General features: G+C 54.3%; 3 protein-coding genes and 1 long non-coding RNA gene across 17 annotated transcripts in view; 2 read left to right on the top strand and 2 right to left on the bottom strand.

Moving 5' to 3' along the window:
- The first annotated feature begins 7,105 nt into the window (after positions 1-7,105).
- Positions 7,106-11,195, top strand: LOC123610519. The gene is made up of 2 exons (XR_006718171.1): positions 7,106-7,303; positions 7,412-11,195. It is a non-coding gene; the product is annotated as an uncharacterized LOC123610519 (long non-coding RNA).
- PKNOX1 (PBX/knotted 1 homeobox 1) lies at positions 9,612-67,905 on the bottom strand. 7 transcript variants are annotated; one of them, XM_045501255.1, is made up of 13 exons: positions 45,347-47,657; positions 44,697-44,941; positions 42,947-43,014; positions 41,320-41,427; positions 38,022-38,149; positions 35,067-35,238; positions 33,163-33,333; positions 28,772-28,871; positions 27,772-27,869; positions 21,334-21,462; positions 17,590-17,666; positions 14,973-15,145; positions 9,612-12,769 (listed from the first exon to the last, which is right to left on the bottom strand). In XM_045501255.1, the coding sequence occupies exons 4-13, from the start codon at positions 41,368-41,370 to the stop codon at positions 12,558-12,560; spliced, it is 1,311 nt and encodes a 436-aa protein (XP_045357211.1). In that variant the 5' UTR covers positions 41,371-41,427; positions 42,947-43,014; positions 44,697-44,941; positions 45,347-47,657; the 3' UTR covers positions 9,612-12,557. The 7 variants fall into 7 exon arrangements, with proteins under 7 accessions (XP_045357211.1, XP_045357208.1, XP_045357212.1 ...); XM_045501252.1 differs by lacking the exons at positions 44,697-44,941; positions 45,347-47,657 and adding an exon at positions 67,753-67,878; XM_045501256.1 differs by lacking the exons at positions 44,697-44,941; positions 45,347-47,657 and adding an exon at positions 67,753-67,876 and having other exon boundaries at positions 28,772-28,868.
- A 28,603-nt stretch (positions 67,906-96,508) lies between these two features.
- On the bottom strand, positions 96,509-108,225 carry NDUFV3 (NADH:ubiquinone oxidoreductase subunit V3). 2 transcript variants are annotated; one of them, XM_045501267.1, is made up of 4 exons: positions 108,086-108,225; positions 106,566-106,686; positions 98,751-99,830; positions 96,509-96,738 (listed from the first exon to the last, which is right to left on the bottom strand). In XM_045501267.1, the coding sequence occupies exons 1-4, from the start codon at positions 108,131-108,133 to the stop codon at positions 96,575-96,577; spliced, it is 1,413 nt and encodes a 470-aa protein (XP_045357223.1). In that variant the 5' UTR covers positions 108,134-108,225; the 3' UTR covers positions 96,509-96,574. The 2 variants fall into 2 exon arrangements, with proteins under 2 accessions (XP_045357223.1, XP_045357224.1); XM_045501268.1 differs by lacking the exon at positions 98,751-99,830.
- A 13,595-nt stretch (positions 108,226-121,820) lies between these two features.
- WDR4 (WD repeat domain 4) overlaps positions 121,821-139,722 on the top strand; it is a 22,616-nt gene continuing 4,714 nt past the window's right edge. Inside the window, exons 1-8 of one of the 7 annotated variants that reach the window (XM_045501259.1) lie at positions 121,821-122,048; positions 123,798-123,863; positions 125,460-125,603; positions 130,033-130,189; positions 130,848-130,960; positions 133,695-133,755; positions 137,542-137,640; positions 139,265-139,329. In XM_045501259.1, coding sequence (XP_045357215.1) covers positions 121,825-122,048; positions 123,798-123,863; positions 125,460-125,603; positions 130,033-130,189; positions 130,848-130,960; positions 133,695-133,755; positions 137,542-137,640; positions 139,265-139,329 — 929 coding nt within the window. In that variant the 5' untranslated portion in view covers positions 121,821-121,824. Of the gene's footprint in view, positions 122,049-123,381; positions 123,415-123,797; positions 123,869-125,326; positions 125,429-125,459; positions 125,604-128,612; positions 129,788-130,032; positions 130,190-130,847; positions 130,961-133,694; positions 133,756-137,541; positions 137,641-139,264; positions 139,330-139,722 lie in introns of those variants that run through there. The other 6 variants (XM_045501261.1, XM_045501264.1, XM_045501262.1 and 3 more) reach the window with 6 other exon arrangements.

The following is a 139,722-nucleotide window of genomic DNA, read 5'->3' on the forward strand; positions in this document are numbered from 1 at the left end:
GAAGTCGGACGCTTAACCGACTGCGCCAGCCAGGCGCCCCTCTCCTGAGACTTCTATTGGTTTTAGCTGTTATTCTGGTAAATGACGTTCAGTGATCCATTTGGAGTTTTCATACGTGGTGTGAGGTAGGGATGCGGCATCCTGTTTTTAAATGTGGATACCCCGTTTGTTGAAGAGACATGGTCTCCCATTGAATGGTCTTGGCGCTCTTGTTGAAGATCAGTTGTCCGTAGACATAAGTATTCATTTCTGGACTCCGTATTACTGGTCTCTATATCTCTCCTTATGCCAGTACCACACTATTTTGATGATTATGGCTTTATAGTAAGTTTTGAAATCAGGAACTAACTGTGGGGCCCTCCAGCTTTGTTCTTTTTCAGTATTTTGGAAATCATGATATATCTTGATATAGTTTTCTTCATGGTTCTTGTGCTTGGAATTCGTTGAGCTTCTTGGATTCCAGTATTTGATTAGAAATAGTTCCAGGGAACAGGGAAGGAAATCGCCAGTGAAACAATTCACAAAGCTGTCCCAGAACAAAAGGTTGAGAGGGATCCACCCACAGGGGACAGGGAAAGACCCATACGGGACATCACTGTGCAATGCTAGATCACCAAGGAAAGGATCCAAAAGCAGCTTCCGGAGGTGGGTGGGGAAACCCAGGTTACCCAGAGCCTCGGGAATGAGAAAAGCGTCTGACTTGATCTCTAGCAGGTGGAGGCTGGGAGGCGACGGGGCAGAGCCTGAAAACATCTGGAACGGGAAGGCAGGCAGGCCACGCTCTCCTGTAACAGCAAACTGGCCTCCTGGCCCCAGAAAGCACTAGAAGATGTGCTCCGCCCAACAGGATCCTGAAGGGCACCCCCAGAATGGTGGGAAGGCAGGTCCCTGGCAAAGGGCCGGGCAGCCATGGGATGCAGCAGGACAGAGGGCTCCCGGCGATGCTCAGAGGGGGAGGGGACGTCACAGGCCTATAAACACTCGAGTCACAGGTCTGGTAGGTAGAAAGTGGGGTGACATTAGTACCTAGCAAACACCACAAAAAGACTGTGTGAATGAAGGCTGGACAGCTGACCCTCGAGCAGCACAGAGGTCAGGGATGCCAGCCCTTCTCCCCCTGCAGTAGAAATTCTGTCGCTTTTGTTCCTCAGAAACTTAACTGTGGGCAGCCTCCTACTGCCCAGGTGGTGCCCTCCTCCTGCATCACTTGCTGGTGATGCGTTAAATACGCTGTATTCTTACGCATCTTCTGTGGGGCACACAAATACCATAAATACTGTATTCTTACAGCAGACTAAGCTAGAGGGAAGAAGGCGCTAGAACAGCCGGAAGAGAAGATACATTTACGGTATTTACGGTACCAGACTGTGGAGAAACATCCACGCGTGAGTGGCTCTGCGCAGTTTAAACCTGTGTCCACGGGTCGGCTGTGGAAGAAATTCATTCACAGTGCAGGGTGCAACTAAGCTAGGAGGGAAGGCGGCTTGATTAAGGTCATGAAAGCCTGAACATCAATCTGTCCAGAAGTTATAAACTACATAGGAAGGACAGTTGTACTGGGGGGCGGGGCACGTAAGCTTCACCTTCCGATGTCACCAGTTAAATGAGCAGCACCATGAAGGCTTTGGAAATCCGTGGGCAGATCCCATGAGCGGCCGCTGGAGGCACCGAACCTCTGGGTGGCCAGGCAGGCTCTGGGACCTGCTCTTTTCGTTGTAAGTCATCACCTAGAACTGTTTGACTCGTATCTGTGCATAACTGGTTAAAAAAATAATCTTTTTACACAAAGCTGGTAAATCCAGTTTCTGGACCAAAGGGAAAATATCTTGGGTGTATTTCTGAAACTCAACAGTGGCCGTATTAGGCCTCTGCGGGCCAATGAGCGGGAGGAGAAGACAGCCCTGTCTGGTGGCCCGTTCTGAAGGATCACAAGATTCCCGGACGGGCCAGTTTACTTTCCCCCCAACAGTACTGGTATTGAACGGTTTTTAACACGACCCTTTCATAGCCTGGTCCCCTACACCACGGAGTGGACTGTATGCCGATGCTCGGCGTGGAGCCCAGAGCCTCCCCTCCGCCGTCCGCCCCAGCCCGGGCCTGACTTGGGGTCTGCACCGGAAGGCTGGTGGGAATAAACGTCCCTGGGGGCCCCTCCACCTTGTCAGGAGCCCACCCACCCCTGCTGCCTACTTGGTGGCAAAAGACTGTGGCCCCAAGGAGCCTGCTCCCTCCCTCCTTCCCAGCCCCAGGAGCAGACCCGGTGGGCAGTGCCCGTGGCCGCAGGCAGTGGTTTTGGGGTAACTTTATGAGCTTCCCAGCTGGGCGGGGCCGCGGTGTAAGCAGCAGGCGTGGGCTCAGGAGCTCCCACCTGCATGTCCCTGGCCGTCCCCGCTGTCACCTTCAGACGCTGCTCCTCTGGGGCCGTCCCTCGTGGAGCAGCGGGCCTTCCACAACAAGACTCTCGTTGGTTGGCATGCTTCCCCCCCCCCGCCCCCATCCCCACATCCTCTGGCACAGAGCAGCCCGGGTGCCGCTGGACACAGTTCCCTTGTCCACACCTTGTCTCTAAGAGGAAGGCTCCTACCTGCAACCCTGGGCCTGGGCAGGGAGGGGCCACGCTCAGTGGGGCTGTGGGGCTGTGGCAGGAAGCCCCTCGCGGCGGGCACGGCCGGCAGGGGTCAGCACAGGTGCCTGCCGTGCCGACTGGACCAGACTCGGGCACGGCCACGCCTGGCTGCAGGGAAGCCGGCGTATGGGGTCTGTAGTCGGCCGCGGGCCCAGCTTAAAATGGCAGTGGGGGCGGCTAGTCCTAAGGACAAAGAAAAATCAAACGTGAATGCTGACCCCCCCCCCCCCGAGGGCTTGCTTTCTGCTGGAACCCCCGACGTGACAGACGTGCCTCGGACACTAGTGTCCCGGCGAGCGAGCCGATGGAGCTCCTCGGGTCCAAACCCGGAATCCGCCCCGCACGGCCGGCAGGCCCCTTCCTCCCACGGTCACTCCGGGCCGTGCCCAGCAGGCGTGGTTCGCCTGGTCTCTGGTGTCTCTCCCGGTGGGAGGCAGAGGCCGCCTTCCGAGCTGCAGACCAGGAAGCACCGATCGCTGTCCTGTAGCCGCTTGGCAGCTACAGTGTGGGCACCTGACGAGCTTGGCGTCGGACGCACCACCCGGAGCCCCTGCAGGACCTGGGCCGGTGCGTGGGGGCAGCGCAGCCACATCCACGGGTGGGGGCGGCCGAGTGCCTTCCGCCCCATTCCTGGTGCGACCAGCTGCGGACTGGCAGCCAGCCTGAGCCGGGTCCTCCGGCTTTGGCACCGCCGGAGTCTGGCCTTCCTGGCAGTTTCCTTCTTGCTGAATGAGCCACGACTGCGTCTCTTCCAGCAAGAAGCCCGGAGAGGGGACGTTTCCCCCACGGCCGCCTGGGGGTGGCCCTTCTGTCACAGCTGGGTGCACGCTGGATTCCCGGAGCCCAGCCTGTGGGAGGAGGGGCCGGCTGTCCCCCACGATGGCCCGGCAGGTGCCGGAAGTAGCCTCTTCCGGGGTTTTGTCGCCTCGGCCTAAGATACCATCAGTGACACTTCACTCCCCGGGAGGCTGGCCTGACAGCTTGCCTTCCATGTTCTCAGGGACATAGGCCAAAAGCAAGCTTCTTCCTGATCTACTGGATTAGTGACGATCAGGGGGAGAAAAGGCCCACGGTGGGGAGTGCTGGCCACCGCTGACCCCTAAGTGGGCAGGTGTCTCCCCCTGTCCCGGGCATGGGCCTCTGCCACTCCCGGCAGGGGGACATCGGAGCAGCCTTGGGGGGGGAGGGGGCAGCCTGACAGCACAGAGACACTAACGGCTCGTTCTGCGCCCAGCAGACGTTACCAAGCACCCCTTCACACCAGACACGGCTCCAGGCCCTGGAATCACAAAGGCCTCCACACCGGACCCCCGGTGGGTGGGATCGAGGACCGACTCCTGCTGCCGAGAAATTGGCGGGTGAAACGAGTGCGGTTTATCCACGTGGCGGAATATCACCCGGCCTTAAGAGGGAAGGACCTTCTGACACACGATATGGGGACGAACCTTGAGGACATTGTGCTCCATGAAGTAAACCCGTCACGGAAGTCACACTCACAGAGGCACCTAGGAGGGTCACACCCATAAACACGACAAGTAGAACGGGGGCCATCAGGGGCCAAGGGAGACGGATGGCGAGTGGGCGTATTTAATGGGGACTGAGTTTCAGTTTGGGGAAAACGGAAAGTTCTGGAGATGGACGGTGGGGATGGGTTGCACAACAACGTGAACGTCCCTAATGCCACAGAACGGTATGCTTAAAAATTTAGTTAAGATGGTGTATTTATGTTATGTGTATTTTACTACAATGACAGAAAAGAAAAACCAGGAAAAGGGTTGCGGAGAGCGGAGAAGCAGGTTGAGCTGATGCCCACCGAAAGGGGACATTTGAGACTAGAAAGTTGTATGAGGCTGCCTAGCAGCAGATGGCAGGAAAGAATCCTATTTAGGCTTCAGGCACAGCCAGTGCAAAGGCCCCGGGGCAGAAATGTGCCGACAAAGTCACGACAGGCCCAAGGGACCAGAATGAGCAGGGGAGAACGTTCCAGAGCCGAGCCAAGGAGGTGCCCCTCATTTTGGGCTTGGTGCCTGTCTGACGCAGGAGCACTTTTTGCCTGGTCACGGACAGACCGCCTCCCCAGAGCAGCGCCCTCACCAGAGGCCGGCTTTGGTCATTCGGGTCAGCTCGCTGGTCTGCAGGTCACACGTGACAAGTCCCACCCACACACACGTGTGCGCTAATGCTCTGCACTGGGTGAGTCCCCGGCTTCCAAGGTCCCGGTGACTGTGTCCGGGCTGCTGGCCCTTACAGCAGAGGCCACGGGGTCAGTAGAACAGAGGAGCTTTACAAGCCAGCGGGCGCGGCCAGGGTGGCCTGCCGATCCCTCTTAACCCTTTACCGGAACCACCGGGAGAGCGGGGAGAGGAGGGAGGCCTGGCCCGCTGACCGGGCAGGGTGAGGCAGACGCCAGCAGGCGATGCCCTATCAGGGCACCACCCACCCTGGCGCCCGCTGGGGTCCCCGAAAGCTGGCCTTACGGCGGGAGGCTCGCTCTGGCTGCGCGGGGTGTCCCCCGGCTACCGGGGCAGGGTGCTCGTGGGCACTCCACCAGGGCACACGCTCACCGGTGAGCAGGGACCCTGCATGCTGCCTGGTGGGCGAGCTCGGCGGGCAGTGTGTTTGCAAGCTGATGGCCTCAGGACCGTTGGAGCCGTCTAGATATTTTAAATTTAAAATTAAGTGAGAATTTAACGTACAGTAACAAATACGTGCCAGGTATTTCTAATTTAGTGAATAAAATAAAAAGTTGCATTAAAAAAATTTTTTTAACATTTATTCATTTTTGAGAAAGAGACAGCATGAGTGGGGGAGGGGCAGAGAGAGAGGGAGACACAGAATCCGAAGCAGGCTCCAGGCTCCGAGCTGTCAGCATAGAGCCCGACGCGGGGCTCGAACTCACGGACCGCGAGACCTGAGCCGAAGTCGGACACCTTACTGAGCCACCGAGGCGACCCAAAAGTTGCATTTTGAAACAGGTATTTACTCCACTAAAAGCTTATACCTTTAAGGAAAGGCAAAGGCAGATGAACCACGTGGGACAACCCTGAGAGACAGTCCAAGGCCACTGACAAGACGGGAGGACTGGGGGGCACAGGGACGGGAGGGCTGCTGGAAACCGCGGAGGCCGTGGTCAGACACTCTGGGTGACCCAGTTCTGACGTCACGGCAGGAACAAAACCCGGCCCAGGCTCAGAAGGGTCTCACTCAATGGCCAACGGCCCAGGAGAGCACGTGGGGCTGGAAATACCGCCGAGGCCACCGGGGACGACTAAGCAGCCACCAGGCCCCAACACTGCAGAAAACAAACACTCCCGGGCAAAGATTCAGGATCCAAACGGTTACAGGACGTCCACTCGACGGGCAGCGAACCATGAGACAACCTCTCCAATCCCAACTAAGGATGGTTTGCAAGCCGCGTTTTCCCCTTCCGGATCCCGGCGTTAACTGCTGGGCCTCCCGAGAGCTGGTGACGGACCGCACACACGGGGTTTGGACAAGGTTTGGACAAGGCCCCGCGTCCCTGCGTCCCTCCACCCCGGGCACCCGGCTTGGGACGTGTGTGTCCTGACAGTCTGACAGGCCTGCCTCTGCCTCCCTCCCCTCCCCTCCGACCTGTCTTCCAACCTCACTGTCCGTCCTGTTGCCACCCTGCTCCCACTCCAGGCGGAGAGGCCCCGAGAACGTCGGCCTGACAACACGGGCGGCAGGTAACCCACTGCATCCTACGTCTCCTCGCGCTCAGAGCTGCGGCTGCGGGGCTACCCGGTGACTGGATCCAAAGAGGGACAAACCCCTTCGGGGCGGCCCCCCTTCAGCAGAGCACCGGTGGGGGGGGAAAGACAACAGCCCGGACATTAGGGGCCCGCCCCCCACCAAGAGGCCGTGTTCGCTCACAGGGGTGCTGGGGGGCAGGGCGGGGCCCGGGGAGACTGCCACCCGCCAGCCCGACCCTTCCCTCACAGGGAGCAAAGGCCCTAATCCACGAGGGGAGGAGCCACCGCCGTCCCCTGAAGGCCCTACTTGTGGCCCGAGGCCCCCTGCCTCCCAAGACTGTTCCCCGACGGAAGGCAACCTGCCGCAGAGGCGCGAGCGGGCAGGGCTGAGAAGGGGGGCCCTGCGCCCCGGGACGTGCCCGCAGCAGAGGCTGAACCCGGAGGGCCCGGGCCTCCACCTCCGGCCTCGCCCGGGCTGGTGCTGGGGGCAGGGGCAGGGCCTCGCCGGCTGGAGGGACGTGGGGGTAAAAGGCTGCCGCGGAACTGGACTCCCCCTGCCCTGCACGGACGACCTGACAGAGGGGGAGGCCCATTCCCGGCCCCGAGGACGACCCGCCCTGGTCGCCCTGCCCCTCCACCGCCACGCGGCCTTCCATCCGAGTCAGGAGGCCCGACCCCCTTGTCAACCGAGCCAGACCCGAGAACACCTGCTTGCCACGCGCACCTGGGTCATCCGCCTACAGCCCTGCACCCACCACACCTCACCTCTCCCCGGCCCGGGCGCCCAGGATGTCTCCGCAGAGGCCCTCAGGGGACCCTGTCGCGGCCCCCCGGCTGGGCCTGTGGGATGGCGCACACCGGGAGGACCCCGCGACGGCGGCCCCGGTGAGGAGGGTCCTACCCCCAGGCCACAGGCCCCCATTTCCGAGACAAAGCAGCTTCAAGCCCTAGATCCCTGACTATGGTGAGCCACCGGCGGGCCGGGCAGTGTTCACACTGGCCCTTCGGGGACCTGCCCACGACGTCCCCTGCCCTGCTCTGGGTTGCCAGGCCTCTTCGTTTTGACTTGCAGGACTCTCCCCTCAAACGTAAACGCGGACTCCCCGCTGGTTGTCGATGTTAGAAAAGAAAAACACGTCTCTCAGATTCCCACCTGCTCGGCGCACAGCGTCCTTCCCTGGCACAAATGCTTCCTCTGGATCTGGCCAAACCCACTGGGCCATTTACGTGTCTGGGGTCTTAAAAGGCTTCTCACGAGGTGAGAAAGACGCCCCTCATCATGTCCCACTGACCCAGCGCCGTCCCCCTGCGGCCCCCGGACCGCTGGCGTCGGCCCTCCCCCCACTTCCCTCCACCGGCTCTGATCAGCGACCTCCTGGGGGCCCAGCCCGTCGTCCTCCACACACTCAACTTCTCCTTCTAGAAACACTCCTTCCGTGGCTGCTCTGCCTCCAGCTCCAGCCGTGTCTAACAGAACCCTGGTTTCGAGAGCTTGGGTCTACACTGGCAGCGAGCGTAAACGGTTACAGGCCTCACCGCTTCTTTCTGACATGACCGCTGTGTTAGTATCAGAGGAAACTGAGGTGACGTAAAGCAAAATATTTTAAAACGTACCTGATTTCTTTCTACACGCCATTCTCTAAAAACGCCTAAGCAACTAAAGCCATCGACATCTTTAAAACGTGCCTTTTCAACCACACTGCAACTTAAGAATTCCTCGTTCATATTAAAGTCACCACCGGCTTTTGCAGGCTGACGTCCTGGGTTCATTTAAATGACGATGCGGGACACGGAACCACCTGTGTGAGATCCTGCCTCCTAAATGCCGTCTGCGTGGAAAATACCGGTTAGTCCAGTGCGCCACCGCAGGCAGGCCTTAGCTGAGAGCAGGTGGGCCACCTCCTTGGGCGGCTGGGCCTGGGCCTGGGGACAGGGGGCGGGACCAGGCCGGTGGGCGCCCCGGAAGGCAGCTTCGGGCCCGCCGCCTGCCTGGGGTCCTTGGTCTCCTGGTCCCACGTGCCTCGACGCTCTGCTCTGCAGCTTTGCAAACTCGAGCGTAAAAACGGTTCGGAGATCTTAGGTCTTAGTGAAGACAGCAGGGCCCGTTGTGAAAGGGCAAAAATAATTGCTACTGAGAACTGCTTCTCAGAATGTCTGGAGCACAGCACTCGGGCCAAACACCAAACGCAGAACGTAACGACCTCTGCAGAGAATAACCGAATGCAAACATTGATCCGAACAGGTTTCTTATTTTCAGGGTTCGCCAGGTCATCACTCATTTACTCATCTCTGCAGACAGACGGATAGGATTTTATTAGTTATAACATTTTCGACAGGAGGGGAGGCGGGTGGGGGGAGGGGCTAGATGGGTGACGGGCGTTAAGGAGGCACCTGTTGGCATGAGCACCGGGTTTCGTGTGGAAGTGACGAACCACTGGGTTCTCTTCCTGAAGCCAAGACTGCGGAGTATGTTAACTAACTTGGATTTAAATAAAACCTCGGAAGAAAATAAATGTTAATTTTTGAGCTAGAATAAACCTTATAAACCAATCTCTTCCTTTTACCAACAAAGCCCTTGAACCCTCAAGGCGTCAAGGACCGGGCCAAGGTCTCACCTGGTTAACAATTCATGTCCGCCTCTCACCTCTGACCTAGTGGAGCTGGAGAGAGCACACAGGGGCTCCATTTGCCATCAAATTGCTCAGAACGTTTCCCAAAACAACAGACTTCAGAGCCGGCTCGTCTAGTCACCCGGGTGCAAGGCTTGCCATTTCAGATGCCCTTTTTAAAAATACTGGAGTCTGCTGACCTTAGCCTCTAAGCATAAACAGTGTGGGGGGAGTTCCAACACACTGGCCTATGAAGAAGAAACCTCGCTGCACAGGCTTTAACGTGGCACTTCGACGTGTCCGGGAGCGGCCGTGGGTCATTCCACAACACGCGCTATGATAGGCAGTATGTCACCGACGAAGCATTTTCCCATTACTGTCAAAATAATTACATTTATGATAAACCACAACAAAAAACAAACAAAAGCTTTCCGATTCTTTCCCGGAATGCCAACAACTAATGGAAGTGAGCAGCTGAAGAAGATTCCAGAAAATGCAAATGGACCTGAGTGCTCCAGTGCAATCCTCCTTTTCCAACAACGTGCAGGGGTCACTACAAGCCCCGCGTCAGCAGCGAAACCCGTCAACAATTTGAGTGTTTTCCTTAAAATGGAAAAACAGCTCACGGTGCCACCAGCTTTACAAAATAACACATCCACGAAGCATGTTTCTATTTTTAATTTTTTTGCTTTGATAAATCAGTTGCTTCACAAAAATCCCCTTTCGAGACAACAATCCAAGAAAACATATTGTTACAGTATTCACATTTTAAAGATTGTCAGTTCGTAGACCGAACACAACTAAAACAAAGGCAGATTGCTGGGTCACTTCCGTCCCTAACCGCCAGAGGTGGGCCTTGCCCACCGTCCAGGTAGGGTTGAGTTTGTCTAAAAGGCAAGGGCCCCGAGCCGGCTCACACAGGTGAGGGCCGCACAGAAAAGGCCGCCGCGACCCGCAGGTGCGCTCTGGTACCGCCTGCCGCCCCACCGTGCGTCCCGGACAGAGACCGAAACGGACGTCACTACCTGCAGCCAGAAAACGGCAAGCCGGGTCCGGCGGCGGCGGCTCGTCTGGGGACGGCGAAGCCGCGGGACAGGTAACAACACTCTTACTCTGGGTCTGGGGACACATCCGGAGCGTCCTTCTGGCGCAAAGTCAGGATCGAATCTGCTCCGTGAAAATGAACGCTCGAGGGAGTCCCATTTTCAAAGGTTCTCTTGAAGGTCCGAGGGCTGGAAGATGGGGGTTTATAAAATGCAAACCGACGACAGGCACGCCGGGCAGCGGTTTTATGAACCGAAACGGCTTGCCACGCCAAGGTTGTCTCCGAGCACCTCGGTTATTCGCGGGGAGAGTGGGGGGGGAAGCTGAGGCCTGTCCACGAGCGCCCTGTCTCTGGACGGCTTATCCTAGTCCTCCGAACCTGGTAAGAACTTCGAGCCTAAGGAAACCGGCTTCAGCCGCAGGGAGCGCGGTGCGTCACCAGGCACGGAAGGCCGATCTCAGGCCAGCGAGGGCAGCGGGACCCCGCACGGCCCCCGTCTGTCTCCAAACGGGCAGTCTGTGTAGCCCGCGACTAACAGGCTACCGCAGCTCAGTGAACGTGACCCCTGGGGCGGGGGGGGGTTGGGGGGGGGCAGTGACCTGCCTGTGAGTCCACACGCACCCAAAGAGCAGGGCGACTAGAGGGACTGGGGAGGGAGGGAGGTGGCTGGCTGGTGTCCACAGCTCCTAGTTTCAAGAAGTCCAACCAAGTTAGGATTTAGGTCAAGTTAAAATGATCTACGAAACTGAAAATATTACAAATTGTTTCTAAATAAGGAACGCAACTGTTGCTTAAAAATGTTGTTCTCGCTCCAAAAGAGTTTAGTCCACTTTTTCTTTTAAAGCTCCTGAAGTATTTTTCAAAGAAAATTCTATGTATTTCTTACCACCTCCTAAGTTACCTAGGAAATAAGTCTTCTGTGATTAACTGTAATTAACCAATTTTGCGGGAGTGGGGGGGGGAATCAGTTCCAGAAAAAATCTGCCCCAGCTCCAGATATCCTGCAATGTAACCTTGGTCCGTAACTGATGACGGCTGCTGAATCTCCAGAACTGGCGACCTTCCCAAACACCAAACCACCTTTTAGAAACACGAACACTGGGCGTCCCCTTTAAGACGACACAAAGGCTTGATGAGACAAGGTGGCTTGTTTTCCGAGCAAAAGCCCCACTTGCAAATAAATGAAAACAAAGGCAACAAAACCCAGTCTACTCTTTTGGTCTGCCTTGTCACCGGGAAACGGAAGTCCTAAAATTACTCCAAACCTCATGTGATCAAGTCGGGGGTGGGGGTGGGAGGTGGGGGGGGGGGGCGGCCAGGAATCCCCAAGCGACGACGTACGGGGAGAAAATACTGACCCCGGGACCGACGGCAGACGCGTGTGAGCTGAGGCCGGAGAGCCCGCCCGGGGAGCTGTGTCGCTCTGGGGACATGTTAATTGCGTAACAGCGTGGGTGCTGGTTACTGGGCCTCACTCTGAGCCGGTGGCACAGAGCACATCTTATATTAGTTTATAATAAACATTCTATGCATAACATAGGGCCGACTAAAAACTTCTAAAACAATACACAGCTAACTGGCGCAGTAACCATTTAACTGTAGTCGAATTTAAATTAGACTGACGTGTGTGGTCACAGCTTCTGACTACTGGTTACCACCTCACTTAACTCACCTAAGTCCTATTTAGCAAACACCTTTAGATACAGGTTCAGATCAAGTGTGAAATGCAATCTGAGCTTTTACATATAAACTGAAGTCTGAAGGTGTCAAAATTGCATTAGACGCTCGTTTCTTCTACGGTACTACATGTCAATCACTCCCCCGGGACGGTGGAGAACCGTGGAATGCTAGCTACCTTTGGGCAGGTTCACTAAATTTGGTCAGTTCAGAACATTCCAAATTGAAATAGTAAGCACGTGTGTTTCTTCTCTAGAAATTTTATCCTCAATATAGTCATAATCCAATTCATAGCGAATTTATAAAAATAGCTTTTTATCCAATAATTCCAGCAAGGTAAAAATAGGAGTTTCTTTTCATATATAGCAAATGAAACAGGCTCACCAAGTCCGTGGGGACCTCGGCGTATGTCCACCAGAGCACGCTCACCACGGGCCACACGCACTTTGTTGCCGTGGGCGTCTACCTCGCACTGGCAGTTTTAAGGTGCAGAAGCTTCTCTCCAATCCGTGGGCGACACAAATAAACCAGCCCACTGGGACCTGCTTCAACCACAGAACGAAATTAAAACTGCATAATTTTCTAGAAAATGGCAGCACTATTCCTTAACTAATTAGGGGCTCACGGGGGTGTCTGTCATTCATCACATTTTTAGCGTTAAACCTTTAAAGAATCTCCTTAAAAACCCGCGCACGCACACACGCACACACACGCACACCGGAAAGTCGCCGCGCCCGCGAGGGCGCTCTCGAAGCTCACTATGAAATACAAAAGTGCATTCTTCTCCATCTACGTATAAAACATGTCAGAAATAAAAGTGTGTAAAATGTTTGCTGTGCAAACTGTAAAAAGTCAGGCCCGCCCCGCGGTTCTGGGCTGTGCCGGCCCTACTGCAGGGAGTCACTGTTCTCCAGGACCAGCCCGCTGATGTGGGTGGGGGCGAGCGCGGCCCCGCTGTCCCCCGTGCTGTCCACAGACTCGTCCTCGCTCTGCTCCGCCATCATGACCTGCTGTACCGCCAGGGTGGCGCCGTCCGAGGACAGAGACTGCAGGCTGTCCACGTTCATGCTCACGGGCGTGGTGATCGTCACGACAGCTCCTGCGGCAGAACGTTCAGATTAGCGCCACCCGGGGAGACACTTCGTGACCCAGCGGGTGCCGTTCGCTCCTCCGACCTCGTGTTGGGACCCCCACGCGAGTCTCTGGGACGATCGCCAGGGGTTAGGAGACGTCAGACCCTCCTCCGCTAATACGCGGCACAAGTTCCCGGTCTGCAGGCGGTCCGTAAGGGGCTATACAGACGCGGGCGTGCAGAGCAGAAGCAGGAGCCGCAAGGGAACAGGAGACCAGGACGCAGGACGAGATGAGGAGCAAGGAGACAAAGGCAAGGGGCCAGGGTCGCAGTCGGGGAGACCGTGTGACAAGGGGAACAAGGAGGACCCTGGGACACGCTCGTCCCCAGCAGCGCAGGGGGCTCACACACTCGTCCCTGAAGGTCTCCAGGGGCAGCGACAAGTGACAACGGCAGCGGGAGACAGTGTCGGGCGGTAGAATGTGGGAAACCCTTTTAAAGAGATTCACTCATCAGTCCTTGCCCCCCACGCAGTACGTCACGTCACGTCACGGATGCGCTGGGAGCATATGCGGGACACTGGTGATAAGGACGGTTCTGGAGAAGATCAGAAGCCAAGACGGGGCAGAAACTCACTGGTCACCGGCAAGTCTTGTTTGAACTTCTCCCCCAGTACACGGGCACTGCCTTTTCCAAGGCCGGAAGGAGGGAGAGAGACCTAATACTAATCCCAAGTAATTTGGATTAAAAGAGAAAACAAGAACTGAAAATATACATTATTTAAACCTAAGGCCACCGCATATCAAAACCCAAACGATGAAGCTTCAAATGCACACACCAGCCCTCAAGAAACAGAACGAAGCGTGATGCACAGCTCGCTGCGAGGGGCCCGTCCCAACCGCGAGGCCGGCACATCTGTAGACAAGCCGGCTCGTCCGTTCGGTGGAGGAAGGTCCACACGGGCGGCAGGAGACAATCAAGGCCCGGGAAAGAAGCAGCTGAAAAGATCGGAAGACGATGCCCAGGCCAGGCGGGTGGAGGGGCGTGGGGTGGGGTGCCATCCGAGGTCCGGCCTTGGTTGCGGGTGGTCTGCCCAGGACTGAGCACCACTGGTCACCAAACAAGGGCCGATCACCGAGCAGGGCACGAGAGGGTCCCTTCAGGGCTGGAACAGAGCTCAGGAGCCTTGCCCCCGTGCAAAGGCACCCGCCCCCAGCAAGGCGGCATTCCCAAGGCCTGCCATCCAGTCCAGGATCACCGGGCAGGAAAACCACCCACAGTGAGCAGAAAACCGGGTCACCGGAAACCAGCCTGGGGCTGACAGATGTTGGAACCAGCAGAGGAGGCCATCAGAGCGGCTGTTGTGACTGTATGCTACGAAGGAGAAGCATGGGAGCCGCCAAAGACTGTCCCGAACTTCCGGAAACGCGCACTATGCTGTCCACCCTGAGACACGCCCGTGGTGGGAGCGGTGGCAGCTTAACCACGGGAGAAAAGGTTAGCGAAGCCCCAACACAGACGTGGAAACGATCAAAACGGAAACAAGAGACGGAATCCCAAACCCTAGAAAGAACAGTGGCACAGACGGGGACCTGGGGGCCCAGAGGGGATGGGGCGGGGCGGGGGGGGTGCGCGTCAGAAAGTGTTTGAAGACGTAAGGGCTGCGAACTTTCCTCGGGAACAGCAAACTGCTGAGAAAACAGGAAGAACGAGACAGTGGGGACGGGCTGGGAACACCACCTACACACCGAGAGCCACACACACCCAGACAGTCCACACCTGGGCAAGGCGTGCCCACGGAAAGGTGCTTATGGCGCATGCAGGGAGGGGGGCCTGTGATGAGGGAGAGGGACACCGTCAGAGGGGACCAGCCGCGGGGGCTCACAGGGAGAAGGGGTGAGATGCCAGGTGGGGGGGCTGGCAGAGCTCCTTCCTGAGCTCCGAGCTCCCAGGGAAAAGAAACACGAAAAGGGGGAAAAGGACAGACGCACAGGACACGGGGCCTCCAGACGCACCGCACTCCGTACACGATGCCTCCCTCACGCGTCACGCGCGAAACACCGCAGCCGCCGCGACCCAAGGCTCACGGCTGCCACCGCAGTCGAGGCCGTCCCTGCCCACACCCCTGCTGCCCCCAAGCAGCCAGTCCCTCCCCCAGCCTCTGGGCCCCCCCCATGCTCCCCCTCCCCCTCCCTGTCCCCGCCGCCCCCCCAGCCCCCGCGAGGCCCACCTTCCGACATGGCCAGCTCGCTGGGCGGCGGCTGTGCAGCTCCCGAGGCGATGGAGTCGGGCCAAAACCTCTGGACCGGTCTGTTCTGAGCTGTCTTCTTCTTGGTTTTTGGAGTTTCTGAGCAACTAGAATCCAACATGGGCTGAAGAATCCGTCTTCTGGCGTTGATGAACCTGGGTGTGGAGGGCGACACCAGAAGCGGTCACTGGGACAGCAAACGTCCCTACAGGGGAGGCGTCAGAGCCAGCCTGGACCTCAGGTGGCCCGCGCACCTCTCCCCCGGCCCAGCACACGTGGATGGCAGGTGGGGCGCCGGTGTCCCCGGGGAGGGGGCCGGGGAGCGGCCACACTGCACACCCGGGGGTCCTGTCCCGCCCTGACCTCGTGGTCACCTCCAAGCACGGCTCTGGGGCCAGACCTGCGACCCTGCACGCCGCTCACGACGGGCTAGTCCCAGAAGAACTATGTTCCTAGGTCACTAACCGCCCCCACCACGAGGCAGCTCAGAAGCGACTCACCACCCCCGGGGACCCGACCCCTGACCCCGCACGCGCACAACCACTGCTGCGGGAGCCTGAGGTCGGCAGGGCAGGCGGCTCGTAAGTGCGTGGACGGAAAGCCTGCACCCCTGCCGGCACCCGGGAGGGGCTCTGTCTCCCCGCGCCCCCCACCTGCTGTGACCGCAGCCTGCGGGACGCCCACGGCCGCTGGCGAGCTCGGACCGCACGCTCCGACCGGGCCACAGCTGCACCGGCCCGGCCTCCTCCAGGAGGACAGCGACAGGGGCTCACCTCTCGCCGCAGCCCAGCCTGCTAACCCCCGCAGCGGGACCCTGACAGCAAGAGAAAGACGAGCACCAGCGGACACGCGGGCTCTGCTTCTGTCCCGGTGCTGTGCCACCACACGCTGCTCTCGGTGCCCCCGACACAGAGCAGAGCTGGGCCCGGACCAGTGACAAGGTCACTTCACGTTAAAATCCTAACGGTCCCGGGTGCCTGGCTGGCCCGCTCATGATCTCAGGTCGTGAATTCGAACCCCACGTTGGGGGTAGAGATTACTCAAATACAGTTTAAAAAGTATAATCCTCGCATTCAAAACTATCTACAATTGCAGGAAGATACGTTCTAAAAACAGAAACAAGCAGGAGTGCCTGGGTGGCTCAGTCGCTTGAGTGTCCGACTTCGGCTCCGGTCAGGATCCCACGGTCCGTGGGTTCAAGCCCCGCGTCGGGCTCTGTGCCGACAGCTCGGAGCCTGGAGCCTGCTTCGGATTCTGTCTGTCTGTCTGTCTGTCTCTCTCTCTCTCTCTGCCCCTCCCCTGCTTGTGCTCTGTTTCTCTCTCAAAAACAAACATTACCCAAAATTAAAAAAAAAAAAAAAAAAAAAGTTGAGGTCAAACCTTCTAGACAAGACAATTCTGCTAACAGAGCTCAAGGAAGTCAACCCTGAAGAAAAGTGGGAAGGCCGGGCAGCGGCAAAAGCATCACAACGTGCAAACAAGTGTCTCTAACATTCACCCCCAACGAACGGACCACTGGTAGGACCGAACCGAGACAGGACGTGTCACGCGAGGGGACAGGAGGAAACGGAGCGTGTCCTAGGCCGTCACGAACGTCACGGCGACAACACATGTGAAACCTCCGTTTCTGCTAACGGCATTTCAAGATTCCACAGGAGACAGTTCAAGGGGTATGGTCTATCACGGTTCCCAAAACCGAAACGATGGCCCACGGCAGGATACCGGAGATGTTTGGTGCGGTACCTGAGCACCCGTCCCGCACAGACGACTGCGTGTGCCGGGAGACCCCGTCACGTACCCTGGAGTGCACCTGACCTTCGGGTGCAAGCTCTTAACGGCATTTCCGACTGATGGGACGTGTGCTCTCTTCTCTTCTACCCGGGCCCGTTCTGTAAGCTGGACCCGCGTCCACACGGGCGCACGTGAACACAAAGGACGCGAGTGACAGCCACACAAAATGCAAGTGCGCCCCTGGACCCCAGCGCCATTACTGACGGGCGCAGCCCTGATTTCCGGGGCACGCGGTCAGGGTTCAGGCGTCCACGACAGTACGTGACACCGGAGTTAGAACAGGAGGACGTTTCATCCACGAAGTCAACCCTGTCCCAGGCGTGTCCCTCGTAGGGCCCCGAGGTCCCCATAGGACCCCGCTGTGGGTGGGACCACCACCTGGACCCCCACTCGGAGCTGAACAAAGTGGCACAAGGTTCCCAAAGGTGGGAGAGCCACGGGGGGTGCCCCCGAGGTCAGGATGCCTCATGGCGGCCGTCACCACCCGGAGAAGGTTACCCACGAAAACAGGCCATCGGCACTGAGCATGGGGGCTCGGGGCTAGAAACACGGCGAAGACACGCAAGTCTAACTGCACAAGCAGCGTGTGGGCAGAGAGTCCACCGCGAGGGCCACTGATCCCCGAAAGCTGAAAGCGTGTGCTGATCTCTTCTCAAGCCTCCCGCCACCGATCCCAGTCCTGACGACAGTGCTGCTGGTTAAAAGAACTCAGGAATCTTCGGCCAAATTCCGCTACTGATTAGCGTCCGTGCTTTCAAGGGTTCTATCGTGCTGACTGGCACGACCTCGGGGAGCGGGCGCATCTTACCAGTTGTTAACTTGGAGTAGTGTCAAATTTGTCTGAGCAGCGATCTGTTTTTTCTCATCTTCTGTCGGGTAGGGATGCTACAAACAAGAAGAAAAGTTACCGTGAACCTCGGTGTTTACACAGGAACTCCGGCTTCTCTGGGTAGACGAGAAACGCATGAACAGTCCTTAGTAAGAACTGCTAAGTAGTGGGGCGCCTGGGCAGGCGGGTCAGTGGGTTCAGCGTCCAACTCCCGATTTTGGCTCAGGTCGTGATCTCACGGTTTGTGAGCCTGAGCCCTGAGTCAGGCTGACGGTGTGGAGCCCGCGTGCAATTCTCTCTCTGTCCCTCCCTCTCTGCCCCTCCCCCTGCGTGCATGCTCTCTCTCTCTCTCTGAAAATAAACATCAACAAAAAGACTGGTGAGCAGCGACAGTGTTCTGCTAAAACGCCTTCAGCCTCACAAACTTGTTTTAGAAACGTCCCGCAGAGAATGCAGCGTCTCCCGGAGCCGCTCAGCACCAATGCAGCAGTTGGGGCACAGACAAAGGCGGGCTGCGACAGCCAGAGGCTCACAGACGGCACAAGTGGTGCCACCACCGCCAGGAGCTGCTGCCCCCGCGGGGGTCACTGTCCCAACCACGTGATACGGCCGGTAATTTAGGGACCGCCCCGCTGAGGGTACGTTAGGAGCACACGCTGTGGACAGAGGCTTGAGCTCTGACCCGGCCAGACGGCACGGGTGTCAGGCTGCACGTCCTACAGTGAACCGCTTTCCTCGGTCACTTCTGAGACACGGCGGTCATCCCCATTCTACAGATGAGGAAACTGAGGCAGGAGGGCACACGCGCTCCCCATCCGACAGCTGGGTAAACGGGAGGGCGCGGGGAAGGGGCAGGGCAGGCTGTTCCAGGCCCGTCCCACGGGGTGACACGTTTCTGTCACGGGTATCGTGAGGAGACACCGACAAGGGGCCGCGCGGACGGCTTTTCGGGAGCCGCCCCGCTAGGTCAGCGTGCGCGGTCAGCGGACCGAGCCACCGCTGGGGATGCGCGTGTCTGCTATGTCACTCCTTCCCTTGTGATTAGTACCTTTCACTTAAAAAAAAAAAACAGCATTAAACTAGAAGTACGTATCAAAAGTCACAGAAGTCCCAGAGGAAGAGAATTCCCACCTACGGCATAAACGGTTTCTCCAAGACTGATTACCGTCCACACGCAGAAAGGGTGAAGACGTTTACTCTCAGACCTACGCGCACCCGCGTCCCTTGTGGACGCCCCGGGGCCCCGGAGAGCACACGGGGCAGAGGCTCCCGTGAGTATCACTCGGTGGGCGGGAGTCACGCCGGTGGGGTGCCACACTCACCCCCACAGCGTGCCTGCTCCCTCAGACGACGGCGGTTCAATCGGTCTACCCACGGCACACGGCCGGAGGTAGAGGCCGCGCAAATGCAAATACTGTACTGCGGGGCGCCTGGGGGGTTCGGTGAGTCAGAGGCCCGACTCTTGATTTCGGCTTGGGTCATGATCTCAGGGTTCGTGGGTTCGAGTCCCGCGCTGGGCTCTGAGCTGAAAGGGCAGAGCCTGCTTGGGACTCTCTCTCTCTCTCTCTCTCTCTCAAAATAAATAAACTTAAAAAAATAATAAATAGAAGCTCATAAAATCAAAGGGGGCAGGAAACCTAAGTGCTTTCACCAAAAACAAAACAAGAAACAAAGAAAGCCACCACACAGCAGGAAACGCTATCCTAGCGTATTGGGACCACCACCGGAGCGGATGCGATTTCCGAGACACGAGGGCAAGAGAGACAGAAGATGCTTCGTGGGGGGAAATAAAGGAACATTTTACTTCGACCTTGTCACAGGGTTTACTGTTTCACAAATCGTTACGACATTAAAGGAAACTTAAAAGAAAAATGGCGATGCTACCGCCCGTCTGTAGCGTGACGACCGCGCATCGGCTGTGAGATCGCAGTGGGCTCAGACGCGGGTACGTCCCACCCTCACTCCCTGCCACCTGCCCGAACCTTCCTGGCGCCCCAGCCCTCGCTGCCGAGTTGACCAGCTGTGTAACGGTCCGGCAGACGGGTGTGTCCTAAACCCCACGCCCAGTCTTGGCGTCGGGATACCCAGCATCGCCATGCCCGTCATCCATAAAACCTCTCCTCTTGACGTGAAACCTTTCGGGACACGTTTCCAGGTGTGGCCACGCCGCTCAGAGACAGCACCGTCCTCTCTGACACGTGTTGCCGTGTCCTGCAGGGGGGTGGCTAGCGGAGAACAGGACAGCAGAGCAGGAGGGAAGCGGACGCCCGGCTCCCTGAGGGCCTTCCCTCCAGGAAAGGGAGAGGGGTCCTGCCCCCCTCCCCGCCCCGACTGCTCAGCGACATCACATGCCGGTTCAAAGCCTCGAGCCGGCTGCTACTTTGGACCGTCACCTCCCGGGTAGGGAGCCTGACGCCAGTCAGAGAAAAGGGGGTGCCACCCGGCCGCGTCAAGGGCCAAACCCCAGAAGACGCGGGATGACCGAGATGGACGCTGGCCTCGTGGCTGACAGCCGGGGTGAGGACAGAGACTGGTCCCGGGAACAAACGCAGGCCGCGGGCCCAGGCAGCAGGCTTCCCGAACGGTGGATGCAGGGAAAGGGTGCGAGGAGCCCTGGGTCCGACAGGCACCTTGCTGACAAGCACGGCACGCTGGGATGTGGACGGGGAGCGCGGGGCAGGGAGGAAGAGGCCGCGGCAGCCAAAGGCACGAGCAGGCGCCCATGGCAGTGACGTAGAGGGGCAGAGCCAGACCACGGCCACGGCGATCGGGGGCGCGGGCGCTCCGTGTGGTCGCGTGGAGGCCGGGGCCGCAGGGGCAGGGGGCGCATGCACCGGAGAAAACAAGCTGGGATGAAGGCACCCGGTCGCGAAGCTGGTTCCCGAGGCTTCCGGGCAGCTCCCTGCTGGACCTCCCGACCTCCTGTCCCTCCTCACTACACAAAGGCCCCTCCTTCCGCCGGACGTGGCTTAACGCAGCACGTGGCGTCCACTTGCCCACCTCGGTCTCGCCACACGCTCCCCCGAAAGCCAGCCTGGTCACTCGTGGTCCTGGCCAGCAGGCTGGGCGGTCACTCCTGGAAGCTGCTCCGGGCCACACGCCTCCCGCAGGTTCAGGGGCACGCGGGCCGAGGGTGTCCCCGCTGAGCGGGGCAGCAAGTATGTGCTTCCCGGGAGGGGACACCTCGCGGAGACGACGTGGCCGTGACCCAGGGGAGGAAACAGGCGCACACACGCAACGTGGATGGGCTGGCGCTGCCTGTGGGCCCCGCTCTGTGTCACGTGCTCCCCCCTCCGTCCACGTCGCGATCTTCGACCTTCCCACCTCTTCCTTTCAAGTCCAATACGTGCGACATCGCGCTGTCTGCCCAGGCTTTGCCCCGACCCGGCCTCTGCCTGCCCGCCTCCCTAACTGACCTCACCCCACCTCACCCCGTCATCACTCACGGGGAGCTGGCTCGCACGCACGCACGGGATTGACGGGAGCTGAAGTATTCCCTCTTCACCGGGGGTGCCCTCCTGTCTAAGTCACTTGAGGGGGTGGCCTCCGGGTTTTGGTAACCCTCCTTCCCCCCGTACTCCACCCCGACGTCTGGACGGTCGACAAAAGACCGATACTCCACGCCGGGCCCGCTCGCGCAGACCAGCACATCTTCCGCGGGAAGCGCGCCAGAAAGCAAGCAGCTCGGGGTGCGGCTAGCGGTGCGGTCACTTGCGTTCTTACCCCTATGTGCTGAAAGAGCCAAGATCTCATCACGTTGGTGGCATGCTTCGGCAAAACGCCCCTTTTGTTCTTAGCTGAGCCGTCATCTTGATGCAAGATGCTGAGATCTTGGTTTAACTGTAACTGGAGCTTTTAAACAATTGAAAAGAAAATGTTAGAAAGCACAGAAAATTATGACACATCCAAGTGGCTCAGGACTTCGGATGGAGACGATAACCAAAGATCTACAGATAAATGACTTGTCGATAGCAGGGGCACGTGCACTGGAGCGGGTGCAGGCTACTCGGGGCGGGAGGAGGATCCCAGGGCATCATCGCCACGGGCACGGCTGTCTCGCTGTCAGTGGCCCCTCATCTGGCGAGGCAGGTGACACGGGCACCGACAGGTCCCCGGGGTCACTCCCCTGTCGACGTGCCAACCCCACGGCCCTCTCATCCACTGCCCGTTTTCGCCTTGCGTCCTCTGGTAAGGGATGTGATAAAACACCGCCTGCCCAGCCGAGAGAGCTGTCAGGCAATCAACAAGAACGGGCAGGAAGGCTTGAGGGCTGGAGACGGCCCGTGGGCTGAGCGGGGGGCAAAGGCACACACAGGAGCAGACAGAAGCATCACAGAGCAAGGGACGAGGGACCGCCGGTGGCCCAGACACCTCCGCAGCCACGACAGATGCCCCCACCCCCCGCGGAGAGCAGGGAACACGCTCTGTCCGTTGCCTTTCAAAAGGAAAGACGGGCAGGGCACCGCGAATGTCCTGCACACAAACGAAAGAGAGATCTGATGTCTGTAAGGACAGGCCTCAGGCCCCGGCAGGTCCCAGGTGCCGCACCTGATGCCCAGCACACCCGTGGGGACAGTGTCATCAGTGTTCACGACATGGGCGGGGGACGAAAGCGATCACCACTCACCAGGGCCTCACACACACACAGCAGAGACCTCTCTACTGTTACACTTGAATTTAGTACTTATGTATGAAACGGACTCCACAAGAAAATGAACATCAACTTCAATATGATGCATTCATAGACACAGTTGATTTACCATGACCTGAGCCGAAGTTAGATGCTTAACTGACTGGGGCACCCAGGCGCCCCCACAGACACAGTTTAAAGGATTTGGAACTCGGGCGCCTGGGTGGCTCAGTCGGTTAAGCGTCCAACTTCGGCTCAAATCATGATCTCACTGTTCATGAGTTCAAGCCCCGCGTCGGGCTCTGTGCTGACAGCTCAGAGCCGGGAGCCTGCTTTGGATTCTGTGTCTCCCTTTCTCTCTCTGCTTCTGCTCTGCTCATGCTCTGTCTCTCTCTCTCTCAAAAATAAATAAACGTTAAAAATTTTTGAAAAAAAGAAAGGATCTGGAACTTTATTTTGGAGAGGTCACCGTATTATCTGTGCTTCCTCTGAATTTATATCATTTTGGATACATTCTTTAAAAGCCTCAACAATATCATCTAAACAGAATTTATGACTTAAAGGAGACATTAAGACACTGACTGTACCTAAAATATTTTAAAACCAAAGATTATTATCCAGGCCACAAGAGTTTTCGGAAACGGGTTTCCTTGTCGGGGGCTGAAAGCGGGTGGTGTCGAGCGCCCTCTCCGTGCTCCTACGTGTGCGCAGGGAAGCCTGGGAAGTGAACCGCCAGTATGAGTTCCCAGGCACCAGGGGCCAAACTTTAGCCTGTCTGCCTTATCTGTCTCAATTAACGTGTAATGTTCCTCATGAAGCTTGACATGGGCTCAGTGTCGCTTTTCTTGTGCAGGGCTGAAGCAACTGAGGGCTCAAAAATAGGCCAAGTGACGGCTGGCCGTGTGACTGGACCCCACGGATGGCGTCCATGGGGTCTGAGAGGGCCGGCGAGGCTGCGTGAGGGAAGCAGACCGAGGGCCTCGGAACAGAGCAGCCGCTGGCCCTGCGGGGCTCCAGCAAGGCCAGGGACTGGACAGGAGGGGGGTGAAAAGCCTAGGAAACTGGCCGGAAGTTTGCTCAAGAAGCAGAGAGAGCCCCGGACCCTCCCCGTCATTCTCCGCAGATGACCCATCTGTCCCGCGGCCCGCAGGAGACGGAGGACGTGTTGAGCGCAGCTGGACGGCGGGAGTGAGGGGCAAGGAAAGCCTCCACACGGCACGGGAGACCCCAGCCCGTCCCCGCCCCTGCCGCCGGGCCTGTGCCCCGAGCGAGAAATCTGAGAGTCCTTCTCTGGAGTCACCGAGTGAGGAAGACGCGCCGAGGCCGGCCTACGGAGAGGCCCGCTTGCCGCGGCCCGCGCCCCACGCGCACCCAGTGGCTTCCTAGCGGCTCAGGTTCCGAGGACAGGCAACCGTCCCCAAATACCTGAAATGCTCCATCTCATGGAACTGGACAGGGCTGGGCTGACGAAATTAGTCGGGCAGAGACAGACAGCCATCGTGTGACCTCACCCGGGTGTATGAGGACCTTAAGAGACAAAACAGGTGAACCGAAAGGAAGCCAGAACAACATAAAAATAGGAAGGGGGACAAAACAGAAGAGACTCTTCAATACAGAGGACAAACAGAGGGCTGCCGCAGGGGCTGCGGGAGGGGCGATGGGCTAAATGGGGGAGGGGCCATTAGGGAATCTCCTCCTGAAATCACCGCTGCACCACATGCTAACTTGGACGTAAATTAAACATAAAATAATATTGATAATAATTTAAAAAATAAATGGAAGTCTCCATCACAAAAAGCAGACACCAGCGGGAACGAACGTTGAGGCAGAGGGAAGAGCGAGAACACAGAAGCTAGAGACAACTGCGGCCACCCTTGGGCCAAAAACGGGAGCTTCAACGCAAAGCACAGAGGCCGAGGAGGGTCTGGAAAATCCCTGCTCTGCTGAACACTTTGAACTTCGAGGACGGGGCGGAAGGCGGTGGGGGGAGGGGGCGCGGAGAGAAAAGTAAGTCTCTGAGAACGAGACAATGGGAGCACAAACACACGCAAGTCCAGAGACTCTGTTCGGAGGGTCCGATGCTCAGTTAGCAAAGGCTCTAGAAAGAGACTGTGCGTGCCGGGGCGGGGGCAGGGCCGTCCCGGGAGACTCCGAGCACACGTCCCCGACTCAAGGACACGAGGTTGTGGGACTGCGCTGCAGCAGCACAGAGGAGAGAAGCATCCGACGGGAGACAGAAGACGCTGGCCTCTTCCCCAGGCGATGTGGCCACGAGGGCACAGAGACGCCGTGGCCTCCAGCCCTGGTGACAGGGACACAGATTGCATCACGAGACCGAAATGAAGTCATTCTCAGGTTTGCAAAGTCTCAACAAAATGTACCTCCCAGCATATTTCCTCTGGACGTTTTCAAAGTGGGGAATAAAGCTAAGAAAGCAGAGGGTATACGCTCCAAGAGAGGGGACTCCTGAAGGTGATGTCAAAGGAAAGTTCAAGAGCATGCCCTGTGCCTGGCCCAGAGAGAGACGACCCCCTGCGAGCAGGAGACGGAGAGCTTCTGGGGGCACGCAGCTCCGATGTGCCTTCTGGAAGGCAGGGCGTAGGGGGATCAGCACGAGGGTGTCAGCCACGGCCCCACGAGCACCCGGCCAGGGGACTCAGCAATGCAGTGGTTCACTCGGGCAGAAGCAAACACGTGACCCAGAAAAGTGCTGTGATCACAGTTACACACTTAGCTCGGCACAGACCCGTATTTACACAGTCAGGGTAACATTAACACCGAGCAGGGGTGTGGCCACAAGGCCAAACACACAGGGAAGACGGGGGAAAGCCAGAGCGAGCAGGGGCTCCTGCCACGACAGCGAGCCCAAAGCAGGTGTGTAAGGGGTGACTTAGTGTTTAGAAACGGGGAGGAAGACAGCAGAAGGAACGACTGTAAGATCAGGAAGCAGGTGCCTGACACGAGAGGCGGGAACAGCGGGCGGGAAAGGTGGCGGTTTGCTCCAAGCCTCTCAGGACCCTTGATGATGAGCTGGGCACGCAGCTCGATATAAACTTGATTTATATCAAAGCAAAGTGAGTTAGAGAGTAGAATGGAGGCAAAAAACCTTGTCACAGGCCAACCAATAGCAAAACCCTAAAATATACAAATAATAGACTCTCCCAGGAAAGGAGAGGAGATCAATGAAATCCCCTGGTTACTTCTCTTTTCTCAAAAAAATGTTTTTAGGGGCGCCTGGGTGGCTCAGTCGGTTAAGCGTCCGACTTTGGCTCAGGTCATGATCTTGCGGTTCGTGGCTTCAAGCCCTGCGTTCAGGCTCTGTCCTGGCAGCTCGGATTCTGTGTCTCCCTCTCTCTCTGCCCCTCCCCTGCTCATACTCGGTCTCTCTCTGTCTCTCAAAAACAAATCAATGTTAAAAAATTAAAAAAAAAAAAAAAACACTTTTAGAAGCATAAACACCTTTCCATAGAGACGCCCTACGAAGAGGGCAAATCCCACCTCCTGACGGGCACTAAGTCAGAATGCGGCCCATGGTGGCGGACTCTCTCTTGGGCGAGTGTGGCCGTGTTAAAATCCCCCGTGTGTGCACCCGAGACCCAGCCAGACACTGGGCAGGACAGGGCGGTAGGGGGCAGCACGGGGGCGAGCGTTACGAGGGCTCAGCCGTGACGGCCACCGCACTGCCGCTGAGATTCACCTGGGGGTCATACTGGCCAGAGCAACCACGTGAGCCGTGACAGTGACCGAACGGACCGCGACAGTTTCCGACACAAGAACAGACCCCGTCATCGGTAAGCTGTCACCCTGATTATCTGCAGCCCAGAAAGAACCAGCCCCACCCCCAAAAAAAGGAAAAAGCAAGGAGCCCAGAGCAGCCCAAATAGCTACAAAAAGAAAATCGTATGCACCACCTTATCCAAAGCACCTGCACCCAAGCCCTCGGTCAATCTGGTCACTCTTCCGTCAGAAACCCGGGCAGCCCGTGTCTCTGGCCTCCCAGCCCTGCTGACCTAGAAGCCATACATGGAGGAGGGTGACGGGGAGGGGACAGGCGCACGGTGGGCTGCAGGGCCGCGAGGACCGGAGCAGAAACAGCTCACAGGCAGCAAGAAAGGGGGCTGCGTTCGCCAGCCCGCCTCATGGGGCTGGGGGGCGTCACAGGCGAGTCTGTGTGAGAAGGGGTTGCTCTGAAACACACATTTGCTAGTTAAACTAGTCCTCTGTGTGTCTAAGAAAATTCAGTTAAACAGCAACTTCCTTCTTAAGCATCAGGACAAATAAACCTCTTCTCCAGAAGGGAGGCAGCGAACTCTAAGGTGTCTTTCTCTAAGAGCGGTTCACGCTGGCACTGGGACGCGCTCTGCCGACCAGGCGCCGCTGTGTTCACGGCTGTGGCACAAGGGGAGCTCCAGGGACAGCGGGCTGGATGGGGAGCCCAGGGACAATGCTGCTGGGGTCTAGCTCCTCCTCCACCCCTCGCGGGCCCAGATGACGAGGCCCCCAAGCCCAGCCCAGCTCTGCCCGTGAAGTGAGAGGCGGTAAGTCCCGGATGGGCCGGGCCAGCCCCCGCCGCCCAGGCCCTCTCGCATCTGCTACCTGATTAAGGGAAACACGAACGTCCCCAAGGGTGGGCTGCCAGTTGTCAGTGAGGCTGCAGGAAACATCCGTGCTTCCAGGAAACAACGAATCTACGTTCTTAGTGTGAGCTGCTAACAGAAACGTGGTCTTTCTGACTTAAACCGAGCTGCGTGTAAATGACAAGACTGTACGTGTACGTGTGTGTGTGTGTGTGTGTGTGCGCGCGTGTGTGTCTCCACAACTTAAAGGGGGCGGGCAGTCCACCAAGTTCAGCCTCCCCTACCACAAAGGCAAGGAGGGCATAGGTCGACCGCAAGGTCACAGCGCGTAACAGCATTTCCACCTGCTGCTTCTGCCCCTGAAGCGGCCTCCTGTGCTCTCGAAGCTGGTGTTCCCCAGGAGGCGGGGGGCCAAGTGGGGGGTGGTGCCTCACTGGGCGCCTTGGAGCAGGGGAGGGGCAGCCCCGGCTCAGCTCTCCCCTCCGGTGGGTGGGCGGATGTGAAGCAGGCACCCCGGCCACCCCACCAGCCACCCGAGGGCGAGCCTGAAGCGGCGCTCTGGCCCATCGGGTGCTCAGCAGGAAGACCTCCACAGGGTCTGAAAGACCTGCCTGCTGGGTCCGCTGTGAACCTCCACGGGGGCGGGAAGAGTGCGTCTACACTGCCTTAAGTCTCCAGACCCAGAGACAACTACACCACCCGATGCTAAACTGGACAACGGGGTTGCTCAGGGGAAGGGGTTATGAAGGACCTTTCTGCCGCTCCTTCGGACTTTCTGGACTTTGCAACTTTCTTACGGTAAAGGAAACGGGAGTAAAACAAGAAACGGGGCTGACACTGAGCTGAACTGGGGACTGGCACAGTCTTCAGGCAGAGGAACACCCACGCCTGGCTCTCCGGTGCCCGCACGGCCCCGCTCGCCCCCAAGCCCTCCCCCAGGAATGGCACACGCACCTGGGAGTTCTGGATCCTGATGGTGCCGGGCGACAGGGCTTGTGTCACCACCTGGCCTTGAGGAGTGACAACCGTGACAGGCTGATACACCGTGCCACCTCAGGAAGGAAGAGATCAAAACGCTCTTGAGTCTCAGTGATATAAAACCACATTCTCAATACACTCAACGTACATCATGAAAGGAAAACAAATCTCTGGTGTGACGAGGTTTTTAAGCCATGTCGAATGATCAGTATCCTGCTGGCGGACTTGTCACTATAAACTATTAAAACGACCCTCCCAGATGAGCCTCGCCCCGGGAGGGGTGCGGGGGGCGGGGCACCGGGCAAGGGGCAGCGAGGCGTCCCATTGCCAGGGCGCCGTCAGCCAGGGTGGATGCTGCAACTCCCTTTCTTTTGCTCCATTTCCCCCACAATCAGCACATGTTAAAGGGCTTGGCCAAGGGGGCTAAGTAGTTTTCATCGCAGTATTTTGTTGCTCGAACGTGCTTCCATCCTCCCTTGGAAGCTTCCCTTCGCGCTATCGTGTGAGGGTTTCTCCCCGCCCTGCGCGCCCCGAGTCCGTCCTCACGATGGCTTTGTATCTGCGATGCGGGAGACGCACCAGGGACCTGCAGACGCTGTCCCCTTCCCGCGATGATTTCTGCCGTGCAAGTAACACCAAGGCTAAGAGGGAGTTTTGTTTGTTTGTCAAACATTAAGGGCACGACTTAAGGTTTCCCAGATGCTGCCAAGAGTACAATTAAAAACTACGTTATCTGCAAATTACAACTCAGTTTTTGCTATATATTTTCAACTCCCATATAAAACCTTTCTTCCCCGAAGTTTTTGGTAGGGACGCACAACTTGCATAAAATATCTGTTACTGAGAATGAGAACAAGAGACGGGTCTCAGGAACTGGCGTTAATCAGCAATTGCACTGACGGGTTTCTCCGTTCTCATATAAAGGACTTTTGCACAAAAGCTCAAGGAAAGAGTGTCCTTTTCGCCGTCGGCATACCTGCCACTGTTGCCATGGTGACGTTCCCCTGCTGCAGCGCGGACGCGGGCACCACGATTCCTTGGGGGCTGAGGGTGCCTGAGATGGCACTCTGAATCTGCTGGGAGTCAAAAACACATGGTGAGCAGTGAGCGGAAACACAAAAGCCACGTTTAAAACTTTAAACCAAGTGGCATGGTGCCACCACCAGTGAAGGCCAGGTGCTCGAGACAGAGACGCAGAGGACAAGCCTTCCGGAAGGCGCGCCTTCCTTACCTGCAAACCAAGAGACCCCAGACTGACCCGCTATTAAATACGACCGTCAGCACCGAGATTCCAGCTTCGACCTGGCTCCCAAACGGTCATCTTTCGTCTCATCATATTAGACTCGCCTCAAAGCCCTGGAGGCGTGACGAGGAAGGCCGGGAGGACCTAAGGTCATCGCACAGCCTTCCCACTCCGTTGGCTCACTCTAGAGCTTTCCAAGAACCAGAGTCCCTGTACAGATGACGCCACAGGCTCAGGAGGCTCCACGTGGTGCCAGAGAGTCACCTGCGGCCGCGGCCAGCTCTGTCCCCTCACCAGAGCACGGAGCACATCGGCGTCCCCCCTCCCCCCGCCCCCGCCCCCGCCCCGGGTGTTCAGGTCCGTAGAGTGCTAGGTCTGGGCCTGGCCTGCAGCCAGTTGCACAGAAAGAGCGTAAGACCACATCAAGATCCCAGCCATCCCATGTCAGGTACAAATGGGCTGTGACGGCTGGGGCAGGTGCCCGGGAAGGGGGCTCTGTGCCGGGCGTCTAGGCACAGGGTCTGGCACACCACCGGCACGCAGGTATTTGAGCAATTAGATGGCATCGGCGCGAAAACCCGAAGACGATTACTCTGCAGGCTGCCGCACCGATCCGAGTGTGTGTCCGAGCTTTGGTAGGGACACACAGCATCTGCCACATGAACTTGGTTAGAATAAAAATTAATTCATCCAAATCAAATATCCAAGCTCCCACATGAAGGACCTAGAAGAAGAGGGACAAAATGAAACCAAAGCAAGCAGAAAGAAGGGAATAATCAAGATCAAAGCAGAAATCGATGAAACTGAAAATAGAAAAACAACAGAGAACAACCAATGGAAAAAAGAGCTGGTTCCCTGAAAAGATCAATATACCGACAAACCTGCTAAGACAGGAAAAAAGAGAGGTGACAAGTTACCAGCACCAGGAAGGGGAGGCGGGGGGGCGCCACAGGGCCTGCAGACGCCAACGGCAGGAGGGGCTCTGTCGACAACTGGGCACAAACACATGTGACGTCTAGACAGAAGCCAACACGAAACACACCATCCCAACAGCCCGGTAACTGTTGCGGACGCGGAATTTGTAGCTCGAAAACTCAGAAAAGAAACCTCCAGGTCCAAGTACCGTCACTGGAGAATTCTATCAAACACGTAACGAAGAATTCACACCAATTCTACATAATCACTTCCAGAGAACAGAAAAGGAGGGAATCCTCTTCATCTCATTTTGTAAAGTCGTATTATTCTGATACGAAACCTTGGCAAAGACTGTAACAAAAAAGAAACCACCATCAGTATGGACACACAAACGTCTCACAACATACAGCAAACAGAATTCGGGAACCTATATAAAAAGAATTAATGTGCTGCGACCAAGGGGTATTTATTCCAGGAATGTGAGGCTTGTTCAATATTCGAAAAATCAAGTAACGTGATCTACCTCCATGTTAACAGAAGAAAGGAGAAAAATCACATAATCACATCAATTCATGCAGGGAAAGCATTTGAAAAAATTCAACATAATAAAAAAAAACTCTCCGGAAAAAAAAAAAAAAAAAAAACAGGACTAGAGGGGAACTTCCTCACCTTGATGAAAAGCATCGAGCGAAAAAAAAAAAAAAAAGCATCAAGAAAAAACCTTCCAGTAAAATTATAATTAACAGTGAAAGGCGGGGGCACCTGAGTGGCTCAGTCGGTTGAGTGTCCGACTTCAGCTCAGGTCATGATCTCATGGTTCGTGGGTTCAAGGCCCACATCAGGCTCTGTGCTGACAGCTCAGAGCCAGAGCCTGGAGCCTGCTTCAGAGTCTGTGTATCCCTCTCTCTCTGCCCCTCCCTCATCCGCACTCTGTCTCTCAAAAATGAATAAATGTTAGAAAAAAATTAAAAAAAAAAAAAAAAACATTGGAAGGCAGAATGCTTTCCCCCTAAGACTGGGAATAGGGCAGGACGTCCACTCCCACCAACTGTATTCAAGATAGCACTGGATGTTCTAGACAATGTAGCAAGGTAAGACAAGGAAATAAAAAGCATATGGATCAAGAAGGAAGGAACGGACTATTCCTATCTGCAGATGATACAACTTAACAAGTAGGAAATCCTAAGGAATCTATGAGAAGGACCTCCTAGAACTAACAAGTGAGTTCCGCAAGGTCGCAGGATATGAGACAGACACACAAAAATCAACTATATTTCTAACTACTAGCCGGGACACTGAAGTCAAAGATAGAATACCATTTATGATTGCTCAAAAAAATACGCAGGTGTAATTCTAAAAACACACGTGTAGGACTTATAAGACAAACTTACAAAACACTGATGAAAAAAATCACAGAAGAGTAAATAAATGGAGAGACATATCATGTCTGCGGACCAGAAGAGCCAACACAGGAAAGATGTCGATTCGCCCCGAAACGATCCACGGGCTTAATGCCATTCCTGTCAAAATCTCAGTAACGTTGTTTTGTAGATACAGACAAGATCACTTCGAAATTTACACGGAGAGGAACTAGAATAACTAAAACCGTTTTGAGAAAGAAGAATAAAGGGGGACGATACAGTCCACCCCGATCTGAGACTTACCAAATAGCTCCAGTAACCACGGCTACACGGTGGGAATACATCCAGCAGTGTGACAACAGAGGGGACAGAAACAGACAGACACAAACAGACCGGCATTGTGACAGTGTCACAAAAGCAACTCGACGGAGGAACTTCCAGAAGCAGCCTCCACCTAAACCCTCACACTTCGTACAAGAGTTAACTCAAGATGGGTCGTGGACCTGAGTGTGAAACACACAACTTGCAGAAAAAGGACTGGAGAAAATCTTGGGGCTCCAGGGCTCGGCAGAGTTCTCAGACTCACCACCAGAAGCACAGCTCATCAAAGGAAGAGCTGATACGTGGGACTTGATCGAAATTTAAAATGTTTGTTCTGCAAAAGACCCTGGGAAGAGGATGAAAAGATCAGCCACGGACTTGGGAGAAAATATTTACAAACCACATAGCCAATAAGAGACCCGTATCTAGACTACTCTCAAGACAACAGTTAAAAAAAACCTAGAAAACGGGCAAAAGACACGAGCAGACGTTCTACCAGAGAGGATCTCCAGATGGCAACTAAGCCCACGGAAAGATGTCGGCGCCGTCAGCCATCAGGGAAGTGCAGATTACGACCACACGGACCACCGCCTGCCACCAGAACGGCTCAAGGGCACCAGTGCTTCCTGTGGGTGGACCTTGAGGCCACTGCGCTCCGCAAAATACGCCAAACACAGAAGGACAAATACCGTAGGATTTCCCTTACATCAGGTGCCCAGACGAATCAAATTCATAGACACAGAAAGCAGAATGGTGAGCCAGGGACTGCGGAGGGGAGAAGGGGGAGTTAGTAGTTAACGGGGACAGGCTTCCAGTTTGAGAACGTGGGAAGTTCTGGAGACGGAGGGCGGGGACGGTGGCACGACAGTGTGGACGTGCTTCAGCCACGGACCTGTGCACGTAAAAACGGTTACGATGAGGGGCACCTGGGGGGCTCGGCCGGTTGAGGGCCGACTTCGGCTCAGGTCGTGAGCTTGCGGTTCACGAGTTCGAGCCCCGCGTCGGGCTCTGTGCTGACAGCTCGGAGCCTGGAGCCCACTTTGGATTCTGCGTCTCCCACTCTCTCTCTCTCTGCCCCTCCCCCACTCATAGTCTGTCTCTGTCTCAAAAATAAATTAAAACGTTAAAACAAATTTTTAAATGGTTAAGATGGCACATTTATGACACGTGTACCTTACCACCATTTTAAGAAATAATGAACAAAAAACATATTTTAAAAAAGAAGGAAAGAAGTGAAAGGTACTCTATCGCCCAGAAGGACGGGATCTGGGGCACGGTACACAGACCGAGGCCTCACTTCCGTGGCTGTGTGACGCCCGGAGGGACTGTCTTTCGGGCTTGAGGGAATTCACTGCCAGCCCAGGCCAGGCTCAGAGATCTGGAAACCTCTGTGGGCAGGACGGCCGTAGACGGCCCGGATGTTCTGAAAGGGCTGTCGGTGTCCGGACCGACGGTGACGAGCAGCCGTCCCCTCGCGGACAGGACGGTAACCGAGGAGCAGAGCGGGGCCCGAACGTACGTGAATACCTGGGGCTGGACGGGGGAGTACGGGCTTCCGGGCTCCCCGCTCAGGAGGGTCTCGCTGTTCATTTTCGTCTTTAGACAAGCAATGTAGCGACTGCAGAAGTCTTTGCAGAGCTCGTTCACCTTCTCCAGCTCAAGAAGATGGATGCGCAAAACCTGGATTGCCTTCACCATCTGGAAGCAGAGACAACGGGCCCTGAGACAGGCAGGCAGGAGCGCAGGGCCGCTCCGTGACTGGCCCGAGCCGCGCCGCCACGCCCGCCTGCACCGCCGGGGACACGAGGGGAGTGACGCCAGAAAGCAGGCCAAACAGCAAGTCGCCCCGGCGCCGCCGGCCTTCCGTACCTCAGCGGCATCCGCTGTGTGGGGACCCAGATGGCCCCAGGGCCGCCCTCGGGGAGTCGCTGCAGCGGGAGACAGCAGGGCCTCGGCCCGGCCCCACGGCCGACCCGCAGCACAGCCAGTGAGGTGCTTACCTCCCGCTTCTTCGTCTGCAAACGGGGAGGAGTCCGTGCCCACCGCATAGGCAGCTCTTCATTTGGACACAACCCCAGTTAACCGACTCTGCCCTCTACGGATTGTGCTTTCGGTGTCCAGCCCGAGAACTCCCCGCCCAGTGCCAGATGCGGGCTTTTACGATTTTCCCAAAAGTTTTACAGTGACTGTGTCAAGTCGCTAAGTTCTGGAGTCACCTGCCCCACAGCGGTAGACAGCGGTCTCAGATGGAAACCACCACTTGCCGTGAATCCACAACCCGGAGCCCAGCCCCTCCCCCTGTGACCTGGGTGGCAGTAATTCACATGTATTTGTGGACCGAGAGTGACCACGAACCAAACTCTGCCAGGCCCTGTGCTCGAACACCGGTCAGGAGAGCCCGGGGCCACTCTGGCTGTACCCGCGGCCCACGCACTGATGGCTGTATGACAGAGATTCAGAGGCGGAGAGAGCTTCTGAGTCTCACCCCAAGAGGGCGGGCGCTGCTAGTCCCATTTCAAAGATGAGGAGACTTACTCGAGGTCGGACAACTCATCACAAAATCCATTAGGCAGTGAGGGCTGAATGTATAATGAGAAACTTGAAGGGCAACAAAGATGCGGGCAATTTATTCAGGGAAAACTTTTCCAAGGATGTTTTTCTGCTGCTAAGGGCCCTGACCAGGGCTCGGGGCTGGGAGTTAGTGTGCTCTAGGGAAACCTGGTGAAGGGGCAGGCCCCCGGCCACAGGCTAACGGTTTTCCACCAGCACGGACGGGCCCCACTCCCTCCGGGTCCGGCACTGACGTTCGCTCCAACAAAGTGTCCGCTCCCTTGAGAAAGCACACACAACCCTGAACCTCGGGGCCGGAGCTGGAGGGAGGGCGCCAAGGTGAGACCAACTGGCTTCGAGCAGAAAGGCCGAGGGAAGCAGCGGGGAACCTGGGAGCCCTTTGGTCAGCCTGCCTCGCTCCGTTCACGGGCCTCCCCGAGCGCACGCACAGCCCTGCCTCCCGCCACAAATACCAGCCTCAAGACTGAGCATGAGGTCCGTCTGTCTCGGAGAAGAAGGTCGTGTGTCCGTGACCAGGGAGAGGCCAAGAACTGAAGCGGGGCCCAGACACGCTGCCCGAGCAGCCCAGCGCGTGAGCACGCCGACTCCGGGGGACGTTACAAATGTTGAGAAGTGGATCCCCGGCCCCTTGCGATGCAGGCTCCGGTCCTCTCCTCGGGTTCTTACATAAGGTCACTGGAGAAGCTGGACGACGTGGGGACACTGAGGTCACAGGTACAGGAAGCTAGTTCACGAACTGTATGATGCTCCCCTTTAGCAGAACTACATCCTAAAGTTCTAATTGGAAGCTTAAAATTTATTGGTCAGATTTGAAACTGGGAAGCAATAAGACGTAAGAATAAAACGTTTCTTTTACTTACTAAATTGTCGGTTTCCGGGTCTTCGCAAAAGAAGGGTTTTCCTTCTTTCTCTTGCTTTCTTACAAAATTTTCAATATCTACATCAAAACTGGCAGAGGTCGTGCCTTCTGAGCCCTGGGTAGACTGTTCGCATTTTTCGAACAACAAAGCTAGTAGTGGAAATAGTGGATGCCTGGGGGGAGAAAAATTTTAAATGTACGTTCCACATTTTCAGGAGAATATTTTAGTATGAACGTATGCACTGGCTTATATAACAGCGTGGCTGAGAGACAGTTCCTGTACGAAACAACCTCCACTCTAAAGCGGACAATTCAGTGGTGTTTACTATACTCACCACCAAGGCAATTTTATAACATTCTCATCGTCCCCCAAGAAACCCTATCGCCATTAGCAGCCACTCTCCGTTTTCCCCCAAACCCCAGTCCCAAGCCGCTGCTAATCTACTGTCTGTCTCTACGGATTCGCCAGTTCTGGACATTTCGTATAAAAAGAATCACGGATGGGAATGCAGACTGGTGCAGCCACTCTGGAAAACAGTGTGGAGGTTCCTCAAAAAAACTAAAAACAGAACTACCCTACGACCCAGCAACTGCACTACTAGGCATTTATCCAAGGGATACGAGTGTGCCGTTTTGAAGGGACACATGCACCCCCATGTTTACAGCAGCACTATCAACAATAGCCAAAGTATGGAAAGAGCCCAAATGTCCATCGATCGACGGATGAATGGATAAAGAAGATGTGGTGTGTGTGTATATATATATATATATATATATATATATATACACAATCGGCAATCAAAAAAGAATGAAATCTTGTCATTTGCAACTACGTGGATGGAACTGGAGGGTACTATGCTAAGTGAAATTAGTCAGAGAAAGACAAAAATCATATGACTTCACTCCTATGAGGACTTTTAAGACACAAAACAGATGAACATAAGGGAAGGGAAGCAAAAATAATACAAAAACAGGGAGGGGGACAAAACAGAAGAGACTCATAAACATGGAGAACAAACTGAGGGTTGATGGAGGGGTTGTGGGAGGGGGGATGGGCTAGATGGGGAAGGGGCACTAAGGAATCTATTCCTGAAATCATTGCTGCACTATATGCTAGCTAATTTGGATGTAAACTATAAAAAATAAAAAATTAAATCAACAAATAGATAGATAGACAGACAGACAGATAAAAGGAATCACAGGATACATGCCCTTTGGCCTCTAGCCTCCTTCACTTAGCGACACCGTTTTCAAGGACCATCAGTGCCGTACCGCATATTGGTACGTCATTCCTTTTTATGGCTGCATGATGCTCCACTGTGTGGAGAGACCAGCTCTACAGTTGCAAGTTTTACACTGACATCTATGCTCCGTCTTGAGTTAACTTCTGTATAAAACGTGACATGAGGTCAAGGGTCTTCTCCCGGCAGGTGAACGTCTAACTGTTCCAACACCGCTTGTTGGAGAGGCTGCCTCCACTCCACCGAACTGCGTTGGCACCTTTGCAAAGGTCGCATAAATCGTGTTTTTGTACACCTACTTCTGGACTATCAGTGACGCTGATCCTAGCCCTTCACCGGCATCATGACATCGTCATTACTCTAACACCCGGGTCAGCCTTGAAGCCCGACTGTAGTCTTCCTCTTCGACACTGTCTTAGCTGGTCTAGTTCCTTCATCTGCCACGTACAATTCAGAACTGGCTTATCTATATGCACAAAAACATCCCGCTGAGACCTTAATCGCAATTGTGCTAAACCTGCAGGTGGATTTCAGGGGAAATGACATCCGTGCTGTGCTGACCCTTGCGATCCGTGACTACGGTATGCCCCACCACCTAGGTTCTGTCTGATTGCTTGCGTCAGCATTTACAGTTTTCAGCACCAAGGGTCTGTGTTTTGTTAGGTTTACACCTGTTTTGGTGCTCTTCTAAATGGGGTTGTCTTGCTAATTTCCGTTTCCAATTGTATATTACCGGTATAGAAACAGGGTTTGTTTCTGTGTGTTGCCCTTGTAACCTGTGACCTTATGAAACTCAGTCCTGGACATTTTTCGGTGGAGTCTTTGGGATTTTTGATGTAGACGATCGTGTTGTTGGTGCACAAAGCCAGTTTTCTCTCTTCCTTTCTAAGCTGGTATGCCTTTTCTTTCTTTTTCTTGCCTTACTGCACTGGCTATGACTTCCATTACAGTACTGAACAGGGGGAGGCCGAGTGGGCATCTCTGCCTTATTCCCAATCTTACAGAAAACAGTCTTTGGCCACTAAACATAATGAGAACAATAGATTTTTGGAGGTTGCCCTTCATCAGGTTAGGAAAGTTTCCCTCTATTACCACTTTACCGACAGCTTTTAACCATAATTAGCTGTTGACTTTTCTGTGTCAACCGATACGAGCGTGTTGTGGGTCTCACTGGTTGAACTTTGACTAGTGGATCAGTCTTGAGTTCCTGGGATAAACTCTACTTGGTCACTGCAGGTGATTCTTTTTATATGTCACTGAATTTGATTTGTTAATACTGGATTAACTATTTTTACGTGTAAGTTCGTGAGGCGCACTGGCGTGTATTTTCCTTTCTGTATTGTCTGTGGCTTTAGTATCATGGTGATGCTCATTCATAAGCTGAGTTGGAAAGCCTCCCCTCTTCCTTTTTCTGGAAGAGACTGTGTAGACTTGCTGTTTTTTCCTTCTTTATTTTTGGTAGGATTCCCCAGTAGAATTGTCTGGGCTTGAAGATTTCTTCTTGCAGGGTTGACTAAAATACAGATTTAGATTCCAAAACTTTTTTTTTAAGGTAGTAGGAATAACATCTTAATTCGAGAAACTGCTCACCCTAGTGGTTATCACACCATACCTAATGCTCTGCCTAGCTGCCAGCTCCAGCATATTCCATTTAACAAGTTTCTCTGCTCCTCTTACCCCTACTAAAACCCACGCGCATCACATCTCATCGCTACCTATAAATGGCCTGCTTGTCTGCGTCCATTGGTGTCTGGGAGCCCGCCGGGGGAGGGCTCACTCCTTCCACATCCGGTTCAGAGCAGTTGGGATCTTGCTCCGTTTTTAACTCTGTTACTACTTGCATCTGTGAAAGGAGGAGGAGAGTTTTTGTTACTAAACACAAAGTAAACTGCTACTAAGTATTCTCTTCTCAAGCAGAAACAAGGGGACTGGTAAAGTGGGAGACGGTTGGGTGGCTGGCGAGAATCCATCAAAATCACCACCAACAAAACTCCTTTGAGTCTAGCACGTTTTGCAAATGGCTAAAACAAAGGTTGAGTTTCCAAATCATCTTGAAAACTGAGGGCCGATGTCTGTGAACTGCGTGTGATTTTCAAAAAATATGCCACCTCCAGAGTGCCGAGGGGATTAAGTCACCTTACTGTGTGTGTCTCTTCCTGCCCTAAACCCTCACACTGAGCAACATCACAGCTTGAGAGGTAGAAACAAACAGTCCAAACTTCCTATCTTGTCACGAAAACGAACGTAGTCATGGCAGGGCTGAAACTCTCCCCTATCTATTCTTAAATTTCAGGAATACATCATCTATAAACATTTTGGAAAAAAAAGTCACTGTATTTAGAAAGTAAAGACTGGCGGTGTTTAAAGAAATAGCGTCTAGATATTATCATTTAAATTGCTTTAAACTAAGGGGCGCCTGGGTGGCTCAATTGTTTGAGCCTCCAACTTCGGCTCAGGTCACGATCCCACGGTTTGTGAGTTCGAGCCCCGCGTCGGGCTCTGTGCTGATGGCTCAGAGCCTGGAGCCTGCTTTGGATTCTGCGTCTCCTTCTCTCTCTGCCTCTCCCCACTTGCACTGTCTCTTTCTGTCTCTCAAAAGTAAATAAATAAATGTAAATTGCTTTAAACTAGCTATTTTGGTTTGTAACTTAGGTGAAAAGTCTTTAAATCCTTAAACATAAAGAATTCAGTTTACAGAAAAAAATTCCAACTTGCTGGGGGGCTCTGGGTGGCTCGGTCAGTTAAGCATCTGACTCCTGCTTTCGGCTCAGGTCATGATGTCAGTTGTTAGATGGAGTCCCAAGCCCGGCTCTGTGCTGACAGCACGGAGCCTGCTTAGGATTCTCTCCGTCTCTCTCCCTCTCTGCTCCTCGCCCGTCTCCCCACCCCCACCCCCGCCACCCCGCACCATGCACTCACTTGCTCTCAAAATAAACATTAAAAAAAAACCCTAAATTGCTGCAGTAAACTTGTAATTATCCAGGAGCAGATTACCAGTGCCCTCAGCTGCTTCAGGACCGGAACTCACCTGCCCTGCCGCCAGCTGCCATGACTCCGCGCCCCGGGGAAGCAGCTGGTGGGGGCACTCGGGGAAGGGGCTTGTCCCCAGGCAGGGAGAGAACCTGCTCCCTGCCATGCGACCCCCCTGACAGACGGGGGTAGTCGCCCGCCCGGCGAGGGAGCCCTGTCCTGCAGTGCAGGCTCTAGTCTGTCAGCCCAGATGTGCAGGGAGACCTCTGTCCCACTGCCTTCAGATGGCGCAGCGCGGCTGGGAAATTGTTTCTCTCTTGAAAACACGAAGCAGTGAAGCAACTAACAAGCCCAATCGAACACAACCTTCCTGGAGGGAGATCCGACAGTATGATAAACAAGCGTCAAAAGATGTATTTCAGGTCTTCGGGTTTGTTTCTTTCTTTCTTTAATGGTCGCGAAGGAAGGGAAGGCTCGCTGTCCAAGTGTGGAGGGGAGGCAGAGCCACACCGTGGGACAGTCAACGCGTAACATAACGCTCACGAGTTTTGCGTGTCGTGGGAAAGAGCTTGGCTGTTAAAAGCGAGGCTCTGTCCCTCCCCGTGCCTGGCACTGCACAGGACACGACCCCATCAGGGCACCAGGACGCCCGTCTGCGCCTGCCCTGCGGGGGGAGGGGACTCCGAACAGGACCTGCCAGCAGGTGATCAGTGCCACAAAGGAGAACCAGGTACAAGCAGGGAGGGAGCAGGGGGCAGGCCTGGGGGGGGGGGGCAGGGGAGTCTTCCCAGGAAGCATTTGCACAAAGACCTGCCAGACAGGAAGGCACTGGCCCCCCTGCTGCTTGAGGAAGAGCCAGGGCCAGGCCCAGGGCCACAGGGCAGGGATGCGCGGGAAAGTGGGGCAGAGGTGAGTGCGAGGGCGATGCTGAGTGCAAGGGCGATGCGGGGTCCCCCCCCCGCTGCAGGGTTCAGCAGTGGGAGAGGAAGGGACAACCCCAGCTTGGCGTTTTAGAAACAAAATCACTTGGAAATATTGCGGGGCTTCCAGATGCAGAGAGCAGGCTGAAAGGGACCCCCCAACTCAATTCCTGTAAGAAGCTCAGACCCCGAGACGTTTTTCAAAAGCCCACAAAAACCAAGTCTGTGCCACAGGAACCAAGCCAGGAAGGGCACGAGACCGGCCACCAAGGAGAGTCACAAGGGAGGCCGTCTCAGGTCCTGGGCGCCCACCTGGAGCCTCACTGAGGCAGGGCTGTGACCTCATCTGGGAGAGGCCATCGAGCCTGATCAGTTGGTCAGGCCGCTAACTAGGATCTTCAAGCAGGGAGAAAAGAGAGCCTCTGGGCATCCCCGCACCCCCTCCTGAGCGCAGGAAGCAGGGGCAAAGGCAGGCTGGGAGGCCTTTGCTGCACGGAGCTCCAGGGCTCGAGGGAGACGGGGGTGGCCCCCACCCCCACCGTCAGCACGCAGAGTGCCCCACCCTCAGCTGTCCCAGGAGAGGCCCCCACCCCCTCCTCCCGAGTGCTTTGGGGCACACAACACAAAACCCGGCCTTCCAGCAGCTGCAGCTGCGAAGGCAAGCCAAGGCCACGGACGGTGGGAGGGCGGTCAGGACACCACCCACGCAGTGTCAGAGCCAGCCGTCCGGGCACAGCCGTGCGACGTAAGCAGATGGCACGGGCTCCGCACCACACCGTCCATCGGGACGGTGCCCTCTGCCGCCCACACCACGCCTCCCGCTGAGCTCAGCCACCTGGGGCCCGGCTTTTAGCAACGGCACCCCGCTTTTCTTTGAAGGCAACAAGCCTCGCTAACACAGACACTAACAGGGCAAACCCCCAAGAAACCGCGACTCGGGGAGTCAAAAGCACTGGCGGCCTGCTGACCCCGGGGGAAGCGACGCCAGCAGCTCCATGGCTGGCCTCTCCGGGCAGCAACACGTACGAAACGCAGGGCGCAGCTCGATGAAACTGAACGTAACTACACAAGGCGCCGGTCCCCTGGCGGCACTGAGAATGCAGAATAAAGCCCCAGCTCTCACTTGCTGCCCGTCTTGATAGCTGTCTATGCTTAGTGTCTGTGTAGCCATCATGGTTCATGGGTCTCAGAGGAAAGCATCAAATCATCTTGCATCAAAAGCAAATGGCGTCTGGGGAAACACAAGCAGAAGAGCGTCAGTTAGTAACTGCCGAGCACTCTGGGCCCCCCCTTCCACGGCACCCGGGTACTTTTCAAGAACACGTGTTTGCGCACGGAGAGGGAAACGCCACGCTGGCGTTGTCGACAGCCGACCCCCCTCAGCACCACCCCACTCACTTAGCGGTCACGTGTTTGTCCCTGCCCCGGGCCCTGACTGGCTTTCAGGTTTTAGCCACCTGGGTTCATTCATCCACTCAGCCAACAAGCATCTAGTAACCGTCTACACACGCGGGACAGCGCTGTGGGTCCTGGGGCACCACGGCGAGTCGGTGAGGCTCAGCTTTCCTGGGGCAGCCAAGGCCGCAGGGGTGTGGTGGTGGGGGAGGGGGCGGTGGCCACAAATACAGGGAATGTCAGGGACCACACGTGCAGCGGGGGGGCAGGATGCAGGGCCAGCTCTCCCAGCCGGGTGACGGGGCGCCCTTCTGGCCACGTGCCCCGGACACAGAGCCCAGCGACCAGGGGTCCGGAGACCGGACCTCAGACGGGAGCGGTGAAGGGCACTCCCCTAACACAGGTGTGATACACAGGCGGAAAGACGGTTCATTTACTTGAGGGCAACGTAAAGTGACTCATTACAGCGGCAGGGGTGGGGGTGGGGGGCTAGGAGCACCTGCACTGTGGCATGGGAACCGATAACGTCCTGGGGCGGCCAGAGAGGCTCCGACAGCCCAGGCTGTGCCGACAAGGTCACGAGGTCAAGGGCAGTTATTCCGCTTGCTCTGCCCTAGCTCGGCCACTGAAGGTCACCGGGGGAAGCGACGCTCTGGGACACTGTGCTCACTGGAAAAAATCCAGTCGGAGACCAGCAAGCCGGGGGCGGAGTGAGAAGCACGTCCCGAGGCCCAGCCAGAAGGAGCAGGGTGTCCAGCCCACGGCCCGCCCCGGGGGAGGCTCTCCCGGGGGGCCGTGCTACCCCGAGGAGCCCGAGTAACAGGGCCTCCCCCCTGCCCAGGGAGCCGGCATGAGGTGGGGGCTCACGACGTGACCGCATGAAAAGCCAAGGGGCAAACGAGGTTACCCTCCTTCCTTCAGCAAAGGCTCCTGTCTCAAGCCCTGTCCTGTGCACTGGCAGAGCGTGGGTCCGGGGCAGACAGGCACAAACCGGTCACCGTGCACACAGGCATCAGGAGGTGATGAGGTGAGGGCGACCAGGCAGGGACACAGAATACTTGGGGCAGGACCGCTACAAGTGCCCGTGGGAGACACCCAGAGGCAGGGGGACGGGAAGGACCCGGGGGCACTATGTCTGGAGGACAGCTAGCGTGGCTGGGCAGCGTGACAAAGGAGAAGGGGAAGGCAAGGGAGCGGGAGGCACAGGACCAGGTCCCACACACCCTCATGGGTCACAGTCCCCCGTGTCAGGGGGACAGGGACCCACGGGAAGGTCTGAGCAGCAGGGTGACGACACAGGGACACAAGGACAGGCGTGCAGCCACAGACAGGCTGGGGGCCGTGGGGATTCCCACCTGAGCAACTGGCCGAGCAGAGCCACATGTCCCGGACCCAGCAGTTGGATCAGAGCAGGTTCCGTGGCCTGGGAGGAGAGAGCAAGAGTCGGGACATTTTAGGTTTGAGACGCTGCTCCTACGGGTTCTCAATAAATGAGTCTGTGCCAGAAACGCAGACTTGGTGGGGCGCCTGGGGGGCTCAGTCGGTTGAGCCTCCGACTTCGGCTCAGGTCGTGATCTCACCGTCCATGAGTTCAAGCCCTGCGTCGGGCTCCGTGCTGACGGCTCGGAGCCTGGAGCCTGCTTCGGATTCTGTGTTTCCCTCTCTCTCTGCCCCTCCCCCGCTCATGCTCTGTCTCTCTCTCTCAGAAATAAACATTAAAAAAAGAAAAAAAAAAAGAAATGCAGACTTAGTGACCATCAAGCATGGCTGGTGCACGCAGGGGCTGAACAGCGTCCTCCAGGAGATGGCCAAATCCCAGCCCCTGGGCCCTGCAAATGGGACCTTCTCTAGGAAATAGGGTCCTTATGTATGGAATTATGCGAAGGATCTTAAGATGAGATCATCCCGGATTTAGGGGAGCCCTAAATCCAGTGACTGGTGCCCTTTAAGGGTGGGAGTGGGGAGAACAAGACCCGAGGCATACAGAGGGGACGCCACGTGAAGACAGGGTGACACTGGAGGGACGCGGCCACAAGCCAAGAACGCCTGGGGCCACCAGGAGCTGAAAGAGGCAGGAGGGACCCTCCCCTAGAGCCTTCAGATTGCAGGTTGATTTCAGAGCTGCAAGAAAATACGTTTCTGTGGCTTTCATCTATCCGGGTGGTGGGACTTTGTTTCGGCAGGACACGGAGGCAGTCTGGAGAGCCCCCAGATTGGGTGAGTCCACCCAGGAGGGACGGGGTGGGAATGTGGGGCACCAGCCCAGAATGGGAGCCGCGGCCAGCGGGACAAGAGCAGAACCAAGTGGTGCCGCTGACGCCGTGGAGGAGGTGGGTGGGGTAAGGGGCGTCGGCCATGTCATGCAGCTGAGCACCTGAGCACGGCCACCCCACCGGGACCTGCAGGGGTGTGTCCCTGGGCTGGGGAGGGCAGGAGAGAAGGGCGGGGTGTGGCAAGCCCACGGCTAGACCAGGAACTCCTGTGCAGCCGCCGCTGAAAGTTGCCCTCTGTGCCCCTGGCACCCCCGATCCTGAGACACAGGCACACCTGTCACTGAGCACCTCCCAACCATCTGTGCCTTGACCAAAGGCTGGCCCTCCCCCTGGACTCTCGCCTCCCCCTCCTCCCCAGGCTGCTAGTCCCAACCTTGATCACCGGCAGGGCTCAGGTGAACCTCTGGCCTTCCCCCTCCTCCCCTCCGGAGTCCACCTTTCAGAAACGCAGTCCTGGTGGAAACCCCCCTGCAGGGCAAGTCCCTGGCCAGCCCTCCCCTACTCGGAGCTGTGTCCATGTCAGGGAGCACCCGCCTCGTCCTCAGGCCGCACGGTGCTCCCCCCGCGCACTTCTGCCCCGCGCTCCGGCCTCCTGGGGGCCTGGCCGGCGCCCACACGCACCCCATCACCACGTCACCGTCCCCAGGCGGCCCTGCCAGTGCCTCGCCCTCGCCTGCCGTGCGCAGCTCTCCGGGGGCCCGCCGTCCACCCTGGGCTCGGCCCCGCAGCTCCTCATGGTTTCTCCCGCTACACGGTAAGGGCCGGCGAGGGCCCCGTCCTGCCGTGTCCCCCACAACCGGCACGGCGTCTGGCCCCGCCCCGAAGCGCTCACTGTTGACGGGGCGCGCGCTGGACACGCGAGTCACCCCAGCTCCGCGGGCCCCGACACCCACGTGTCCTCGCTGCACTTTTGAGCCCTTTCTCCTGTCGCCATTACTTCCGTGGCCGCCGGAACGAGAGCAGCTCGTGGCGCTGCTCCGACGGAGGCTCAAAGAACAGCTCTGGGGGGTCCACGTCCTCAGCGCACTTCCCGCCAGACAGACAGTCGACGCCAGAGCCACCCTCCCTAGGGAACACCTGCAGGACGGGGCAGACGTTGCGAGTAACCCCCTGGTCACAAGGCTTCACCCTCCCGGCCGCGGAGACATCGGGTGAGGCCGTGCGGAAACGCGTGTCCGTGTCGGGGCCTCCTCCACGCCTGTGGTTTCACGCAACCCCACACGCACGCGGCGAGGGGGCGCAGGCGTCGCCTCACAGACGAGCCGACCGAGACCAGGAGACTCGGCCGGCGGGTGTCGGGGCCAGCACGGGCCCGGCCCGGGTCCCTGGGTCCCTGGGGCCCGTCTTCTCGGAGCTGTGCAGCCACAGCAGGGAGGGAGGCAGCCCCCCTCCCCCCACCCAGCCATCTGGACATCTGATGCTATTCACAGCGGAGAAGGAGGTGGTCCGCAAACTATTTAGCTATTCTAAAGAATAGCTAACCTGAAAGCGACACCACCCTCCTCTCCAGGCCCGGCCGGCCGCAAGGCTGAGCCGGGAGTGGCCTCCATCAAACGTCACCGAGGCACGTCCGCCAGGGCGCGGTCCGGCGCCGAGCTTGGCCGACAGCGCGCAGCCCTCCATCACAGTCCGGGGCCAGCCGTGTCGGGAGGCCTGCACATACACGTCCACGGGACAGCGTCAGAACGGCCCCTGGCTTTTATGCAGGTACACCGTACTCCCAAAAGAGGGTGCGGGGCCCCGCGTGGGCTCCCAGCTCCGTCAGAGGGTCCTCCCCTGGGCGAGCCCCGCCGGGCGTGCAGGTGAACACGGGGCCCTCGGTGCGCCGCCCACGGGGACTCGGGCACAGGAAGTGGCGCCGATCCGAGGCCCTGCGTCCCTGCGCCGCCCGCTCCTCTCCAACAGACGGGACGTTCAGCGGCGAGGACGCGGGGCGGCCCTGCTTCCACCCGCGGCACTCCCCGCACAGGCCGGCGGCGCCCTGCCCTCAGCTCTGGAAGCGCCCTCCCTCACTGGGCCAGGAGGAGGCCGCCCCCCCTCGGGCACGGAGCCACGACACAGCGGATGGACGAGCCTCTTCCTGCAACACCCCACTGACTTCCTGACTTAAAAGGTACACTTCCTTGGGTTTGATAAACAGGCAGATGCTTCGTGAGACTGGGAAGACACACGAATACACGGGGAATAAGCACAGGACAGTCGGTGACAGAGAAGGGGCCCCAAACACAGACAGGGAACGGCTCGGGGGGGACCCCGCCCTGCTGGAACGGAAGTGGAGCTGTCGGTGTGAGTTCCCGTGCGTTCAACACACACCCACACACACACGTGTGCACCTGCTTCAGCCCTGTCCCCCGAGAGGGTGGAGAAGCAGCGACACCCGGTACCACCCAGACCCTGGGTGATAAATGTCACTCCCCAGAACAAAGAATCGGGGCTCCGGAGAGCAGTGGCTGACGTGATCCCAGGGCTGGGGCAGGGAAGGCACAAGGTGACCCGGAGCCTGTGCTCAAAAATTACGGGGACACACCAGAAGGAGTCGAAGCAGCTTGCAGAAGCTCTCACGGGCCAAACGTGGGACAACGGGCGACGGGGTATGACAGTACTCGGAGTAAAACAACCATCGGTGAGTCCAATGAGGTACCCAGGAATAAAGCTGACCAAAGAGGCGAAAGGCCTGACTCTGAAAACTAGAGGAAGCTTTCACAGGAAATCGGAGGTGACTCAAAGAAGCAGGAAGACCTTCCATGCTCACGCGCTCCAAGAACAAGCACTGTGAAAACGTCGACGCTGCCCAAAGCCGTCCGTGTTGATACACGCACGTAAACGAAGGACAAAGTGGGGGAAGGCACAGCTCTGAATTATAGCGCGGTCCATCCAGTAGGTAGGGGCGGATGCAATGCCATCGCGCTGGCCACAGGCACGGTAACCGGAGCCTCAGGCGGGACTCCTCGGGGAGGCCCGTACGAGGCCCCGAAGAGGAAACGCACCTGATGTCAGCACACCTGCCCTCACGTACCACTGATTACACGGGAAAACAGTAGCTTCCCAGTGAAGACACCCGGCAGACAACATGTAACCAAACAGTGAACTTTCCGATGATCAGTAAGGAGACAAAGGAACATCACAGCCCTCCCGAGAAGGACACCTAAGACGTGGGAGGAGTCCTGCCCGATCCCGAGGCTGCGCTCACCATCCGAAACTGAGGGGCAATCTACGAAGTGACTGGCCCCTAAGCTTCCAAAGCGGGAACGTGCAAGAGGCCGACAGACTTCTCCAGTAAGTGAAGCGACAGGTGTGTGTGGTCCTCAACGGGGGCCTGGGCCCCCCAAATGCTCTTTCCTTTTTGCCGGTAGCGGGACAGTCGCTCGTTCGTGAGACAACCGGCAAAGTTTACACGGTCAGAGTAGGTAAGAGTGTTTTACCTGAGTTTGATCACCGTGCTGTGATTAACGAAGACAGCATCCTTGCTTTGGGATGCATACGGAAGTACTGGGGGGCATCACATCTACAACTTACTCTCTCAAATGTACGCATACCCATATGTGTGTATGTGTATATGCACACACGTGCACGCACACACAGCGAGAGAGAGACGGAGAGAGTGGGCATATGTTTGGTAAAATGTGAACACTGGGGAAGGTACGTGGCAAGTCAGTACAGTTTTTGCAACGTCTCTGCAAGACTGAGATTCAAAGTAAGAAGTTTTTAAGTTTAACACCTGTAGGGGCGCCCGGGTGGCTCAGTGAGTTAAGTCCAACTTCAGCCCAGGTCATGGTCTCACAGTTTGTGGGTTTGGGCCCCGCGTCAGGCTCTGTGCTGACAGCTCGGAGCCTGGAGACTGCTTCGGATTCCGTGTCTCCCTCTCTCTGCCCTTCCCCCGCTCATGCTGCGTCTCTGTCTCAAAAATAAATAAACATTAAAAAAAATTTCGTTTTTCAGTTTAACACTTGTAGGGTTATAAAAAGGGTGAGGGCCTGTTCCGGGCTCAAAGAGACTGAAGGAGCGACAACCAATTGAACACATGACGAAAGCTGTGAGAGGCGACGGAGGGGCTCTGGGGGGCCACACGGAGCGGACAGGAGCCGACCCTGGAGACAGGGCTGCTGCCCACATGGCAGTGCTGCTCCTTCCCAGGAAGCACCTGTCAGCAAGGGCTGCGATGTTTAGGGGTGTGGTCACGAGACCCACACCTTTGCATGGTCACCAGGCGCTCCCATGCGGCCAAGCACGCTGTGGCCAGAGTCAACAACTGATGAATCCAGGTGGCGAGGGATCCCCCTGCCACTCGTTCAGCCCTTTGGTTTCAAAACAGGGGCACCGGGGTGGCTCAGTCGGTTAAGCGTCGCGAGACTTGAGCTCAGCTCAGCTCTTGATCTCGGTCATCGAGTTCGAGCCCCGTGTTGGGCTCTGCACTGGGTCTGGAGCCTAGTCGGTTAAAAAAATGAAAAAACGTCCATAACAAACACTGGGGGAAAGTCGGAAATTTATTTCAAAACCATCTAGATTTTCAGTCCTTCTATCAGACCTTGTTAAGACTACAATGTCTGATGTAAGCAGCACACCAGTCTAAAGGGAAAATTGGGAATTCGTGCCAAAAGCTTTGAAAATATGTGCTCTACAATAGAATACTATGCAAGGAACTTTTTTTAATTTCTTCATTTTGAGAGAGAAAGAGAGAGAGAAGGAGAGAGAGAGAGCATGAACAAGCGAGGGAGGGGGCCGCGAGGGAGGGGGCAGAGAGAGAAGGGGAGAGAGAATCCCAAGCAGGCCGCGTACTGTGCTCGAGGAGCCTGATGCAGGGCCCGAACCCACAAATCGTGAGATCCCGACCTGGGCTGAGATCGTGATGGGACGCTTCACCGACTGAGCCCCCCAGGTGCCCCTACGCAAGCAATTGTTCACAAAGGGTCACTCTCTCCGACCGACACACTGCTGGGTGAAACCAGGGGCGGGGCAGAGTAGCAAGGTCACCCACGGGTCACCCACAGGACAGGACACCACAGGGTCGCAGGAAGGTGCCAGCAGGTGGCGCCATTTGCCCAAGAGGTTGAAAGCGGCCTCGGACACGGGGCGGGAGCCTCGTGCCAACGTGTTGCTCATAATTTTCGGAGCCCCCTTCCAAATTCCACCCCCCAGCAAAATGCCCCACCACCCCCGGGCAGCGGGGCCGACTGGCACCTGCACGCGGGCAGGCCAACAGCCCCCAGCAGGGTTCAGGCCTCGGTGGTTCAGGAGGGGGCAGTCTGCTGGCTGCAAGCCGGCTCTGCGGCCGGCCGCGCCAGGCCCAGGACGGAGTCTGAGTGCCCAAGTGAAAGCTGTCATTACCCGCGAAATAACTAAAGCATCCAACCCCAGGACGGACAGTCAGCAAGGCTCCTTTTTATCAAAAGCTGGTTTTGCTAGGCATTTTGCAGAAACCAAGGCTAGCCGGAGATTTAGAAACAATCAACGAATCCCTATTTCTTCCCTCCGTTACACAGAAAGGGAAGTTCCTATTAGGTTCACACTCAACACTGCCTTAACTCCTTAACGCACAGAGCTCCAAAATCCAAGTTGAAGAATGGCCAGCCCAACGTACGTATGATATCGTGGCGCTGAGCCGTTGGAATAGCTTTGCCTGGTCTATTTCTGGAAATTTCATCCCATAAAAAAAGGACACGTCACGTACTGAAGCTGTCACTTTGGTGCCCGCTCAAGAGATCTGGCCGGACTAAGACAAACGAGGAAAACACAGCCTTCTGATTCTCACGTACAGAAATATTACAACTCACTAGTCACGAAAGAGATACAATCTCTCAACGAATAATCCTTTTTCACCTAGCGATTTAAATTTAAAACAAGAGTGCTACACTATGTTGGCAAAGATGAATGAAACCCGGGGCCCAAAGGGGTCCTGAGCCTCCCGAGCCGTGTGACTGGTGTGCAGAGAAACCTGACCACGTGCACAGTTGGCCACAGAACAGGGTACACTCTTCTCAACGCGGTGTAAATGCTGCACAACACGCAACGTGGCCCAGATCCACAGGGAGGCATTTTCGTGTTTGCATACATTCCCATCCAGGCTGACGGGATGAAGGGGTTTAGTCTTTCAGAAAAAAACAGGTATAAACAGATTCGTTGAATCCCACCGAGTGTTGAAGTCCTCTGTGGATGGGTCTGGGAAGGGTCCTGCGGGCTGGGAGGTCTGCAGAGGCCAGAAGCGAAGACGGGGGGTCGGGGGCAGAGGGCAGGCCCTAACAGGGCCGTAGCCTGTCCCCTGGCACCCAAGCCACAACCCCCCCCTTTCCCCCCACCAATGTGGGTCCCACAGGGGAGCACCTGCCAGGCTGGGAGACTCAGTTACTGCCAGGGAGGTGGCCGTGAGGCCTGTGGAAGATTTAGATTTGAATATTTTTATGTTAAGTCTCAGAATAAACTATGTATTTGACCTTTAGGGTGTTTGTAGTATTTAAGAAATTTTGGCAAATTAATGTTACATATTAGCCGGGACTCCACTATAAATGTATAATTAAGCTTCTGATTTTAGACATGATTTTTTTTTTTTTTGTACTTTACTGAAAAGGTATAAAAGAGACATTTATAGAGATTATCAACATTCTTTAATATTTTTTAACATTTATTTATTTTTGAAGGAGAGACCGAACAGGGGAGGGGCAGAGAGAGAGGGAGACACAGAATCCGAGCAGGCTCCAGGCTCTGAGCTGTCAGCACAGAGCCCGACGTGGGGCTCGAACTCACGGACCGCGAGATCATGACCTGAGCCGAAGTCGGATGCTCAACTGACTGCGCCACCCAGGCGCCCCGAGAACATTCTTGATCTACGCAAGCACATGGATTGCTGGGCACTCTTGTAGCCACTGGGAATACAGCAGGGAGCACAGCCAAGTTCCTCACCCCACAAAGCTCACTTCCGGACAGCCAGGCTTGGAAAGAACTTGACATCCACTACATAGGTAACTTTAAATTATTAGACCTACTTGAGAAAGTTTTACTTGTTTGGTCAGATGTTCCCCGTGCCTAAAATGACAATTAAATCCAGTACACTTAACACCATAGGGGCGCCTGGGAGGCTCAGCCGGTTGAGCACCCCTCGACTTCAGCTCCGATCATGATCTCAGGGTTTGTGGGATGGAGCCTTGCGTTGGGCTCCGCATTGGCTGTGGAGACTGCTTAAGAATCTCTCTCTCTCTCTCTCTCTCTCTCTGTCTCTCTCTCCCTCCCTCCCTCTGCCCCTCCCCTGCTTTCTTTCTCTCTCTCTCTCAAATAAATAAGCTTAAAAAAAAAAAAAAGAATGAAAACTATGGCTCAGAATGTATAAGGGAAGTTAAAGGCTCAGTCAGGTTAAGCATCCAACCTTGGCTCAGGTCATGATCTCGTCGTTCGTGAGTTCGAGCCTCTGTGCTGACAGTGCAGAGCCTGCTTGGGATTCTCCTCTCTCTCTGCCCCTCCCCTGCTCATGCTTTTTCACTTTCAAAATAAATAAATAAAAACTTTAAAAAATTAACCTCAAATAATCTTTTCTATGCTGAAAAGCCTCATTTCTTTTTTAAATTTTTTTAACGTTTTTTTATTTATTTTTGAGACAGAGAGAGACAGAGCACGAACGGGGGAGGGACAGAGAGAACGGGAGACACAGAATCAGAAGCAGGCTCCAGGCTCTGAGCCATCAGCCCAGAGCCCGACGCGGGGCTTGAACTCACGGACCGTGAGATCGTGACCTGAGCTGAAGTCGGACGCTCAACCGGACTGAGCCACCCAGGCGCCCCTGAAAAGCCTCATTTCAAAGGGCATTCAAAACTTAAAGCAAGAAATGCTAGATGCTGACAATGTTTTTAAGCCACCTTATTAAAAATGGAAACACTGGGAATGCAAGCTGGTGCAGCCACTCTGGGAAACAGTACAGAGGTTCCTCAAAAAGCTAAAAATAGATCTACCCTACGACCCAGCAATTGCACTACTAGGCATTTATCCCCGGGATACAGGTGTGCTGTTTCAAAGGGACACATGCACCCCCATGTTTATAGCAGCACGATCGACAATAGCCAGAGTATGGAAAGAGCCCAAATGTCCATCAATTGATGGATGAATAGATAAAGAAGATGTGGTATATATATTCAATGGAGTATTACTCGGCAATCAAAACAAATGAAATCTTGCCATTGGCAACTATGTGGATGGAACTGGAGGGTATTATGCTAAGCGAAATTAGAGAAAGACAAATATCATATGACTTTACTCATATGAGGACTTTAAGGGACAAAACAGGTGAACATAAGGGAAGGGATACAAAAGTAATATAAAAATAGGGAGGGGGACAAAACAGAAGAGACTCTTAAATACAGAGAACAAACTGAGGGTGGCTGGAAGGGCTGTGGGTGGGGAGATGGGCTAAATGGGCAAGGGACGTCAAGGAGGACACTTGGGATGAGCACTGGGCGTTGTACATAGGGGATGAATCACTGGAATCTACTCCTGAAATCATTGTTGCACTAGATGCTGACTAACTTGGATGTGAATTTTAAAATGTTAAAAATAAAATTAAAAACAAAAGATGGAAACAGAACCTTCATGTCCTCCCCGAGGGATGGTGAGATCAACTACAGTCACCCATCATCGATCATCAACAGGATGGTTACATCCCAGAGCAGCCTGGAAAGGGCTCCCAGCAACCCGTCCGACGGGAAGGCAGGGCACACGTTTGCTGTGCACTTGACCGTGCCCTTCCTTCCGTCCGCAAATATTTCCCGGAGCTCTTCTCGGTGCCAGGCTCTGCTCTGAGTGCTGGGGGTGGAAGGTCCTGGCTGTCAAGAAACCACCTGATAACTGCGTCAAGCGGGTATCTACGGGTCAGCGTGGGGAGAAGAGACGTCTCTCAAGCACCAGGTCACCCCATCCAGGAGCACATCTCTTACGATGTTTGACGGCCTCTGTGGAGGTCTTCTGGACTCTTGGGGAGACTGACTCCTGAGTAGCTCACGTTTTCCTCTCGCTGCCCAAAGTACCTCATTGTCCTTGTGCCTCCTGGCGGGCCGCTGGACGGGAAGCAAGCACGCCCGGAGTGCGCAGGCTAACCTTGCAGCCGCCCACTTGGCCAGCGGCTTTCCTTCCAGTAGCTCGCGGAGAGTCTGCTCACTGTGCTTGGAACACGTCGGTATCCCGGCCAAGATTCGCGGTGCCTTTCAGAAACTCAAGGGACCTGTTCTCACACGCGTGCAGAATGAAAGTCCGTGAGTAGCTGTACTACCCTTAAGAGGTCTGAGAAACACCAACTGTCGGAATACCCTACTCGGCCACAGCAACAGCAGAACGTGCAAACACACAGGCCAGCGGAACAGAAGCAGTAAGACATCAGACTTGCCGGGGCCTGAAGAAAAAGCACCCCCCGGAAGGCACAGAGCTTTGCGGCTTTGATGCTTCTACAAAAACCCCGGAACTCGCTCAAGTCCTGCAAGGCGCTGGTGACAGGGGCCGCCGTCCAGGTGCCCGTGCACACGCACAGGGTGCACGCCAGCGGCACGCTCTCCCGTCCGGCCCCGGCACGTGGCCCCTTGACGACCGAGCCGGTTGCTGCAGAAGCACCGAAAGAGCAACTCTGCACACGGCTGCGAGAACGGGGCTCGAGCCTCCGCGCGACGGTCCTACTCGTGCAGCCCGTGCCAGCGCACACACGCGCGGAGAACTCGTTCTCAGAAGCTGGCTACTCATTTTGTACAAAGACAACAAGGGAAACCGAGAGCAGAAACGTCATCTCGAGTCTGCTCTGTGTTGCAGCCTATGTGAGGCACTGTTTTATTTTTTAATGTTTATCTTTGAGGGAGAGACAGAGCGTGAGCGGGGGAGGGGCAGAGAGAGAGGGAGACACAGAATCGGAGGCAGGCTCCAGGCTCGGAGCTGTCGGCACAGAGCCCGACGCGGGGCTTGAACCCACGGACCGTGAGATCATGACCACGAGAGCCAAAGTTGGACACTTAACCGACTGAGCCACCCTGGAGCCCCTAGACCTACGTGAGGCACTTTTTTTTTTTTAATGTTTATTTATTTTTTACAGAGAGACAGTGCGCACAGGGGAGGGGTAGACAGAGAGGGAGACGCAGAATCCAAAGCAGGCTCCAGCCTCCTAACTGTCAGCACAGAGCCCGACACGGGGCTCAAACCCATGAGCCGTGAGATCGTGACCTGAGCCGAAGTCTGATGCTTCACCGACCCAGCCACCCAGGTGTCCCTACGTGAGGCCCTTTTAAAACACATCCCCAAATTCACTGATTCCTCCCGATGAGTGTGGGGTTCTGTCCCCTGCTCTTGAATCTGGGCTGACCTTAGTGACTCACTTGGAACCCCAAGAAGGCAGTAGAAATGCTTTGAGGAAACTCCCCAAGATTCCAGCCCTCAGCCATCATGCCGCCACCGGCCTGGGTCGTCCTAGCTGAGGACCCCAACACTGTGGGACGGAGACAGGCCATTTCCGCTGGACCCTTTCCAAATTCCCGACCCACGCAGCGCGGGCATAACCAAATGGTTGTTTTGCCCCCACCGACAGGGCGATCGGCTTCAGGCTAGTCGTTAACCAGAACGCTCTCGCAGATCATTCGTAGCAGGGTCCTCAGAGGTTGCCTACTTCCCTGAGGTCGGTCTCTGCGGCTCTGAAGCCCCGCTGTGGCGTTGACATGTCATCTCTGACAACACAGTGACCCTGTGTCTAACACAGATGTAGAACCCGCAGGGAGATCGGTCCAGGAGCGGGCAATCTTACAACTTGGATGCAACAATGTGAATGTTAATTCATTAATGCCGTGAATTCAACCTACGAATTATGGTGTCAGTCAAAATGGGAAACGCCGAGAGCGGATGAAGGCGGCGGTCCGTGGGCAAACAGGGGTGCCTTTCAGTGACAAGCAAGGATGTCATGCGGGAGGCCGCCCACCCATGTAGCTGCTCCGTGAACACGAACCAGAGTCCAAAGGAGAGGAGAGCTCAGGTGCAGAAGCCACGTCTCCCACAGCCCAGGCTTGAGAGTCCGCCAGCCCCAAAATACCACAACGCCAATGACTACAGAGGACAGAACTCCTATCTCATGTTTCATCAACGCATGGAAGAAATGCACAACGTAGCAAATGCACGTGGATGGCATGGGAAGGATTCTGGGTACTACTCACGAGCACGTGAGGGTTAAACTGTGGGGTATCACAGACTCCAGCTGCAGCCATGAAGATTACTCTCCAGAATTTCATGTTGGAGAAGAATCATCTAGCGTGTATTCACCAAGTTGATAGAAACGATCACCTCACGGAAGAGGGGGCGAAGGACCCCCCTCGAGTCTCCATTTCCTGACCTCCAGCCACGCCTCCACATCTTCCTCCCGGGGCCACTCTTCCCAAGCCCCACGCCAAAGCCCATTCTCCTCACCGCAGCCCCGGTGATGGGCTTCCTTGAGGCTTGCTTCTTTCCCTCTGGTTGCCAATGTTCAGAATAACGTGCTGCTTCCGCGGTGGTTTCCACCAGTGACCAGTGAGGCTGTCTGCAGCACGTGAGGACCTCGGTGGTTTGAACAAGGAGACGTGTAACTTTGCATAAACGTGTCTATGTTTTGATGTTACAAATGACCCCGTCTTTGGCCAACGCAAGCCCCTTTAGTAACCTCCTAGAGCCCTTAACACACCCTACGAATTCCCGACAGCTCTTTTGCTTCCGGGTAGAACAAGCTACTCCAGGCTCATCTTGTCCATTTTCGGCACCGGACTCTGACTTTGCCGTTCGTTCGAGGGGCTCTGATTCCTTTCGGTGAGAAATGATACGTAGAGACCACAATCCAGGTGGCTCTGGGTGCTCACTGTGTCCAGGCCTCTGCAGGAGACACAGATGTTTTCCCACTAAAAATTTTTCAGGGGCGCCTGGGGGGCTCAGTTGTTTAAGCATCCAGTTTTGGCTCAGGTCACGATCTCACGGTTCGTGGGCTCGAGCCCCGCATCAGGCTCCACACCGACAGCTCGGAGCCTGGAGCCTGCTTCAGCTTCTCTCAACCCGCTCTCTCTCTGCCTCTCCCCTGCTTGCACATATGTGCACACACTCTCCCTCCCTCTCTCTCAAAAATAAACATTAAAAAAAAAAAAACAATCTTAAAAAAATTTTTTTCCAAACAAGTTAACACTGATATCTACAATTCAAATTTGGGATTACAGGGTATTTACCTAACAGCTTTAATTTCATATTTGTGTATCTTTTATTTGCCCTGAAAACCTTGACCATGTGACATAATAACATACAAATTTTTGTTTCACTGATGGTTGCTACAATTTAAACACAAACTTTGATCTAACTCACACAATGGTTCCTAGTGCCTTTTAAACAGATACATCTTTGGCTACCTTCTCAACTTCATCCAAAGTTGCTGGTCTGTACAGGTTTTCTACCTCCAAGGTCAATTCTGGTCTTATACCTTCTTCATACGCCATCCACGGTTCTTCAAACTTATTGCCATCAAATTGTACGCAGTGTCTTCTTATTTAGAGATCTTCACACGTGCCGTTATATCCCTTTTGAAAGTACTGTGCTCTCATTTGTTTTTAATCAGATTTGCAAAACGCAAAAACAGATTTGCCTCTATTGTCTTTGACTTATCTTATTCTCCTGGTTTCTTGAGTTGAAAGCTGAACTCATTTACTTCTCTTGTTCTCTAACACATTTAGGTCATACATTTTCTTTCTCCTGAGAACTGTTTTTCCTGATCCTAGGATTTTGGCATGTAGCCCTCTGCCATTCCCTTACACAGAGTCTGAAAGGAGTTTCTGATCTCCTCTTTAACCCAAGGGATACAATGAGGGGGGTCTTAACATTCTCAGGGAGACGTTCTTAGCTGCCCTTTCACTCTTAAGCTCTAACTAGGTTGCATTATGGTCTGAGAATCTGGCCTACAGGATTTACTTTTTGAACACTTGGGATTTTTCTTTGTGGCCTGTATGTAGCCAGTTTTGTTAAATGTTCCACATAAAGGAAGAAAATCTATATTTTGGGGCACCTGGGTGGCTCAGTGGGTTGAGTGTCTGCCTCTTAATTTCGGCTCAGGTCATGACTCCGGGGTCGTGGGACTGAGCCCCGTGTTGGGCTCTACCAGGAGTGTGGAGCCTGCTTAAGATTCTCTCTTGGGGCGCCTGGGTGGCTCAGTTAGTTGTCTCTTTATTTCGGCTCAGGTCACGATCTCACGGTTCGTGGGTTGGAGCCCCGTGTCGGGCTCTGTGCTGCTGGTGCGGAGCCTGCTTGGGATTCTCTCTCCCTCTCTCTCCGCTCTATCCCTGCTCATGCTCTTGCTCTCTCACTCTCAAAAATAAATTTTATTTTTTAAATTTTTATTTATTTTTGAGAAACAGCGGAGGAGGGGGCAGAGAGAGAGAGGGACAGAGGATCCAAAGTGGGCTCTGTGCTGACAGCAGACAGCCCGACGTGGGGCTCGAACTCACAAACCACGAGATCATGACCTGAGCCAAAGTCTGTTCGTTGTTTAACCAACTGAGCCACCCAGGCTCCCCTCAACATTTTTTTTTTTTTAAAGATTGTCTCTCCCCCTCTACCACAAGCACACTCTGTCTCTAAAATAAAAAGGAAAAAAAAAAAAGGAGAATCTATATGTTACGTTTGTTGGGTACAAATTCCTGTACACATCCGGTGACCACACCATTTATATCCTTTACAGCAGCGGCTCTCAACTGGAGATGCTTCGGGTCCCAGGGACACTTGGCAAAGTCCAGAACTCTGGCTATCACAAGGAGGGGGATGGGTGGCCACTGGCATCTAGTGAGTGCAGGCCAGGGCTTCTGTGAAATACCCCACAGTGCACAGGTGGCAAAGAATGATCTGGCCCCAAACGTCACCGGGACCAGGTTAAGAGCCCCCTCCACACCCCTTCTTCTTCCTGGGTCCTTGGCTTGCAACTCGCAGTCCCTTTACAGCCTTCCCCTGTACACGTAGAATGGTCTGCTTCTCCGGTTTTGGAGAGTATGACTCTGTTTCACTGTCACATTAAGTGTGCGATCATTAACCGTGCCTTTGAGTGACAAGATGTGCTCAGAGCTCTGTAACTTGAGCCTAACTATGTCTGGTTCAAAGTTACTAAACCTGCTTTCTTTCTGTTAGGACTCCTATACATTCCCATCCCTGTTTCCTATCCTCTTGGGTTCTGGGTGTATCACTTACATACAGTATTTTTTTAACGTTTATTTTTGAGAGAGACAGAGCAGGGGAGAGGCAGAGAGGGGGAGACACAGAATCGGAAGCAGGCTCCGGGCTCCGAGCCGTCAGCACAGAGCCCGACGTGGGGCGCGAACTCACAGACCGTGAGATCATGACCTGAGCCAAAGTCACATGCTTAACCGACTAAGCCACCCAGATGCTCCTATTTCTTTTATTAAAAAGAATTTACCTTAATAAGAATAAGGCATACTATATATGGTCATCCTAAAAACTATTTAAAAAAAAATTTTTTTTTTTTAATTTTTTTTCAACGTTTATTTATTTTTGGGACAGAGAGAGACACAGCATGAATAGGGGAGGGGCAGAGAGAGAGGGAGACACAGAATCGGAAACAGGCTCCAGGCTCCGAGCCATCAGCCCAGAGCCCGACGCGGGGCTCGAACTCACGGACCGGGAGATCGTGACCTGGCTGAAGTCGGACGCTTAACCGACTGCGCCACCCAGGCGCCCTAAAAATTTTTGTTTTATGTTTATTTATTTTTGACAGAGAGAGACAGAGCATGAGCAGGGGAGGGGCACAGAGAGAGGGAGACCCAGAATCGGAAGCAGGCTCCAGGCTCCGAGCCGTCAGCACAGAGCCCGATGCGGGGCTCGAACTCACGCATCGTGAGATCACGACCAGAGCCGAAGTCAGACGCTTAATCGACTGAGCCCCCCAGGAGCCTTCACTTATATGCAGCAGGTAGCTAGATTTCCACTTTTCTCCTAAATCTGGAGTCATCATCACGTGGGAGGTCTAAACCCACTGACATGACCTGCAGTTACTGACACGTGCGGACTTCCTCACGCCAGCTCGGGTCAGTTGTTTCTCAACCAAGTAAGCTTCCTTGTCGTCATCTTCTTTTTCCCATGCTCCTGTCTTTAAGTACACCCAACGTGGGGCTCCAACTCACAACCCTGAGATCAAACATCACACGTTCCAGCAACTGAGCCGGCCAGGCGCCCCTCTCTCCTCTCCGTTGAGCGAAGCTCTCCCTCTGGCGCCTTGGGAATTACGTCCCTACCTCAGTCCTCCGCTTCCCCTCCCCCTTCCTCCGATGGGCACTAACCCACAGGCCCCGCTTCTCCAACAGCCCTCACTCCACCAAGGACGGAAGCGCCCGCTCCCCGGACTCCCACACCGGAATCTGCCCTCGGTACCGGCAGGGACTGTGGCTTTTTGTCCTTCGAGGCTCAGGGCTGGTCGCGCACACACAACAGTCTGGGAAGGCAAACACACCCAGGATCATCTTCCAGTGTTTAGCCCCTTAAAATGAATTCCAGGGCACTTAAGGGTTAAACTTTATCGTGGCTGTGTTCCTCTTAGCCGCAAATGCTTCATTCCCAGTTAACGCCACATAACCTGAATTACACCACGTTTACACTGACAGTTAGTACTCCGCACACTCATTAGTACCACGATGCCCCCTTCTAATGAGGAACCCCATCACACATCGCAGAGCACAGTTCAATACCTACTTTTCAACACCTGATTATCCTGACTAGTCTAGACAGATTTCAGATCGTTTTAATGACACCCTGCCAAGAATACACAAAGGGAAAATATTTAAATGTTTTATTTGTACTGTAATCATCACTTTTGGTACTATTCCCTACACGGAAAAAAATCACATTAGGAAAACATTCTCTTAAGCTTGGAAGACAGAGATCCCGGGAACGTTCCGCTACGTGCATTCCACTCCATGCAAATTCTATGAACTGAATTATCCACTTGGAGAACAGTTCACATAGAATAATTTTTTAGGGGCGCCCGGTGGCTCAGTCGGCTGAGCGTCCAACTTCGGCTCAGGTCATGATCTCACAGTTCATGGGTTCGAGCCCCACGTCGGGCTCCATGCCGACAGCTCGGAGCCTGGAGCCTCTTCGGATTCTGTGCCTCCCTCTCTCTCTGCCCCTCCCTTGCTCGCACTCTGCCTCTATCTCAAAAATAAACATTAAAAAAATCTTTAAAAAAAAAAAAAGAGTAACTTTTTAAAACAGGAAAAATAACAGACACGACGAGAGAGATTTTTAAAGTTCAAAACAGTTACGGGGAACGTAAGGACGTCCTGGGCTGACGCGACAACTGAAACAGAAACCCAAACTCGAAATAACAACAGGGCAGGTGTACCCTCAGGCAGGCTGACCTCAGGGTATCCAGAGGGTCAAAGGGTCCAGGAGCAAAACAACCATCTTAAAAGAGGTGAGGATCATTCAGTCCCTTTTCTTATTCCTTTTACGAAAGAAGAAACCCTGAAAGAGATGTGAAGACAAAAACGCAGGCGGAGATTCTAGGAGGAAAACAGGAGCCCCTACAGACCGAAGCGAGGGCGCCCGGGCCCAGGCCCCCTGCCCTCGGCCCCCTCGCCCGGTGCTCCTGAGCCCGGCGGGCCGTCGCCCGGAGCGCCGCCCCACCAGGGAACCTTCCGTGCTCCCCCAGGGGCATCAGGGGTCTCGGAACAAGCACTCCTGGGCCAGGCGGCGGCCGGCAGGAGAGAGAATCCGACACCGTCTCCTGACTTCATCAGCGATGCGAGGCTCCCCAGGGCTCAGATGCCAAGGAGAGAAAAACAAGGGAGCCCAGAAGCGACAGGAACTCGTCCTGAAAGCAGGCTTCTAGATTTAGCTTCCAGCGCGTGGTCACGTGGAGGCCTTCGCGATTCTAATTCTGGCCGGGGAGCTATTTACACAGGCCGGGTTTTCACAGGGTGACGTCGCAGACCGGCCCCAGCAGGGCCCAGTCCCCCGCGGGGAGCTAGCCCGCCCCCTCCCTTTCCTCGCTCGTCTTTCCCCGACGGTTATGCAACCCGATCGCCTGCACCCAGACCGGCCTCCACGTGGTCCGGCCGTGAACTGAGGGAGGTCAGCAAACGTGTTCCGTGGTGCTCTCTCGGCTTTGCGGGCGACCCACCTTCTCTGTCACACGGTCTCCTTTCTTCTCGTGTGACCCTCAAAATGCAGAGCGCGCGGCCCCAGGGCCACTTGGCCGGCGGCCTGTCGTTTGCCAGCCCTGGCCTAAGGCCCAGCTGTCCGAAGAGACACATGTGACGCTTCACAAATCGAGCCGTCCTCTTTGTGACCCGTCTAAAAGCGGCGAGCGCGGCCTGGGGGACATCCAGTGTTTTGCGTTTTCCGGTTAATCCGCAAACAGGCCTGTGGCAGGGGTCGCCACCGCCACCCCCCACCCTGTCCCCCCCACCCCGGCTCCCACGCGTCCTACAGGGTCCACTCTCCCGGCGGGACAGGTGCGCCCGCTGCAACTAACGACCACGAGGAACACGATCGAGTCCACCGACAGAGACCAGACGTTCTAGGGGGACCTTAGCTTCGTTGTCTCCGGGAGCGACGGTCTCAAAGCCAGAGACACTCGCAAACTGCGAGTCCCTTTGGCTCGTTTTTCTGCTTACTACTATTTTCCAGAAACGTGTCACTGAGGATCCCCTTTCAAACCAAACCTATTTATTCGGAAAGCTCAGAAAGCTCTCAAGGAATCCGAGACAACTGTCAGATCTTTTCCCAGATCTCTTTCAGGAAACTAACTGTATGTCTCTCCAATTCAAGGCATCTCAATTTTGGGGGGGGGGGGGGGGGGGGGTCTTCAGGGACCGTGGCTCGGCTACCTGTCCTTGTCCACGGTCTTCCATACTGGCTCACATCCCCCCCAACCCCCACCCCCGGGAGGTATTCAGTCAATAACTCATTCTGAAGAAAACATCTGTCAAGAGATCACTTTATTTTTCACACAAGTTTTGGGGAGATACCTCTTTAACATTCAAATAAAATCAGGGGCGCCTGGGTGGCTCAGTCGGTCAAGCGTCCAACTTGAGCCCAGGTCGTGATCTCACAGTCCGTGAGTTGGAGCCCCGTGTCGGGCTCTGTGCTGACCGCTCAGAGCCTGGAGCCTGCTTCAGACTCTGTGTCTCCCTCGCTCTCTGCCCCTCCCCCATTCATGCTCTGTCTCTCTCTGCCTCAGAAATAAACAAAAACATTTAAAAAAAAATTTTTTTAACCAGAGAGTAAATCCTGTTAAAACAAACTGTACGAAAACAAGACATTTCTAAGCCAAAGATCCACATAATTCCCTTAAAGCCACAGCAAAATTCTAATAAGGAAGGTGTTTTAATGGAATCAGAATCTGTTTTAGCAAATCCTGAACTGCGATGTCTTAGTGGGCTGGTGGTAGAACTTTAAATCACACCATGGCTTTGCTTTTCAGACCGTGACCATCACTGGCATCGTTAAAACCCCACACTCAAAACTTTCATGATGGACTTGTTATCAAGAACTAATGAGGGCGCCTGCGGGGCTCAGTCGGTCAAGCGTTCGACTTCGGCTCAGGTCATGATCTTACGGTTTGTGGGTTTGAGCCCCATCTTAGGCTCTGTGCTGACAGCTCGGAGCCTGGAGCCCGCTTCAGATTCTGTGTCTCCCTCTCTCTCTGTCCCTCCCCCGCTCGCTCTCTCAAAAATGAATGTTAAAAAAAAAAATTTTTTTTTAAAGAGTTAATGTTTTATGAAAAACAAGAACCCCAACTGTTCAAGGTCAGGACCCTTTCACATGGACAAGCCTTTTCCCGGGGCACCGTATGCTCCAGGACAGAGCACCGCAGAAAGGGACCCAGGGGCATTACCCCTCCTACTCAGCGCCCTGCCATCTGGCTAGCACTGAGCTTGGTAGGCCAGAGGATGATGGAAGAAACATAGACGAAATATCAAAACCTGAAATGCTCAAAGGCTCCACAACACCAGCCACAGCCATAAAGCAATACACTGGGGGAAAAAAAAAGAACAAAAAAAACAAAAAAACGAGAATTGGGGGCTCCTGGGTGGCTCAGTGGGTTAAGCGTCCCACCCGGGATTTTAAATCAGGTCATGATCTCACGGGTCATTTGTCCGAGCCCCAAGTCGGGTTCTATGCCGGCAGCCTGGAGCCTGCTTGGGATTCTCTCTCTTTGCCCCTCCCCTGCTCTCTGTCAAAATAAATAAACTTGAAAGAAAAAAACCAAAAATAAATAAATAAATAAACAAACAAACAAACCAACCAACCAGAATCACAAAACTGTGTGAAGATGTTAGCTAAATATTTTAAGTGAAAAATATGTGAGTTATATAGGTAGAAACATACATAATAATACCGACGAAAACTCAACCACAAAATAACTAATACATGAAAACGGACACACAGCCCATTAAACTCAAGTCCCACAATATACATTTTGGGGAATGCCGTTTTAGATCAGTTCTCACCCAGGGGTGACTTCTGTCCATATTTGTGACTTTCGTGACATTGGCAATATCTGCAGACATTTTTGGTTGTCACAGCTGGGAGTGGGGGTCCCAGTGGCATCCAGTGTGTAGAGACCAGGAATGCTGCTGGCAGCCTACAGTGCACAGGACAGCCTCCACGATACACAAGTGTCCGGCCCCGAGGGTCAGCAGTCCCGCAGTGTCACAGAAGTGTCTGTGCTTGCGCTGCAAGAAATTCTGCCAAAGTACATCCTGGGGGGTTGGGGGGAGGTATCCATAAACACACACTTTAGAAGAACACAAAGCTGGGCGCCTGGGGGTGGGGATCAGTCTGTTAAGCGTCCGACTTCGGCTCAGGTCATGATCTCCCGGGTTTGTGGGTTCAAGCCCCACGTGGGGCTCTGTGCTGACAGCTCAGAGCCTGGAACCTGCTTCAGATTCTGGGTCTCCCTCTCTCTCCGCCCCTCCCCCACTCGTACTCTGTCTCTCCCTTTTTCTCAAAAATAAATATTTTAAAAAAATTTTAAACATGCAAAGCTAAATTTGTAAATTTTTTAATGCAAAAAAAAAAAAAAAAAAACTTGATCAACTATCTCAGACAACATAAAACAAGGTATATTGAGAACTTACCAAGCTCTCATTAAGGCAATTACTTTTGCAAAAGTCTGGCCAGACTGTTCTGGGTGGAATCTGCATCACAGTACCTACCAGTTCATGGTCCCTTTAGAGGGACCAGGCCCCACTGCAGTTGTGGGAAGGCAAGAGCCCAGCCCTCCCAAGGACTGGGGGGGGGGGGCAGCACCCAGCCCGTGGGGCAGCGCCTGCAAGGTGGCGGAGGGAAAGAGCTCAGTCACTCTCCCCGTGTACCCTGGGGAACAGGAAGAGCACGAGGCGGGTAGGCTGTGGGGAGAGAACTTGCAATCGACAGTGTGCAGGGCCGACAGACAGTGGGGAGCAACAGTCTAGCTGAACCGAGAAAGGCCCAGACTCGCGCCCAGAGTTCAAGCTGTACTTCTGTGAGCCCCAAAGCCCAGCACTAGAGCTCCCTGGGGTCCAGCCAGATTCCTCTTTTCCTTATTCCTGTGTAACCCCCTAAGCCCCCCCAGGGCTTGGGGGCAGCCCGGTCCCTACCACCTGGGGACCCGACCAAAACAGCTACTCATTCTGGATCAGTCACAGCTGGCAAACAATTACAGCACCTGCAGTGAGCGTGCCCTGCGGCCTCTCACCTGCACAGGGGTGCTCATTCGGCCACAGAGGGCACAGAGGGCACATGCCTGCCGGGTGACGGGGAATCACACCCTCCCCCCAGACGCACCAGCGCCCCGTGCTGAGCAGCTGACCGTGCAGGCAGAGAAGACAGGGCAGGTCGTGGCGGCTGACCTGGCGGACGGCTGGGTGCTATCATTTAAAGGGAAGACTCGCGACCCTAAGATGAGTGCAAAATTTTACTCCCAGACTCTCAGGCACGCAACCTGGGAGCTCAGTTGCTTTCAAGATTTTTGAAAACACCGTGGAACCTTCTCCCTACAGAATCCAGCACAGAACGAAGAAGCTGTTGTGTCCCCTCAATGCCTGCCCCCGCCTCCCACAGAACCACCGAGCTTTGGAGCCACTGGTTTCCAACTACCTTGTCAGACAGCACGTTTGCTGTGACACCACACAGCCTTCTGTGCACGAACTTTCCAGAAACAGCGGTGGGGCTGACACGCCACAAGGGGCGGCTGTTGCTACGGCAGGGGCGGCCTCATGTTCCCGGCTTTGCAGCCAGGCCTTTCCAGCAAACGGCCAGGCTTCCCGGCCCTTCAGCGTTGATTCTAACAATTTCCAGGCTGAACTCTCCCTACACGGTGCTTCCACCGTCCGAGACAAAACGGTAACTTATCACAGTTGCGAGCCCTCACAACCCGTGTAGACGGCACTCCCCACGTGGCTGCTGCAGCTCCCGGCCCGTAGGATGCCCCCCCTCGCCCCGGCCCCCAGACGGCTAAGCCTGGCGTCCCCTTCCCGCACCCTTACTTCCTCATCCCCTTTGCCAACAGTGCAGCCACTTCAGGAAGGAAAACAAGGACACGTACGTAGTCCTACTATGGGTGGGTCTAGGGTAAACGGACTTCTAGTGCACCGGTTCTGACCTGGGTCTGTGAACCTGAGTGAGAAAATGCATCACATCTTCGTTTGCAGTACCCTCTGGCTGAAATTCAGCCCCCGCTCAATTATGAAGAGAGACAAGAAATCCTGGGGTTTTAGCACCACCTGTGTCTTTTCCACCAACAGAAACTACAGATATGCTCACAAAGCACCAGAATTGCTACAGAAATGCCAGACTACTCCGAAAGTCACTAACGCCGGGGCCCCACCTGGTACTAACTAAGTGAGGCAACGAAGGGCACATCAGCAAGTCAAGCATCAATTTGGTTCAATATCTTGGTAACTATTTCAATATGATATATGGGCTCCGTTCTGGGTCCTCTTTTCTCTAGGAGGAGCCCGGGTGAAGCCCAGAAAAGGCCCCAGGGCACATTCTCCCCCCCCTCCCCCCCCAGTGGCTTCAGGGTTTCTTCTCAACAGTTTCAAATGCTTCAACAATTTGCAACAAAAGTGAAAGTCACAGCTACAATGTTACCATTCAAATGCAGAGTTCTTATGTTGTTACTTTCAGGGAAAGTTACAATGTGCTACACACAAATGCAAATGTGTGGAAACCAGTGGTCAAGATCCAACAAAATGCGTCTGTATTCCTATCCTTCACCACACAACCCGCTGACACTGAAATCTTAAGCGCTGAAAGTTAATCTTTCAAGTCCGTTTTCACCCACACATGTCATCAATTCCAAGTTCCACTTTTAAATCTCTGAAGCCGGAAGCATCCTACTTCTGCCTAAGAATGCACCTGGTGAAGTGACGTCCTGCAATGGTGCACTGTGGACTGAATCAAATATTCTAGATGATCCCCAGATCGCTCTCCACCTCAATAAACTAAAGACATGAAAGGCAGATTTGAGGCCGGCGGCCACCCTCCAAATAATATGCCCACAACTACCTTTGAGTGCATCACCGATCACTGCACTGGCAAACGGTTCCCTTTCGCTTCAATTCTCCCTGAGAATATTTAGAATGTACCATACAAAGCATTATATAATTTGCCAAAAAGGATGTGTTACATAAATGTATTAAATATTTCCTTTTTCAGAATACGCCAGAAAAAAATCATAAACTCACGCCCAACTAAAACTCAGGATTTTATTCACCCCGAAGTGGAACGTACTCCCTTCCTAAGGGGAAAAAAAAAAACAAAACAAAACCCAGTAGCTGTTACAAAAAGCGAACTCTTACAGTGCAAGTAACTACTTTCCCCTTATCCACGCCGACCACATCCCGGTGCTTTCGAGTCTGTGATCCAAGCCACAGACGCACGTGGGCTGGTGCACAGGTCCCCCCCCCCCCCCCAGCCACGCGGAGCCGGCTCCAGACGCGACAGCACGCACGCGGGCCGCACTGGTGGGGTCTGGGGACCACCGACAGAACCGGGCACTCCAACAGCCACGGCGATGAAATAAGGCAGACTCAACTTTTCCTAATTCCTCTCGAGTGACTCACGATCTCTGGCTGAAGGAATGTGAGCGCCAGCGAGCGGCCTCACCGTGCCCCGCACCTCCAGGCATCCACTTCCCCCCGTCCGACCACTACCAGCCACACATCTGGAGCACCCTGCCCAGGGGCAGGAGGGCGCCCGCCCCGGCTGCCCCCGACGTCCGCCTCCAGGGGGCTCCAGGGGGCTCCAGGGGGCTCGGCGCCCCCGCCCCTCGCACCCCGGCGCCGCTCCCTGCGGGCGCCCCCACCGCCCCCCCCCGCCTGCCCCCGCCGCCAGCCCCGCCCAGCACCCCCGGTGGCCGCGGCACCGAGCGCGGGGCGCGCGCCCCCATCCCGGCCCCGCGAGCGCGCCCCCCGGCCGCCCTCCCCCCCCCACCCCGCCCCGCGCGCGCCCCCGCGCCCCCCCCCGCCGCCGGCCCCGCCCCCGCGCGCCCCCGCGCCCCCGCCCGCGCAGGGGCGCGCGCCGCGCTCCGAGAGGGACGGTTAGGAGCGCGCGCCTCGCAGCGGGCCCCGCGCGGCACCGGCGGCGCCTTCCAGAAATTTCCGCGTCCCTCAACCCACACCGAAAAACAAGCGGGGCGCGCCCCCGCGCCGGCCCGGCGGGCAGCGCCCCTCCCCGCGGCCTCGGCTCCCCTCCCCCACCCGCGCCCCCTCCCCGCCCCCTGCCCCGGGCGGCGGGTCCGGCGCGGCCCTCCCGGGCGGCGGCGGCCCGCGGAGACCCGGGCGGCGGCGGCGGGGCGGCGGCCGCGGCGCCTGCGGGCCGGCGTGATTGATAGGGACGGGGCGGCGGAGCGGCGGCGGCGGCGGAGCGGTTGAGTGACAGCTTACCTGGGTGCCAATCTTCATCACACTGACAAGCGGCTGCAGCAATCGGGACCCGCAGTGCCGCGCCCGCGTCCAACCGTCACGCCGACGCTGGGCCACGCGACACAGCCTCGCTCAATGGGAGGAGGGCGACGCCGACGCGCGCCGCATCAATATTCAGAGAGGGGGCGGGGCCTGCCGCACCCGGGCCCCGCCCCGCCCCTGCGCGGCGGCGGCGCGGGGCGGGGCCCGCGCACCGGGGGCGGGGAGCGAGGCGGGGGCGGGCGGCGGCCGGCCCCGCCCCCGCCTCGCGCCCGCGCCGGGCCCCGCCCCCCCAGCTGGGCGCGCCGGCGAGCGAGGAGCGGCCCGCCCCGCCGCGCGGGCCCAGAGCGCCGCCTCATGACTATGCATCGAGGGGCGTGGCCCGGCGCGCGCACGCCACGCCCCCTCCGCCGGCCGTCGGGAGGGGCGAGGTGTGTGGAGCGGGCTGGGGTGGGCGGAACCATCCGCCGCAGTGCCGCGGGGAGGGCGGGCCGAACCATCGCGGGAGGAGGCGCGGGCCGCTCTGGGCGCGACCCGCGGCAGGTGGGCCCCCGCCGCCGGGCACCCTGCGCGCGCCCCTTTGTGTGCGGTGCCCGGGTGTACGCGGGCGCGGGCGCTGCCCCGGGGACGGGGCCCCCTTCTGCTCCCGCGCTCCGCCTTGGGTCCACCTGCCCCCCCCCCCCCCGCCACGGGCGACCCGCGCAGGCCCGAGTGCGGGTGAAGTGGCCTCCCTTAGGGGGACACGAAAGTTGTGTGTGTTGGGGGTGGGCTTTCGGGGTCGGGTGCGGGGCGCCCGCAGACCCCGTGGGCGGAAGGGCAGCGCCTGCCCGCGTGCAGGCCGGGGGGTTCATTGTTGCGGAAACAGTCCCGGCGAGCGGGGAGCGCGGTGCCCACCCAGAGCCGGCTCCGAGCAGGGCCGCGCACCGGCGCCCGCGCTGCCCGGGGAGCACGCCAGCCCCGGGCTGCGAACGTGTGGCTGGAGGGCGCCTGGGCCCGGGCACCGCTAACGGCGCGCGGCCCCGGGCCAAATGCCGTGTGGCTCGGTGGGACCGCGTTTTACAGAGAGAGGGTTGTGGCCGGGCCCGCGCCGCAGGGCGGCCAGCGAGGGGACCCCCGGACCAGCTAGGCAGTGTGCGGGGCCCAATGCAGAGCGGAAACGCAGGGTCCCTCGCCCAGCAGTCACCGAGGACTTGAGGACAGGGGCAGGAAGAACTTCACACCACGTGGGCCCGGCTGGGCGCAGGCCTGTGCGACTGTGCCGGTCCCACCAGCCGCCAGACTAGCCCAGGCCTCACCCTTCCCCCTCCCCCTCGTCCAGGTCCCGGTCCCCGTCCCGGTCCTGGTCCGAAACTTGGTGTTCTCCTCGTGGTTTTGTTGTTAGTTACCCTGGAGTTTATTTAAACTAAGAAGGAAAGGTCATAATGTTTCCATGCAATGCACATTTGGTTCTTTAAATAACAATCGTGACACAGAAGGAATTAAGGAAGGCTGGGCTTGTGGTCCCTACAGAACAGCAACATTTTGGATTGTATGTAATGTAAGGAAACGCCTCAAACACTGTTTGAAATGCTGTAGCCAATACCTAGAGGCATGCCTTAGGTGGGCCTAAGAAAGAGAAATACCACACTGGAGCTACCCAATTTCTTCAAAGTCACTGAGCAAGAAAAACGACATTGAACTCCCCTACTGATGTGACACAACTTCCGTACTGTATCTTGGCTTCAATCCAAGAGCACGGTAAAGTTAGAGGACTCCCCCCACCCCCGATTTTACCTGGGAGTGACCTTTTTAATTTAAAAGCAGGCAAGTTTAGGGGCGCCTGGGTGGCGCAGTCGGTTAAGCGTCCGACTTCAGCTCAGGTCACGATCTCGCGGTCCGTGAGTTCGAGCCCGAGTCAGGCTCTGGGCTGATGGCTCAGAGCCTGGAGCCTGTTTCCGATTCGGTGTCTCCCTCTCTCTCTGCCCCTCCCCCGTTCATGCTCTGTCTCTCTCTGTCCCAAAAATAAATAAACGTTGAAAAAAAAAATTTTTTAAAGCAGGCAAGTTTGGGGTGCCTGGTTCAGAGTTGTGCTGCCCACTCAGCCTGGAGCCTCTTCCGATTCTGTCTTTCTCTCTCTCTGCCCCTCCCCCACTCATGCCTCTGTCTCTCTCTCTCTCTCAAAAAAAAAAAAAAATTTAGGCAGGTTTGACACTTTTATCCTGATGTCACCAATGTTAGTCTTTCTTGGGGTCTCGGGAAGACTCCTGTTCTGTGCGGCTGATACAGCACGGGAGTGCCCACTGGCCAGAGTGCTCTGTGCTTCCCTCTAAGTCCCGGACATTGGTCTCCAATCCCATTCCCCCAGCCACCGTTTCTGCAACGATATTGTGGACCTTGTGGCACCTGGGTGGCTTGGGGCACGTGGGTTAAGCGACCGACTCTTCATTTCAGCCCAGATCATGATCTCCCGGTTCTGGGGTTTGAGGCCCACATTGGGCTCCACATGGCGATGGCACAAGGCCTGCCTGGGATCCTCCCTCCCTCCGTCTCCGCCCCTCCCATGCGCGCTTTCTGTCTCTCAATATAAATAATAAAAAGAATACTGTGAGCCTCGTCTACGTGGAAAATGAAATCCAGCTCCCATTTTCAAAACACTTGTCTAATGTTTCCACAAATATTTGAATAAGATCTAAAATGCCAAGTTCGCTTTCTGAAGAATCTACACAGAAAGAATACAGTGTTACATAATGTCTATAAATCCGTTTGCTGTCAGATCCCCCAATTGACGTAGGGCGGGGGGAACTTGGAGAGACGCGCTTCCCCCGGTTGGTGAAGGTGAGAGTCACCTTGATCCAGCGGGAGAGCCGGGTGCTACTGGTGGGCGCCCGGGGCCAGGGAGGGGCCGGCCTTTCTCCCCACCTGCCCCCACCCCCTGGCGGACAAGCTCAGCAGGGGTCCCGGGACCTGGAGGGAGGAGCTGGGTGTGTGGGGTCACGTGAGAGCCCATACCAGTCACAACGTCCACGAGGCCCAGGCCAGGCCCACCCACCACCTGGCCTCTGTGCCCCGGCCTTTTCACCTGTACCCCCTTGATCTGCCGGCCTTTCCTCCTCTCGCCGCGCTATCTCCAGGGAAAATACGGCAAGAGCTGGGAGCGCCATCAGTGATCACCTCCAGTTTCTGTGGCCTTGTGGCTCACACATTTGGGAGTGGGAGAGGACTCTTCAGGCAGAATAAAATCAGGCCTGGGGCCCTGGGGGACAAAACTTCCTTCCTTCCCTTCGCCTCCGCCCATGGCTTCCACCCTAATGTTGAGGGCCAGGCGGTTTCCAAACGAGAACGTTCGCAGGTAAGCGGCCATTCCGGCTATTTTCCCATTTTTTTTTCTTTTTAAGTTTTTAATTTATTATTTATTTTTGAGAAAGACAGTGCGAGCTGGAGAGGGGCAGAGAGAGAGGGAGAATCTCAAGCAGGTTCCACGTTGTCCGCACAGAGCCCAATGTGGGGCTCGAACTCGAGAAACCACGAGATCATGACCTGAGCCAAAAACAAGAGTTGAATGCTTAACCGACTGAGCCACCCAGGAGCCCCTCAACTTTTTTCTTTTTTTTTTTTCCTTAATGTTTTTTATTTATTTTTGAGAGAGAGAGAGAGAGACAGAGTGCGAGTAGGGGAGGGGTAGAGAGAGAGAGGGAGACACAGAATCCGGAGGAGGCTCCAGGCTCCAAGCTGTCAGCACAGAGCCCGACGCGGGGCTCGAACTCACAGACCTTGCGATCATGACCTGAGCAAACATGAAGAGTTGGAATCTTCAGGAACTGAGCCAGCCAGGTGCCCCTCCATTTTTTTTCTACAGGTTTGTTACTATTATTCAGTAACAGTAACAGGTATTAGTAACAAATACTAACATTTGTTACTATTACCAAGGACCATGTTTAAGCGTGTGAAATGAAAAGCCACCTGTAATTGCTCGTGGAAGTAGTCACGTGACTGGGGCGCCTGGGTGGCTCAGTCGGTAGAGCGTCCGACTCGATTTTAGCTCAGATCCTGACCTCGCAGCCTCGAGATTGAGCCCCGCTTCGAGCTCACCGCTGGATGTGGAGACTGCTTGATTCCCTCCCTCTCCCTCGGCACGTCCCTCTCCCTGCTCTCAAAGAAAGAGCGAAACCTGCAGGTGACAGCAGGTGCCGTCATACCGGGAGGCGGTGGGGAGCAGGACGCGGTAGAGGGGGGTGGAGCAGTGCTTTGAGAAAAGCCACACGGAGAGGCAGAAAGAACCGTGCCAAGGTGCCGGCCAGCCTGCCGAAGCGGTGTCCAGGCTCGATGGGGACACGTAGGAGAGAGGCAAGACTCGGGCCCTGCCGGGCAGAACCTGTGGTCCGGTGTGCAAAGCAAACAGCAACGCTACGAGGGCACAGAGGTACCCGCTGCGTCGCGTGGGGAAGGGTTTGAGGTTCAGGCTGGAGGAGGGGGGTGGGGAGGGGCAGGGCTTGAGCTGTCCTTACGGAAGGGCCGGGATCTGGAGACACTGGTAGGACACACGAGCTCCAAAGCCACTCAGAGACACGGGCAAGTCTCTTGGCTTATTAAGGCGGCCAGTGTGAGCTGTCTGAGCTGCCTGGGTTCGCATGGGCGGGCAGGGGCGGGAGGTCACCAGCGATGATGGGATGTGGCCATGGGGACGAGCCTTTATAAATCAGGGGCGGGCGCCTGGGGGGCCCAGTCGGTTAAGCGTCCGCCTCTTGGTTTTGGCTCAGGTCGTGATCTCACAGTACGTGGGATTGAGGATTGAGCCCCGCGTCGGGCTCTGCTGATGGTTTGGAGCCTGCTTGGGATTCCCTCCCTCTGTCTCTCAAAATAAATAAGTCAGATCACATCACTGCTCCGCTCCACCCCTCCAAGAGCTCCATCAGATCCAGAGTAAAAGCGAGTCCTTACAGGAGCCCAAGGGGGTCGACACAGTCCTCTCTCCCTGCACCTCTGACCTCAGCTCCCTTCACCCTCCCCTTCACCCCAGCTGTTCCTCTCACTCCCCGGCCTGATTCAGCCTCCGGGCATTTGGGCTGTTGCCTCCTCCCTAAGCTCTTTCCAAAGATATCTGCTTGGCTTTCTCCCTCACCTCCCTGAAGCATTTCTCAAAATCCCTTTCTCATGAGAAGTTGAAAAGTGCAAACGCCCAGCTCACTCCCTACCCGCCCCGCCCGGCTTCCTTCTCCAGCACACTTGTGTAGCTACATGCAACGTACTGTGTAACTGTATTAACTACGCAACTCATTCACTGTGTCTATGGTTCAACACACACTCCACCCCACACGTATATACAAACTCTAGAAGATATACTTCAGAAGAGCAAGAATTTTACTCTGTTTTGGTCACCGATGCGTGCTGATCACCTAGACTGGTGCTTGGCAAATCGATATTGACAGAATGCTTGAAGGAATGTTTCTGGGACAAGATGTATTGGAAATCTGTTGCTTTGTAACAGATCGTCACAAAACTCAGTGGCTGCAAACAGCACACATTTATTATCTCACAATCTCTGCGGATCAGGAATCCAGACATGACTTGACTGGGCCCGCTAGGACTGGGGTCTCATTTGACGGCTCGACTGGGGACGGATCCATTTCCTGGTTCACATGGTTGTTGTCGCGATTCAGTTCCTGGTGGGCAGATGGACTGAGGGTCTCAGCTCCTTGCTGGCTTTTGGCTGGAGGTCACCTTTGGTTTCTTGCCACTTGGACGTCTTCATGAAGGAAATCAGGACCTGGCAGCTTGGGTCATCAAAGCCAGCAAGGAATAGAGTCTGCTAGGAAGACAGAATTTGCATTCTTGGAGACAGTGATCCCAGAGGTGACATCCCATCACCTGTGCTGTAGGTTATTGGTTCGAAGCAAGTGGCAGGCCCTGCCCACGCTCAGGGGGAGGAGATCACGCCGAGAGATGAACAGAGGAGAGGATCCCTGGGGCGTGGGAGAGGCTGCTCAAAAGAGCCCAGGGCTCACAGCCCCAAGTCCAGGGTAGATAGCCTGGCTTTGCCACTTAACACGTGGATTCCAAGGAGGCCGTTTCATTCCCCGAGATCACTTACCTCCGTCTTCAGTGGGGACAGCAGTGCCTCTCAGAGGATTACACAGAGGAGTCAAGGCTGCCTCCGGAAAGTGGGGTGCCCAAGCTGAGAGGAGCCCGTGAAGAGCTCAGGCCAGGATGCGGTGGGGGGGTACCCACAGACGATCGTTCCTAAGCTTTGGTTTTTTTCAAGAGAACAATTCCAATGATGAGGTCCTAAAAGATTAGGCGTCACTGTCCTTACCACCAACACGTCCCCCTCAAGCATCCCAGCAAAACGTCCCAGGGAAGTGGCAGCCACAACCAGATTTGGGGCCGATTGGTGTTTTAAAAATAAAAAAAAGTGATGTTGGCCCAAGAAGGAATCGTGAGGCTCACGCACACACACATCAGCATCTGCCAAACGCTTTACTGAACGAGGGAACTGGTGAGACAGGACAACCAGCTCACAGGAAGGCGTGAAGGACGGACACATTGATGGGTCAGGAATATCGGAGCGGATGCGCAAATTGCGCAGAACTGCCCCGGGAGGGGAGCACGGGGTGAGGGTCGCCCCCACCACTCCATCGCTTTCGTGTCCAGGGGCAAAAGCCGTGTCCATCGCCGTCTACCCTCGGCAACTGGGACTGCAGAACAGCACAAAGGCAACGAAAAGCGAGGACAAGGGGACGTCTGGGTGGCTCAGTCGCTTAAGCACCTGACTCTTGATTTCAGCTCGGGTCATGATGTCACGGTTCTTGACTTCAAGCCCCACGTGGGCTCTGCCCGCAGCACGGAGCCCACGTGGGATTCTCTCCCCCCTCTCTCTGCCCCTCCCCTGCTCACTCCCTCTGTCTCTCTCAAAATACATAAATATATTTTTAAAAAACAATTAAAAAACTAAAAGCTAGAAAGAGGGGGGGGGCGCATCTGGGTGGCTCAGTCAGTTAAGCATCTGCCTTCAGCTCAGGTCATGATCTTTCAGTTTGTGAGTTCGAGCCCCACATCGGGCTCTGTGCTGTCAGCACAGACCCTGCGTCAGGCTTTCTGTCCTCTCTGCCCCTGCCCCATTCACACTCTCTCTCTCTTAAGAATAAGTAAATAAACTTTAAAAAAAAAGTTATTCAAAAGAAAAGAAAAGCTAGAAGCAGATAAGCCAGAGGCTCAGCTCCACAGGATGCAACCTCCCACCGGAGACACCCCGGGATCCTTCCTGCTTATTCCAAGTCTCCCTGTGCCTGGCGCAGGCCTTTGGGAGGGCAGCCGTGACGGACTGCCACAAACACGGCCGCTGAAACAACAGAAATGCATCCTCTGGTCGTTCTGCAGGCCAGCCGCCCAAGATCAAGGTGTCAGGTCAGGAATTTCCAATCTGCTCCCCGGGAAAATGTCTGCAGAGGACGCGCTCCAGACAGGAGCTGTGCTGGGCCCCGGCCTCCAGGGCTCACGTCTGGCAAGGCCTGCTCGCCCGTGGTGCCAGCCAGGCCAGTCCTCCCGCACGCCGCCCCGGGCCCCAGCCAGTGAAGAGCCTGTGTCAGTCCCTGCCACCTGCCCCGCAGCCACCGCGTCCACGTCCAGACGCCCCTCCCCTGTGTCTCCTATTTCACAACAGTTGTATCTTCCTGGTGGCCTCAGGGTCACGTCGTGGCAGCTGCCCAAACCTCAGAAAGCTGACGGCCTGGAGCCCGCTCCTGGGAGGGCTGGGCTTTTCTCCTCGGAGCCAGACTAGAGCTGGCCTGCTCATCCAGAGCGACCCTGATGCTTTCTTGCAACCAGTGGCTCCCTGAGACGGCTTCAAAGCCCCCTACGCTTGGGCCGCCTTTTCTTTTCTTTTCTTTTTTTTTAATGTTTATTCATTTTTGAGAAACAGACAGACAGACAGAGTGAGAGCAGGGGAGGGGCAGAGAGAGAGGGAGACCCAGAATCCAAAGCAGGCTCCAGGCTTCGAGCCGTCAGCAAAGAGCCCGACGCGGGGCTTGAACCCTGTGAGATCACGACCTGAGCTGTAGTCGGACACTTAACAGACTGAGCCACCCAGACGCCCCAGGGCCGCTTTCTAAATTAGGTTCATAGTCAAGGGGCATCGTCTGATGTCATTTTTGCAAAAATCTGCTTCTCGTTGAAATTACAAAACAAATAACACAAAAGCCTTTGTGGGGCCTGCAAAATGGAACCAAAAAGCAGAAAGGAGCTTCTCTTTGTTGTTTGTTACGAAGAGTGATCCAACGTAGACATTTCTCGAAGGCCTCTGGCTTCTTCACTCAAGTTTCCTCCGAGTTCTAGCACGGGACAGGACAGCCTTCTTTAAAAAAATTTTTTTCTTACTATTTTTTTCTTTTAATGTTTATTTTTGAGACAGAGCATGAGCAGGGAAGGGGCAGAGAGAGAGGGAGACACAGAATCCGAAGCAGGCTCCAGGCTCCGAGCTGTCAGCACAGCCCGACGCGGGGCTCGAACTCACAGACCGCGAGATCACGACCTGAGCCGAAGTTGGACGCTTAAGCGGCTGAGCCACCCAGGCGCCCCTGCATTTCGCTGATTATTAATGATGTCGACCAACTTTTCATGTGTTTGTATGTCTTCTTTAGAAAAATGTTCAGATCATCTGTCCATTTTTTAACTAGATTGTGTGGGTTTTTTGTTTGTTTGTTTGTTTGTTATTGTGTCTTATGAGTTCTTTCTATATTTTGGGGTGTTAACCCCTTATCAGATATATGACTTGCAAATATCTTCTCCCATTCAGGGGGTTGTCTTCTTATTTCGTTAATGGTTTCCTTTGCTGTGCAGAAGCTTTTGTAGTTTGATATTGCCCGACCCGTTTATCCTTGCTTTTGCTTTTGGTGTGAGATCCAAATATTTATTGCCAAGACTGATGGCAAGTAGCTCAGCACCTATGTTTTCTTCTAGGAGTTTCATGGTTTCAGGGATTGTATTCAAGTCTTTAGTTCCTTCCTTTTTCTTTCTTTCTCTTTCTTCCTTCCTTCCTTCCTTCCTTTTTCTTTCTTTCTTTCTCTTCCTTCCTTCCTTCCTTCCTTCCTTATTTCCTTCCTTCCTTCATTTCTTTCTTTCTTTCTTTCTTTCATTCTTTCTTTCTTTCTTTCTTTCTTTCTTTCTTTCTTTCTTTCTTGCATGTGGCCATCCAGCTTTCCCAGCACCATTTATTGAAGACACTGTCTTTTCCCCAGTGTGTATTCTTGTCTCCTTTGCCATACATTAATTGATCTTATATGCACGATCTTATTTCTGGGTGCTCTGTTCTGTTCTACTGATCTGTGTGTCTGTGTTTATGCTATTACCATTCTATTTTGATTAGTATAACATTGCAATAGTTTGAAATCAGACAGGATAATATCTTTCCGTTTGTGCTTTCTCAAGATTTCTTTGGCTATTCAAGAGCATCTGTGGTTCCATACACATTTTAAGATTGTTTGTTCTCCAGGCGCCTGGGTGGCTCAGTCGGCTAAGGGTACGACTTCGGCTCAGGTCATGATCTCGCGGTTCGTGGGTTCAAGTCCCAGGTCGGGCTCTGTGCTGACAGCTCAGAGCCTGGAGCTTGCTTCGATTCTGTCTCTCTCTCTCTCTCTCTCTCTTTCCCTCACCCCTGCTTGTGCTCTGTCTCTGTCTCTCAAAAAAAAAAAAAATGGATAAAAATTAAAAACATAAAATACAATAATTTGTTCAAAAAAAAGATTGTTCTCTTCCATGAAAAATATTATTGGGATATGGAGGGGCTTGCACCTGATGGGGCACGAATGTGTAGATTGCTTTGGGTAGTGTGGACACTTTAACAATACTGACTTCCAATCCACGAGCACAGTGTGTCTTTCTATATCTTTGTGGCTTCTACAATTTCTCTCATCCCTGACCTATAGTTTTCAGTATGGATTTCCTTCCTTTCTTCGGTTGAATAGTATTCCATCGTCTGGATATTCTATATTTTGCTTATTCCATGGACACTCGGGTTATCTTCACCCCTGACTATTGTGCATAATGTTGCCATGAACACGGGTGTACAAAAAAAATTTGTTTTTAATTTTAAGTTTTATTTATTTTATTTTGAAACAGAGAGAGAGCGCATGCACTCGAGCAGGGGAGGGGCAGAGAGAGAGGGAGAGAAAAAGAATCCCAAGCAGGCTCCGTGCTGTCAGCACAGAGCCCGACGCAGGGCTGGATCTCACAAACTGTGAGATCATGGCCTGAACCGAAACCAAGAGTCTGGTGCCCAGCCGACTGAGCCACCCAGGCACACCAGGAGGTTAAGTTTATAATGTAAGAAATGTCCTAAATATGAGGAATTGGGAAATTTAGACCGGCGTTTCCCCAGAGCAGTTGGAACGAGTCCCGCCCTGTGCCAGACTGCCCTGTCACGCTTCCCAGCTGGTTTTCAGTTCGTGAAAGCGTATGGTATTAGAGAGTAAAACCAAAGATTTGCTTTTATTTATTTTTTTTTTTTTAATTTTTTTTTTCAACGTTTATTTATTTTTGGGACAGAGAGAGACAGAGCATGAACGGGGGAGGGGCAGAGAGAGAGGGAGACACAGAATCGGAAACAGGCTCCAGGCTCTGAGCCGTCAGCCCAGAGCCTGACGCGGGGCTCGAACTCACGGACCGCGAGATCGTGACCTGAGCCGAAGTCGCACGCTTAACCGACTGCGCCACCCAGGCGCCCCCTTTTTTTTTTTTTTTTTTTAATTTTTTTTTTTTTCAACGTTTATTTATTTTTGGGACAGAGAGAGACAGAGCATGAACGGGGGAGGGGCAGAGAGAGAGGGAGACACAGAATCCGAAACAGGCTCCAGGCTCTGAGCCATCAGCCCAGAGCCCGACGCGGGGCTCGAACTCACGGACCGCGAGATCGTGACCTGGCTGAAGTCGGACGCTTAACCGACTGCGCCACCCAGGCGCCCCCAAGAGAGCATTTCTTGATGGAATCAGCGAACAGTCGAAACGTGATCGACGTGAGGACAGACGAGGCCAGCGCGTGTGCTCAGGTCTCGAGGGATTCAAGAGGATCTGAAGTCCTTCGAAGCGTGTCCTCGCCCTGAGATGGAACTAAAGTACCAGTCAGTAATAGAAACATGACTAAAAATCCCCACGTTGAGGGGAAACTATGTAACACGCTTGTGATAAAACACGCGTAACAGAAAGTTTGCTGTTTTGACTACTTGTAAGTGAGCGGCGACCTCGGGCGCTCACTGCCGAGCTCCGGTCCCACCCCTGTCCGCAAGGTCCTTCCGGCTGGGGAAGCAGGGGCCCCGTGACCCCTGAGCAGTAGCCCCCGGGCCCGTGCCCTTGGTGCCCACAGCTCTCCTTGCTGTCTCTGAACCTTCCAGGCTCCTCCCACGAGAGGAATCACAGCCTTTGTGCTGGTGTGACCGGCTTATTTCAGTCGATGTGGTGTCCTCTGGGTTCATCCGTGTTGTGGCACAGCTCAGAACTTCCTTCCCCTTTAAGGCTGAATAATATTCTACTGTATGTTTAGAAAGAGAGAAGTGGGTGGGGCGCCTGGGTGGCGCAGTCGGTTAAGCGTCCGACTTCAGCCAGGTCACGATCTCGCGGTCCGTGGGTTCGAGCCCCGCGTCGGGCTCTGGGCTGATGGCTCAGAGCCTGGAGCCTGCTTCCGGCTCTGTGTCTCCCTCTCTCTCTGACCCTCCCCCGTTCATGCTCTGTCTCTCTCTGTCCCAAAAATAAATAAACGTAGAAAGAGAGAAGTGGGGAGAAAGAACTTCTTGACCAGGTCAATGATCCGTCAAAACATAATCACCAGCAGCAGGCAAAAGCGGGCCAGCAGTGGATGAGGCCACACTACAGAACAGAACAGAAGCAGGCTGGGGTCACAGACACACAGCAGACCGCGCGGGGGCCAGATGCGTGTGCCCCCGCCTTAAGGGAGGCTGCTAGTATGCTCCGACAGGTTGAAGGAAGCACAACGAGCAGGAACCGTGAAATGTCCCGTGTGTGCAGCTGGCTCTGGGCGTGGGTTCTAAACCCAGGCAGGATGATGAGTCCTGAGCTTTGGAACCCGTGATGGTCGGTTTTATATGTCAGCTCGGCTGGGCCATGGTGTCCGGATGTGTGGCCAAACGCCAGTCCGGAGGTTGCTGTGAAGGTATCTTTTAGATGGGATTAACATTTAAGTCAGTAGACTTTGAGTGGAGTAGATTACCCTGCAAGGTGTGGGTGGGCCTCATCTCATCAGGTGAAGGTCTTAAGAGCAAAGACAGGTCCCCCAGGAGGAAGGAATTCTACCAGCAGACGGACATTGGTCTCGGACTCAAGCTGCACCAACTCTTACCAGAGTTTCTAGCCTGCTGGCCTGCCCTGCGAGTTTCAGACTTGCCAGCCCTTGCAATGGCATGAGCCAACTGCTTAAAACTTGTCTACTTTATCTATCTATCTACCTCTCTATCATCTAAAATCTCCGTCTTATCAGCTCTGTTTCTCTGGAAAGCCCTAACTAACAGTGCCCCTTTTCATTTCTATTTAGGTCTTAACAATGGCACATTGAGGCCATCGGGAGAGCCCTGCATTTATTTATTGTCCCGTGGCCGCCAAAGCTGCTGGGAGATGGGCCTGGAAGGCCTGTTAGCCATTCACCCCTGGTTCTTCCTGGAGGGATTATGTGGTTGAGACTCAGCTTCAGAAAATGTGCCTTCAGGGGCCCCTGGCTGGCTCGAGTCAGTAGAGCGTGTGACTCTTGATCTCAGGGTTGTGAATTCAAGCCCCACGTAGGGTGTAGAGATTACTTACAAATAAAATCTTGAAGGAAAGAAACAAAGAAACAAAGAAAGAAAGAGAGAAAGAAGGAAAGGAAGTGTGTCTTCAAATCCTACCTCCTGCTTCCTGTCTGCCCACAGCAGGAAGGTTGCCCTCCCGCTTGTGGAAGTCCCCAGGACTTAGACGCTCCTGTCTGGAGGGGAGTGCGGGGCAGAGGGGGTGGCTGCAGCCGTCTCCAGCCTCCCTGCCCACCAGCTGGCCCACTGGCCCCTGCAGGGACCCAGATCTGCTCTCGCTCGTCTGGGTGGGGGCGGCTACAGATGGGTGTCCAGGGGGTGGAGCTGGCCCACCGCCCTCCTATGCTCCGGGCGGCACAGAGTTAGCACAAAAAGACACATCATGCCAAAAAATGTTTCTTTTTCTTCTTGCCCCTCCTTCCTGGCTGTTTTCCTAATCTTGCCAAAATGATTACCATCTCTGGAGACATCAGGGAGCAGAGCTGCTGTTTCTGCAACATCTTCTCAATGAGGGGAAAAAGAGAACAAAGCCTGGGCCGGACCTTGTGGGCTGGGTCAACAGCATGCCTTCCGTGGCGGCTGTGTGTCTGTCTTGCTTGCCACCGGTCACACGAGACACACACTCTTCTTTCGTGGCCTCCACAACATTACAGGTCTGCAAACAAATGTACTTGGGTTCTGTGCAAATCCTAGCCGCGATGCACGGAGAGATTAGACAACAGACTTGTTTCTGGAAAACAGAATGTGCCTAATATGGGTCTTTGGAAGGCTGTTTAACAATGGGATGGAGGGGCGCCTGGGTGGCTCAGTCGGTTGAGCCGCTGACTTTGGCTCAGGTCATGATCTCACAGTTCATGAGTTCGAGCCCTGCGTCAGGCTCTGTGCTGACAGCTCGGAGCCTGGAGCCTGCTTCACATTCTGTGTCTTTTTCTCTCTCTCTGCCCCTCCCCCGCTCACACTCTGTCTCTCAAAAATAAATAAACGTTAAAAAAAAAAAAAATTAAGGGGGCGCCTGGGTGGCTCACATTGGTTAAGCGTCCGACTCTTGGTTTCAGCTCAGGTCATGATCTCAGTCTCCGTGCTGACAGTGTGGACCCTGCTCGGGATTCTTTCTCTGCCCCTCCCCCACACGCTCTCTTTCTCAAAATAAATAAACTTAAGACATTTTTTTAATTAAAAGTTTTTTTTAAGTTGAGGTCTTGAGCTGCAGAATAGTTTTGCATACATTTGCCCGCTAGTTTTAGCAAGACCCATATGGCCTTTCTTGGTGGCTGTCCTTTCTGGAAGCAGTTCTAGACCCCTGCTGTCCCCCTCCTCTTCCCCCATCCCCCCCCCCCCCCCCGCAGGTCTTTGAGGAAGCCTTCTCTTCCTTCCAGGGGGTTTCACACCAGATAACTCTCTTTACACTATTCTAGAAAGCTCAGGGGGTTGTCAGAGGCCAACAGCAATGTCTTTGCAAGTACGCTCCTTCCACGGAGGGACACGTGTGTTCATCTCTACTAACGTGCAAACCTCAGCAGCCCGCTTCTCGTGGCTCTGTCTGTCACCCACCACCTCAGATGCTCTCCTCCCAATCTCCACCTCGCGTTACGGGGGCCACGGCCTTTCTCATCGGCTCGTTAATTCCCCAAACCGGGTAAACCACCACCTGGCGACGGGAGTCGCGTTGCTGGAAATTAACCAGCTTCTCCGGCAGCTTCTTTCCATTCGGTGTGTGCATCTGCCTCTGGGAACCGGTGATTTATAAATAAAAATTTATTATTTATCATTTATGAGCCTGGAAATGTGACACATACGGAGCTCCGGAAATAAATTGTCAGCTACTGGGCAACATATTTTTGATATATTGCGAATTTATTTCCTACATCACCGATCTGCCCAGATGGGCTTTCGGTTTGTCATACTCAGATGAAATCCTCTGTGCAGCCTCCGACACTTTGAAAGTTTTATCTTCGTGTTTCATAGCCGGTCTTCCCATGGGCCCCAATCTATTTTCTGGCTCCCTGTCAACGATACCTCCAGGGGTGATACAATAATTTGAGGGCCACAGAGTAATAACTCAACGTGTTTATGTGGCATCCTTCTCCGAGACGCAAAGGTACTCCGAGGACAGTGCTGAACGTTAAGGCATTCCTGCGTGGCAGACAGGGGCAGGTGTTATTGTTGTGGGTTTTTCTAACTTATTATTTTGGAGATTTTCACATGCACAAAAGCGGGGAGAAAAGTGTAACAAACCTCTGTGTGCCCATCGTTCAGCTGTCAAATCATTAACGTTTCCCACGTCTCACTTCCTCTCCGTCTCGTTCTCTTTTCCCCCTTGAGTAGCTTAAAACAAATCCCAGATATGCCGTGCCACTGGTGCAGGAGGAAGTGTCATCGATCCCATTTTATGGCGAAGCAGGGGCACCATGAACTTCAGGATCTCACCGGAAACCTTATGCTAACTCTACGGGGAAGACAGGCCCCAGAAGTAGGGCTCGGGGTGCCTGGGGGGCTCAGTGGGTTACACGTCTGACTCTAGATTCGGCTCAGGTCACGATCTCGCGGTTTGTGGGTTCGAGCCCCGCGTCGGGCTCTGTGCTGACAGTTCGGAGCCTGGAGCCTGCTTCGGATTCAGTGTCTCCCTCTCTCTCTGCCCCTCCTCCACTCTCTCCCTCAAAAGAAATAAACATTAAACATTAAAAAAAAAAAAAAAGTCAGGGGCGCCTGGATGGCGCAGTCGGTTGAGCGTCCGACTTCAGCCAGGTCACGATCTCGCGGTCCGTGAGTTCGAGCCCCGCGTCGGGCTCTGGGCTGATGGCTCAGAGCCTGGAGCCTGTTTCCGATTCTGTGTCTCCCTCTCTCTCTGCCCCTCCCCCATTCATGCTCTGTCTCTCTCTGTCCCAAAAATAAATAAACGTTGAAAAAAAAAAAATTAAAAAAAAAAAAGTCAGTATATCAGATTGTGTATTCAAAATATTTAACGGGGGCACCTGGGCCGCTCAGTCGGTTAAGCGTCTGACTTCGGCTCAGGTCATGATCTCGCGGTTCAGGGTTCGAGCCCCACGGAGCTGCTTCGGATTCTGTGTCTCCCTCTCTCCGCCCCTCCCCAGCTTGCACTCTGTCTCTGTCTCTCTCAAAAATAAATACACGTTAACACAGAAGTTTTTTTTTAATTAAACAAACTAACAACAGAAGTAGGTCTCCCTGCATCCCGACACCGCGCTCCTCAGAACAGAAGCAGGCTGTCCCTCACAATGATGTGCTTGGTTACATATGAAGCATCTACTACACGGTGTCAGCTGTGGCAAAGATGTTCGAACAGATTAACAACACAGACGGATTTATCTCAGTCCATAAATATTTAAATACTTTAGAAGAGTTTACTTCCTGAAACTATCAGAGTCCCTGTAAAGAATTAACGACAAGCTAAATCCCCCCAAGTTCATACACTTAGTCAGAGAGCCATTTGAAAACCCAGACATATGGAGTCATAAGGAATAAACGTGTGACCTCTTGGTCACTCGCAGCTCGGAACATATTGCATGTGTCTCGTGCTGTGGCGTTGGCGAGGCCGACGTGCCCGCCAGGAGAGTTCACAGCAAACGCCATCTCCCGCGAGGACATCTTAGGTGTCTGGCTTCTCTCCTGGGCACCTGGGCCATCAGGGGAGCCTCGCCAGACGCTTCGGCATCCTCTGGTTTCCCCCACAGGAGAGCGGCTTCCAGGTGGCTCCGTGGGTCCCCTGCTGTGCCACTGGGAAGCCTGAAGAATTTGGCAGGTTTTTGTGGCTGGTTCCTGGGAGGGGGCCTCTAAACCGGCAGACCGCATCCAGGTGTAGGCCAGTGGGGTGGCTGATGGCCCCTACACAGCTTTGGGGCGGGCGCCCTTCATGCCACAAAGACCAACCTGGGTTAGAGGGTCGGGGCTTTGGGTCAAGTGATATCAGGCTGAACTTTGGATCTCCAGGGAGGGGAGGGGGCTGGAGACGGAGCTCCTGTGCAGGGGCTCTGCGTGCCCGTGTCATAGCCCGTCACAGGAACTCCAGACCCAGACACTCAGGTGAGCCTCCTGGCCGGGGACACAGGGATGTGCTGAGAAGACAGCGCACCCAAAGGTGCAAGTCCCACCCGGACTTCACCTTGGGGTCTCTTGAGGCAGATCCTGATCTGTACCCTTTATGGGAAACCTAGAACCATTATTCTAGTGCTTTCCTGAGTTCTGTGAGTCATCCTAGCACATGATTGAACCAGAGCAGGTGGTAGGAGTTCCCGAGTTTGCAAACAGTTGGTCAGAAGCAGGAGTGGCCTATGGGCGCCTGGGTGGCTCAGTCAGTTAAGCAGTCAACTTTGGCTCAGGTCACGATCTCGCGGTCTGTGAGTTCAAGCCCCATGTCGCGTCGGGCTCTGTGCTGACAGCTGAGAGCCTGGAGCCTGTTTCGGATTCTGTGTCTCCGTCTCTCTCTGCCCCTCCCCTGCTCATGCTCTGTCTGTCTCTGTCTCCCAAAAATAAATAAACGTTAAAAAAATAAAAATATAAAAAAACAAGCACGAGTGGCCTGGAACCCCCAAAGTGCTGCTGGCAGCTGGAGTGAGGGCAGTCTTGTGGGGCCTGCGGGGTCAGCGCTAGCCCTGGGAGCTGGTGGCAGCCTCGTACCGCCTGTCCCAGTGCGATCACCCCGAGTGTGCACCCCTGGCTGGTCAGCGACCAGGCCCGCACCCAGCCCCTGACCTCAGCACCTGAGCCCCTGACCTCAGCGCCTGAGGGGCCCGGCCAGGGCTGCAGGGTGGATTGGGGATGGGCCACCTGTGATAGCCTTTCTCCCTGTGCTACTGCTCTCTGTTTTCAAACAGCTGTGTTAGATTTTATTCTCGAATAACACACACATTGTTAGAAGATCAAATACAGACGCAGATAAATAAAAATATAGAAGCCGAGACGCGAAGACACTCGGTGTCCCTGCAGACGCCCACTACGCCCTGGAAGAGGTTCCCTTCCAGACTCTTCGCAGCTCTCCAGCGGTTTGAAGGGGGAAGGCACTGGCCCTCTGTTCCCCCTTCTCCCTCCTGCTCTGTGCCCTGGGGGCCACCTGCACGCCTCCTCCCGGGCTCCCTCCTCTGGCTTCCCAGTGGGTTGGCCGATGAGAGAGCAGGAGGAGGAGAGGGGGGCAGGGCTCAGGCTAGGTCCCGGTGCTGGGGTGGGGGGGGGGGTCCCCTGCGTCACTGCCACACTTGCGGTATTCACCTGCCTCCTCCGCTTCTGGGAACCGCTCCCTCCCTCTGCCCTCTCTCCATGGGCTCCCAGCTCTCGACAACCCCACATTAGGGTGCTAGGGTCGAACACCGCGGCACCCTGTGCCCGCAGCTCGGAGCCAGCGCCTCGATGAAGTGTTTTCAGATCCCTCAGCTCGAGTGCCCTCTGTGTCCCGCGGGCCCAGCCAGCACAGGGAATGGGGAGGGGGTGGCAGAAAGCCACCAGGGGAGAGGGGGGAGAGGCGGCTGGGGCCCTTCGGGAGCAGCGGCCACCTGCCCAGCACTCAGGGCTGTCACAGAGAGGCCCGGGGTGGTTCTGGTCAGATGACAGGCCAGGTGAGAGGACAGGTTGGCGAAGGCCACTGAGGAGAGAAGGCAGGGGCCAGACCCTCGGCTAGGCAGGCTCGGCCATCCTTGGACAGACTCTCCGTGCGATGGGTGCTCCTCATTCGTCGTGGGGAACGTATGGGCCTCAGGCCTCTGAAATTTGAGACGTGGAAAATCAGCATCCATGAACAGACATACTAACAAATGCTGCAGAGGGCTTGGGCGGCTGGCCACATCTCAGCATCTCGGTCACTGCACGACAGGCAAAGGTGCGGGGTAACATGGCGCCTGCGTCCCTCCAACACCCCAGAGCAGAGTTTCTCAAAGATCCCAGATCTCAGACCTTCTCAAAGTCTGGGCATTTGTCACAATGCACATTTTTTTTTTTTTTTTCCCCAAGGAGGCTTCATGCTCCGTGCAGAGCCCAGCGTGGGGCTTGAACTCAGCACCCAGGTATCGAGACCGGGTCTGAGATCGAGTCCGACACTTAACCGACTGAGCCACCCAGGAGCCCCCCGAAACGCAGATTATCGATGCTGACGACAGTGAGCTTCAGCTGATCCCCCAGAAAGCCGCAACCTTGAGAACCCCCGCTTCCCCTGCCTCTGCCTCAGGTAAGACTCCCTGTCGGGCCTTTCCCTCCCTCCCACGTGACCCACGAAGATGCCCGTTTATACACAGACTCTGCTATTTCCTGTCCTGTGTCTCGTCAGTGGTTGGCTGAGATTAGCCCCGCCCCGACCAGTTACAGCTGGACGGGGACACATTTCCACCCCGCACACTGCGTGGGCCCTGGACCTCAGACCCACGAGTCCCACACCTGTAACTAGTGAGACCACCCTGCCCAGACTCTCCGTTCCTGCACCGGGCCCCCTCCTTGTGGCGGCGGCCGCAGAACGTCAGCCTGCTTCCTTGTATGTTTCGTGCTGGCAGTGCGCTCCCTGGGCCCAGGAATCAGCATTTCCACATGCACCTTTGGGTGCTTCCTACAGCATCACGCTTGAGCAGCTGGGCTCTGGAGCCCTGGGCACCCAGGGAGCACCGTGAGGGCGGTGTGGCCAGGCCCACACTCTCTGCATCGGCAGGTGAGGGTGCCGCGGGCACCACCCCGAGGGAATCAGCTGTCCACACTGCTGGCGGTTCTCCAGCCTGCATCCAGGGGCCACTTTGATTTGCCCCGGTGTGGGGGGACGGTGGGGGAAGAGCGGACTTTGTGAATGGAAAGAGACTAAAGTTAAGTCGATGGGAAGAATCTTGAAGTCAATAGTTGGTTTTTGAAAGCAGCTCACAGGCCGGGGTCCAGTGTCCTTTCTTAACCAGCAACTCCCGGCTCGGCGTTTTCTTGGTTTGTCATCGTCGCCCCTGCTGACAGTGAATGATTCCCTCCCTGGGAATATCACAAGAACTGTAGTGGCTGCCAGAATCCTTTGGCACAAAATTCCTCTGTGAGTCAGAGCCTGAGGCCATTAGTGAGAAAGGGACAGCTGCGGGCCGCACATCTGTGAGTCATTTGAAAATTTTATGAATAATAAAAACTATCCATTACACAGACTTATACATTACATATTAACCCGATACCTCCACGATTGCCCTATCAGCGGTCTCCTCTGGCACGCACGTTGTTTTCTAACGACACTCTAGGTCCAATAATAAATTCAAATATCTAGAACGTTGCTCTCCAGTAACACGACATAAAATTTCCCACTCTGCATTGTCAACACTCCAAGAATAATAATAAGAATAAATACGGCAGTCACTGAACAGAGAAGGGAGACATGGAAACCCCCCAGAATGCTACGAGCATAGAAAGAGAATTATGGTTTTAGGTTAAATAACCAGGAGGCTGAAAATTTTTAAAAATAAAAAATAAAAAAACCCCAGAGAACATCGAAAGATGCTGAAAAATAAGCCTTAAAGATAGTTGAACCGCCGGGAGCCCTGTAAGCTGCCCCGAGTGTAGGTGACCTTCGTTTGTGACTGTGTGTCTGGTGATATCATCAGGGTGCTTTAGAGGACCCAGCAGCACAGTGAAAGGACGGAGGGTGGGAACCGGAAGCCGCGGGAAAGAAAAGGAGCCCCTTTAAGAACCATTCAGGGCAGGCAGGGGCTCATTGTGTGTGGGGCGGTGGGGGGATCTCGCGGAGAGATCCCTCAGCCATGGGACCTGCTCGCGGGCCCTTCCATTGTGCGGGTCTCCACCCCCCTCACCCCTGTGTCTGGGTCAGTTTTCAGGAATACCTTTTCCCCCATTTCTTTTTCTCATAAACTCTGTAGTTAACATTTTCTCCCTCGGAAAACAGCTTTTGGTGGTACAAAGCGTTGCCTATTTCCATGCATTAAACGTACATTTTTATTCTATACCAGAACATCCTTTCTTTTCTGCTTTCTCCCTCATTCCGGCGGCAGTGACTTGCCATATGTTCCAAAGAAGATGGTGTTTTATTTTGGCTTCCCCTGGCTGGCCCAGAGCTGAGGAGGATATATTTTAAGCCCCACACTTAAAAATAAAAGGCTTGGCAAGGCTTCTGATGAACTAAAAACATCAAGATATACTTGTAACTTGGGCCCTGATTAGTTTAGATTTCGTAAGATTTCAAAACCAGTGCTTAGAAGAAAGAACGAAAGGCTAGCGGGTGCCAGCGTGGAGGGATTGGTCCTGCTCCTGGGGGGCAGGGCTGGTGTCCTGGGACAGAGCGTGGCCCTCAGCCACTTGGTGCCCTTGCCAAGGGGGTCCAGGCGCCGTCAGGCCTCGACTGCCGAGGACAGTGCAGAGAAGCTTGCCCCTTCGATGCATTTGCAAGCCGCTGGTTGCCTGTTTTAAGCTTTTTTTTTTTTTTTTTTTTTTTTAAGTAAGCTCCAGGTCCAGCACAGAGCCCAACTGGGGCTCGAACTCAAGACCCCAAGATCAAGACCTGAGCTGAGATCAGGAGTCGGACGCTTAGCCGACTGAGCCACCCAGGAGTCCCAGCTGGTTGCCTGTTTTAGACGTAAGACTGGCATGGCTGTCCCTGGTTATGTTCTGTCCCCGGTCTCCCCCCCAATTTGTCCCATCGGCTACATCCCCCTGGACTGGGGATCTAGCGGGTGGGGACAACAGAAGAGACATTTCAACCTCTTTGGGTAGGAAGAGCGGCTTCTTTGTGGAGCCCAAGAGCCCAGTTCTGGGCTGCCCATTCCACCCACAGTGGCCAAGGACGGCGGTTCATCGCCAGCATTCCGGTTTCATTCCCGGCCTGACTTCGGTGAATACTTGATTTGTAAGTGCCAAATCCCGTGTAAGCGATTTGAGAGGCTGCACGAGGCACACAGTACAGGTGGTTCACAGGGGACGAGTCTGTGCCCCTCCTGCACAGTGATGTTCCCGAGGGCCCGCCGCTCTCTCCCCAGCAGCCTACTCCCGCCGTGGGAGGCGGCCTTGACTTCTCACCCATCCAGAAGCCTACCTGGCTGTGTTGGCCCAGAGACGCACGAATTTCCAGGGCACCATGCAAAGAAGCAGCTCACGATGTTGGAGGAAGCGCCTGTCAGGAAGACACCGTGACCCCGCGGGGGGAGCTCTGTCTTCCCTGGTCTTAGGAACGCATTTCTGTTAAGAATAGGATGCGGTGTTACACCCCTGCGTCGGGGTGCCGCGCATCTGGGGCCGGGGCAGTGAGAGGAGCCGTCAGAGGCGGCTGGGGCTCTGGCACCTCGCGTTAGGGAGAAGGAGGGGGTCCTCAGACAGCAGAGCAGACAAGGAAGAACCCCCGAGGCCGCGGTGCCCTCGCGGCGCTGTCCGGCTATCACAGAACTCGACCAGTACTCGACATTTGCAGCAAGTGGGCTGGGAACGCCGGCCTCTTCTGCAAGTTTCACCACGAGGAAGCACGTGACGAGCGCACGCGCCGGCCGGGTCTCAGCTGCACGTTCTCCGGGGTTTCGGGGAGACGGGCTGAAGTGCACACTGACTTCTGACGGGTCGAGGGAACATCCTCAAGTAAAGAAACGTGCAGGAGACGACTGACCGTTTTGTGGGTTCTCCGGACTTGTGGGGAAAACACGGGCAGCGATTTTTGCCAACCGAGGACTGGATGCCATCAACCCACACTCGCTTTTTGGGTGGGCGATCTTGCCTGCTGTCACTCGTCAGTGGTGTCGCTCGCTCCCGCCTGCAGGTCCCGGTTAGACTTAGGTCAACGTCACGGGGAAGTGCAGTGGCTTTTAGCGTGTCGACGCACTTGGCCACCGCGAAGGCCAATCACTAAGTGGGGACACTTAACTCCTGCCCAGTGGGGGGGAGCTCCTATGGGGCCACAGGGACAAGCTCAGGCCCCTCCCTGGGGACCCAGGGCCAGGTGGGGATCCAGCTAGGGATCCCCACTTGTGGTCACAAGGTGTCAAATTTGCAAAAGTGAGACATCTGAATACAATAGCTTCAGACCACAGCCTCTTTCCACCCCAGCTCGTCTCTCACAGGCGCTGGAGTGGCTGGGAGCAGGTCAGGACCCGCCCCAGGGGTACGCTTAGTTTGGGTTTGGTGGGATGTAGTTGGGGGTTCACAGTGACTCCCCTGGTCGGTGCTGTCTGGTGTGGACCGGCTTCTGGGCACACTCCTGCTTTCCACCGAGCGGAATCGCCAGGCACTCTGATGTGCAGGTGACGACAGAGGGGATCCCGTGGTATGGACACCACGAGATTGCGGACATTGCTGTGCTGATGTCACGTGGCCAGGAACGCGTGGCCTAGCTGTGAACGTGCGGTGTGGCCACAAACACGTGACGCGGCCAGGTCCGGAGGGGTTTGGCACTGAGTAGCTGCGGGTGATGGCGGGTTTTGAAGTGCATGGAACAGAAGCTACTCGGGGGGAAATCCTTTCTTTCTTTTATTTATTTTGAGACAGCGACAGGGAGAGCGAGCTGGGAAGAGGCAGAGAGAGAGAGAAAGAGAGAGAGAGGATCCACTTGGGATTCTCTGCTGTCAGCGCAGATCCCGATGCGCGGCTCGATCCCACGAGCTGGGAGATCGTGACCTGTGCTGAGACCGGAGTCGGACGCTTAACCAACTGAGCCACCTGGTGCCCTAGAAAATCCTTTCAATCAGGAAAACTCCCATCAGAGGATTCAGTTTCCATCCGTAACGGGACAGATGGAATTCTGTCGAGAGCGTCCTCCTCGTGTAGCAGAAGCAGCTAAACATGGGCCTTACTTTCCCCTTTTTGATAGGAGCATGTGAAATAAAGTTTATCAGCATTCACTACAAACAGCAGAGACATCTGTGTGTGGTCACACGTCTATGCATCCAAACCACCAAAAAACCAAATTTCAACCAACTGCGCAGGAGGAAAGATGGCATTATCTTCATAGCCAGCAAAATAGTGCTATGAAATTGTCATAAGAAGCAATCAAAAGTAGCAGCCCAATGTTATTTTTTTATTAGCTGCCTGACACATAGAGGCGTGTCAAGTGGTTAATTAAAATATGTTATCTTTCTGGATTTTGTCAGGTTTATAGTATCCACCAACTTTTAAAATTTGTAAGCAATTTTTTTCATTCTCTATAATATCCACTTTCACGTTTGATTTTGAATTCTTTTAAAAAAAAGTCTTAATGTTTATTTTTGAGAGAGAGAGAGAGAGTGTGTGTGTGCGTGTGTGTGTGTGTGTGTGTGTGAGAGTGGGGGAGGGGCAGAAAGAGGGGGACACAGAATCCGAAGCAGGCTCCAGGCTCCGAGCCATCAGCCCGGAGCCCGACGCGGGGCTGGAACTCATGAACTGTGAGATCACGACCTGAGCCAAAGTCAAACGCTTTAACTGAGCCACCCAGGTGCCCCTTGATTTTGAATTAAGTCTACATTATTTTTATGAAAAGAGCTTGCCAAATTTCATAGCTTCAGGCCCCACGAAACCTGAATCCGTCCTCAAAAATTGGTTTATACTTTCTTTCCTTTTTTTTTTTTTTCCGTTAATTTTCATTGAACCCCTTCTAGACTTAAATAATATTCATTCATGGATTTAGGAACTGAAAAAAAAAATAGTTTCACTACACTTCACTAAGAAATTCATGTCCAGGGGCCCCTGGGTGGCTCAAAGTGTCCGACTTCAGCTCAGGTCACAATCTCTCGGTTTGTGAGTTCAAGCCCTGCGTCGGGCTCTGTGCTGACAACTCAGAGCCTGGAGCCTACTTTGCATTCTGTGTCTCCCTCTCTCTGTGTGCCCCTTCCCTGCTCACACTCTGTCTCTCAGAAATAAGCATTTAAAAAACTTAGAAATGCATGTCCAATAAAATTTACTTTTTAAGTTTAGAAGCGTTCATTAAGGGGTGCCTAGATGCCTCAGATGGTTAAGTGTGGGACTCCTGATTTTGGCTGAGGTCATGATCTCACAGGTTTGTGAGATCAAGCCCCAAATTGGGCTCTATGCTCACAGCGTGGAACCTTCTTCGGATTCTTGCTCTCCCTCTCTCTGCCCTTCTCCTACTCATGCTCTCTGTCTAAATAAACTTTAAAACTTTTTGATTTTTTTTTTAACGTTTATTTTTGACAGAGAGAGCATGAGCGGGGGAGGGACCCTCAAGCTGGGGTTAGGGTCCTATTAAGAGACTCCAGAGAACTCGCTCGCCCCCTCTCTGCAATGTGAGGACACAGCGAGAAGGTGGCCATCAGCAAGCCAGGAAGAACCTTACCCGCTGCATCAGCCAGTACCTTGATCTTGGACGTCCGCCTCCAGAACCGAGAGATGGACACTTCTGTTGTTTAAGGCCCCCCAGCTGTGGTGTTTTGTTATGGTGGCTGAGCTGCCTAACACAGAGCCCAAGCCCTATCCTCGCTACGCGTCCCCTCTCAAACCGTGACCTCCAGCAATGTCCTTGTCCGGGCCTTTGCATGGACCCACCCACCCTGACACCTCGAAGACCACGCCGAGGGTCTCCCCACCATTGCCCTGTGCACCTGGGGACTTCCTGGTCACCTGGCAATATCTGGGTTAAACATCTTGCCCCACGGAGCTCTCTCTGGTCAACACCCAGCCCCAAACAGCCCCTCTGCTACCAGACTTGGCACATCACCTTGCCAGGCCTTCCACGTGCCTCGTTCCCAAGGCTGGAAACTTGGGAGAGGTCGTCCGTCCCTACCGTCTCTGACCCCACGGCCCAGATGCAGGCCTGGCATATGGTGGGCATCTAGACCCGTGTTGATTATAGGCCCGCGAGAGTGACATTGCTCTGAAAGGAACACCATTTTAACTGTTAACTTTTATACCCTAGTCTTTGTTTCAACTCCTTGCTGGAATAAAGGTAGGAGAGGAGGGCGGGAGGAGGTAGAACCAAGGGTGGTGAGCACCTGAAACAGAGACAGAGAGTGTGCGAGCAGCAGGGAGAGGGACAGAGGCAGAGAGAGAGGGAATCTTGAGCAAATTCCACACTCAGTGCAGATCTGGACACAGGGCTCGGTCCCATGACCACGGATCATGATCCGAGCCAGAATCAAAGAGTTGGACACTCAACTCACTGAGCCACCCAGGTGCCCCTAGTCAGCCTTTTTATTTTTTTTTTCAATTTTTTTTTTTAACGTTTATTTATTTTTGAGATAGAGACAGAGCATGAACGGGGGGAGGGTCAGAGAGAGAGGGCGACACAGAATCTGAAACAGGCTCCAGGCTCTGAGCTGTCAGCACAGAGCCCGACGCGGGGCTCGAACCCACGGACCGTGAGATCATGACCTGAGCCGAAGTTGGACGCTTAACCGACTGAGCCACCCAGGCACCCCATCAGCCTTTTTATTAAATGACCTATGGCAACCCCTTCAATCTGGGGCCCCTCAGGAAACCCTGCTCTCTACCATTGCATAAGGCCCACAGCCAAGAATAGGTTAAACATTTTTTCTTTTTTTTTTTTAATTTTTTTTTTTTTTTTAGCGTTTTTATTTATTTTTGAGACAGAGAGAGACAGAGCATGAACGGGGGAGGGTCAGAGAGAGAGGGAGACACAGAATCGGAAGCAGGCTCCAGGCTCTGAGCCATCAGCCCAGAGCCCGACGCGGGGCTCGAACTCACAGACCGCAAGATCGTGACCTGAGCTGAAGTCGGACGCTTAACCGACTGAGCCACCCAGGTACCCCTAAACATTTTTTCTTAATGTCTATTTATTTTTGAGAGACAGAGCATGAGTGGGGGAGGGGCAGAGACAGAGGGAGACCCAGACTCCAAACCAGGCTCCCGGCTCCGAGCTGTCAGCACAGAGCCCGACGTGGGGCTCGAACCCACAAACCACGGGATCGTGACCTGAGCCGAAGTCACACGCTTAACTGACTGAGCCACCCAGGGACCCCCGGGTTTAACATTTTTTAAAGGGATGTAAAAGACAGAAAAAGACTGTTCAACGCTGCATGTGGCAAACCCTGAAATATTTCCTATCTGGCCCTTCGCAGGGAGTGTGTTAATGCTGCTTTAACGGAAGAAATGGCTTTGTACTGTTTATGTGTCACACTTCATCCCCTAGGGCACAGGAAGTTCTGTGGTGCTGGTGAACTCATTTTATAAACCTTCCATTGCTTCCTACGTGCAAGGTATGGGACGCTCCCAGAAGGCACTGGGTGCGAGTCCTCCGACTGTTAAAACTCAAAGCACATACTTGGAGGAAGAATCAGAAAGGCCACACCGTAATTTGCTGGGTTTCAGTTATTAACCAGCTGCCAGTAAACATTAGGACAAGAATTCATAATAAGGACTGGACTTCTGCTTTGTGTATAATGCCCTCCAGTCTGAGGGTGTTTATTTGTTAACAGGTGTAAGAGAACAAATGTCTAGAAAGATGCCAGGGTTCAGGTGACAGGGAAAATACAAAAGGAAATGGGATAATTGCTTTAACTTGAACCTATTAAACTGGTTTAAAAACCTCGTGGAAACAGAAGCAATACCAATGTTTGTGAATCACGTGCGACTCATCAGACTGGTTTCTGGAAATCCATCTTAAGGAAACAATACAACACACGGCAGGAGTTACAGCCACCCAGATGTTTCTGGCAGCGCTAGGAGAGAGCATGGGGACGAGCTCGGGTCCCAAACCACACTCGGTGGGGAACGGCCCCCATCGGCTCCGAGGGCTTTGGGGGTCAGAGAGAGAGGATAATTTAACAGGGCTGGTTCCCAGGGAAAAACTTCATGCAGACGAAAATTTCTTCATCCAGATCGTTCCGTCAGGAGAATCCCCAGCCCCGGCGGCACGTGCGGTCTGGGAAACGCACCGTGGTTGTGCCCCCCCCCCCCCCCGCACAGGTTCTGCGGACCACGGTTTGCAAAGCCAGGTATCACATGGGCACAGCCGGCAGGAGAGAGAACTGTCTGAATGTCGTGGGGCGATCTCTCTGAAGCCACCACCACCGGGAGGTGTGTGACACATCAGTGACGGCGGGGCTGGCACCGTGGCCCTAGGGGTTTTCCATTTTCTCCCTTTAGGTAATGTGGCTTTGGTACTTTTCTGATAAAACAATGCGATCAGGAGAAGCTCGCGGAGTCGCCAAGCGTCTCCCTCGGCGGTAATAGACTCGGCGGCGGATGACAATACTAGGGTGACAGACACGTGGAACAGAATTCCATGCACCACACTGTGTGCTGCAGACTCGAGGCCAGGGACCAGAATGCAAATGAAGGGAGGTGATGCCCTGGGGTCCGGGCACAGGAACAAGGGCCATGTGAGAACAGAGCAAACCACGGCTGTGACACCAGCGGGTAGACAGACTTCTGCCCTGACAAACGGACGCATCTCCCACCTCCGCTCTCGTGGTCGGCGTAACCTCACCTCCACCGGTCTCCAAGCAGACAGTTCACCTCGTCCCCGCAGGGTGCGAGTGCAAACACACAGCCTGACACACCCCGCTTATGCCCCGGGGGCGTAAGCTACGTTATCCTGAGCCCTGGCCGACCCAGAAACCCTTCGTAGCAGAGGAGTCCGGAGTCCGCCGCGGCCATCCGGGGGCGGAGCTGCTGATGGGCCCCGCAAAACTTCAACCCCCCCCCCCAATCCCGCCTGAGTTTACACCAAACACCGAATTCCGGTGAACGAAAAGGATTCCATTCCTTCTCTAAGGATCAAGTGCTAGAACCTAACGTTTGAGTCTCTTTGCAGTACAGGAGATAAAATCAGTGAAACCCTATCTTCTATGATCAGAAGCTAGGTCTACCAAATCAGAAGTCCTCAGCACACGTACGGGCACCTGGCTGGAAAGCAGACGGACGTTAAACTGACCAGGGACTCGGCACAGCAGACACACGCTGATGGAAAGCCCCTACGGCTCTCTAATGCCACGGTCTGTGCGGCGGACCCCAGCTTTATAATGAGAGGAAAACCCCTTGTGCACAGACGTTTCTGATGCCCGTCGAACCAATGGTCAGAGAGCAGGGTCGCTAGCTCAGCGTTCACCGTACGAGGGACACCGATCACACATGAGGCCTCACGACCGGGGCGGATTTTATTTCTGTAGCCCAGACAACGGGAAGTTACTCTCTGAAGGGGGCGCTCAGTGGCGAGGGGACTCCCGTCCTGACGAGGGCTGGGGCATCCTGAACTTGGACAGGTCCAGGTTGAGGTCTAAGAAGGTGTACGGGGTATAGTCGTGGTGCTGCAGGTTCTTGTAGGTGGCGCTGTCCAGTGGCTCGGAGGTGCTGGCGGCGTGAGCGGACTCTGTGGGGGGAAACGCAAGGCCCGTGAGAACGTGGGACAGGCGGCGTTCCCGCGGGGCTCAGCTCTCAGACACCGCGCGCCCCGCATCCTGAGATAAACTGTCTAACTAGGGAAGCCGGTGAAAGCTACAGGATCCTCAGACGCGAAATAAAGGAATTAGCAGAAGACGTACTCTAAACCTCGCAGCCGCCGCGGTGGGAGCCGCTGGTTCTTACGAGGCGTCTGAACAGCCTACTCTGTCCGCTCCCCGGCCCGTGCTGTGCAGAGCTGTGAAAACGCCTACGACAAGGATGCAGGGACTTTCAGGACTTGAGGGAGCAAGAGAGACAAGCAGATCTACAGGAGTAGGAATGAACTATTTGCAGAAAAAAATTTTCAAAAGCAGAAGCCAGGTGAGCCCTCTAAGTCTCTGGGTACACGAAACTAGACTCTGTCTGAACAACGTAACAAAGTTAAGGGGAACTGGAAGGGAGATGCAAAGTTTTCAACTTCTTTTGAAAAAGCTGCTGGCATACTTTCGATTCAGGCTAAAACGTACAAGCTAAGTTGTATTTCTTCACGTGGAAAAAGGACATTCGGTGATCTAAAACTCAAAGTGCACAGCTGAAGCAAAAGAAAGCAGCTCTCCTGCCCTGGGACGTCCGCACAAGGGCACACGGCGCAGCCTGCCGGGAGGCCCCTGCACGGCTACCCAGGCTGCACAGGAAATCACCTAAGCACGCTCTCCACCATTTGAATTCACACCCAAAGCTCTGTTTGTCACGTCTTCGGCTGTGTTACACCAAAACGAGGACTTCTGCAGAGCTGACACCTTCCCGATCTCGAGCAGAGACTCCCCATGTGGTGCAGGCACATTGGCGGATACAGGGAAGGTGTTAGCTGGAGGGAAACGTGGGTGCAGGAACCTCGGGGCAGGAACCCGAGCAGAGGACTGCTCAGCGACACCACACCGGGGCTGTGCTCCTGGGCGGCCTCCTTACCCCCCAAAGGGCAAAGGGAGTACGAGAAAAACAACAATGGTTTGCTGTCATCATCCTAAGTTTTGGTTTTCGTCTCCAATTTGCAGCATCAGGAACTGCATTCTCCAAGTCTGGACAAGGCTGGCACTTTGTGTATTAACGAAAGAGGGAGAGAACGGAAGGAAGAAAACACACAAATTCTGTCAACGGAACGCAACCAATAACGGTTAGCACATAATGGACATCAGGCAAAGGCGGAGGCTTCAGGAAGACTAAGGAGCAAATAAGGGGCCAGGTTTGTTAGCAACGCAGCATTTTACAGACACTCTGCGGGGCTCGGCTCTGAACCCGGGGACGGCCCTGCCAGCTTCGCCACGACCTGCCTACAGCATGTGCCGTCATAAAGTTCGATGCACAAGTCAGGAGCATAATAGGAATAAAACCCTAAAAATCTGTGATAGCAAACAGCCCTTCATAAAAATTCAATATGGAAAAACAAAGCAGCCCATTGTGTTTTTGGGTAAATCAGAGAAGGAAACGTCACCCAGCGGAAAGAAGACTAAAGCCGCCCCTGGCTGCCCCTGTGTCACTTACTGCGGGACTTCCCAAAATGGGGACTTCCCCTCCGGTCTAAGAAACCTAAAAGCAACACCCCTCGTATCCCCCCAAACCCCACGCCAGAGGTAAGCACGGCTCTTCGCTGTGGGAGGGAATCAGGACCCCCTTTCCGCTGACCAGAGGCCCTGAAAGTTCATGGACACCTTCCAAAGCGAAGGGGGCCGTGAAACCACTAGAGTTGAAACATCACCCTGGCCGTGGGACAGCCAGGAGGGCCAAGCGCACGCTGTTTCACCACAAAATAAACAGGAAATGCCCCAGGGATGCCGCGCACAAGGCGTGGGTCCCTCAGGAGCCCGGCACAGTCCTCTGCCCGCCGGAGGCCGCGCTGCAGGTGCCTGACTACCTGGACCCCTCCTCGGGGCGCACAGGCCTCCGAAGGCCCACCACCCGCCCGAGAAAGCAGGGCTCTCGAGGGCGCAAGTGAAGGTATACCCTGGGTGCCGTCCGGCCCTCCTGGAGGGGCAGGGTCTTCCGCCATCCCGGCCCCACCCTCAGGCTCTGGGCCCGTGGCCTTGTCCTGGAAATCGCCTTCGCTAGGAGCAGGAACCAGCTTCAAACTTCGGACTGGCGCCTGACCTTCCAGAGTCTCTCCCGCGGCCTTCAGGGTTCCCTCTGTCACCTGCGCCCCCAAATTTACTTTGCTGAACAGGGGGAAAGCCACCTCCCCACCACGCTCCGCTGCGTGTTGGCCCCGGTGTCTCTCGCTGGCCTCAGGAGCTGCTGGCGGCGGTCTTGCTGTTCCGGTTCTTTCCCTCCACTGAATGGGCGCTGGGCCGCCGGCCGGCTGTGTAGACAATCCTGACTCTGTATGAGCAGGCAGGACTTCTTCGACTTTGGGCAGCTTTTGGCCTTCTCTATCGGTTTCACTTGATCTAACAATTTTCTGGAGTTGCTTTTCCTTGACGTTTTGTGTCATAAACTCTTTATCTGCTTGTGACTTGGGTGTTGTGCTTTTGCGTTTTGTGTCTTTTCTGTCCTCTGGCGGCTTGATGGTGCCCCCTTTCTTCTTGGCCGGACGGGGCCTCTCGGGAGGGGGGACATCTGGCTGCGAGCGGGGCTTCTCTTTGGCGGCTACTGCAATTCTGGGGGCTCCATCTTCGAGGGGGCGGGACGCCTGTGGTCCGGGAGGCCCTCCTCTGCCCCTGCTCGTCCCCTGGGGGTCAGCTGTGGAGCTCTCCCCCTCCCCCTCGGAGTCGGAATCGGAGGAGCTGGACGAAGAGGACGATGAAGATGAATCATCTCCCCTGCTCTCCCTAAGAGCTTTTGCATCCGTGCCCTGCTTCCTGAGTGGAGACGGAACTTTCTGAGGCGTCTCTACGACAGTCTTTCGCGACCGGAACTCTGGAGCCCCTTCGGCTGTGAATAGCATGCTGCCTTCGGGGCCGGGGCCAGCTACCAGCCCGCCCGGACTCACAACTGACGGGTGAGCACGGGGTGAAGACAAGTTTTTAGACAATTCAGCTGCTGTTGGGGTGGCTACGAGTTGGCCCCTCTCCTTTGGTTCCACTACATCTAGGAAATGGCATAAAGAGGAACGTTATTCTCAATATTTTGTACAACAATCCAAATTCATAAGTCACAGACGGCTCGTTAAATAACAACTTGCTATTGTAATATCTTCAATGTAATCATCCTAAGGAATGTTCCATGGGAACTCACTCTTAGGTCAAAGTCAAGCCGCCTGAGGGAGAACAGTAAGAAATGTAGGTCATTCATTCCTTTGCAGCTGAAAAATTAACAAGCAGCTGTTTTTACCAACAGGAGTAACAAACTTGTCTCCACTTCTCACAATGCCAAATTCTTTGATGCTCATTTTTATTTTTTTTTTTTAAATTTTTTTTTTTTTTTTTTTTTTCAACGTTTATTTATTTTTGGGACAGAGAGAGACAGAGCATGAATGGGGGAGGGGCAGAGAGAGAGGGAGACACAGAATCGGAAACAGGCTCCAGGCTCTGAGCCATCAGCCCAGAGCCTGACGCGGGGCTCGAACTCACGGACCGCGAGATCGTGACCTGGCTGAAGTCGGACGCTTAACCGACTGCGCCACCCAGGCGCCCCTGATGCTCATTTTTAAACGACTACTTCATCCAAAGTTCAAATCGTTAAACCACAAAGATATTTTCCAATGACTACTGCAAGCTTTACAAATGTGTACTTTCTTAAATCTTTAAGAAAACTGATGCCTCTCGAATATTAAAAAAAGTTATCCACGCTGGATGAACCTGAACTTTCTGAAAACCCAGAAAGCACAACTAGAGACAAGAACCTGGTTTGGGTTTGGGTCCGCACACACACGTGTTTAAGTGTTGCAGGGTACCGGAAAGAGGACAATGTCGTTCAAATCAAGGTGCCCTAAGGAGGAGAAAAGCCCTTCAAAATCAGAAGTCATTCGGGGATCTCCTCGGCCAAAGGAAAGTATTACACGACCCAAAGAATCTAAAGTAAATTGATAAACGAGATATATATACATGAACAACAGGTTTTAAGCTGTAAAAAAAAGGAAAAGGGCTAATATAAAACCTTTATATTTCATAGCATCAATTATTAAAAAAATAACACTGCACAGTAAGTTGATTAGAACTAACTTCATTCAGTTTTCCCAGGTGGTAAACCCTTTCTAACCCTGCAGATTTAAAGAAAAATATAAGACAAGCTTTTATAAATTAAAACTACTTTCCAAATCTAAAGCCGAAATGACACACATTACAGACGAGCAAATTCTAAATGCAGAGACTTCACTTTCAAGTCTAGGGGGTCTGTCTACTTTATACTGAAAAGATCTGAATCCTGCTTCTCTCAAGTGGGAAAAAAAAGTATTCCTAAGATCACCATCTTACCAGTATCCAAAAAGGGTTCTAATTGTTTTCTGAGCTCAGGGACCTACCCATGATAGATTGACAGAAAATGACCCAAGAAACCCGAGGAAACACCAAAAATCAGAAATGGGCCGGAGAGGAAACCGGGCGGTGCGAAAGGGCTTGACTGGGCAGCCAGAGCAGAGGGGACTGTTTACATCCGTCACCTCCACCCCCTCCACCCCCTCCGTCAGCACCTTCACCCCTACCTCCCCCATGCCACGTCGGAAGCTGTGGCTACGTGCCAGCCCAGAATCTGCACTCCGCATGCTAGGCGGGTGCTGACCTAACTTCAGGACTCTCACAGAGCTCCAGGGTCACGAGAAACCTCAAAATGAGGCAAAGGAATGTATACACACTTGAACGCTCTGTTCTCTGTCTCTGTAAACCATACCTGAATCAGCTCAGCGGGTCCTAGCAGGCCCCGCACGCCGCTGTGCCCGCTCACCGGTACCATACACCCACGTTTACGTTGGGCATGAATGCTCCAAGTATGAAAACTTAACTAAAAACAAGGTGTATCTTACATGGGCTGTTTTGAATAGAAAAAATTACAATTCCCGAATCTTCCAAAGTATGTGGTGGAGATTTAAAAACTGCAAATAAGTCATCGGAACTACGTTACAGGCTGAGTTATCACCCACTGACAATAGAAAGAAAACTTCATATGGGACTAACATTTAAAAATTCTCTTTGAAGAGGAAATTCCTATTATACGACATAAGAGCATTTTCATTATTCATGCTAAGTTACTGGGAGAATTCCAGGGAAAGGCCACTGGACCAAAACAAAAATGCATTTTCCTTTAATTGAGAGTCAATTTCTGGCCCAGTGCAGCACGGGCCCAGCAACCGCCCCCCGACCCCCGAAGGAAACTGCCACAATGGCTGGGAACCGCCACCGGTAGGTAGCTGCTGTTGCAGGGCGCAGGGTGCAGACCGAGTGTGGCCCCGCCGTGAGGTGCAGAATGACGTCACCTGGGAAACAGCACTATCACCTAGAGGAACGAGGGCTCGCACGTTGACCTCGCCTGCTGGTTTTCACAAAGTCGCACATTTTTGGCCAGAGCAGGACGCCCACATACTGTTTTAGTTTGATACTGACCTCCCTCGAGAAACAAATCTATGAAAACACGAAACCACCTAGGGAAGGCTGGCCACACAGGCACATCTCACAGCACAAGACGGCGACCTCCGGGGCTGTGTCTACTCTGCCGGAGAACGGATAAATGACCATGGCCTGTGCACGGTAAAGGCGCACAAACACTGGTAACCGTGCAGACGGAGAGGCTGTACTGCGTCTCCACCTCCTCTCCAACCGAGCTTAGCTGTATTTCCCAGGTCTCTTTTCTGCTGGGGCGAAAAGTGAGGCCATGACCTACACGTTTTTGGTGGTCTCCCTAACACAGGCACAAATGACAATGGTGTTTGAAATGGATTAGCCACCTTAGTATTCTTCCAGATCTTGGGGCACCTGGGTGGCTCAGTCGGCTGGGCGTCTGACTGTGGCTCAGGTCATGATCTCATGGTTTGTGGGTTCGAGCCCCATGTCAGGCTCTGTGCTGACAGCTGAGCCGAGATCCTGCTTCAGATTCTGTGTCTCCCTCTCTTTCTACCCTTCCCCTGCTCACACTCCGTCTCTCTCTCTCTCTCTCAAAAATAAACATTTAAAAAATTAAAAAAAAAAAAAAAAAAATTCTGGGGCGCCTGGGTGGCTCAGTCGGTTAAGTGTCTGACTTCGACTCAGGTCACGATCTTGCAGTTTTTGAGTTCAAGCCCCGCGTCGGGCTCTGTGCTGACAGCTCAGAGCCTGCTTCCGATTCTGTGTCTCCCTCTCTCTGCCCCTTCTCTGTTCACGCTCTGTCTCTCAATAATAAATAAACGTTAAAAAAAAAAAAAAAAAAAAAAGTTAAAAAAAATTCTTCCAGATCTCGTCACTGGGTCACAAAACCAATCTCGGGAACAAAGCACATTTCGACACAACAGGAAGGAGCACAGTTACTCAAATTTTATGTGAACTAAAACTCTTTTACGTGTATAGGACTATAGAGTTGCTTGTCTGCTTGCTTGTCTGAGGACTGAGATTTTCTCAGAGGCAAGACAGCACGGAGAAGAAAAGTACAGATGGTGGGGCCTTCCTGCCCGGGTTTACATCTGGCTCCACTCCTAACACACGTGTGGCCTTGGGCAGCTCACAGGCCTCTTCCCTCCTCCGCTCTCTCATCTAAGGCAGGGAGACGAGTACCGCCTGCTCACGGGTTGTGAGGACCAGACGGGACAACGTATGCCAGGCTCTGCTGCTTAGAAGTAAACACAACAGGGGCGCCTGGGTGGCGCAGTCGGTTAAGCGTCTGACTTCAGCCAGGTCACGATCTCGCGGTCAGTGAGTTCGAGCCCCGTGTCGGGCTCTGGGCTGATGGCTCAGAGCCTGGAGCCTGTTTCCGATTCTGTGTCTCCCTCTCTCTCTGCCCCTCCCCTGTTCATGCTCTGTCTCTCTCTGTCCCCAAAAAATAAATAAACGTTGAAAAAAAAATTTTTTAAGTAAACACAACAAATCCCTATTTCCAGAGATTCCTCACCTTTCAGACTGAAATGAGGACTTGAAATGAATAATTAACTGTGGCCTCTGGACAGACCCTTGAAAAGGCGGCACAGGAGTCTTCAGTCGATGACTTAGTACTGAATGTTACTGTAGTGACTGGACTGAGCGGACCGTCTGGAGGGGCACCTGCGAGGGGACCCTGGTCCCTGACATGGACGTCGGTGGCTCTCCTCAGGAAGGAAGCAAACACTACAAGAAGCTGGAGTCCCAGAAGGAATAGGGCAGAACGTCGTCTGGAACCCCGGGGTCCTGCCTCTGAGGCAGGCACTTTGCCTAGAGATGGGACCCCAAGGGTGAGCGCACAGGGCCAGATCTGCATGCAGGAAACTTCCGTTAAAGCTCCCAAAGCCAGTGAGAGCAGACAGGGCTTTACCCTGGGGCGTTAATGGGGCCACCAGCAGGCAGAAAGCATTTCCGCATTTTTCGCTTGACCAGTCTTACGAGCGCTGACATCTCGGGCAAACACTGAGGCCTGTACATGTCGGTTTAGAAATTCCTTTTCTTCATACAGAGATTATAAGTACTTTTAGATTATACACAGATCTCACGCGCATTAAAGACAGCGTAGTTCGCAGTACTGTCTTCCCACCTGAAAGCACTCTACACTCAGTCGACACCGCACACATATATCCCCCTCACAGGGGCCTAGCATGGCCTGCGCGCTGACCCCACTCAGGCGGGGAGGAACCTCATCCAGACTGATGACCAAACTACACAGGCCCAGGGCCAACTCCTAGGTCAATGTTCCCTGCTCATAACTGCGCCTAAAACTGTTATATAAACAAGCACCCTATTCTACTCACACATAGAAGCATGTTTAAAAAAGGATCTTTGGGGGCGCCTGGGTGGCTCAGTCGCTAAAGCGTCCGACTTCAGCTCAGGTCATGATCTCACGGTCCGTGGGTTCAAGCCCTACATCGGGCTCTGTGCTGACAGCTCAGAGCCTGGAGGCTGCTTCGGATGCTGTGTCTCCCTCTCTCTGTGCCCCCCGCCTCCCCTGCTCAAGCTCTGTCTCTCTCAAAAATATATAAACACTGGGGCGCCTGGGTGGCTCAGTCGCTAAAACGTCCGACTTCAGCTCCGGTCATGATCTCACAGTTCATGGGTTCAAGCCCCGCATCAGGCTTTGTGCTGACAGCTCGGAGCCTGCACTCTGCTTCGGATTCTATGTCTCCCTCTCTCTGTTCCTCCCCCACTCACACTGTCTCTCTCTCTCTCTCAAAAATAAAGATTAAAAAAATTAAAAAAATATATATATATAAACACTAAAAAAAGGGGGGGGATCTGACTCTGCCACAATATTTTAAAATCCATTAAGTCAGCTTCAAAAACCTATGATGTAGGATTGCAGAAACAAGACTAAGAATCACCAAAGGCATCAATAACATTAGTAATGAGATTCACTAATCATCAGTAAACACTGAAAGAATGTCAAAAATGTGCTATGTGTAATGCAGAATTTAACTGACATTCTGGCTGTTCGCATTAGTTTTTTAAATTATATTTATTTTTTGAGAAAGCGTGTGTGAGAGAGAGAGTGCGCGCTGGGGAGGGTAAAGAGAAAGGGAGAGAGGAATCCCAGGAGAGAGGAATCCCAGGAGAGAGGAACCCCAGGAGAGAGGAATCCCAAGCGGGCTCCATTTCATCAGCGCAGAGCCCAACGTGGGGCTCAAACTCACGAATTGCGAGATCACGACCTGAGCTGAAACCAAGAGTGAGATACTTGACCAACTAAGAGAGAGAGACAGAGAGAGAGAGAGAGAGAGAGAGAGAGAGAGAGAGAATCTGAAGCGGGCTCCAGGCTCCGAGCTGTCAGCACAGAGCCCGACATGGGGCTCGAATTCATGAACCGTGAGATCACGACCTGAGCCTGAGACAGAATCTGAAGCGGGCTCCAGGCTCCGAGCTGTCAGCACAGAGCCCGACATGGGGCTCGAATTCATGAACCGTGAGATCACGACCTGAGCCAAAGTCAGACGCTTAACCAACTGAGCCACCCAGGAGCCCCAAGATTTTATTTTTAAATCAACTCTACACCCAACGCGGGACTTGAACTCACAATCTTGAGATAGAGTCCCAGGTTCTGCTGACTGAGCCAGCCAGGCGCTCCCTATGGTCAGTCATTAATAACGAGCAGGGAGTAAAAAGTAAAATGCCCACAAGTATTTAAAATAGTGTCACACATTGTATTTTCCTTCCGTGAGGATATGCTACATCGGTATTCAGGAAGGAGAAAAAAAAAAAGTAAAATCCAGCAATAAAAGTCAAAATGACTCTGGACAAAGCCGGACAGAGATCAGACATCGTGCTTCATCAAAGTGAGAGGTAATGGAAAACGGTTCCTGCTCTTAACTCCCTCCCCACGGTCATGAAAGGAGGCCCGCAGTCCTGGACGGTGGCCCACGAAGCCTGGGAAGCCAATCTGTGTTTCTGAGACACTGAGAAGCGTCACAACTGGGGGGAGAGAAAAGCAAGGTGGGGCTCAGGGCTGCCACGGGAGCACAGCATCTGTATCAGGGCCATCCAAATGTCCCCTTGCCACACATCAGAGCACAGCACTTAGAAAACACAGACAGAACTGGTTCAGGGCTAAATGCTGAGTCAAGGGCTGTTGCATTAGTGATGTGTTTGGTCTAAAATCTGCCACAGATCCGATGTTGGATTATAATCTGGGCACGGCTGGAGATGAAGAATCGAATTATGTGGTTAGTAAAACTCTTCACGCCTGGAAAGCGGACTGATTTGTTTACTTTGCATTATTCTCCCCTTGGGACTATCATTAAAATCTTACTTTTTGGTGGACTTTGCTTCTTGGGATTTGGTGGCAGTCCCTTTTCGCTCTTCCCTGATTCCGCAGAGAGAGACACTGAGGGAGCAAGTCCTCGAAACACTCGTGCGTCTAGGAGCATAGTCTGACAGAAGGATGAACAAATATGGACATTTTAGAGTCATGCCATTTGGAAGCTATTACGACCTATAAATGTTATATATCATTACGTGCATTACATGTACTATATAATGTGTTATAGCATTCGTGTTATATTTCTAACGGTTATTACAGTTTTCATGACATATGGAAATTTTGGAAAATACAAAAAAAAAGTTGCAAGAAAGAAAACACGTGACAGTCACTATGAACTATGTAACTCCAAGAAAAGTCAAAAACAGTTTCTCCTGTGCATACTTTTTGTAGCCCCCAACTACTATTTAACCTACCAAATAATAAAGTGTTTTCCTATACTTAGAACACCAACTAGAAGAAATACTACCTGGGAGCCTGGGTGGCTCAGTCAGTTAAGCATCTGACTTCGGCTCAGGTCATGATCTCACGGTTTGTGAGTTCAAGCCCTGTCGGGCTCTGTGCTGACGGCTCAGAGCCTGGAGCCTGCTTCGGATTCTGTGTCTCCCTCTCTATCTGCCACTCCCCTGCTTGCTCTCTATCTCTCAGAAATACACAAGCATTAAAAAAAATTAAAAAATAAAAAGAAGAAATACTATCTGGCTGTTAGTAATGATGCAGGTGGATAACTGCTTCAAAACCACATACAATGTATCATAAGTGGCAAACCTAAACTGATAATTCACTCAACATGTATTTACTAACAGCTGCTATGTGTAGGCGCTTTCCTAGAAGCTGCATACAGAACAAAGGTGCCTCTCCTACATACACGAAGGTAAAAGTATATCTTTTTATGTTTATGACTATAAGTACGTGTGAAAGCTGAAAAAATTATTTGGAACCAGGTGTTTCAAGGCCTAAACGGTGGACTCTCGGAAACAGATCTCCCCCCATCTGTACGCTCTATCTCGCAATGAATAGGCAGTGCTTTTGTAAGAGACTTTTGCAAATTTAAACGCAGGGCAATGATCTTACATTTTTTTCTACACGTAAAAAGAAAGCCCTTCTGTCTTCCTCTCTTTTCCCAGACAGGATCATGTAAGCGGGCATCTTAGTGGCTGCCAAGTCAGTTACCGGATCACCCAGGTACCTCAGAGTCCCCTCCTCTCTCCTCCGGGCTACGTAAGAGGTCAAGACGCGGTCCTCAACGTCTCGGAGCGAGCGCGGCGGCGCAGGACACCTGGGAGCCCTCGCACCTGCCCGCGACCTTGGCACCGCACGCCGGGGGCTCCCCAGGAGATCGGGGTCAGTGTCCGTTCGCCGCGCCCCCCCCCACGGCCCGCGGCCACCTGCTCCGGCCCAGCGCCCTCTCTTCCACCCCGGAACCGCGTCATGGGCCCACCCGGACGGCTGGAGGTGCCCCTCGCCCCGGCCCTACGAGGGCTCCCGGCCGCCGGCCCGGCTCCCTGTACCTTCATTGCCCCCGACCGTCCTTGCCGCAGCAGAAGAGAGGCCGCCATGACTGTGACACGCGGGGGCGGGCCTGGCCAGGCAGAGGTCGCTCCAGGACTGACTCGACAGCTGCGCGCGCACCACCGGCTGACGGCCCGCCCCCTGGGCCGAAGGCACCAATCACAGGCAGGGACGGGGGTGGGCGGAGCGGGTCAGAGGCCGCCGGGCTGCGCGCGCCGAGGCCACGCCCCCGTGGAGCTGCCAATCACAGGCGGAGCGGTTTGCGCCCGCGCGGCCGGGGGCTGGACGCGCGCGTGGCCGCCGAAGAGGGTGTTGCCGTGTCCTTGTCTGCGGAGGGCGGGCACGGCTTCTGCTCGCGTCTCTTTCCCAGGTGCACCGGCCTCAGACCGTATCCTGGACGTCCCTGGCCCTGACCCAGAGTCGTCTGTGTTTGATGGACTGGAAGCCCTTCGGCACGTGAGGTCCGCGGCCTCAGCGTGCCCACCTTGTGGCGTCGGGTCGCACCCCATCCTCCGATGGGCGTGGCCACCCATGGTCTCCACCGTTCCTTGCTCATCCTGCAGGCGGCCGAGGGCACGCTTTGGGGCCATGAGGGCACCTGTACCAGAGCTGTATGCAGATCAGGAATGCAGGCTTCGTTTTACGCGAATGTTTATGGCTTGCGTTGCAAAGACTTCCCCCAAAGTTGGGCATGATTGTGGAGCAGGTGTAGTCAGTCATTGGCCCCCTTCTTCCGCTATTGATCATGACTCCCTGCCTTGCCCTGTCCAGCACCCCTTGGAAGGTGAACCTGCCCACACCTCCGACCCCACCTTGACTAACTGCACATTCATTCGGGTGGCCAGATAAATGGGCAGAAACAGGTCCCCTCAGACACTTATCAAAGGGGACTTGAGTCCAGCGAGTGCAATGCAATCAGCCATCTGTCACCCAGGGAGGCAGACAAGACAACCTTAGGTCTTAGGATAATAATGAGAAAGAATTCCTTTGTTTCCATAGGGAGAAAAACCTTGGTGAGAGAAGAATTATCCTTTACTCAAAGCAAATTAACCTGCTGTCTCCAGCGGAAAGTTCACGCTTGTGTTTGTGAAGTTGATGAGGGGGCATAAGGCTAGTGGAGGGCAAAGCACAAGCTAAACCCCGCCCCCCCCCCCACCAGATGGGATGTGTGTGACATTCCTCAGTCACTCCTGGCTGCCTAAGAACAAAGGAAAGGAAAGAAAACAAATGGTTAACTGATGGAGATCGCAGTCCTGCAGGACATGTGTGTCCATCAGTTTACCAACGTCTTAGTAAATTACAAGATAAAGCAATCTAATTAATAGCCTAACCTCCAGAAATGTATACACCCAGTTTCCAGGACCGCTAACATCACCCTCTCCTCCCTAGTGATGTGGGGAATAGGGCAGAAGGAAATGGCAGATAAAATTAAATTCCTTTATAACCTGCAGCCCCTTGGCAAATACTTGAGGCAGGCAGAGTAAAAAGTTTTTCCGGGAACCCCCTACGGTCTTAATGTTAATGCTTTGCTAAAGGGAAAAACAACCATAACTTGACAATAGCTAGGCCTCCAATATCTTAAGAGTCCTCTTTCACATGTCAAAGTCCTTTTGGAGGCCTTTTTCCTTACCCTCCCCCCTCTTCAATTCCCTTGTATACAATCAGTCACTCTTCACAACCCCAGTGCAGCTCTTTCTGTCCACAGGTCCTGTCCCTGTGATTTCATAAAATCACCTGTTTGCACCATACACGAGTCAAGAATTCTTTTTTAGACGCCACCATCACTCCCAAACCTCATCAAAGCGTGCTTTCTTTAAAGGTGATCAAGAATATTGAGGGTGATGGGGCACCTGGGTGGCTCAATTGGCTAAGCGTCCAACGTTGGCTCAGGTCATGATCTTGTGGTTTGGCAGTTTGAGCCCCGCATCGGGCTCTGTGCTGACAGCTCAGAGCCTGGAGCCGGCTTCGGATTCTGTCTCCCCCTCTCTTGGCCCCTCTCTCTCTCACTCTCTCAAATAAACATGAAGAAAAAAAAAAAAAAAGAATATTGAACATGAGGAGTCACAGCTGCCACTTGGGGAAGCTTATCTGGAATGGGGAAATCCTATCGCCCTCCTTCAAGAGATCTGGAGCCCTCAATTTAACCCTCTAAAGGTAGCTGAAGTTGTTAAGACTCAAGAATAAAATGAAAGGCCTCCCTCATTGGGATCAGTGTGGTTACCAACCAGAGTGGCTTGAGGAGAGGGCACTTATAGTTGAGGGGAGGCCTGGGGAAGAAGAGACACAAAAGTGGGGAGGGGCCATGTTGATGGTTTTCAAAGAGTCAACTTGAGTGTGTGTGAAGGTAACTATGGCAACAATGTGGAGGCCCAGTGCCTAAGCCCGGAGGGGGCAGGGCCTACTAGGAAGCTAACGGGTAGGGCAGTTGAGGTGGGCCTACACGACATTTGGCCAAAGGGAAGAGAAAGTGATGAGGTTTTTGGGGTGACGGTGGGGTCCGGAGCCGATGGCCAAGAAAGAATTCTTGAAGATGCCCCGGTTCACAACGGTGGTTTTAATTTTTTTTTTTTTTCAACGTTTCTTTATTTTTGGGACAGAGAGAGACAGAGCATGAACGGGGGAGGGGCAGAGAGAGAGGGAGACACAGAATCGGAAACAGGCTCCAGGCTCTGAGCCATCAGCCCAGAGCCCGACGCGGGGCTCGAACTCACGGACCGCGAGATCGTGACCTGGCTGAAGTTGGACGCTTAACCGACTGCGCCACCCAGGCGCCCCACAACGGTGGTTTTATTAAAGCATGAGGACAGGACCCTGAGGAGAGACTGGTTAGGTACTATGGGGCTGGGGGAGGTAAAGGCCAGGGGAAGTTTCCAGGAGGATTTTCATATGCTAAAGAAGACTTCCGATACAGGAGGCCTAGCTATTTTCAAACTGGGGTTGTTTGCCCTCTAGCAAAGCATTAGCAGCAAGACAGTAGAGAATTCCTGGAGAGACCTTTTACTCTGGGCCTCAAGTAGTTGTCAATGGGCTGCAGGTTAGAAGGACATTTAATTTTATCTGCTATTTCCTTCTGCCTTTGTTTTTCACATCAAAAGGACTCCGCAAGAGGCAAATACCTATAAGGTGTTCCAAAAAAAATCAAAGAAACAGAGGCCAGAGAAGGGTCGGTGCTTTCAGGAGTATTTGTGAGGAGGGATTACATCATCTTTTCTAATCATCTGGAAAACTGTATACTAGATTCTGTTTCCCCAATCCTTAATAATCTGCCCGGTCTGCCCAGAACTCGAGCAAGTACTGACTCAGCATTTTTAGACAAAAACCTCAAAAGCTTATGTTTGTCTAGATTTCTTTATTAATCACATAAAGTTCGGGGCGCCTGGGTGGCTCAGTCGGTTAAGCGGCCGACTTCGGCTCAGGTCATGATCTCGCGGTCCGTGAGTTCGAGCCCCGCGTCGGGCTCTGTGCTGACAGCTCAAAGCCTGGAGCCTGCTTCTGATTCTGTGTCTCACTCTCTCTCTGCCCCTCCCCCATTCATGCTCTGTCTCTCTCTGTCTCAAAAATAAATAAACATGAAAAAAATTTTTTTAAAATCACATAAAGTTCTATCTAAATTACTATAGATCTCCCTTAGCTCTCCTAAGGGCAAGTTAAGCTTTCAATTTTTTTTTTAATTTATTTTTTGGGGGGAGGGACAGAGAGAGAGGGACAGAGAGAGAATCCCAAGCAGGCCTGGTGCTGTCAGTACAAAGTCCAATTCGGGGATCGAGCTCACAAACTGTGAGATCATGACCTGAGCCAAAATCAAGAGTTGGACACGGGGCGCCTGGGGGGCTCAGTCAGTTAAGTGTCCTGCTCTTGACTTTGGCTCTGGTCATGATCTCATAGTTTGTGAGCTCGATCCCCGAATCGGACTTTGCACTGACAACACGGGGCCTGCTTGGGAATCTCTGTCTTCTTCTCTCTCTGCGCCCCCCACCCCCCTCATGTTTTCTCTCTCTCTCTCAAGAAAAAAAAAAAATTGGACACTTAAGTGACAGCCACCCAAGGCACCCAGGCAATCCTAGAGCTTCTTTTTTTTTTAAATGAAATGTGTTTTTTCAACGTTTATTTATTTTTGGGACAGAGAGAGACAGAGCATGAACGGGGGAGGGGCAGAGAGAGAGGGAGACACAGAATCAGAAACAGGCTCCAGGCTCTGAGCCATCAGCCCAGAGCCCGACGCGGGGCTCGAACTCACGGACCGCGAGATCGTGACCTGGCTGAAGTCGGACGCCCAACCGACTGCGCCACCCAGGCGCCCCGCTAGAGCTTCTTTTTAAGATAACTAGGAAATGGAACATTCGTTGGACCCAAACCCTGAACTCAAAGGTGTTTAGGCCAAAAAGGAAAATAAAAATACTCAGGTATCATACCATCCTTACCCATGCCTCAGCTGTGCATTCTTGCCTAACACATACATTCTTTTTAAGCCACAAAGAAAATGTATTATGTCATTTTTCTCTGTCAATACAACTTAATTATGTGTTGTAAATTGAAAAAAATTTTTTACAAAGCTTTCAATAACACTGTGGTTTTAAATATTGTTTAGGGGGCGCCTGGATGGCTGAGTCGGATAAGCATCCGACTTTGGCTCAGGTCATGATCTCGCGGTACATGAGTTCAAGCCCCGCGTCAGGCTCTGTGCTGACAGCTCAGAGCCTGGAGCCTGCTTCAGATTCGGTGTCTCCCCCTCTCTCTGCTCCTTCCCCGTTCACACTCTTTCTTTCCTTCAAAAATAAATAAACATTAAAAGAAATTTTTTTAATATCTTTTAGGATGACCATATATAGTACGCCTTATTCTTATTAAGGTAAATTCTTTTTAATAAAACAGATAGGGGCTCCTGGGTGGCTCAGTCAGTTAAGCGATCGACCTCGGCTTAAGTCATGGTCTCATGGTTTGTGAGTTCGTGCCCCGTGTGGGGCTCTGTGCTGACAATTCAGAGCCTGGAGCCTCCTTCGGATTCTGTCTCCCTCTCTCTCTGCCCCTCCCCCACTCATGCTGTCTCCCTCCCTCCCTCCCTCTCTCTCTCTCTCTCTCATAAATAAACTCAAAAAAATTTTGCTTTAAATTAAAAAGTTAAAAAAATAAAAGAGATAAAAACAGGTAGTTCTGCAAACAGGAAAAGTAAATTTAAAAGTTTTTTGGTCAAGAAAATAAGGAAATAGGGAAAGTTATAAGTGAAATTGTGCTATAAGCCCTAACTGTGCTTTAAAACACACGTGCTGGAGGACCCCTGTGGCTCAGTCCGTTAAATGTTCAATTCTTGATTTTGGCTCAGGTCATGATCCCAGGGTGGTCGGACTGAGTCCGAGTACGGCTCTGCCCTGAGTGTGGAGCCTGCTGAATATTCTCTCTCTCTCCAGAGTGCCTGGGTGGTTCGGTCGGTTAAGCATCTGACTTCAGCTCAGGCCATGATCTCACAGTTCAGTTCGAGAGTCTGAGCCCTGAGTCAGGCTCTGTGCTGACATTGCAGAGCCTGCTTGGGATTCTCCTCTCCTCCCTCTCTCTCTCCCCAAAGTAAATAAACATTAAACAAAAATTCTCACTCTCCCTCTGCCCCTCTTCCCTACTTGCTCTCTCATTTTCTCTCTCTCTCTCTCTAAAATAAAATTTAAATAAATAAATAAATAAATAAATAAATAAATAAATAAAACACACACACACACACACACACACACTGACTTCTGTCTCTGTGATGAAGTTTTGGGGTGATGGGGGGTTTGTGGGGTCTGGCGCTGATGGCCAAGAAAGAATTCTTTGTTGCCAAAAGGTGATTTTCTTAGAGCACGGGGACAGGACCTGTGGGCAGGAAGAACTGCACTGGTAACTCATTACATACCCTCAGGTTGGGTGGGGGGTGGTCAAGGATAGAGTAAGTCTCTAAGGACTTGTGGAAGCAAGGTTTCCAGGGCCTTGAGGGACTAGCTGTTTCTAGGGAAATGCCATTTATTACTGTTTAATAAAACCTCAGTCACGAGCCCCTTCAGATCTATATCAGGGGCCAGAAGCTTGGAGTAGGGTCACCAGCGTGTATCTTGGGGGAGTTGAGATAAAGGAAGCAGACTTACAGGGTCCTGGAGGTTGGGACAATGTTAAGGCAAGATTCCCTTTTGCCCCCAGCAAAATGTCATCCTTGAGGCAGCTGAGCTCCTGGGGGGGGGGGGGGGTCACTCTGCTGTCTCAAGGACTTGTCAATGGGCTGTAGGCAGTAGGGAACTTAATTTTTCATTTGCCTTAGTTTCCCCACATCACCATGGCAAGCACTTAAACCCCTTTCCTTTGTTCTTGGGCCCGACAGGACTGCCCGAGGAATGCCACACGGACTTCACTGGGGTGTGTGTGTGTGGGGGGGGGGGGGGTTGCCAGCCTGTATTTTGTCCCTCAGCTTGGCTTATGCTCCCTCATCATCTGGGAGCGTCTGGCCACTAGATATTATGAAAAACCGTTGGGCCACAGAACATTTCACGATGCTGGGTAAAACATCGCAGGCATCATGGCAAATGATCAGTTCTGTTGTCACTTGTCCACGCTTGCTGGGCACTGATGCCCTTGCTGCCCGTGTACTTCTGGGCTCCTGTCTGTGGGAACTCCCAAGCCCTGGGCTGAGTGCCCCCTCCTGGGTTGATGTGGTTTGTGTGTCCGCCAGGCGCTTGTGAGGACTGCCTATCTGGGTCTAGTGTGATCATTTAAAAAAAATTTTTTTTAATCTTTATTTTTGAGATAGAGAGAGAGAGAGCAGGGGAGGGGTAGAGAGAGAGAGGGAGACATAGAATCTGAAGCAGGGTCCAGGCTCTGAGCTGTCAGCACAGAGCCCGACACGGGGCTCAAACTCACGGACCACGAGACCATGACCTGAGCTGAAGTCAGATGCTTAACCGACAGAGCCACCTGGGCGCCCCTAGTGTGATCATTATTTTCATAGTTTGGAATGTCTAGGACCACAGGAAGTGTGTGTCCCCAGGGACCTAAAAATGAGCAAGAAACCACAACAAGCCACATTGCCCTGGGAGCATTTGCTGATCTCTGTATGCTAATGTGTTGGTTTAATTGATGTCAAGAGGAGACAGGACCGGGTGCCTGGCTGGGTGGCTCAGTAGGTTAAGCGTCTGACTTTGGCTCAGGTCGTGATCTCACGGGTCGTGATCTCACGGTTCATGGGTTCGAGCCCCGCGTCGGGCTCTGTGCCGGCAGCTCAGAGCCTGGAGCCTGCTTCGGATTCTGTGCCTCCCTCTCTCTCTGCCCCTCCCCTCACACGCACACTCTGTCTCTCTCTCTCTCAAAAATAAATAAACGTTAAAAAAAATGAGGTAGCAGTCACTTCCTCTGAACTCTGCTAACTGCCTTTGGTATGGTTTCGTCAGTGCTGCTAGGGATCCCAGGGCTGTCTCAGACCTTCCGTGGGCCTGCCTCCCCCACATTTCTTGCTCCCCCTTGTGGCTGATTCCTAAGCACAATCGTATGCCTTCTCTTCACCCCGCAAGTAACCAGGTTGAGTGCCTACAGTCTTCCTCTGGTTTCCCAAAGGTGTTGTTGAAGGTCAAGTTGGTTGTCTCTCCTCAGCTCTTGGATTGGGGCCCATTATGCGTGCGTGCCCACCGTTTGCCAAAGCTCACTGTCGTTGCCATTGGGAGTGCACTCTGGGGGTGTGTGCGGGTGAGGTGCACAGAGCCCGGGGGGGGGGCCAGTGGGCCGGTGGGGGGTCTGCGGGCAAGGTGTCCCTCGTGGCTCATGGGCAGTGCAGTTGGCAGTGTTGGGGTCCCTTCTTGCCCGTGAGAGTCCTATCTGCTGCTCTCCCAGCCCTTGCTGCCCCAGCACTCCTGACTCAGTACTCTGGAAGGGGCAAGAGAGACACGGGTGTCTTTCGTAGTCTCTACCTGGACTCCCACAAAAGCTCTTTCCCTTGGGGGGAACTAACATGGCGTTTTCCAGGGGCTCCCAGGCCACGGCCAAGAGAGGGTGGGGCCACTTCACGGCCAGGGCAAGCTCCACGGCTGGGACCAAGGTGTGCGTGCCTATGACCCGACCCGGGGGTGGGAGAGACTCTGCTGGGTTTCCTTGGCATACGGGGCTGGGCCCCACAGTTCCCACAAAGGCTTTCTGTGCAGGGACGGATGCTAACTTGTTGCTGAGTGGGGGGCACGACGAAGGGCATCTTGTTCAGCCACGATGCTGACACCCCCCCAAAGTTCTCACGGGCATCATGTTGAACAAAGCACCACCCGCTGGCTTCAGGGAACTGGACAGTTTAAGTGAAAAAAGGCCAGTGGGCCTCCAATTTGCTAAGAGCGGTAAGAGTGTAAAAGCTGCTTAAAGTGCACATTTTTCTTTTCTTTCTTTCTTTTTTTTAATTTTTTTTCAACGTTTATTTATTTTTGGGACAGAGAGAGACAGAGCACGAACGGGGGAGGGGCAGAGAGAGAGGGAGACACAGAATCCGAAACAGGCTCCAGGCTCTGAGCCGTCAGCCCAGAGCCCGACACGGGGCTCGAACTCACGGACCGCGAGATCGTGACCTGGCTGAAATCGGACGCTTAACCGACTGCGCCACCCAGGCGCCCCTTCTTTTCTTTTAAAAAAAATTTTTTTAGGGGCGCCTGGGTGGCTCGGTTGGTTAAGCGTCCGACTTCGGCCAGGTCACGATCTCGCGGTCCGTGAGTTCGAGCCCCGTGTCGGGCTCTGGGCTGACGGCTCAGAGCCTGGAGCCTGTTTCGGATTCTGTGTCTCCCTCTCTCTCTGCCCCTCCCCCGCTCATGCTCGGTCTCTCTCTGTCTCAAAAATAAATAAACGTTAAAAAAAAAATTAAAAAAAATTTTTTTTAATTTATTTTTTAAATTTACATCCAAGTTAGTTAGCATATGGTTCAACAATGATTTCAGGAGTAGATTCCTTAAGCCCCTTCCCCATCTAGCCCATCCCCCCCCCACAACCCCTCCAGCAACCCTCTGTTTGTTCTCCATATTCGAGTCTCTTCTGTTTTGTCCCCCTCCCTGTTTTTATATTATTTTTGTTTTCCTTCCCTATGTTCACCTGTTTTGTCCCTTAAAGTCCTCATATGAGTGAAGTCATGTGATATTTGTCTTTCTCTGACTAATTTCGCTTCGCATAATCCCCTCCTGTTCCACCCACGTAGTCGCCAATGGCAAGATTTCATTCTTTTTGATTGCCGAGTAATACTCCATCGTCTATATATCCCACATCTTCTTTATCCATTCATCCATCGATGGACATTTGGGCTCTTTCCGTACTTTGGCTATCGTCGATAGCGCTGCTCTAAACATGGGGGTGCGTGTGTCCCTGAAGGGCACATTTTTCAAAGCGAGCAAGAGGGTGCCGGACAAGGAGCGATCTCCAAGAGGGCAGAGGCAAGAGGCATGTTGGGGTAGGGCCTAGGGAAGTGCTCCCAGCAGGCCGAACACACCCTGATCAGAGGACACTCCCCACTCCTGCGGTCCTGAACACGTTGCCCCAGTGGATTTAGGGATTGCTGCGGACCAGTGATCGCTCTGTGCACTCCCTCTCCCCCTTTCCAAATGCCAGCGTTCGCTGTGGCTGTCTTTTCCCTCGTGGCCATTGTACGCCGTGTGGGGGCCGGATAACTGATATGTTTAGTTTATGGGCCTGGGCCACATCCGACCTAGTGTGGGCCACGAGACCTTGCCCTTTGAGCCGGGTACTGGTACTGCGTGAGACTTTTGGGGATCTTGGGAGGAGGGGAGTGTTTTTCCGGTGGAGACGTGTCAATAATTGGGGCCAAAGGGCGGACTGTAGTAGAATTGACTGCACAAATGGCATCAATTCTCCACCCCTCCCTTATCCAGGCCCTTTTTTGTTATTTATTTATTTTGAGGGAGAGAGTGAGAGCATGCACACCTGGGAGAGGGGCAGAGAGAGAGAGAGAGAGAGAGAGAGAAAGAGAGAATCCCACGCAGGCTTCTCACCATCAGTGCAGAGCCCCATGAGGGACTCGAACTCATGAACCTCGGGATCACAACCTGAGAGGAAATCAAGAGTGGGGACACTTAGCCGACTGCGCCACCCAGGCACCCCGTGTCCAGGCCCTTTGTAATGTGACTTTGCAGCTCCTTTCACCAGCAGGGGAAGTTTATTTCCCCTTCTTCGGATCTTTTTGCCCTTGTGTCTTGCTTTGGCCAATAGGTTGTGTCAGAAACAACTGCACACCAGTCCCACACACGGACCTCACAAGGCCTGCGGGCTTTTTCTTGAGTGTGCCCGCCATGTAAATAAGCCCCAGTGCCCCTCCGAGGAATGACAGAGAGACGAGCTGTGTCCCAGCGCATCCTAGACCAGCTAGTTCTCTTCCAACCAGGTGGCAGGCCACGGGCACAGGAGCAAAGACCAGCCAGCCCAGAAGAACCACCCAGCTCAGTCCAGACCAAATGGCCAACCCACGGAATTGTGGGCTGAATCAACGATTGATTACTGCTTTAAGCCACAAAATCTGTTGCTGTATGTTACTTGTTAGATATTTACTATGTATTACTATGACAACGGAGAACAGATACAGTTGCTAATAAGCTACCAAAACAGTTACTAGCTACTGTTACTGTTAACACAGCAGGCTCCTTTGAGAAAATTACCAAGGAAATAGTACAAAACCAAATGGCTCTCCATTTTCATCCAAGCTGTAAGTGACTGATATGCCCTCATTGATTTGTAAATTTCAGAGAGGTTAAACCTTGGTTATAACTTTAGTAGCTACATTAACAAATTATAAAAGAAAACAGCCAAATTATACCGAACTGAAATTTGAGTTGGGGGTTTGGGATAAAATGCTAAAGACATTAGGTAGTAAAATACCAACACATCAAATTAATGCTGAAATAGTTTACACGTATAGATAACAGTAACGACGCTAGGGGCGCCTGGGTGGCTCAGTCGCTTGAGCATCTGACTTCGGCTCAGGTCGTGATCTCGGTTCGTGGGTTTGAGCCCCAGATGGGGCTCACTGACGTCAGCACAGAGCCTGGAGCCAACTTCGGATCCTCTGTCCTCCCCTCTCTTTGCCCCTCCCCCACTCACATGCGTGGGCTAGCTCTCAAAAATAAATAAACATAAGAAAAAAAAAAAAAACCCCAGCAATGATGGTAAAAACCACTTAACACTTTCACAGACCTACATTAACATCGGATAGCACGCAACAAAATAAATTTGTGTGGCAGCAGAAGAGACAAAAAAAACTGAAAATAAAAATAAGCTTTAAAACCATTTCAATTCAGACTTGATTAAAATGACAAAGAAAAGGTTTGGGTTATCATGGAATTTGATGAGGAAAAGGATCTTTAAGCAAATAAATCTTGTTGATACAAGTACTGTACGAATTCAAAGTATGAGGCACATGGTTCATCGTCTCACAAAGATCGAGATGAACAGGTTGTGTTTACATTGGATGGTCAGGTACAGTTCTTTAAGACCTCATTGACACATGCTCTGTATCTCGTGAGGTAATGCACGATTTCTCTTAATCTTTGTTATTCAGTCTCTACAGTTTTTGTTTTTGTTTTTTAGTTTCTACAGTTGAAAAAAATTATTTCTCAAGGTTGTAACTTAAAACACGAAGGCAGTCACACTTCCCTGGGCACTTCAAATAGGTACATTATAGAGAATTGTATCTGCTAGAATGTGTATTATGGAACATTATGTAAGATGTAAACCATAATTGTAAGAGAAGTCGTATCTGATCATGAGCCTAGTGATGCCTGGCCCGTCTAGGATCTCTGTGGTCTTATTATTGTCCTGCCCAGAATGGAAATTGTAAATTCATTTGTATGCCTGAAAAATATCCCTGACCATGAGTATGGGCTTTCATTGTGCCAGCTCGAGTAGTCAAATAGAAATGATTTTTTAAAAATATTTATTTTTGAGAGAGAGAGAGAGACAGAGTGTGAGTGGGAGAGGGGCAAAGAGGGAGGGAGACAGAGAATCTGAAGAAGGCTCCAGGCTCTTAGCTGTCAGCACAGAGCCCAATGTGTGGCTGGAATCCATGAACCCTGAGATCATGATCTGAGCCGACTGAGCCCCCAGGCTTCCCAATAGAAATGGTGTTTATGGCAGATTCCTTTTCAGAAACAATGAAGTGTCCTGCTTCCACTGTGGGCACTGCCCAGTGGCAACCCCTCTAGTAATCCTCCCTTGTAATGTTTTTGCCTCTTCTTCCCCTTCTCTCCAGCCCTGTGTCCTTTGTCCCATGATACACAAACTCTCTTCCAGTTTGTGCTTCCATGAAAATCCCTTTAACCTCATTGCTTTCAAGGCAGCCTGGCTTCTCTCAAGCTTTCTGCTTTGCCAACAGCAGCCACCTTTGATTTGGGTATAAATTCATCCTTGTTTCATACAGGAGGTCGGTTAGGGCCAGCATTCTTCTAGTTTCCTATACCTCCTTCCTGTCATAGGTCCGTCACTCTTTTGTAACAGTAGCTGCTCTTTTAAGACAAGTTACTCCACGCCTGTGGAGCAAATATTGGTTGAGCACTGACTTTTCACCAGGCATTGTGTTGCAAGTTGGGAAAACCAGTGATGTGCAAAATTAGGCATCTGTAGTCTGGAGAGACAGTAAACAAATAGTCAGGAATGCAAAGGATGGAAAGGCAGGGAAGGTTTCCCTGATTAAGTGATGTTGCCCCTGAAATGAAATCGGGTGACTGAAATTTACCGGTTACAATAAACAGATGGAGCGCTGGGGAGAACATTTCAGGCAGAAAGAATGGCATGTGCTAAGGCCCTGTGGTTAGTGAGTGCCTTGTGCCAATGGAAGGAAGGGCAGTGATGGCTAGAGCACCGGGAATGAAAGGGCCTGGTAGGGAGAGAGGCTGCCGAGTAGGTGGGGGCCAGACCACAGGCATTCTGATAGTGCATGATTAGGACTTGGACTTTGGTCTTGGCCAGGAGAGCAGTGAGAACCCACCTGTTGCTGTTGTGTTGTGTTTTTTTTTTTGATGTTTATTTTTGAGAGAGAGGGATAGAGGGGGACGGAGGACTGCGCTGTCAGCAGAGAGCCTGACGTGGGGCTCGAACTCATGAACAGGAAGATCATGACCTGAGCTGAAGTTGGATGATTAACCGACTGAGCCACCCAGGCGCCCTGCCACCTGTTGGTTTTAAGATGAGATCTGTGATCTGCCAAGACCTCTCTGGCTTCCGCGTGGAAAGCCGATCTGTGGGGACACCGGCAGCTGCGGGGCCCGGCAAGCCGCGGGCCTGGGCGAGCTGGGGGATTTGAGCGACTAGCCGAACAGGGTGGGGTGTGGGGCGGCGCGTCCTGAGAAGCCACCGCGTCCCGCTGGTGAACGGTGACGCCACGCCACGAGCAAAAGGCCACGGGCAAAGAAAGCGCTCTCCCCGGGGCGCCCGCGGCGTACCTCCCAGGGAGGTGGGTAGGCTCCCGGCCAGCGCCTGAGCGCCCCTCCGCGGGCCCGCCGACGCCAACGCGGGACAGGCGGGGGAGCTCACACCCACCCACCTCTGGAAAGAGCGGCTACGAAGAGCCCAGCAGGTACCAGCAGGACCAAGTCCCCCAGCTGCAGCGGAGAAAGATCCGGAACCGGCCCTGCCCAGGAAGCAAAGAGCAATGCTCAGCAAGCGTGCTCACTGGAGCGCGCGAAACCGATCGGCAACGGATTCTGGTCGCGGTGGGAGGGGGGTGGGCGGGGACGGGAGAAGGAGAGGGTACCTTGTGCGCATGCCCGGGGCCTCCGGCGCCGCGGGGGCGGGCCGAGCGCGTCACCCCGCGGCGCCTTACGTGACGTCATTTCACGGCGCCGGCAGGAAGTGGCTCTGGGCGGTGCACGTGGGGGGTGGCGCGGCGGGAGGGCGCATGGCGAGTTCCGCGGGGCTGGCGCTGTGCGGGCAGACGCTGGTGGTGCGGGGCGGTAGCCGCTTCCTGGCCACCTCCACTGCGAGCAGGTGAGGGGGCCGGGCCTGGAGCGGGGAGCCCCGGCTGCGGGCGCGCGTCGGGGCCTGGAGGGCCCGAGTCCCTGGCGCCGCCGGGCCGGGCCCGCCCTGGCGGGCACCCCCCGCGAGCCCCGCCGCCTCCTCTCAAGAGCCGCCCCCGGTGCGTCCCGCCGCCGCCGGCCCGGGGCCCGGTGCGCCTGGCCGGGTCGGCGCCGGACGCTTCTGGTCGCTGCCCGGGCCGGGTCACGTGAGGTGACGCGGGCCAGGCCCCGCGGTTTCGGGGTCGTGGCTACACCCGCTCTGGGGGCCCTGTGAGGAAGGCGGCCTCTGCCCTCTTGGCGAGGGGTGCCCTACTCCCGGGGAACGCGCTGGGACGGGGTCCCGGGCGCACTCCTCTCGCCTCCCTCTCCTTGTCGGTGCCTGCTCCCTCGCCCGCAGCCCTAGACCCCGCTCTCTTGTTCTTTCTTTGGGGGCTCTGGGTCTCGCGCGCACCTCCCCAGCGCCTCTTCACAAGGCTCTGCACCCGCTTTCTCTAACTGCCTGCACCCGCTTACACGGCACCCGAAATTCTTAGCAATAAGTGTTAATCAAATAGTCTTGCCCCAGGAGCCGCATGGATATTAATGGTGCGTTTCGGCCCGTGCTCCTTTCCTAGGGTGGTTTGGATTCATACATATGTCCGTCAAATGCAAATATAGCCTCTCTGAGCTTTGTTCAAAGCCCGGTATCGGAAATCCCCTTTCAACGTTGAGTTCAGTTTTCACAAAAAACTTGCTCATAAACCTGTGGTCTGTTCCAGATTATTTTGTTTTGGAGACTCCTGGTATCCTAACACGTGCCACTGGGAGACATGGGTTTATTACACTTGATATGCTTGCTTTGGTCTACGCCTTTTGAGGAAATGTGCTGGTGGCACAGTTTTTGCCTCGGAGAAGTGTTTCTACGTCACAGTGTTTGGTGGGAAAAGAGTCTGAGCGCAGTCACTTTAAAGGCTGTGCCCTGTCTATGCCCGGGCACTGGAACGGGGGAGATGGGCATAAACTGAAGAGAGCTTAGGGTCTCGAGGGAGGATGGGTGGTGACTCCTGTACTGGTAGGTGTTTGGCGGCCATGGGAGCTCTCTTGGGTAGTTGAGACGTTTTTAAAAGGTGGCAGTTTTATTTTATTACAAAAACTTTTTTAAATGTTTATTTTTGAGACAGAGATAGAGCTTGAGAGTGGGGGATGGGCAGAGAGAAGGAGACACAGAATCGGAAGCAGGCTCCAGGCTCTGAGCTGTCAGCACAGAGCTCGTCGTGGGGCTGGAACCCCCCCATGAACCGTGAGGTCATGACCTGAGCTGAGCTGAAGTCGGACGCTTAACTGACTGAGCCACCCAGGTACCCCTTAAAGGTGGCAGTTTTAAATTTGCATGCAAGAAACCTCCAGAAACATCAACGTAATTTCTTCTGACATAAGCATCTTGCATTGATTTTTTTTAAAGTTCATTTCTTTACTTTGAGAGAGAGAGAATGCGAGTAGGGAGAGAGAATCCCAAGCAGGCTCCATACCGTCAGCGCAGAGGCTGATGCGGGGCTCGAACTCAGAAACCATAAGATTATGACCAGAGCTGAAATGAAAAGTCTGAGGCTTAACTGACTGAGCGGCTCAGGCTCCCCGATAAGACCTTTAATTTAATGATTATAAGATTACTTATGTTCTAGGAAAAACCCCGTGTTTTTATTAATAAAGTGCTCTTTTTAAAATCTTTGTTCCTCCTTAGTGATGATGACGTCCTCTTCGCATATGATTGCAGCACGGCAGCAGAGAAGTCACAAGAAAGTAAAGGGTGAGGTAATGGGGGAGCCTCATCGGGCCTGATCATGGAATTATTGGGACAGGGTAGCCTAAGAAGTAAATGATCTTCTTACTCACTGAAGTCTTCATTTCTTTTTTCTTTTTCTGTTCTTTTTTTAATGTTTATTTATTTTTGAAAAAGAAAGTGCAAACAGGAGAGGGACAGAGAGAGAGAGAGAGAGAGAGAGAGAGAGAGGGACAGACGATCCAAAGCGGGATACACGCTGAGAGCAGCAAGCCCCACGTGGGGCTCGAACTCATGAACTATGGGGTCATGACCTGGGCAGAAGTCGGAAGATTAACCGACTGAGCCACCCAGGTGCCCCTGAATTCTTCATTTCTCTTTACCCTGCTTTGTGGATAAACCAGGTACCACCTCCGGAAAGAAACGTGGAACTTTTAAATTTGGCGTTAAGGATATTAGGATTTTTCTAAGTACTTTTAATTAGTTTCTGTCTGTAATTAACTTTTTTATAGTCATCTTGAAATACAATGGGATTTTAATGTTTTATTTTTATTTATTTTGAGAGAGAGAGAGAGAGAGAGAGAGGGAGAGAGAGAATCCCAAGCAGGCTCTGCTCCCGATATCATTACCTGAGTTCAAGATCGTGACCTGAGCTGAAATCAGGAGTCAGAATCTTAACCAACTGAGCCACCCAGGCACCCCAAAATAGAATGGAATTTTAAATGCTTTGAAGGGGGCGCCTGGGTGGCGCAGTCGGTTAAGCGTCCAACTTCAGCCAGGTCACGATCTCGCGGTCTGTGAGTTCGAGCCCCGCGTCAGGCTCTGGGCTGATGGCTCAGAGCCTGGAGCCTGTTTCTGATTCTGTGTCTCCCTCTCTCTCTGCCCCTCCCCCGTTCATGCTCTGTCTCTCTCTGTCCCCCCCAAAAAATAAATAAATAAATGCTTTGAAGGCAGGTGTATGAAGTTAGCTTTAGTTAATTGAAAGATCAGGAAAGCAGAATGTGATAATTTTGTATGGTGTTCTTTTTTTAGTAGAATTGGTCTTATGGCTCATTAGGAAAAAAAAAACTGAAAATAATCCTTGGCTCTAGTCTTAGATCCGTTCATGTCCATGAGGGAGTGGGTCACGTGATCTCTGAGGGTCTTTCCAGCTCCGCTTTTTGGATTCTGGTGTGTGTGCCTGTTTATTTAAAAAAAAAAAAATTTTTTTTTAATGTTTAGTTATTTTTGAGACAGAGAGAGACAGAGCATGAACAGGGGAGGGGCAGAGAGAGAGGGAGACACAGAATCTGAAACAGGCTCCAGGCTCTGAGCTGTCAGCACAGAGCCCGACGTGGGGCTCGAACTCACGGACCGCGAGATCATGACCTGAGCCGAAGTCAGACGCTCAACCGACCGAGCCACCCAGGCGCCCCTGTGTGTGCCTGTTTAATGAGATTCATTCGTTAAAAATTCCAGCTGTTTTGAACCTCACTCTGTCCCCTTGGTAGGTCTTTATATTCTGGTTACGTGAATCTCATACTGTTTTCTAACTCTGTTCGTGTTATAAATGAGTGAGGCTACCCTGCAGGGATGCCGCCTTGTTTCCTCAGGTAGGCCCTAACCCTGTCCTGTCTTTCTCAGGGAGGACGGGCAGCCCGCGGATAAGGGGAGTGACACGATTCTGGCGTCCACCTTCTCCAAGTCTGGGAGCTATTTTGCTTTAACTGATGACAGTAAGCGTCTGATTCTTTTCCGTACAAAACCATGGCAATGTCTGAGTGTCAGGTATGAAATGCTAACGTTGAATAATTTGATGTTGAACGCACAGCTTACACTTGCATGCCCGTAACCATAGCGACAGTGACCTAGTAATAAGCAACTAACACATAGTCTCAGCTCTGTGCCAGGCACTGTTTTCAGGGTCTTACGTGTGTTAACTGATTTAATCCCCGAAACAGCCCTGTCTGTGTAAGGGGGGGGGGGGGTCTTGCCCTTACCCACATCCCTGGCCGGAGTCCAGAAGCTGATCCTCATCAGCACCCAGTGCAGAGCCGGGCCCTGAACCCGGTCGCTCTGGCTCCAAAGTGCGGGCCCCTGGCCACCGTGGCATCCTGCTTTCCAGCACTCCTCCAGCCCTGTGGTGGCAGAAATGGAGACTAACAGCGGGCGCCCCGAGAGTGTGAGGGGTTTTGTGTACGTTCAGGCACCTGTGCTGCAGTTGAACTTGGGGTTGTAAAGTTCAGGATGTAAAGTTAGCGTCCTGATTCCCAAGTATGTGAAGAATGTGTGCGAGCTCAGTGTTGATGGCGGAGGGTGTCAGCGGCCTGGTGTCCTTTGGCCTTAGTTGTGTTCTTTGGCCTTAGTTGTCCCTCTAGAGGTCTCCGTCAGTGAGTTCCCGAGAGCTTCCTTGTTTTGTGACCTCGAGGGCTTAGAGAGGTGGGGGATGCTAACGCAGGCCCTGGGCACACGTGATTTTCTGTTACTCTGACGGGGCGGTGGTGAGTTCTCTGCTTCCTCCAGTGGGAGAAGGCTGGGATTCTTTGATGTCTGTGACAGGGACGGAAACACCCACCCGGTGCAGGGTCAGCCTCTCTGTCCCCTCATCTTTGCCCCCGCCCCCCCCCCAACCCCGCCGCTCAGGCTGTTCCGCTTAACTGTCCCTTGACAGTAAGAGAGAAACGCATGCAAGTTACGTACCTGTTGAGCTACCCACCAACCAGGGTTAAGGGACTCCACCTGGTAGCTGGTTCACATCTGTATCGGGGACAGCTGTGCTTTTTATTCTATTTATTTACTTATTTATTTATTATTTTTTAAACGTTTATTTGTTTTTGAGAGAGACAGAGACAGAATGTGAGTGGGTTAGGGGCAGAGAGAGAGGGAAACAGAATCGGAAGCAGGCTCCAGGCTCTGAGCTGTCAGCTCAGACGTGGGGCTAGAACTCACGAGCTGTGAGATCATGACCTGAGTCGAAGTTGGACGCTCAACTGACTTAGCCACCCAGACGACCCCCCCTTTTTAAAAATTTAAATTAAATTAAATTTAACTTAGTTTAATTTTAATTTTAAATGTTTATTTAATTTTTGAGGGAAAGTGCACACGCATGCACACGTGAGAGGATCAGAGAAAGAGGGAGACAGAGGATCCAAAGCGGGCTCTGCTGACGGCAGAAAGCCCGATGAGGGGCTCGAACCCATGAACCTGGAGATCGTGACGCTTGATGGACTGAGCTCCCAGGCGCCCCAGCAGCTACGCTTTTTAGAGTCCTGATTGATCTTACTTTCAAAGAGAAGAGTGAAAAGGCAAATTCCAGGTGGCCTCTGCATGGGGGTGTGCGCTGTGCTCAGGGGAGCCCTTCGCCCTGAACTTGGGACGAGGGGACGTCCGCACAGCCTGCCACCACGCCCCTGCATCCTGTGGTGGAGCTTGTGCCTCGACCGAAGGGCGAGCACCCGGGGCTCCTGGCGGGGCTCTGGCCGTTCCCCAAGGGCTCCCGGGTGCTGCGACTTGGTTTTGTGTCTTGAAGGTGCCGTGTTGGTGATTACCTTCCCGTAAAGATCTAGGAACACTCAGGGTCGGCAACAGTATGCTTGCAAACGGTGGTTGGTGTCTGTTTTTTTCCCCCTCTAATCGTATTTGGGCTGTTGGTTTTTATGTTGATGCCAACAAAGGACTGTGTTGCAAACGTGCATTAGGTGTGCAGGGCCTCTCGTGTCGCAGGTGGGGTACAGCGTGCCCTGCAGACGGTGCTTGCTGGCAGTTAGGCGGGACCCCACGGGACTCCCGTCCCGTCTGTGTCAGCCGCCGAGCGAAGGGCGCGGGCTAGATCACGTTGCGGTTCTAGAGGCTGCGTTTCCCACGTTGCCTCGTCCTACACCTTTACCCTGAACGCAACGTAAGATGCGATGCTGCCCGATGCAGCACCTGTTGTGCTTGGTGGGGGTCGGGGGGGGGCGGCCCTGACAGATGGACCCTTCCTCAGAAAAACAGCCATCCTTGACCTTCAGTTCAGTCTTGGGAGCGTCCTGGACTCGCGTGTTTGACCAAGACTCGTCACAGCTCGGAGCTCTCCAGTGGCCTTAAAACCTAGCCGTGGAGGGTGTGGAGGAAAAGCCCAGATGGAAGTCGTGGGTAGCAGTGATTGTTTTCAAGGTTTCAGTTCAGGATGACAAAGGCCTGGAACTGAGGCTGGGTTTTCTGAACCAAAAATGAGGACACTTGGCGTGCCATGTTTTCTGTTTTCTTGGTGAGAGATCTTACGGAGGAAGTCATACCGTTTCGGGAAATAGATGCATTAAAATCATATAAGTATGTGGAAAGGCAGAGCCCTGGGAAATGAGATTGTTTGCTGCTGGAGGTGTGTGGTGTTGGGGAGCTTGGTATCCTCGGGGCCCTGTGGGGCCCGGCGGGCTCAATTTTGTTGAACAAGCATGGCTTTCCGGAGGGGGGCTTGGGTGGGTCCCAGCCCAGCGGGGGCATCTCGGGCTCAGCTGCTGGACCAGGATAGTGGCCAGGCTGGCCTTGGGGGGGCGTGAAGACAGGAACACTGGGCTGTGTACCTCGTGACCCTGGAGGGAAGGGAGAGACCCCGAGGACAGGTGGGGCCCTGTCCCCCCTCCTTCCGGGGGGGCTGAGTGGCCAACCCATCGACTGTCCTGTCTCGGGATCTGCCCCTGCAGACCCTCACCCCCACCTGCTCTGTGCATCCTGGAGTCCTTGCAAGGACTAATTTAGCCTGAGAAGATAGAAGCCCCCCCCCCCCCCCCCACTGGCAAAGGGCCGTTTCTGGGCTGACCAGGAAGAGGGGCAGTGGGGGGTGCCCGTGTGAGTCCTGCAGGACCGGCCCAGGCCGCTGCTCTGGAAGGGTGGCCGCGAGGCAGCTGCATAATCGCCAGTTAGGAGCCGCGGCGGCGTGTACGTGAAGGCGCGCCTGGAGAGTTCTGCTTAATCTTGCCCCGAGCCTCACCTTCTTTCTCTGTTTTCTCTACGTTTATGTCATTACTCGTCTTTTCTTAGCTCCCCTGGCGGGCAGAGGGGGAGGTTCGGCTGCTGCTGGCGGGCCTCTCCCCTGCGTTTTCTGTCCTTTAGTCCCTCTGCTCCCGAGAAGCTGTGACGTCCTCGTTCGGTCCTCGTGTCGGAGACGTAGCTTGTTTGAGCTTAGGTTTCCATTTCGGGCTGACATCTGGAGCGCCAGCTGCAGGGCGCCGTGGGGGTGCACTCGCATCCCCTCTGGGGACAAGGGAGGGCAGGGACCGTAAGTGCAGGTAAGGCAGATAAACGTGATGTCTGCAAAAGGCTGTGGCGCAGGTGGGGTCTCACAGAGCCGGAAGTGCAGGGACTTGCCTTGTGGACAGCGAGTAGAAAGGAAGCTAAGGAAGTGTAGGAGGAGGGCGGGAGGAAGCTGCATAAACCCGCCCCCGAGAGTGGGCGAGACGCTGGGTGGCCAGGACCCCGGATGCGGCCGGCGTGCGTGCGTGCGCGCGCACGCGGTAATGTTTCTCGGGCTGGCGCAGCGTTGAACCAGTTTCCAACTCGCGGGTGTGACCGACCTGGTGAATCGGATCGGGGTGTGAACTGACGAGCGTGTGAACTTTCATGGGACCTGAGCCGGACCTCAGACCTCCCCAGCCGCGTGCTGGGGCCGCCCCCGTGGGGTCGGATGGCGCGTGCGTGTTTGCCGAGAGGTGCCGCACCCCGTCTTCGGGACTGTTGTGCAAGCAGGAGCAGTGCGGTGGGTCCAGCCCGGCAGGGCCCCGGGCTGCGGTGTGGAGGCTCCCGGCGCAGGGGGCCCGCGTCGTGTGTGTGCTCGAGGTTTCGCCCAGAGCACGTTGGGTGTTTTCTGAAGCTGACCGTCTTCTTCCTCGACATGTGCGGTGGAGCTGCTGGGTGGAGGAGCAGGTCTTCCGACATTTTATTAGGATGATCTTCAAGCACAGCAAATTTGAGAGGATTTCGTGCTAGACAGCTAGGTATCCACCGCCCGGATTCTGCCGTCATAAAAGCAAAAATATCATTTCAAAGTGAGATTTGTCTAGGACATTGGCTTTGTTTCCATTTCTTAACCGCCTTGCTTTCTTGGTGCTGCTGTGGTACCCGGAGGGGGAGACGCCCCGCGAGGAGCTGACGCGTGTCCGAAGAACGCACGGCTGGCAGGCCCGTCGGCCCTTCCTGTGCTGACCGTGCGAGCCAACCGTGGGCGTCTCTGGCCTTCCAGGACCGTGGTGAGGAGGTGCACGGCCCTGACCTTCACAGCCTCCGAGGAGAAACTTCTGGTGGCCGACAAGTCTGGAGACGTTTATTCCTTTTCGGTGTTGGAGCCACAGGGATGCGGCAAGCTTGAACTTGGGCACCTGTCGATGTTGTTGGATGTGGTACGTGGGTGGTGTGCTAGTCATGTGGGGCAGAGCAGGGGGTCTGACGAGGGTGAGGCCGGGTCTGCGAGCTTGGCCGTTGGGGGCGTGTGGGTTCTGTAGAAGCTCTGCAGACCGGTGAGCAGGCGGCCTCACGAGTGGGACTTAGGAAGGTGAAGCGGCCGGTGAATGCGGTCGGGCCAGCGAGGAGGCGTCGGGGTGGTCCCGGAAGTGAGGGACAGCCCGGGTCGTGTGCCGAGGCGGAGGAGGGCTGTGGGAAGAGGAGGCACCGTCTCCAGGCCCGGGCTTGTTCTCCGTGCTTTACGGGCCTCATCTCCGTGTCCTTGCGGCCCCTCAGCCACGACCTACCCCACCGAGGGGCCTGGTGAGGGCTGGGGGCGGCCAGTAGGAGGTGGGACTGGGTGGGACCCGAGGACGTCGGCAGGAACAAGGAGGGAGGGTTTCTTGAAGGAAAGACCGCCAGGACTTGGTGAGCGGGTGGCCATGGGGACACGAGGAGGAGGGGGGAGAGAGGGGGCGGGGAGCGGGTGCTGGAGGTCGAGGGGTGGTGCAGGCGGTGTGTGCGCGAGGACACCTGGGGAGCACCGGGAATGAGTCCCGGGGTCGGGGGTCCCGGCTTCGGCCACCCTCACCTGTCCTTTGTCACCCTCGTGCGCAGGCCGTGAGTCCCGATGACTGCTACGTCCTCACCGCCGACCGGGACGAGAAAATCCGGGTGAGCTGGGCCGCGGCACCGCACAGCATCGAGTCCTTCTGCCTCGGGCACACGGAGTGAGTCCCCTTCCTGCCCCACCGGAGGACATCCGGGACGCACAGGCGGGCTGGTCGAGAAGCGGGGGCACCCGCTCTGTGGCCAGGCCTGCAGGAGAGGGACCGCCGCGCGTGTGCAGCGCTCCCCTGGGCGGCTCCCTGGCGAGGCCCCATCCGGTGCTTGCTTCTGTCTGGGGGCCTTCAGAACCTTCACCTCTTCCTTCCCCTCCCTTCCTGTGCGTTTCGGGGACCGGTTTTCTCATTAGCACTGGGGTCTCAGACCCCATGCCCACGGGAGCCAGCGTGGCGCTCAGTGTTAGAGGACTTTCCTCCAAGCCCGCCGCCTCCCGCCTGTGATCGCTCACCAGTGGTCCCCACGTTGGCCTCCAGGCGAGGGCTTGTTTCTGGAACACTCTTTTCTCTGCACTGACACCCGCCAGGGCCGGGCAGTGGTCGGTGGCCAGTAGGCGTGTGTGGGGGACATACTTTCGTAGTTTGAACAGTCCAGGACTTAAATCTGAACCTGGGCAGTGGTCTTTCCTTTGCGACTTCTTTTCTAGGGCAAGTGAGCTCTCTTCTAGTTGAATTTTGACATCTTGCAAGGGAGGCATTTTCAAAGAATGCTGGTCTTCTCGGGGTCAAGGCTAATTACAGTGTGTGCTCAGGAGAACCCTTAGTTTCATTTGCTGCGGTCTTTTACTTTAAGGAAAAAAATGTTTTCAATGTTTATTTATTCTTGAGAGAGAGAGAAACAGAGCATGAGCAGGGGAGGAACAGAGAGAGAGGGAGACACAGAATCCGAAGCAGGCTCCAGGCTCTGAGCTGTCAGCACAGAGCCCGACGTGGGGCTCGAACTCACGAGCTGCAAGATCATGATCTGAGCTGAGATCGGACACGTAACCGACTGAGCCCCCCAGACGCCCCAGGTGCAGTGTTGCAAGTACATTCTTTGAGGCTGGAGAAGACGTTGGGACGAGTTGATTTAATTCTGCAGTTGCTCCTGTTTCCTTGGTTTTGAACGGGATGTAAAGAATGACCTCTGGGAAGGTGGATGGTTCCCGGATTTGTCGCTCCTGATAGCTTGTGTGGGCTTTGATTGAGTTCTGTAGTGATCCAGCGTCCAGAGTTCCGACCTGCAAGCCCTCGGCCCTTGCTCTGTTGGTTCCTCCCTGGGGTCTGCTGCTCCCCACCCCACCCAGCACACTTCTGCCTCAGGGCCTTTGCTTGTGCTGTGTTTGCTGTCCCCACTTGGTAGAGCTCTCCTCCGTGCTCTCCTCCACTTCTTCAGTGTCCAGCTGGATGCCACCTGCCTTCTCAGGAAGGCCCCCTCCCCTTATCCTGTCCTGCTCTGCTTTTCTCTTAGCCTTCACTGTCCAGACAGGAGTCACGAATCCTGAAGTCTGAAGGGAGATGTGCTGTTAGCGTAAGATAACCTGATTTTGAAGACTTCATATGAGAAAAGAACGGAAAAATTGCTTGTTACTAATTTTTTTCTTGATTGTCTGTTGAGATGGTAATATTTTGGGTGTTACCGAGTTAAGAGTAGCTTCGGTTACTTTCATCTGTGTCTAATTTCTTTTTTTAATGTTGATTTATTTTTGAGAGAGAGACAGCGTGAGCAGGGGAGGGGCAGAGAGACACACAGAACTTGAAGCAGGCTCCAAGCTCTGAGCTGTCGGTACAGAGACCAATGCCGGGCTTGAACCCACGAACCATGAGATCACGACCTGAGCCGAAGTCAGACACTTGACTGACGGAGCCACCCAGGCACCCCACATCGGTGTCTAATTCTTAGATGGGGTCCCTTGCAAACTTCAGTCACGTGGCTGGAGCCCGTTTCTGTTGGGCTCTCCGCCGGCCCATCTCCTGTTGGCTCCTGCAGCCTTCGTGCGCTCTGCTTACTGCTGTCTCCAGCCCTCCGCAGAGCGGCAGGTAGTAGGTGCTCAGGTATTTCAGTGAGCGAGTAAGTGGTGAAAATAGATTAAAACCAGTATTTTTAAGCAATCTCTGCAGCCAGCACAGGGCCAGAAGTCACAACCTTGAGATTAAGTCGCACGTTCTGCCTGCTGAGCCAGCCAGGTGCCCCAAATGAAAATAGATTTTTAAGACTTTTGTGTAAAATCTGTAGAAATGGGTTTCCACCCGCTTCGTCTTGACTCGTGGAGGTGACCCACGGCATCCGTAACGGACGTTCTGTGCCGGGGGAGTGCTGGGGCCAGCCGCCTGGGGTCCCCGGGGGCCGTGCGCTGGTGACCACCGTACAGCTGGCGGGAAAGCCGGGGAGGCCGTCTCCCTCCCAGGGCGAGGCTGGCTCCAAGGTGGGCTTCTGGGGACAACTGCGGGCTGAAGGACAGTGGGTCTGTGTCTGCCTGCCGACCACTGTTACTCCGTCCCACGGATCCCAGCCTGAGGCCTCCATCATCACGGACCTGCAGGGGAGGTCTTGGGCTGTGAGCGGGGCGGCTCGAGCAGCGGCACAGGAGCTCCTGGACCTTTCCAGGAGCGCGGCCAGGGTGGGGAGCGCGGCCGGGCTGGGCCGGTCCCTCCTGCGAGTTGTCGTGTTGTTGGGCCCTGAGAATGACGCGGTGTGCTCCCCGGCTTGCTCGGTGCCGTCCAGCTCCCCGTGGACCCTCCTTAGTTTTCCCCGGGGCTCGGGGGTATGTGGGACAGGGCTTTGGCGAGGACAGACGGGCCGGGCGGGTGTCAGAGCAGCGTGCCAGAGCTCAGCTCACCCTCTGCTTCTCTCACGCTGTAGGTTTGTGAGCCGCATCTTCGTGGTGCCCGACCACCCCGAGCTACTTTTGTCCGCGTCCGGGGTAAGTGCTCGGCTCCGTGGTGAGCACCTGTGGGTGCCTTCCAGCGGGGGACCCGCGTGGGGCTGGGGGCCCGTCCTGGTGCTGGGTCTTGGCTGTTCTCCACTAGATGGTGCTTGTTTTCCCAAGTTTGGAGCTGACCCAGGCTGCCTCCTTGCTTTAGGGCCTTACATTCGGGGGGGGTGAGGGTGGGGGGGTGTCCGTCCCAGGCTGCCTGTGTGTGTCCGTGTGTGTGTGTGTGTGTGTGTGTGTCCGTCCCAGGCTGCCTCCTTGCTTAGGGCCTTACATTCCGGGGGTGGGGGTGGGGGTGGGGGGGTGTCCGTCCCAGGCTGCCTGTGTGTGTCCGTGTGTGTGTGTGTATGTGTGTGTGTGTGTGTGTGTGTGTCCGTCCGTCCCAGGCTGCCTCCTTGCTTAGGGCCTTACACAGGGGGGTGGGTGTGTGTCGCCCTGGAATGGAGTGTGAGGAATCAGGTCTCAGGGTTGTCGTCTTACTGGAATAGCATTGTGACCTCCGGTACAACAGTACCTGAGTCCCAGGGGGACCTGGGTTCCCCCGAGTTACTGCTGTGCTTCACCCTGTCCCCCACCCTGTCCTTCGGGCCGGCACCTGGCCCTGTGTGTGTGTGTGGGGGGGGGGGGGCAGTTTGGTTAGCAGTGAAAACTTCGGTGTCCAGAAGGTGGGACTCGAAGCCTGGATAGTTTCGTCGCCAGAGACCTCTTTGCTCTGAGGAAGATTTTTGCCCAGAGAAGGCTTTGAATTACTGATGGCGTCTGATTCTTTCTTTCTTCCCAGAAGTCCTGTCCTGTCCCTCCTCCTCTGTCTTTCCTGCTCCTTAGCATTCTAGGGGACTCGGGTGCCTGGGGTGGGCTGCCCGGAAGGCTCCTGGCCCTCCTGAGTTCGGGCTTCCGGGTGGGAACAGCGGCCTCCCTGCCGTCCTGCAGAATCCTGGCCGCTGTCTACACGTCTGTTCTTCGTTGCTTCACCACGTTTGCGTTCTGCTTTCTGACTCTCTCTTCCTCCCAGCCGTGCTTGGTCCTGTGATAGCAAACGGAAGAAAGTAGGTGTGGCCGGAGTTCCCAGAGGTGGCCGGTTTTTGTGAATTCTGCTGTACCTATGCCTCCCAGTGTTTCTCACGATAAAACAAGCATCCGAGCACATAGAAAAGTAGAACGGACGCTTTTGACTTTGGGACTGGCTTTGTCAAGTTCCGTGTTTTGCTTAGGAGCGTGTTTAAAGATGCGGGAGAGCCCTGCCCACCCTGTGCCGTGCCCTGTGCAAGGTGCGGTTCTTTTCATTATTTTTGAAAAATTTTTTAAAAGTTTTTTTTTGTTTGTTTTTAACATTCGTTTCTGAGAGATGGAGAGAGACACAGTGCAAGCAGGGGAGGGGCAGAGAGAGAGGGGGAGACACAGGATCCAAAGCAGGCTCCAGGCTCCGAGCTGTCAGCACAGAGCCCGATGTGGGGCTCAGACTCATGAACTGTGAGATCATGACCTGAGCCAAAGTTAGACGTTTGACTAACTGAGCCACCCAGGCGCCTCTAAAGATTTTACTTTTTAAGGAATCTCTGCAGCCAGTGTAGGTCTTGAACTCACAACCCTGAGGTTAAGAGGTGCACGCTCTACCGACCGAGCCAGGCTGGCGCTCCTAGTGTTTATTGTCATTAGAAACACACGCTTACAAAGTGACATTCCGCTGTGAGGCCCCCCGTGAAAACTGGCACTCGCTCTGCGAGGTGCGTCCCCGGCCTCTTTGCCCTTTTAACTTCCGCTCTGAGTGTCCAGAGAACAAGAGTGATTGAGAAACAGGAGAACACGTGCCCCACTCCTGTTTCCCTGCCCTGCGGAGGGTGGTGGAGGGTGGTGACGCTGTCTTGCTCTTGACCCCTTCTTTCCTGCTGCCTCCGGACGCCCCTCATGTTAGTTCACGTTCTCTGTCCCTCCTTTCTCCCAGGGGTGCCTCTGAAGGTGGAGGGAGGGTGGTGGTAGGAAGCCGCCTTTCTGGAAACGCCCTGAATCCTCCGCCCCCGCCTGGTGGGTAGGTGGGTATCCGAACTCCAGGTTAAAGCTACCCCCTGCCCCCCGCCGCCCCCCACATCTCACGTGAGGGTTTGCGTCCTCTCTGTGGGATCTGTTCCCCCTTGTCTGGACGTTTTGGGGGCCTCCATGCCCCGTGCTCTGGAGATGGGGGTCAGGGCTCTGACCAGCTATGTGGTTAGCGCCCCCCTAGCCCCACCCCCGCCCCTGCCCGATTCGAGACCCTCCTCTCTCCTGGGGAAGTGTCCTCACTGTCAGGTGTGCTTCTCAAATGGCTCACTGTCTTTCCCTTGACATTTCCCTCATGTTCCTGCTTCTGCTGTCGGGACGTCTCCACAACTTAATTTCCCAGTGTCCTGTGGGCTGCGAAGTTCTGCTGTTACCATTAGCTCTCGGCAGCCTTTCTGGTGCCCAGAATGTTCTCCCCTCACAGCACCACGCCGAGCGCAGGGCCTTTGACCCCCGAGATCACACGTTTGCGTTTCCTTCACCGTGTGTGGTGTCTGCCTTTTGCAGGGGGGTGTCCGTGTGCGGTGGGGACAGGGCAGTGGCCAGTGTCCCTCGAGTCCAGGGCGTCGGAGTCGGGCGCCTATAGCCGTGGGTCACCTCTGTTCTCCTGGTGGTCACGTTGCCCAGTCTTTGCCCTCCTGGGCGTCAGGCCTGTCCGCCTGCCCCGGGAGGTGACCAGGGAGGGCCAGTGGTGTGGTCCCTCACTCTGGATCCGGACGGGGACCCCGCGGCTCTGCGGGCAGCAGGGTGGGTAGTCCGGCTGCTCTGACGGACCCCCTGGTTGTGCTGCTGGGCCCGGCCTGGTGCGTCACATCTCAGCCCCCTACGGCCTGTCCCTCCCTTCACCTCCTCCCGAGTGGCCTCACGTGACTGTCGTCTTCATCCTTGAGGGTTCATGCTTCTGAAACCTCCCTTTCTGGTCACTGGGGAGGGACGTAGGGGTGGGCGTGTGTGTTCACGGCGGCTACGTCCTCTTGCCCGGCGCCCACACACCCCTGCCGTTAACACTCGGGCAGTTTGTCGTCCGTCCTTTTTTCCTGGTGGTTTAAAACCTGCCGTGTGCGCTGTGTTGGTGGCGTTTCATTGGATGAGTCAGCGTTAGGTTTTCAGGTGCGCGTGGGCCTGTGCACGCGTTTGCAGCGACGGGATCTAGCGCACGGGTTTCCTGGGCGGACCCGACGGCTCACCCGTGCGTCACTCCCTGCTCGTTCTCCTTAGACGTGCGGTTCTTCGCGTGTCCCGTCCCTTCAGCGAGCGCCGTGACCTGCATTTGTTAGTACGAGCCCTTCCTCTGTCGTGTGTGTCTGCGGGGCGCTGAGGCTTTTGGGACGCAGACCAGTTTCCTTACCGGCCACACAGTTGACGGTCTCACGGGGAACAAATGGACGCCCCCTTTTCACTGTTCCTAAACAGGGACGTGGGACCGTCCTTGTGCTTGGCCTGACCCGTGTTTCTCCTGTGCGAGCACATGATTGTTGCGGTGGGTGCGTGTGTGTGTGCCCGTGTGTGCGTGCTTCGGCTCCAACCCAGCCGCCGTGGTCCGTGATGTCTGTACGTGACGGGTCGTCTTGTGTCCTTTGCCTGCTTTGCCATGGGGTCATGTGTTTTCTTAGTGGTTGCGTGACTGCGGGTAGAGAGCCTTTGTGCTGGCTCCGTGGAGTCAGTGCCCCCCCCCCCCCCCCCCGCCGGGGCAGGCCCGGGCGTCCCCGCGAGTGCACACTGACCTGTCCTTGCTGTGTGCAGGACCGTACCCTGAGGCTCTGGGAGTACAGAAGTGGCCGAGAGCTGCACTGCTGTCACCTGACCAGCCTGCAGGAGCCGGCGGAGCCCTGGGGTGACGAGGTAGTGTCTGGGTGTGGGTTTATTGGACTTTGCGGGGCGCCTCTCCAGTCCCGGGGATGCCGTGGGCCAGAGCCACTGTTGCGTGGGAAACGGCTCTCTGCCGTCAGCACAGACTTGTTCCAGCTTGGGAGAACGTGTGTTCTCCTTGAGGGTGCCCGGTCGCGTAAGTAGGAGATAATTTGTATTTCACTGTACGTGCATTGCAACACCCACTTTACAGAAGTGCCTCTCCCGATCCTGCTCAGTGATGCTTGAGCAGAGAACTTATTTAGTCTCGTGACCCTCCCCGTACCCCTGGGACGACACACTGTCCAGTGTATCCTCAGGTCAGGTCACCTGGGCCTTTGGTTGTGAAAGATTTTCAGGGGAGAACATGTGGGCGGCCCTTTGGGGTGTTCCGGATTCCGTGCTCATGGGCACTCAGATCTGTGATGCTTCCCAGCTTGTGCCCTGCACGGCTGAGGTCCAGGTTGGTCACCTGAGGACAGCCCCACCGGTTTTCCCGGAGGCCCTGCTGGGCCTGGCAGGGAGGGAGCAGTCCGCTCTCGTGGCTGTTCAGGCCTGCAGAGCTGGCCCTCGGTGTGGTTTCTTGATGACCAGGATGTCCTGCCTGTCACTGGGAGCTTTGCAGTTTCCCCCGGAGCCCCCACATGGCCCCCCGCCAGCCTGCAGGAGGTCCGCGTGAGAACTGAGGGGTTCTTCTGCCTCATCCTGGGACTGCCTGCTCGCTCTCGTCCCCCTGAGACTGCTCTGTAGCCACTGCCCTTACTCCCTCTCAGAAGTGGGCAGGCCAGGCCTGACCACGGGCCAGAGCGTCAAGGACCCCTGGGGCGGTGGCCACCCAGCCGAGTGGCTGCCTGGGCCTCCGGCTCAGCCGACTCTGCTGCTCTGGCCACCTGCTCGTGGTGCCTTCTGCTTGGCTGTCTGCCATGCTGGTGCCCCCGTCGGAGGCTGTGGCGAATAGAGGCCTGATTTGTTCCAGTAACTTTTTCATATTCATGCTCTCTGAACCTTCTGACGCTCTGGGACAGTGAGGTTGAGAGAGGACCCTGAACCAGCAGTTGTCTGACCTCGGGCCTGGCCCTCAAGGCCTGCAGGGTGTGTGGAGCATCCCCGCCCCTCGGGCTCCTCGCCTCCCTCCCTCCCTGGAGTCCCCCTCCCACGTGGCCCAGCCCCTCAGGCCAGGCTTGGTGAGCACCAGACCTTTCCCTCCACTTCTCCCGACTGGCAGGCGTCTGGTGGTTCCCTCTCCAGGACCAGGGGACCTGGACACCGTTGTGTCTTGTTAATAATTCCTTGTGTTCTCTGCTGCGCCCTGGTCTTGCTTTTTGACCAGTTCTGTTGGCTCCAAAGACACCGCATAGGCTCCGGAGGGAGGGCCAGAGCCACGGAGAGGCTTCTCCGTCTCTCGTGGCACGTCGGAACTGTGTCATGGGGGTCTGCCGTGTCTTCCTTTTCTCTCACCGATTTCCAGAAAATTCTAGGGCTGTCGGCTCTTTTTCCTTCCTCGACCATGGTGGCAACCGTCAAAGTCTTGCCGCGTCCGATCTCGCTTTGAACAGAGTAGTCTGGGGCCGGGTCCCTGGCAGCTAGCGTGCATTTACGTTGCTGTGCTCCCTTGCAGAGGTTTGCCGCCTCCAGGATCACTTACCGGAGCCAGGACGGCTGCGTGGCGCTGCTGTGTGACTGGTGAGTTCGTGCTGCTGCGGGGCGTCCGTGGGCCCCTTGCTGTGGGCTGGCCCTCCTGTACGCGCTGCTCGGTTCGTGGTCTCCAGCTGTGCCTGAGAAAATCTGTGCCCGAGGGCCACCCAAGAGTTGTGGAACGCACCTCAGTCGGTGCCTCCTGAGGGCCGGGCAGGTCACGGGACGACCCGCTGGCCCTCCTGAGGGCTCCCGGTGCCGAGGGGCGCCGAGGAGGAGGATTTCGGGGGCACGTGCCATCCGCGGGCGCGGCAGCATCTTTATGCGCCGCGTGGGCGTTTGGTGTGTCCGCACATCTCGTGTGTCCTCAGGACAAGCCTGCCGCGGGCGTCTTTGCTTGCTCTACGGCAAGGGTGCGGGTTGAGAGCGGGTTCAGAGCGG

This window comes from Leopardus geoffroyi, chromosome C2 (genome assembly GCF_018350155.1).
Source record: "Leopardus geoffroyi isolate Oge1 chromosome C2, O.geoffroyi_Oge1_pat1.0, whole genome shotgun sequence".
In the NCBI taxonomy this organism is placed as follows: domain Eukaryota; kingdom Metazoa; phylum Chordata; class Mammalia; order Carnivora; family Felidae; genus Leopardus; species Leopardus geoffroyi.

What these genes read in the sequence shown, in the direction of transcription:
- PKNOX1 (XM_045501253.1), bottom strand. Translation starts at nt 41,370, where the DNA reads ATGATGGCTACACAGACACTAAGCATAGACAGCTATCAAGACGGGCAG. An exon ending in GACAAGCAGGCCATTTATAG is followed by an intron (nt 35,239 to 38,021) that starts GTAGCGATGAGA and finishes TTCTCCCCCCAG; the next exon opens with GCATCCACTATTTCCACTAC. An exon ending in CGAGCTGGCCATGTCGGAAG is followed by an intron (nt 12,770 to 14,972) that starts GTGGGCCTCGCG and finishes GTTCTGCCGCAG; the next exon opens with GAGCTGTCGTGACGATCACC.
- NDUFV3 (XM_045501267.1), bottom strand. Translation starts at nt 108,133, where the DNA reads ATGGCGGCCTCTCTTCTGCTGCGGCAAGGACGGTCGGGGGCAATGAAG. An exon ending in GACGGTCGGGGGCAATGAAG is followed by an intron (nt 106,687 to 108,085) that starts GTACAGGGAGCC and finishes TCCTTCTGTCAG; the next exon opens with ACTATGCTCCTAGACGCACG. An exon ending in GAAGCAAAGTCCACCAAAAA is followed by an intron (nt 99,831 to 106,565) that starts GTAAGATTTTAA and finishes GCCATTTCCTAG; the next exon opens with ATGTAGTGGAACCAAAGGAG.